Source organism: Falco peregrinus, chromosome 9 (assembly GCF_023634155.1).
Source record: "Falco peregrinus isolate bFalPer1 chromosome 9, bFalPer1.pri, whole genome shotgun sequence".
NCBI lineage: Eukaryota > Metazoa > Chordata > Aves > Falconiformes > Falconidae > Falco > Falco peregrinus.
In genome coordinates, this window is record NC_073729.1 from 24,430,083 (window position 1) to 24,554,706 (window position 124,624).

Here is a 124,624-nt window from a genome sequence, read left to right on the forward strand (position 1 = left end):
AGACCAGCGGCGGGGCCACTGATGAGGCTGGTGTGCGGCACCTTGGCCGCGGTCTGCCTATGCTTCCCAAATGCTGGTGTCCATCATCGGCACCTCTGTCTGCTGAGCTGGCCCATGGCACCAGCCATGTAGGGAGTGCAGCGGCCAGCTCGTCTCCCCTTCCCTCTGGAGTGGTGATGGGGACGCTTTTCTGAGCTATAAATACCCTGTGAGCTCTCTGACCTGCTGGCAGCAGCAGGCAGCCCTGCTGACTCCTGGGCTGCTGGATCAGGCAGGCACAGCCATTTCTAGCCCTTTTCCACACTTTTCCAAGGACACATGCACTGCAGAAACCAGGTGGGGATTGAACAAAGGTTTTAGCAGGCTTTTTAATGCGGTCTTCTGTTTGCAATGGAGATGAAAGGTCATGAGCAGGTCTGTGTCCTCCCCTAGCTCAGCTGGGACAAAGAGATTTGGGTTTACCATAAGGCAGGTCCTTAGAGAGCAGAGACACCATGGGGAGGGAGGAAGGGAGGCAGAAGGGTGGATGTGGAGGAGCAGACAGGTCCAGCCAACCTCTTTTCAAGGTTGTTTCTCTTAACGATTCTTTACCTGACTCCAAAGGTGAGTTTTCCCAAAGTCTTATAATGACACAGGGTATAAAAGGTCCCCTTCATTTAAATAGCCACCCTCATTCTTTGTCACTTTTGGGCCTTGTCCCATGCTGATGGTGTGGCCGTCAAGGATTTGGAGCATCCTGTTGCACACAAGCTGTGATGTGCCCAGTCCTCCATGTAGGGAACTCCACCACTGCTACAAAGGAAGAGCTTTCAGGGTATGTGCGTTGCTCAGGGTCTTCTGATTATGGTGTTACTCATTTTTTACAAAACATCGGGTAGAAAGGACAGACTGGTGGTATTTTTGAAGACCCTAATGTTGATCTTGCTGCTAAAAGCTGGGGGGTTTGAGTCAAGAAGCAAATACCATTTTTGGTGAAAACCACTGAAGATGTTTTGCTTTTGCTGCAGCCAGGCTCTGGCCCAAGAATATGCCAAGCAGGTTACATTTTGCTCTGCTCTGCCCTTGTCTCCACAGGGATTGGCACAGTCCCTGTGGGCCGGGTGGAGACTGGCATCCTGCGACCTGGCATGGTGGTCACCTTTGCACCTGTGAACATCACCACCGAGGTGAAGTCTGTGGAGATGCACCATGAGGCCCTGAGTGAGGCTTTGCCTGGGGACAATGTTGGCTTCAATGTGAAGAACGTCTCTGTCAAGGACATCCGCCGCGGGAATGTCTGCGGGGACAGCAAGTCGGACCCACCGCAGGAGGCAGCACAGTTCACATCTCAGGTCAGCAAGAGCTGGTGGTGCCACCGTGCATGGTTTGCCACTCTCCTCCGGCTCCCAGCCTTGCCCTGACACTGCTCTGTCCCCCAGGTGATCATCCTGAACCACCCTGGCCAGATCAGCGCCGGCTACTCGCCCGTCATCGACTGCCACACCGCACACATCGCCTGCAAGTTTGCTGAGCTGAAGGAGAAGATTGACCGACGCTCTGGCAAGAAGCTGGAGGACAACCCCAAGTCCCTGAAATCGGGGGATGCAGCCATCGTGGAGATGATCCCCGGCAAGCCGATGTGTGTGGAGAGCTTCTCCCAGTACCCACCCCTTGGTAAGGGAATGGCTCTTAGGAGGTCTCCTGCAGAGGAGCACAAAGGCTCTACAGGTGTAGAGCTCACACCAGGCATGCTGAGCCTCTCCCAGTATCTCCCACCAGTTAGACTGGGGAGGGAGCTGGGAAAGTTGTATTGCTCCCCCATGTGCTGGAGGTGCAAAACTGATGCATGAATGTGTTAGGGCTGGTGGGGTGGGGTGGGTTTTCTGCTGAGCTGGGTTTCCAAAGGCAGGGTTTTCTCTCTGGGAGCAACAGGACCTTTCCTTCAAGGTTACTAAACCCCGACAGTTTCTGAATGCAGAAACATTTTTCAGCTTCCCTCTCTCTGCCCTAAAACACAACTGGTCAAGAGAAGAAAGAGGGAAGTTTGCTCAGCAGCAGTCACCTTGTAATGCAGGGAAGTGCCATGCTTTCCGTGGATGATGTGGCACATCTGCAAGCTTAGCAATGCCAGGAGTTTGCAGAAAGCAGATGTGATTTAAAGTCATTTAAACAGAGAGGACCATCAGGGCTAGCTTGGTGGTCAGAGCAAGGCATGGTGGCTCATGGCTTGTTCCTTCAGGAACCTGCTCCCAAGCCAGGGGTGATATATGGTACCACGAGTGGTGGGCGTAGATCCCACCATCACCCACCCAGAAGACCTCAGCCTTAGGGCAGGCAAGGCAGCTGCGTGTCACTCACGTCCCCCTGCTCTCCATCCCGCAGGCCGCTTCGCTGTCCGTGACATGCGGCAGACTGTGGCCGTGGGCGTGATCAAGAACGTGGAGAAGAAGAGTGGTGGGGCTGGTAAAGTCACCAAGTCTGCCCAGAAGGCCCAGAAGGCTGGCAAATGAATTGTGGGCTCCCAGTGCATTGCGCAGAAACCATCCCTGACACCAGGACGCTGCCACCGTCTCCCCCAGGCGCACGTGTGCACATCAGCTTGTAAGAGTTTATATGTCAACGACTGGATGCTCACCATTAAGGTCCAGTGGAAATTCTTTAAAAGGAAAAGCATGTTCCAGCGTTTGTGAGGCTTCATGTTAATTTTACCAATAAAACTGGTACAACATCCACAGTGGAAAAAAAAAAAACCCAAACAAAAAACAAAAAAACAAAACCAACCAACCAACCCAAAAGGTGTGGAGCTCTGTGTGTGCGTCTGTCATTGAGGGGCTGGTGTCGATGGGGTTTCTGTAGTTCCACTTAGAGCAGATGGGGGGGGATGGGTACAGGCAGGGCTGGGTGGAATTTTGAAGGAAGGAGGAGAGTTGGACACCCTGATTCAGGATGCCACCCAGCACCCAGCCTTTCCCCAGCTCTCCCCCCTTGACCGATGCAGGTGTCTGGGCTGATCCCCTCAGCCTGAAGCAGACGCTGTTCTTACAGCAGTTTTGATACTGTTCTTGACCTGCTCAATCCTCTAATATCAATTATTAGGGCTTTTATTATAATTTTTTCTATGCAAAACCACCTTAAGCTAACCTCTTAAAGTTAGGCCATTTAAAAAAAGACAATAGCATACCCCTATCTCCTGGAAGGGTTAGCAGCATCACTTTTGTTCTTTATATTACTGCATCGTTCTGGGAGAAGCAGCCGAGGCTGCCTTCTCTCCACACTTCTTTGCCTCACACATAGCAGACCCCTCAACCCTTTCCAAAGAATACAACAGGAACGTTTCTCCCCAGTTGAAGCCCATGTGCTGGAGCCCAGATGTGACTCGGGGCTCCCAAAAAACCCCAAAATTCCTGGCCTTCACCCAGGATGGTGTCTTGGCTCCCGTTGCAAACTTGCAGCCCGGGGCGAGGTGTGCGCCTCCCCCCCAGTCACCCAGCGGCAGCTGTCCCAGTGCAAAGGGTTGTGGTTGGCGAGTGGTTAGGACTGACCAAAACGCATCATGAGGAGCTTCGAGGGGAAGAAAGGTGGGAGCAATGAGTGCGGGGGAGGAGTGGGAGGTGGGACAGCAAAGCAGGGAGATGGAGGAAGGAGGTGCGAGGGTGCTGCTGCCACCCTGCCACAGTGCTCCAGGGACGTGTCCAAGGGGTGTTTCCTCCCTGAAGGTGGGGGTTAGCAGCGTGCTGGGGCATCCTGAGCTTCTCTAGGCTCATGGCTTGGCTTTTAAGAGAAGCAGGTAGCCCAAGCCCTGTTCTTATAGGTCTGTGGTGGCCAAGGGCCAGGAGCAGATGCCTTGTACAGGCTCTGCGAAGGATGGCACCATGCAAGGTCCTTCCCAGGAGAGCTTGAGGCACAAGTATCATTACTGTTCGTGTTGCAGGAGCTCTTAATGATCCTAATTAACATCTGACACTCTGCAGCACTAAGTGCCCCCAGGCAGAGCCTCCAGGAGCTGACACCAAGCTGAATTACAGACAGCTCTGCATGAAGCCACTGCTGCCTGCTCCCCCAACAGCATCCCCATCCCACATCCCGGTCTGACAGCAGATGGACACATACCTGCTCACTGAGCCATGTTCCCCAAAACCCTGTGCACAGCCTACTGAGGCTTCTCACTCCTCTTAACACCCCCAGCATCTACCAGCTTCATCCATAGAAACTGATTTGATGCCCAAGGTCTTTGCAGTACTTGGGCCCTAAGAAGTGCCATGTCCTTGGCATGCTATAAATTGGAAGGGGACCTGGGGATCCCTTCAGGCACAGCATGACCGTGGGAGAAGTCTGTTTTCCGACTGATAGTTTAATCTCATCTTCCAGCTCCTCCTGCATTTCCCAGCTCCTAAGGCATGTTGTTCTTGAGCCAGCACAGCAGATTTGTGCCCCTCCCTGGGTATTTCCAAGCAGGGCTTGAAAACATCACCATGTGCATGTTTTCCTCCATCCTTAAAAGCAGCAGGTACAGGAACTCCTGTGGGAACCTCCCTCCCATGCTGTCCAGGAACCTCCAGCTCTCTGGTCCCCAGTGGAAGCCAGCCACTGGCACAGCAGGAATGGGGACAACCTTGGGGGCAGGTGAGGGACAGAGAAGAGCAGGGGCAAAGTCTGCACCTGGTCCTCTGTAGCTATTTTAAGAGCAAAAACAAGTTTGACAAAACCATAGCTACGTTTCCATAGAAATATGCCAAGGGAGCTGTGAAAGATGCTCTAGCAGCAATGCCTAAGTGGTGCGGTAATTAACAGTGTGACTGCAGAAAAGGAAAAATAGAAAAACCCAGAGGATTTGACTCAAACTTGTTCACGGCTCATAGCAGGTCCAAATTTTCAGCCTGATTTCAGTGTGGTTAGTACCCTGGGTAATATGCAGGATCAGAAAGAAGAGACAGGGGTTGAGCAGCAGCATCATCTCCCATTTCGGAAGTTTGGGTCAGGCTCTGTAGTCAGAATCAACAAAAATACTATAATAATTTAGACCCACTTCAAAGCATGAGATTCAAAAAAGAAAATTAAATAAGCTGAATTTCCATGGATCTCAAATCAAAATCAAATGAAGCCATGACCTGCCTCCACCCAAACCTTGGGTCTGAAGACTCATTGTGGAGCCAGGTTTGGGGCTGGATCAATGGGACACTGTGTGCAAACCATTGCCTGACCCCCCAGGGCTTGCAGGCACACCATGAGTGATGCTTTCGTCGGTGCAGGTGACCCATCTTGGGGCTCTACCCAAATTATAAGCAACCCAACTTCACCCTGAACTGGGCCACAGATGGCACGTGGCAAACCTTGTGGTGAGCTCAAGTCGACAGCAGAGCCGCCGGTGTGGTGCAAAGGCTGGTGGGCGTCGCATGGCCCATGGCAGGTGCTGGTGAGATGCATTTTAAAACACTGACTTCTCCTCCAGTCCCCCCCTGCCACGGCCAGGTGCGCTGAGACCTCGCAAAAGAGAACTCAGAGGTGGTTTTTTTCTAGCAGCTTTTTAGCTTTCGGAGGCATTTTTCATCACCGTTCTCCCTGCAGGCGTCGCACGGATGCTTCCCCTCCGTAGCAGTCTCGGTGATGCCATCTCGTGGAAACAGGCACAAAGTCCTTCTGGAGCAGGTGCCAAGGAAAGGAAATCCAGCCCCCTGGCCACCTCTGCACAGCCTGGCCCTGGCAGGCAGAGCATCCATAGGGAAGCGAAGGGTACAGCCTCGGGAGCTGCAAAGTGCTTATTGTCATTTCTTTGGGGACCAGAGTGTGCAAATGTGATTGTATTACCTGAAATTTAAAGCTGGTGGGGGAAAAACTACTAGAGGTTGTAGGAAAGTCAAAAAGCATCGAGGCTGGCTCTCCTCTGGTGCTGCAGATCAGCTCTTCAAGAGGTTGTTTGAGAAACCAATGGACCTGGAAGAAGAGGGAAGGAGAGGGAGGTGCAGGGGTGCTGGATGTAGACCAGCATCCAGTTTCCAAAAGGGACATCATCTCCATGATGCAAGCACATGGTATATAGCACTGATGCCTCATTGGGGTTTCCTGATGGAGAAGGGAAGACCCCATGAACAAGATCATCCTCCAAGGTGTGAGCAGAGACCTCTGCCCATCCCCAGCCTGGTGCTGGCCGCCCTGGTGGCACCCACCAGAGAAGGAGGAAGAGGAACTTCTTTCCCACCTCTGCCCCACAGGCCTCACGTCTGGCTGTGTGCTGTTAATAATTTAAAATAAATTTCCTTAATCCACTGGAGTTGATTGGCCAACTCAGCAGGCACTTTGGGCTGCTTTAAAAAATTTATAAGGCTTTTGCAAGACTGCAAGTGGCATCCACGCTGCAGATGCTGAGCTGGGTGAATTTGAGCCGCCTGCTGCCCTTCCGCACTTGGAGGCGAGTTAAAGCATCAGCTGCAACCCCTCGTCTGCCTGGGGATGTCCCTGCAGAAACCCAGCACAGCAGCACGTCACCAGGCAGGCTGCTGGTGCAGAGCGTTGCATAGCAGCTTGGATGCACCAGAAAGTCTTTCCAGTTAAAACAGCTCCTTTCCCATTGCTCCCTTCATCTGTTGCCACCCTCCCAGTATGTGTTGCTGAACCTTAACCCCACATGGGCAGTGAGGTCCTGCCTGGCTCATGTTGACTCTGAAGTCTTGATGCCATCTGGAGCATTTCAATAACATCTGAAAACGCACCCCACTATGAAGGAAGACCAAGCGGAGATCTCCTGATCTTCCATCTCATTCCTGCTACCTTGGAGGCTGATGCCACTGACTGCCAGGGAGGCCAAGGTACACTCCAGCCTCCTGAACACCTGCATCACCAGAGGACATCGCCCAAGTAGGTCCTGCCGTTGTCTGCTGGAGATGGAGATGCTGAATCAGCTATGGTAGAGGTGGGAATGATGCAGATGCAGCACAAAGTCCATGACTATGTGATCTCAGAAAGTGAGTTCATCACTGACCAACATCTTTGCCTGGGGGCTGTGTCCCAACAGCAGCCACTTGCCTTCTCCATGGGCAGTCTCATGGCACATTTCACCTTGCAAAGCTGAGCTGCCAGTGGGTAGCTCTCCACCCAGCATGGACGTAAATCGTGGCTGCTCTGCTCCCCAGCCCATGTTGCTGGACTTGGCCTCTTTCCTGGAGCAGATTTGCATGGTGCTGAGCACTCAGGGTTGGGGGTCCCACACCAGCCTGGGCAGAGCCCAGCCCTGCAGGGCTAAGGAGAGCTGCAGGCAGGAGCTTTGTCCTCCCTGGGCTTTTCTTCCTGGGGACTGGCTTTCTGTACAGCAAGTTGGTAACACAAAACACTTGGAGTAAGCCTCCTCAGGAAACAGATGATGGGCCAGATCAGAAGCGGGGAAAAAAGGCTGATCAGGGCAGAGAAGAACCTCCTGTGCCTGCGTAGATCTCCTCTCTCCATCCTGCTTCCATCATGCCCCCTTCACAAAGTGCATCAGCCACCCTTGGTAGGCAGCCATCCTGCCCCAGATAGGTACAGGTTCAGGGAGAGGGGTAGCAAGCTAGGCCCTCCCCCAGCATTTTGTAACATGTCAAGGACCAAACGTGGGAAGTTTCCTTTAACCGCCTCCCTCTGCATCCCCCCATTTGAGATCCATGTTTTCGGTCTGAGCCTGAGGTGCATTCGCAGCAGCCGGGGGAGCATAAAGCAGCAGCTCTGGGCAGGGCGATGCAGCGTGCCCCTTGCTCCTTTTGGCCTGTCCCTCCATTCCTGTGCAAAGATATTGCTAATCTGAAGCAGAAACCCGAGCTGTAACACAGCCCAGAGCCCAGCTCCTGGCCAGGCACCCAGCCCTGCCCATCTGCCTCCCAGTGCCCGGGTATCATTTAGCCACGGGTCAGACGTTTTACGTAGAGGTACTGCAGCATACTCAAATAATTCAATTCAGCTCTCTTCACAAACACTCCTCTGCTGCCTGCAAATTTAGGATGGCCTGATTTTCCCTAGCCTAAATGATTTCTAATCACCCCTTGTCTGGCACTATTTTCATGCCTTATACCTGCTAAATGCATTTTGCAATCCTGGCCAGCCGCAGCGAGCGCCTGCCCGCTGAGCACTTAGGAGTGATGAGTCTGGAAGCAGCCAGCCTTTGGGATGGGGCTGCAAGAAGGGGAAAAAGGGGAGAGTGATCCCCAAATATTATCTCTGCAGGGAGATGATGGGTGTGACAGCAGTTACTTAGCAAAGGCTGCGGGTTTCCGAGCCTGTGTTTTGGTGTGGAGTGGGAGTACAGGGGGATTGTTGCCTGTGCCAGCCACTGCTCCCACATCAGCGTGATGGGAAGATCCTCTCCCAGGACAGCCAGTTCCAAGGGCACAGCATGGATTTCTCCCCCTGGCACTGACCTGAAGGACCGCGGTGACGAACGAGGGCAGCCGGTGCCAGGTGGGAGGCAGCTGTGATTAACGGAGCTGCACCAGTGCCTTGGATGCTCTGAGCAATTCCCATTAGAGCAATTGCTGGGAGGGAAGTGTGCCGCTGCTGGTCAATATGTTTTGGTGCCTCGGGACATCTCCGGCCACAGATCTCCACGGGGACCATGGGAAATGTGCTGGAGAGGGGGGACAGGGAGGGGTGGCTAAGGCAGACTGCCTTTTCAGGTGGCGGTGAAGTCCCTCCTGCAGGGTGGCCTGGGCAGCTGAGCCGTTGCCAGCTGACAGCTCGCTGTCAGGCCACAACACGGCTCATTTTTAAAACCACCCTCCCCTGCTCTTCCCACTGCCTGCACACACAAGTGAGTACATGGAGATTCTGAATGAGATGTTTTGTGGGCACAGCCAGAGCGTCCGGATGCCCAGAAGACAGGAACATCCTTTGGACGAGTGTGAGCAAGGCAAAGTTGAAAGAACAAAACAGGAGCTGCATGAAAATAAGGCTGGAGATGAGGAAATGTAATCCTGCAGACACAGCAATAGCTTCCCCCCCTCGGGGGGAACCTGCCCCCCAGCTCCGTCCTTCCTGCCTGGTCAAACACCCAGGCACCAGGGTGTTCAGCAGAGGCTCGCTGCTTCTGCGGCACTTCCCGCATGGGATCCAAGAGGAACCCACAAAGAAACAGTTTCATGAGCAGCAGAACCAGGGGGTCCTGTTTCCCATGGATTTGCATTTTGAAAAAGTCACAGGTGGGTTCTCTGATACCCAATACAGTTGTGTGCATACATCACCGTCTCGCTTAAGGGGGAAAAGGGGGAAATTTCAGGGTTTCTGTCCTCCCTCTGATCACCTATTTTCACTTGTAGCAATCTGAAATGTTCCCCACCCCCACCCCCCCCCTTAATGAACTAAGATAAAAATTGCCCTAAGTTCCATAGTTATTAAAGGAGGGAAGAGAGGCAGGTGCACATACACCAGCCTTCCTTAGGACCTCAGGTTAAACATAAATAAATCATAAACCCTTGTCCCTTCATGTTCTCTTGATTTCCCAGGTATCCAAGCTGAAAGACTGAAGCAAGCCTGCAGCAAAAGCTCATGGTGCAGAGGAACTGGGAGTTTGGTTACTTCAGGAGTTTTCCTTTACATATGATGCATTGTGTGCTGTGGCAGAGAGGCAGGAGCACAAAGACATCCAGGTCTGCCTGGCAGATTCCCGATGGAATACTTGCATTTTTTAACATGAAACACGGGTCAAAAGCAACTAAATTAAAAAAAAACCTCTATTCTTCCTTCTGATATTCTTGAAAAGAAAAAAAAAAAAGCAGATGGAAAAAAGGGGAACAGTTTTTTACATTCGCAAGTTTTTAAAAAAACTCTTCCAATAACAAAAAGATAAAATTATTAGCTTTAAAGACTCTCAGTATTTTAGTAATTAGGTTTGGTTGTCTTGCTTACCAAACCTGGAGATTTTGACAAGATTTCAGTGAGAAAAAAACCCAAAACCAGGAAAAAAAAAAGGTTGCAACAAAAAAGGAGGTAAGTTTTTCGTCCATGCAGGTTTAGAGATGTTTCATCTCTAAAGCCACAAGTGCCATTGCTCCCCATGCTGCCCCCCTACTGCTGGCAGGGACCCCCCAGGTGGTGCATTGCACCCCACATCCCTGCTCCTCCCTAAGGCTAACCCACCCCAACGTCCCTGCCACCAGGCAGGACAGACTCAGCTCCTCCAACCCCCCTGTGATCCAGCACTGCTCCCCAAGTGATGTATCACCAACAGAGCAGGAATCCCCCCACTCCTCCTGCAGCAGCAACCCCTGCCCTACCCTCCACACCCCCTTTTATCTCCACAGCAGCCTACCGAAGCAGCACCCAGCTCTGGGAGGTCTCTTCCTCCTAACCCAGGACACCTAGGACCATTTGGAGCCTATTTATTTCAGTTGGTTCCCCGCCCCCTCCCCAGAATAAGGCACAGAGTAGTCCAGTGTGCTCCTGCACTGCTCATCTCTCAGATATAATCTCTCAGATAAGATGTGTCAGAATTATTAGCTATTTTGGTATGGGCTTTTTCTTTTTGATGACAACCTCCAGTCCCTAAATATTCCTGCAGGTTTCAATTCAGCTTTGAAGTTGGTGGGAGGCAGGTGCTTGAATGGGAACAAAGCATATAATGGGCTTTGTGGGACTGGGTCCCAGCCAGGATCCAGTTAAGCTTCTAGGAGGTTCTTTACTGGGAGCAGAGTCAGTCCTCTGCTCTGAGACCTAAAGCTCCTGAGACCTGACCAGGCTGGAAGAGCTCCTGTGTGAAACCAGGTTAGTTTTATTGCTACAAAGCTGTTATGTCTAAAGGGCAAAGCACTGGTTTGGAGGAACTGGAAAGGGGCTGCTGATGGGAAGTCTTCTAAGTCAACTCATACCTCTGAAAGGAGCTTGTGGTGGCCCTAGGGGTGCGGGGGCGGGGGGGGGGGGGGATGTCCTGGAGCATCCTTGTCTTGGGGAAGGAGGTCTAGGAGCACAGAGGTGACAGTAGCTTAAGTCAGGTGGCTTTGGTCCTTGCGGGTACAGGGAGAAGGCAGAAAACCAAGGAGGTTAGGAGGAGGAACACAAGTGCTGGGAGACACGAGGGATGACTAAGAAAGCTAAATTTACAGAGTCTGGGGAAAGGAAGGCTCAGGGGCAGCATGGTCACAGGCTAAAAATACCTTCAAGGTAACAATGTAAATGAAGAAAGGGAATTGCACGTGGTCTCAAAGGAGGCTAGGGCAAGAACCAGAGCTGGAGGTTGATGAAGGAAGCGTGTAGAGATGGGGAAGGGGACCTGGCTGGTGGGGGAATTGCTAAGGGAAGGATCTGTGGGGGGCTGTGGTGGGAAGAAGCAGGGTGGCTGCAAGGTGCCAGGAAAATTGGGTAGGTGCTGGTCCCTATGTGACTGAGGGGCTTATTTTCAGCTTTATGGGTGCCCTGAGTGTAACCCAGTTTAACTTGACAGAATTTGCCCTGACTGGTTCTTTCTCCTTGGCTCTCCTTCCACATGTCCAGTCATGTAGCTGTTCCTTCCTAACAGGTTTTCTCAGCCAGACCGCCACAGTGCACACAAATATTTAGACCTCAGCAATTTTAGTCATTCTTAGAAAGGGGAAACATAAACTTTTAGTGGAGAAGGGAGTGAGTGTGTCTACCTTCCAGTTTAATTCAGTGTTGCTTGGGGAGATTTCTGTTCATGCAGTCAGATGCTTCCAGCTGCAGCTCAAGCTGATCTCATACAGCATGGTTTGTCCTGGATTTTGCTGGAGCAGCCTTCAAAGAGGTAGGTGCTGTCTAAGAACAGGAGAGAAAGGAGGATGGTGGCACAGAAATTTTGCATCCAATAAATATGTAACACAAAATAAGTAGCTCTGTCAGCACCAGGATGAAGGAGGCATGGCTTCTCATCAGTACGTTGTTTTGCAAGTTCTATGAAAGGAAGGCTGGTCCTCTCCTGGGCACCTTCTCTGCCGTCTAATAAAGATGAGATTACACTTCAGGATTCCTTTTGGGAGGGGGAAGGAGGAGTCATTAGGGATCCTCTGTGTCTCTCTAGGCTTCTAGTTTTCATGAAAAATGACACAAACTTAATTAGTTTTGAGGCTGATGACTATCAGATTTGATTGAAACTGGACAATCATCTGGTGCATCTTCATATTAGGCTGGTAAAAAAAAAAAAGTTAAAAAACATCAGCGGTGATACTGTGGTTGAAACTGAGTGCCAAGAAAGGCCTTTGCTCTTTGCCCAGTTTGGAGCCCTCTGGCTCTTGAGGTGGTCCTTAGTCCTTCTGCTCCGGTGTCTTTGTCTCTGGTCTTGGTTGATGAGTGCCCACCAAGTCATAGAGAGCTCCAGGAGGGAGATTTTCAGACTGGTGAGGTAACGCTGCAGCACCTGCTGTTAACCCCATGTCCTTAGCAGCTCCTGATCTATAATGTGAGTTTAGTTTGTTCCTTGATCCTGTAAACGGGGCATGGTTCTTCAACCTAAACTGAGCTTATTCAGCGAATTTGTCTCTTGCCAAAGCCTCATTTTCTTGCAACTCAAACGACAGCAGGCTCCTTTCAGTTTACCATGCACTCATCTAAACAGTTCCTTCTTCACCACCCTACAAGCAAGTTCTCTGCAGCTGTGCCCAAACCTCCCCAATCCCAAAAGATGAAGCCTTTGCTGAGCATTGCTTTATGTTGTAGCCAGTTGTTCTTACATATCCCCTTGTTACGCTCATCTTTCTCCTTTGGAAATCTGCAGGTTTCTCCATTTATGCACAAGAATCTTTCTTACAGAATTTTCCTCTGCAGGCTCAAACCCTAGTGCTGGCAAAGCACCACCTTCCAGGTGGAGTTCCTGGTATGAACCAACGTCTACTGGCTCACGGCTTCTGGTTTCAAAATTAAAAATGGTTTGGTGTGGGTTGGAAAGAGTGCCTGTTAATCCAGCAGACAGGTGTCTGATCAATAAACATGGGTTCCTGGGGACCCTTTGCTGCTCGGAGAAGAAGATGGAGTGGTGAGGGGCAGGTGAAGCAGAGGAGGGAGATGGGTGGACACTGGGTGTAGAAAGCCCAAGCTGTTGACGCCTTTTCTCTGGCAGGTTAGCTTTGCTGGGATGGGGTAGCCTCCTGTACAAGGGGAGATAAATCCATCTGCTTTAGGTTTTGAAAATAGCTCTGGAAGAAAGCTATGACAAAGCCCAGGCTACGGGTAGCACAGTTCATGTAAACCACCAGCTGGATGGGCATGGAGAAAGGGCTCAGGTTCAGTGTTTCAAACAGAAACATATCCCTGGAGTCATTCTACATATTTCACACCAGTCATTTCTTACTACGTTTCAAAAATTTCCAAGGGACAGAGCATGGACTTTCTGTATCTTAACTTAGCTTGATAGCTTAGACCCTGAAGGTAAGATGAAATCTATCTGCCACGGTATTTGTGTTTTAAAGCCATCAGTAGTGTTGAAAGCAAAGACTGACTCAGTAATTCTGTTTGTTTGTGGAGACATAATGTCCTTGGAGCAGATAAAAGCACCTTCCCAGTACTGCTTTTATATACCTCATTAATTTGCACAGTGTTAGTGGCTGCGCCTTTTCTCCCCCCGCGCCTCCCGCCCCAGCAGAAGTAGCAACACAAGCAACTTCACCTTTGAAATTCCCCGCTGCAGGCTCCGTGGCAGGACATGGCAGCTTGGTCAGTGTTTATAGCCCAGTTGTTCCCAGGAGCCAGCTCCTCCTCGCAGGGTTGCAGCTTGCCCGGCACTGTGAGAAGGGGGCTGAGGGAGAGCCCCTAGGGGGCTGGCACGCGGGCGCGGGGGGGGGGGGGGGGGGGGCAGTGGGAAGATGTGCTCAAGGTCTTAGCATGATTTGGTACAGGGACCCCAGCCCCACTCTTCTGCCACCCAAGACAAAGCCCTCTCCAAGCAGCCATGCTGCTGCTGAACACTCAACTGCAGCTTGCAGTGCCAACCCGTGAAATATCATCTGTAAAGAGGGAATTAGAGATGCCCTAAAAAGCCAAGGTGAAGAGGATGAAGACTGGGTCTTCATCCCCAATTTCAGGCCTTTTCTGCCTCCCAAGGGCTGCTCTGTTCATGGAAGGAGCCCATCCTTCGTGCCACTTGCTCACAAGGCCTTGCTTGTCTTTGAGGTTTTACTTCCAAATGAAGCAACAGCTGCTGCATCCATGCCCTGTCTTTCCTCAGGCCACCCACAGCTAAGGGTGGAAGGACCAAATCCCATCCCCTCTCTTGGCTGCTCCTGTTTTTTGATGGTCTCAAAGATACGCAATACCCAAAGCTGTGCTGCTGCAGTGTGACACCGCAGAAGACCAACTAATTAGGCAAAGAGGAGTGCGATGAATTTAGATTCTTCTTTAGGGCTCACAGACTATTAGTAATCTTGAATTTGTTAATTGAAAATTGCTTCCTCTGTTTGTTGTTGGCCTTTTTGTGGAGGGGGATATTTCCTGCTTTTGGACTGCGTAACTGGATCTATAATAATGCACTTTGTACATTAGTGCCAGGCACATTTGTAATTGGCTACCCTATTAAAGAACACTAATGATCTTACAAGTGTTCACAAATAATGAATAGAATGGCCCCTCATTGAATTGAGTAGTTTATTCACTGACATACTTGCAGATCTGTTTTTCCAGTATTTAACCCAGCTTTAGTCTTCTGCCTGCCTTGCAGTGATGATTTCTCTTTTAGCCATGCGTTGGAGAGAATATGGGTCACGGGAAATGTGCTGTTCATAAAAATGTAGGGCTGGTCCATGTTGGCGCTTCTGTTAACGTACATGGTAGGATCTGGGGAGTAAGTGTTTAGTCTCAAAGGCTCCTCTTGTCCATTAGTTGTTGTGATTCTCCTGAGGCAGGAGAGGACCAAAAAGCCAGGAGCTGGCAAATGCACTCTGGAAGGTTATGTTGAGTTTATCATTTAAATATGAATTTTGAGAGAAGCGTGTCAACGCTACAGAGTGGCAGGATTGGTTTTACAACTGCTGCCCCTTGCTAGAGAGGGAACTGGAACCCAGCCCTGGGTGGTTCCTGCAGCCATGAAACTTTGGGCAACCATTTTGGCTGCTTCCCTACAAAGAACACTGCGGCAAGGTACTTTGCCTTGAAAGCACCTGCTCATCTGAGCTTGCAGTTTTATTTACATGCACAAAGCCTTGTCCTAAAGCCTTGTTCACTTTCAAAGGACATACAGAAGCGGGCACTTCACTGATCGTCCATGACTTGTTGGGTTGCATGGGATAGACAGTTTGGTGCAGTAGGGGTTGGTGGTCCTGGGCTTGATTTTTCTGTGGTTGCAGGTCGTCGTCTTGCACTATCTCAGGCTTCTGCAGGGTATATGGGTCTTCTCCTGAGTCTTGTGGAGGTGTCAGAAGGAAACGTTCTTTGGGGCAGAAGCCAGCCGCGGTGTATGGGGGGAAAATGGTAGTGCTGGACCACAACCAGCCAGGTTTGTTGAAGAGCTGATGTAGGTCAGCACATGTGCTGAGAGCTCAGTCACTCTGCAGCTTGGTGACCACATGACGGTGGATTTTTGGTGTGTGAAGTGAGCTGAGTTTGGGCTTCCGAGTCTTAGGAAGGGCAGGTTGGACCTTGGAAGTGTGGACAAAGGGGATGGCTTTGCAAGAGGGGGTTTGCGGTGAGGTTAAGCAGGGCTGGTGGCCGAGCAGGCATGTGGACGTGGGGCACGGGCTCGGGTCCTTCCCGTGGGCAACCTGCGCCCGCTGCCAGTGGGACCTGTGGAAGCCGCGGGGGTGGCAGCCCATGGCGGGCTGTCACCCAGCCCTTCGCAGGGGCCTTTGCAGGAGCCCAGTGGCTGTTGGTTTTGCGGGGGAGGCGGGAGCCCTGTTCTGGGAGGGGACGCTGGACCCCGGGGAAGATGCCAGCCGTTGGTTTTAGAGGGGGATGCCGGAGGCCGCACGGGGGGGAGGATGGATCCTGGATTTCTGAGGGGAAGGGACTGGTGTGTGTTTCCCTTTGGGGGGGGTGTGCGTGGCACCCCCAGGTTTGGCGGAGGGAGGGTGCGGGCCGGCGGGGCGCGCCAAGGGTTAAGGGGGCGGCGCGGGGCGGCGCTGCCGAGCGGCTGCGGCGGCTGCTGCGGCTTCGGCTGCGCCGGGCGCGGAGCAGCGGCGGGGAGCGCGGGCGGAGCCCCCCGCCGCCCCCGGCCCCTTCCCCCCCTCCCCCCCCCTCCCCAGCCCCGACCGCCACCATGGTGCAGAAATCCCGCAACGGAGGCGTCTACCCGGGCCCCGCCGCTGAGAAGAAGCTCAAGGTGGGCTTCGTGGGGCTGGACCCCGGCGCCCCGGACTCCAGCCGGGACGGAGCGCTGCTCATCGCCGGCTCCGAGAGCACCAAGCGGGGCAGCATCCTCAGCAAGCCCCGCTCCGGGGTCTCGGGCAGCGGCAAGCCCCCCAAAAGGAATGCTTTTTACCGCAAGCTGCAGAATTTCCTCTACAATGTGCTGGAGAGACCGAGGGGCTGGGCTTTCATTTACCACGCATACGTGTGAGTAAAAGGGTGGGGGGCGAGCCTGACGGGAGAGACCCCTCACCCTCCTCCACCCCCCACCCCCCCCCAGCCCCCAAAATGCACGCCGAAGAGGAGGGACGCTCCAGCTGCAGAGCGGGTGCGGGGGGTGGGGGGATGCCGGCTGGCTGGGGGGCCCCGGGGGGATGGTGGCGGGTGCCGGAGGCTGAGCCGTGGTCCCTCCCCCCCCGCCGGGAGCAGGCGGGCCAGGCCACCGCGGCATCTCTCGCCCTGGCCCAGGCGGGGCACGATGCCTGGGGACGGGGCGGAGGGCGATGCCAGGCGGTGGGGAAGGCAATCCGAGGGGGGTGGGGGTGGGGGGGAGCGGCTGCCCCTGCAGAGCTGGCAGGTGGCCCCCCCGGAGAGGTGCAATGCACCGGCCCCCCCTGCCCGCTCCTGCTTGCGGGGGAAGGGGCTGCTCATGCGGTCGGTGCAGGGGGCTGAGCAGCAGGAGTGGTGGGTAGGGACTGTTCCTCCGTCTTGCTTGAAATCACCATAGCAATGCTGCGAGCAGCGGAACAAAAAGCCCTGCTCAGGCACTGTGTCTCCTTCCCCCCCCCCCCCCCCCCCCCCCCCGTGCTGCTTCTCCCCCAGCCCCATCTTTAGCTGTCGTGTGGCTGCGGAGGGTTTGAGGGTGGCTTTGTGGCTCTGCCCTGGGTTCTGGAGGGTTTATTTCTTGTCCCCCTGTGGGAAGCTGCTGGCTTGGAGATGTGTCTAGAAAGAAATGCTAATCAGTGTCTGGGGCTTCCTGACCGCACAGCGATGAAGCTGGAGCGGTAAACAAAGGAGCAGTCCCGGGGTGCACGTTGCCCCTCTGCTCCCCCCTTTTTTTAGCCAGAAGTGGGCACCTCTGACCCTCCGTTTGGCAGAAGGATGCTCACAGCCGAAGGCATCGTTGCACAGGGAGAGCAGATGACTTCCCGTTATTCCCAGGGTTGCAAAGGGAGGGTCAGGATAAACTGCTGTGTTACTGCAACTCCCTTCCCTCTGGGACTTCCCACAGTCCCACCAGGCTCTTCTGCAGCCCTGGGCTCAGGCTGGGGTGCTCGTTCCCTTGGTGCTGGCAGTTTTTGTTTGTGTGTTTTTCATCGTGGCTAAGGCTTCTGTCATCTTTGGGGCCTTTTGTGTTTTTTCTGGGGGGACCTTTTCTGTTGTTCCGTGTGCCCACCCCCCATCTTTTTGCTGTTACGCTATTCTCAGATAAGGTGTTGGGATATGCTTTGTGGTCCTCAGCCATTTTGTACATTGAGGCCTTCCAGGGAGGTGTTGGCGAGCCCAGGCGGAGAGGGGAGATGCTGGCTGGGTGGCAGGGGAGCTTCGCTGTGCACTGCAGCGAGTTGGGGTCCTTGCAGGGAGCTCATCCCCCCAGGGAAATAGGAGAGGAGAAGAGGGAGCTCGCCAAGGGGTGCGATGAAGGGTGTGAAGTCCAGTGCTGAGAGTCCTGAGCATCCTCCATGCTCAGGACCATCCTCTGGAACTGGAGGTGGTTTGTGTCGCAAAATCCTCCAGAATCGTGTGGAGGGGCTTAGCGTTCACCTTATGGGCTGGGTGCTTGCCTGTGTGCGTGCCGAGGGCAGGGGGATGTTGTGTGCAATATGCACTGTGTGCTGTTAAATACAGGGGACACCCCAGCCTGCGGACACGGGGGTGGCAATGACAGAGATGGAAGGGGCTGAAAGCCAAATGGCAAGCGGCAGGGGTAGCCCTGACTCTGGGGGCTTCATAAGCATCTTTGACTTCTTCAGCTACTCTGTCTTAACTTCTGACACGTTTGGCTCTTTGCAGTGGCATTTGCTTGGGCAGCTAGTGATGCTCATGGGGCAGGAGCAGAGGCATCCCAAACCAACCCCCTGGCAGGGCTCACTTTCCCAGGAACACCCTGTCCCCGGTGCCAGGCTGGAGTGCTCTTTGGCTCTCACCGTGTAGCTGCATCCCTCCAAGCCCAAGCATCTGCATTTCTCCCGGGCTCGTGACTCCACTTGTACCTGCTGTGACACCATGTGGAGCCATACCCTCTGATGAGAAGCCACTGGCCAGGGGTGTGCTGGGAGCTGGGCGGCCTCCCCAGGTCACCTTGGGGCCGATGCCCCAGTGGCCGGGAGACATAACCACTGCAAAACCATCCTCTGACCTGCACCCTTGCACTTGTCGGGAAATGGAGGCTGAATTCAGGGCTGAGGTGGTAATTGCACCAATGTCTGTGAAGCATCAGTGACAGAATTAATTTTTTACAGTGTGTCGAGAAGTTATATGGGCTCCAGTCTTCTGAACTATACATATAATAGGTTTAGCCTTGGCAGTTTGCTAATATATTATTTAAAGAGCGGAAAGATGTGGTAAAGATATACAAAGTCACCAGGATGAGCCCATGCACCAGTTACCATCCTTTGCTGGCTGGGTGAGCCTGGCATGGCCTGTGCCAGATCTGTATGTGTTTGAATGGGGCAGGGAAGGGCTTTCCCGGGTTTTTCTGTAACTAGAAATCTGTAATCCAGACAGACAGGACAGATAAAAGTCTCAGTAGCTGCTTATTCAAAGATGTGGGAAGAGTAAGAGACTGGCTCAAGGTCATAAAGTTTGCAGGGGAGAGCCGGATGGCTGGTGCAGCGCCCTACCCATGCTATTGTGGTCACGCTGTCTCCTCCTGCCCCAAACCCCATTTTGTGCCAAAGCCTTAAGCACAAAAGCACCTTTAGCCTTCATATTGCAGCAGTGGGAGTCCTGAAGAAGACTGTGGATGGGGGAGCCCTGTCCTGCTGCTGTCCGGGGCTGTGCACCGCTCAGCCCCTCCACCCCAATCCCATCTGCCGGTACCCCTCTCTCTCTGCTCCCGCTGCTCACAGGGACATCCTTGCATGACGATTTAGGACCCATTCCCAGTGCAAATGAGTTTGTGACCCTGCAGTGTTGGGGTTTAGCTTGTAGAGATGCTTGTAGACCAGCTGCATTTCTAGGTGTGGGGCTGCTCTGGGGCTGCTGTGCTGCGCAGGTAAAATCCCTGCACCCAAATGCCAAGACACAAACTACAGAGACTCTTGCAGCATGGAGATGTTTTAATAAATGAGAGGTGCTTCTGTGTAAGTACCTCTGGTAAATGCCTGTCTGCAGAGGCCCATCTCCCAGGCTGGTATTGCACCGGGCGGTTGAGGCGCTGCCTTGTGATGCCTGTGCAAGTTGCATTTATTTCCAGTGCTGCATCCTAGATCCAATCCATCTCATTCCTTTCCCCACCTCTTCCTGTTGTCGCTCATTCCTCTTTGCACCATTTCGTGCATAAGAAACCAGGGAAATTCAGAGCAACTCCCACCCCCCCCAGCCCCAAACTCTTTAACGTGGTCTCATCTCAGATGTTGCCTTTGCAAAAGCACTGTTACCTCTGCGAGGAAAAGCACTCTTTCATATTCATGTGTTGTGATTTGGTTTTATGCTTAATAACTCTTTCTACATTGACACAGCTGGGTGCCCTGTTCATGGGAGCTGTGTTTCTATAAATTGTATATATTTTGTAGAGCCCCATCGGCAGCACTGCCTAGTGGGTCCTGTTTTTGAGCGTGGCTGGAGATGGACTCTGGCTCCCGGAGGTCTGAGCCTCCCCTGTCTCTCATTTTCTCCCAGTATTTCAGCTTCTTTCTCCTCTGTTATTCTCTCCCCTCCCCTTATTTTTTTTTGACAGAGCCATAGCAATGCAGCATGTGTACTCATTCTGTTCAAGTCTGAGCTGAAACTTTAAAAGTTGAGCCATGTCTAAATAACAGGCCAGGGTTCTTGATCAGCACTTAGATCTTGAGTAGTTCTCTGTACAGGGAGGCATTTCACTTCCAAAATTCTTCATTTTATTTCTTTAAATGATTTAATATTTTTTTCTAGTCCTTTTACCAGGGTTAGTGTAACTTGTCCTCAGTGGTGCTGAGTTTAAAGGGCTGTGATTTCTTGAAAGTCATTTTTGTCCATACCTGCCATCTTATTTCAGGAGGGATCTCTGTGTTCTGTGCCAGCCTAAGCAAGGTACTTGCGCTGGGCACCCCTGTAGCCCCTTGTCTCTGGAGACACTTTTGCTGATCCCCTGGGTGAGCTGCTGTTTGGTCCCTGAGCTGAAGAAAGGGGGGTGGGGGGGTGTGCAGGGGCTGGATTTGGAGCAGTAGCAAGAAAACAGCCTGTCTTCAGGCACTTTTAAAGCTGTGTGGTCAGGGCCAACATAATTCCTGTGTTTCCTACTTTGAATTTACAACCTTAATACGTCTTTTCAACTGCGTTAAAAATAGTTTGGGTGCATTTTTTATCTGCATACTGTGCACCATACATTCACTTAATTAAGCAAGTGCATGGACTCAAGTTATAATAAGGAAGAACATTTCCTCTCTGCCTAATTCTATTAAAATTTCCTTGTGCCATCCCTACCCCATTTGTTCTTCCCTTTTAATCCAGCCAGAAACCACTTCTCTCTCCAGAAAGTCTCCTCTCCGCACTGCCCGCATCTTGGCATGGCCGCGGCTGGTGCGGTGGGAGGATGGAGAGTTGATGCAGTTGCTTCCCGGAATGCCCAGGGTTCCTCAGTGCAGAGGTGGCCACCTTTGTGACTCCCTCCGCTCCTCAGGGACTGATGAAAATGGTTATTTCATACAGGTCCGTTCCCTTTTGCATCAGAATGAATGACCCTGGGAAGCCCCAGCCATTTTTATGTTGCCTGGGTTGGGTTTTTACGTAGCTCTTTGTTTTGTTTTCCACTTACCTTTTTTTTTTTTTTTTTTAATATATATTTGTTTTATGGCATTTCCTAGTTAGGGGTAAATTTAGTTTGAAAGTCTCATTTATCCAGCCCCAAGCACTGAGGGGTGGTGGTTCATGGTAAGCCCTTGTCCATGGACAGGGATATTGCTGGCTGGTGCAATGCCAACAAACTCAGCCCATCCACCAGTGATGTGCAGGGACCTCCTGGGTTCTCCTGCCCACCTCCTAGCTGAGTGTGTGGGATGAAGAGGTCAATACGGGTCTCCCAAGTCTGCTGAGTTTAATGGACCTGCTGGGCTTTGACCTCTGGCGCTAATGCTCTCAGCCGCACGGTAGTGCCTGCCCTGGGGACCAGGGAGACCTTCGTGGTGTGATGCTTCACGAGCTCCTCTCCAGCTGCTTAGTCAGAGCTTGGTGGGAACAACCTGATTTCAGTCGCTTTGATATGTCACGTTCCAGTCATCACATTCACCCCACACTGACATTAAGGAAATGAAAAACAAGCTCATTCTCTGGCTGACCTCCTTTTTGTGCTGCAACATACCTTAACCAGATGAGTCTTGCTATGGCTTAATTTATTATAAGAGGGAATAATGCAAAAAGCAAGCCCTATACTGAAGGGAAGATGGGCATTATTTAGGATGTAGTTAGCAAAAATCAGATTTCTTGATTATTTTTTTTTTTAAGTTGCAGTAGAGGGAGGGGATGATAGCAGGGTGAGACACTGATTTCTTTGGCAGGGCAGAGGGTTTGCCTGCCAGTTAGGCATCAGTGGGGTTACCAGGATAAAAAGCATGTAAGTTTGGTATTTGGCTCCTGGGATTTAAGCAGTGTTGCGTTAAAGGTTATAAAATTCGATCTGTAATTCCCCCCTCCAAGCAATTTTACAACAAGCAGCAAACACTTGGCCTTGCATAATCCCTTTTAAGGTAGCCCAAATGCTTAGTTGGTTTCTTTGTTCTTGAGGGATAGATTCCTCTTTAAATTGTGGTGGCAGGGAGATGTGTCAGTCCCTTTTTCTGCTGTGTAATCTCCTGTAGTGTAGATGTAGGAGAGCTGAGAAAGATGGAGAGTGGTTGCTACAAAGGATTAAACTTGTCTAAGGTGTGCTTCTCAGGCAAACATGAGCCTGTCCCCGTTGGTGTGATGTCCCTGATGCCCAATGCATCAAAGAAAGAGGGGATCTCCAGCACTGAGATGCACATTGCTGCAGAGTAATGCAATGATTTTTAGCTCCCAACAGTCAGAAGGGAACCACACTGCAAAACCAGATTATTGTGGTGGTCTAAACTGAGTTTCATGAATGTATTTAGATGGGAGCTGTGATGCAAAGTGATTTGACTGGTGAGCACATGACAGCAAACCCAGGTAGTGCAGAAGGATGCTGGGCACAGTGGTTTGGCTGCTGCAGCTTCACCACCGTATGTTTAAATGGCTCCTAATCAGGTTGCAAGCCAAAAACACCTGGGCTACCCGAAGACTTACCTCTGGCAAAAGGTGGCCCTACCAGGGCTGCAGGAGTAGGTATTTAAATGTGGTCTCTTGGGGGGATGTGTCCATCCACCCAGATGAAAAGAAAAATGTCATTTTTCTCCGGTGAGAACAAGTTGTGTGATACTTGATCATGGTCTCACTGAAGCTGCGGGTGACCTCAGCTCCCACATGGTTCTTCTGGTCTTGTCCTGGGTAAACTGCAAATGCAGCCTCCTATGACATTACATTGAAGGTGTTTTGGGGGTGTTGTGCATTTATTCTAAAGCACTGAATTAATTACAGGTGGTGGTGTTTGATGGGGAATATCTCACACAAGGTACTGGCTGGGATGGTGAGAGCTGTGAGAGCAGCCTCAGGGCTTCTTGACTGTTAACTGCCAATAAATGAGGGAAATTGGAGCGTTCCTCCAGAATGCTCCGTGGTCTCTCTTCAGCATCACTCCAGCCTCTTAACATGCTTTTTAGATGTGTGGAAAGCTTTAGTGTCGGTAAGCATCCATCCAGTGACTTTTTTGGAGTGGATTGGATGTCAAAGGGCAGCCTTTTCCAAGGCATGGGGAGCAGAAGACCTGTGAGATCTTCTCACCTCTTACTCTCGGTGCTGTGGGGAGCTTCATCAGGGTCACTGGGACTCCTGATTGCCTTGGCTTTGCAAGCCCTGCAACTTGAGCAGTCACTTGATTTGTTTCAGGATGTGCAACACCCAGACATTGCAGGTGGCGTGGGCTTTCAGCTCAAATTTGGTGATGCTCAGATACCTGTGGGGTTCCTCGCCGAAATCCCATGGGAGCGTCAGTGAAGGCTTAGGTGGGCAGGTCTGTCTTCTGGAGATGCCCATTTCTCTGTTGATGACAGAGGCAGCCTGAATTCCCCTGCACACCTTAGGTGAAAGCGGGATGAGATGAGTCCAGACAACGAGGAGAGAAAACAGAGCCTGGCACAATTTCAGACTGAAAACTGAAGTGAGCTGAGGTGTCTCCCCCCTCCTGCCACAGCCGGTAGGAACTGGGATGTTTGGAGCCATAACCATACTGTGGACACCCCACCAGGTAAGGGCAAGGTGAGAGTTGGGGCTGACCCACACTGAAATGGGCTGAGCAGGGTCTGAGATCCACATTTACTCACCATGTCTGAGAAGTGGTTTTGGGAAAGGAACCTTTATAGCAAACCCTGATCAACTCTTGTGGACCTGCAACCCAAGACCCAGGGGAAATCAGAAGGTAATCAAGCCTTATTAATGCTAATTATAGTTCCTAAGCAGCTACAGTTGTGTTTAGGCTCTTGGAGGGAAGTACCCAGTGGTCAGTCTTAATTCAGAGATCCTCCTTTTTTAACGCTTTCCCCCAGAGGGTGGGATGGGGCAAAGAAATAAGAGGACAGGCAAGGGCAGAGGGAACAGCTGCCCCTGCCTGGGTCAGGAGGCAACTGGTCTCCTTCTGAGCATCCTGGCAGTCTGCTGCGGCTGGCTTTTGGTCTCTTCAGGACAAGATTGAAAGAGGCAGAAGATTTTGCCTTCCGGAGGGGCTTTCCCAGGGATTCATAAATTCCTCATTTGTAAACAAACCCTGATCTGCCTTGAAGTCCTGCTTTCTCATTTTGAGCTCTGCCAGCCCAGGGAGGTGACAGCGTCGAAGCAAAATACAGCTGGGGTGATAGGTGAGCTGCTGTTGCGCACTGCGATGGATGAGTGCAGCAGGGTGGGCAACCCTGATGCCCCTTCCACAGATACACTGTCACTCTCTATAAAATTATTATGATGCCCAGGAAAAAAAAAAAAAGCTAGGAGAAATCCTGACTCAAAGGTGACTCACATACACCTCTTCTCCATCTCTCGTGTGAATGCTGCAGGTTGCATCTGGGTACCTGCTGTGTGTGGGTTTTGCGACTTTGGTTTGATGTGGTGGGAAAAACTAATACGGGGTACAAAAGAAAAGGAAAAACTTCAACCAAATAGTAGTTAAAATGAATACTGAGGAGAAAACAATATTCTATGAATATTACAGCGGTGTGCAAGCACCCCTAATGGGAGTAGAAGTCTACAAGCTTCTATTCTGTACATCAAGCCAAAAAGAGCCAGTCCCTGCTGGAAGGACGTATTGTATTGAACAGATGAGACAGATGAAAGGCATGAAGTGGTTGTTGGGAAACTGCTGGTTAATGTTATCTTTGCTACACTTTTCTCTTTAACAGCATTTGCCTGCCGCCGTACTTGCTTTTGAATTTTGGGTTGGTTTCTCTTCGTGCTCCATGGGTTTGGAAAAGAAAGCGGGGTTGGCTTTGGCTGGGGCCGACTGCCGGAGGTGGACCGGCCTGAGTGGAAAATCCCATGGTCTGAGAAGCTCAGCAGCGTTAGCGTTGGGCTGGGAGTACGAAGGCATATCTTCCCCGGGACAGGGATCGCCTGTACTGGGGCAGTTTGCTGTGATCTGGCCGCTCGTTAGAAACGCAGCGTGTAGAGGGCTGGGAATTGGTCTTACCGGCTTTCTCGCTGTTTAGTGTGATGTGTGGCAGTGAAATGACAGCAGCAGGAGACTTTTTTTCCTGCATGTTTAGGGGCTTTTGCACAACTCGGAGTCTCAAAGTGGCCATGGATTGAGTTTAAGCTTGCTCAGAGGTTCGTTACCTGATCTGAAGGATGTGGTAAGGGATGTAAGAGCACTCCATCTTTCACTCAAGAGGAGAGCAAAGGAGTTAAATATAAATATCTGTGTATTGTAGCTGAACAAACAGGGAGTGAGGCTGTGTTGTCTCCTGCCACTTCAAGCCATATGGTGGTTGAGCTTGAGTGCTTCCAGGACGGGCAGTTGCTCTTGAAGCAGGTAAAACTGCATGGAGGTCTCAGGCTGGTGGGGCCATTGCTTCAGTGTTGGACACTGGTTGAATTCTGTGGTTATTCATCCTTCCTCTGTGTCTCGCAAGACTGGAAATGCCACGTCTTGTCCAGTTAACCTCTCCCTGGGCCTTCCTCCAAGTTTCCTGGGATTTATTAGCGATGATTCGTGCTTTAAAGACTACTGAGATTCCTGAGTCATCTCCTTAGGCAGGGAGCTATTTATTTCAGTGTGTGAGTTACACTCCCTGGGAGTGGGTGTCTCTCTTCCGCTTTTGGATCCTGCCCTGACTCTATATAAAGACTCCAGGCTTGAATGAGCAGCAAAACCAGCCCTCAAACTGGCTCCATCATTTGGAAGATTCGTGCTGCTGATCCCATCTCTCCTGGCTGAAGGAGCATGGCCGTTTGGAGCATGGGTAGGAGTTTGCATGGGCTGTTTCTCCATCTTGGGGTGGCAGAGCTGCCAGGACAGCTTGTAGGGACACAGCGTGCTGCGTGTCCGTGTCCAGGAGCAGTTCTTGCTCTATGGTGGCTCCTGACCAAGGGGGAAGTGTGATTTGTACCTCCTTTTCTCCCCTGAGGTTGGTTTGCTGATGCTGTTGGGTTTCCAGTCGGTGGGACTTTTCTTATTTAGGAGAGATAAGGTATTTCTGAGTGGCTGTAATTTTCTGTTGGTATCAGAGCGGGGACTGGACGTGCCATGGGCAAATGCAGACGGGCTCCTCTGAAGTGTTACCAGTGCAGGACCTGCCAGGTTTGGAGGAATTTCACTGTGTCATTCCTCCTGAGAAGTCCCTTTTCAGACACATCCCACGCTTGGTCAGTGGCCTTGCAGAAAGCTGCCTCGCTGGTTATGAATTTGGGAGTTTGGGGGTGCAAGGACAGCTCCCCACCTAACAGCTCTCCAGGGAACTGCAAAGAAGCCAGCCTGCTAATGGCAATGTTTGTCTGAAAGCTGACTTCACACCCAGTAAAGCATCACCCTGAGCCAGAGAGACAAGTCCTCATGTCATTATGTCTTGAACTAAATTGCTGGCACTTCATGAGGGCTCTGTCTCCATAGCCTGGGGGACTGATGCATTTAATCTGTATCAGCACTAAAGAAACTTGGTTAATGTGACCTCGTGGTTTGGTCCTTGTGGCGATTGGATGCACATCACTGTGGTTGTCTTTTTCTTAGTTATGGCTTATTCCTGTAAGGAACAAAAAAGACCTAGAGAAAATGAGATTTTTTCCCAAGCTCTTTGTCGTTTGTCAGGCATGACATGCAGTCACAGAATTTTGCACTGAATTTTTCTTCTTTTCCATGTTTTTCCCTTTTATACCTAGATGTTTTTAATGTTATTCTTAATCAGCAGCTTCTCTCTTACCATACCAGCTAATGAGGGGTAAGAAGAATTTCTGCACTGACCTTTTGTTGCTGCTGCTGTTTCTCTTCCACAACAGAAATCAGATAAAATTTGAAGCCTTCTCAGAGCTGCCCCTCCAGGCCCTGAGCTGCACCCCCCTGCTGCATGTTTGTGGGAGGTGGGAGTGTCTCCAGTCGCGCTAAACAGCACAGAGCGAGCTGCTGAGGCTTGGTCTGTGAATCAGTACATCTCCCATCTAAACCTGGGATAAATAACACCATGTAGGTCTGAAATTTGGGTTTAAGTTGGCAACGGATTAACCTACCTTAGTATGGGGGGAATGATTTGAGGTTGTAAGTATAGGGGAAGGTAAAGAAAGAGACTGAATAAGGAGAGTGGATGGGACTCTGGAGGTGTGTCCGTGCCACTGTTTCTACTGGGAGATGGGAATGTAGACATATACAGGTAGGCGAGATGTATCCCACCCCCAGGTCTCCACCCTGTGCTTGGAATGCCAGGTGTGAGGGACCTGTTAGTAGGACAGGGCTTGACATCGTCTGGGTTTGACCCATCCATACGCAAGAACTTGGGCACCTGGGGAGCACCTCCATCAAATTTGCCATTTTTGCCACCCCTCTTTGCAAGTGCTCTGCAGAGCAAATAAGCCTGCCGTGGGTGTGTGCTTGGCACAGGGCACCAGCCCCAGCTCCCTGCAGAGAAATGGGCTGAACCTCCAAAGCCAGTTCCAGTCCTACCTAGCCTTGCTCTTTTGGTCCTTCTCCACATGGGAGCATATGACTATTAAAAAACCCCAGGGAAATTCATTAAGCTAATGGATTGCCAGCTCCCATCTGTGGCTGGGGATGCCCATCTACCCTGCAGCCACATCCCTGTGGGATGCGAGCTGGGAAGAGTGGCTGGAGCCAAGCTCAACCCTGCGACGGCATTCCCTGCCAGCTGCAGCAGGCTGGTGGGGTATGCACCCCGTGTATGAAACACAGGGGCTGGCAGAGCAGCCCCGTGAGGCAGCGTAGACCTGACGGCATGATTTACCTATTTCTCATTTGCTACAAGCGCAGCAGAAATTAAATGAAGATTAATTAAACCTTTTTTGTTTTTTTTTTTTTGTTTCCCCGCCCTCCTGCTTCCTCTTGCTCTTTGCTGTTTGTAGGGAAGACTGAAACGATGTGCTAGGGAGGAAGATGAACTGAGCATCCTCTCATGAATGCAGAATATGGCCCCCATGGGACTGCAGGAAAAGGCCCTGTAATTACGGGGAATGTCCTGCGAGGCTGGGTTACATGGCTGGGATGGAGAGCTGCTCCTGCTTTGGCTTAGCAGCAGGCTGATGACGTTGTAACTCAAAATACTACCTGGCTATTATCCATTCATTACTATTTATCACTGTCGGTGTCCTCGACGCACAGCACAGACCACTCGCGAGGCTCTGAGCCAAGGAGGTAGGAAGGAGCGGGCAGGATCATAAAAGGGCCGTTTGATATTTACTGTGCCTGGTGACATAATTCCCAGACAGCCCGAGCAGATCTCGGAGCTGGCTGACGAGTTGCGAGGGAGAGCTTGCTACAATGCCACCAAGTGAAGGTGACTCCTTCCCAGCTCTGGCAGGAGCAGGATGCCCTGATGGAGAATTCATGCTGCAACGTCTGCTCGCAGGCTCTGCACCGGCTGCTGCCACCTGGGTTAAGAGCCAAGTTAGCGGCTGGGAAAGGGATTTAGGACTGTTGCAACTGCCTGGAGATGTCATATAGGGGAGGTTTAACGCCTTGGCTGCGGTGTTGGGCATGCCCTCATGTGCTGGAGGACGTTGCTTCTGCATGCTCCCGCGTGGCTCTGGGCTGTCATCTAAGATGCTGTTGTTGGCTGTGGTCCATGCAAGCCTTGGTTACTGGTGTGCTTTGCAGCCTTTGTGCCAGGCTTTATTCTACTCTAGAAGGATTTATTGGTTGCTGAAGGCCATGGGCATATCCCGAGCTGTGTGTGGGCTTAACCTCAGCTGTGCCTCGTATGCTAGGGGGAATTATTACCCTGTATTCCAATTTGGGAGCTGAGGTACGGAGGAATTCCGTGACATGGGATGCCTGTAGCATAATCCAGCATCGCTGCTCCCCATGCTGTAACCCTAGCCTCTCCCTCCTCCAGCAGTAATAACCATTTCCCATACAGACAGGGAGACTTCAGCATGTATCCTTGTCCCATCAGGCCTCCCTAGGCTTTGAATTATTAAATATTGTCTCTGTTCTCCATTATAGAGGTTGTTAGAGCACAGCTACTTATCAGAATAGAAAATAATCTGTTTCCATACTTTAACAATTGGTTTCATCTGCTTGTGGGATTTACAATAAATGAGAAGAGTTTAAAAAAAGTGTGGGGGGGAATCATGAGAGGCTTAGGTTGGAAGTAAACACAGAGAAGCAACATCTTTGCAAGGGGATGTTCAGATTTCTGTCCCAGCACCCACATGGCTGCTGGTGTGTATATTCTGGCTAAACTAAACTCACATGCACATTCATTAGCATTAACAGGCTGGAGAGCATTTGGTGCTGTGACTTCCACAATGCCAGATTGCAGGTTGTGCTCTGGGGGTGCCCTGTCCCACCACCCCATCACCTTCTCCATCAGCTGGCAGAGACCCTGGCCAACCAGCCTGGCCGTGTTTCTGAGCAGTGACCCTACACTTGGCTTGGAGGGAGCAACAAGAAGGTGCAGATGCAGAGGAGACCTGGGGCCAGCTGCAGACTCCAGCCAGCTGTTGAGCTCAGTGGTGGGTTTATCATTATTTTGGCAAGCCTGAAGCCCTGGCTGTAGGTTGCCATAACTTCCAAAGTCAGATTTTTCCTGCTACTTGTATGAAATCGAGTGGTACCTGCTGCTTGTCAAGAGGCAGGATTTGCGCAGCAGTAACCCAGGCCGTGGTCCTGCTGTTGGTTATTCCTTTGCTGCAGAAGTGTCTTACCCCACAGCTGAGCACATCTGTGCCTGGCCAGCCACTGTCTGTACCATGCACCTGCAGCATCCCTGAGCGGAGCTGCTTGATGTGACCCAGGCAGATCGATCCCCTATTCTTCCCAGGGAATAAACCACGGAAACTGGTTTGAGAATGAGCTGGAAGCAAGGTCTCACTGCTGTCAGGCTAGGTCTGATTTCCTCTGGACCCCATGGGAGAGGCACCGTCCCCTTCTCCTGCTCCTGAGTTAAGCTGTGACAGCTCTCCCATGCAGCAGCATGCAGCACGATGCCACGGGGCTGGGGTGGCTGCTGGGGACTTGGATCATGCCTGAGAAAAAGGGGTTAAAATCAGGTTTTTGCAAGCCTTTGCCTGCCATTTTAAATGGGAAGGATGTTTCCTTGGCAACGAGATGGATGCTTCCCAGCAGAGCATATGGCTTCCATCGACTTTGATTTACCAGCGTGTTGAAATGGCAGCTAGATAATCTCTCTTCAGCTTTAATGTGTCTATGCCCTGTGTCCCTGTTACTTATGAGCTTTAGAAGACCGTGGGTCCGACCCCTGTGGTGCTAGACTTGCTCCTGTCCCTGGGCTGGAGCTGGTGGCATCCCACATCGGGGCTGGGTCTGGGGACCTTTGCAAAGAGGGACCCACACAGAGGACCTGAGCATCACCCGAAGCAAGGAGCTGCAGGATGGGCAGGAAAACCTTCCTTGCCTCTGCTGCCTTTCACCAGCCGAGCAGCTCCTCCTCCTCCTCAGAGAACATAATCCACAGCCCTCTTTTCCTATTTTTCCTCCCTGCTTTAAATCCTTTTTAGATATTTTCCACCTTTCACCACACAATCATCTGCCTCCTGCAGCTTGCTATTTATTGTTGTGTTTACTGGCGCAGGGAACAAACCTGGCATTTGCTGAGCGGGGGAACTTGGGGGAGCTGGTTTCTGTGAGCCTGTGGCTCTCCCAGGGTCGCTGGCGTGTGCCAACCCCCCGAGCCCACACAGCTGCCTCCTCCGAGGGGCAAAACCAGGGTGCCCTTCTCATAGTCGCCCATCACTGGCTTGCTGTTCTTTGCCAAATTTGATGAAAATTGGCCAAGAGGTTCAAATATTAGGTAGAGACACTGAGGCAACCAGACAGGGTGATTGCATGAGCCTCGTTGCCTTAGGGACCAGGTTAGCTGGAGGGGTTCGTTCCTGCACCCAAGTGGTGCTGGGGCCAGCTCTGGTTCCTGGCTGCCCATGTCTGGCTGGTTCGTAGCTGTGAGCAGCAGTCGGAGCCAGGCACAGGGCTGGGGAACCAGCTGGGTAGGGTGGCCTTAAGTGAAATTAAAGGGCTGCACTGCAGGGGCTGGGAGGTACATGTGTTGTTGCTCCCCTCTTCCACTGATGGAGGTTTTTGGGGAGCTGTGGGTGAGGCAATGCCACCTTCTTTGCAGGTATTTAGGTGAGCCAAGAAGCCCTCACGTGCACGTGCTGGCTCTCGCCCCGCAACCCTGACTGCCGCAAAGCCCTCCAAAGCTACCCAGGCTGAAGGGCTTAAAACGCATCTCCCTTGTAATTGAGTTTTGCCTTTATTTCTTCTGGCAGGATCATGGCTTTTCCATTCTCTCTGGGTTCAGCTTCCCAGGCAGCCTGTCCCTCTGCAAAGGGCTCTTGATGATGGGGGGCTGCCCCCCATACCCCCAGTATTCGGGGCTGAGCTGTGCTCACCTGCTCCCCTGGCCACCCGCTTGCATTCGAGTTATGCCAGAGAAGCAGCAAAGGATAATAGAAGTGATTAATTGCCCATTAGCGCTGGGAATTAATTTACCAGGTACAAGGAGAGGCTGTGCCCTGGCAGACCTGTCCCGCTCCCATTGGGGTCGGTGTCACAAGGTGGCCGTTCTCTGCCGCCAGCAGGTGAGACACCGCCGTGGGTGGTGGCAGGGGGGTCTCCCCATTGCTCCTGGGGAGTGGCGTGGCTGGGGCAAATCTGGCTACAACAGCTCAGGGAGGCTTTACTGCCATAGAGGGGAGCTTGGTGGAAAAGGACTTTGAATTCAGAGTTGCAGCTCCTGGAGGACCCAGAATAGTTATATTAGTGGTGAGGGTAAATGGAGCTTGACTGGCAGCTGTTGTGATGCTCTCTGGTCCCTGTGGCATGACTGGCTGTCTCAGCAAATTTTAGGGCTAAAGAGCACTGCCTTTTCCAGCCTGAGCTCTCTGGAGATCTGGGTTTGTTTTGCATCCCTTCACCCTGAGCAGCTCCTCGGGGCCTGCCTATGCATGGCCAGGGCGCTGCTCCCAGCACAAACGTTCCCATCCCAGCAGGAGCAGCTTCATGGACATGGAAAGCGTCAGGGCTGTGTTCTGCCACCTTTGCCATGGAGGAACGTGCGGTCCCGCTGATGTGGGGAAGGGATGCAGAGCTCCAAAATTCATCACTGTCTTTTAGTTCTTGTTGTTGGACCTAGTCGTGTGTTTTCCTGCATGCCAGGCTTGGTTGTCCCTCTGCTCTTGCAGGGCTCAGACCCAGCTGAGCCGGACCTTGCCCTGTGGCAGTGCAGCCCGTTTGGCTTTTGAGGGGTTATTCCTGATTTGCACCGGTGTGAGTAGGGGAGGGGCGCAGAGAGGGAACATGGTCCTGCAGATTGCAGCACTCCCGTTATTCCTCTGGGTACATTTTTTTACCCAGCTTGGGGGTTGTCATCATCTGGGGACTAAAATCAAAGGGCTGTGAACCAGCTCTCTTGCTGCTTAGCTCTGTGCTTCTTCCTAATCTCTAACTAGGACAAGAGAAGCAAAATTAAACAGATGGTGAAATTACCAACTCTTAAGAAATATTATATGGGCAGTTTGCAAATACTTCTTTCTTTTCCCCAAGACTCAGTTAATTAAACTGATGAGCAAATGAAATTAACCATGCTTTGGTAATGCTTGTGTTTTATGCTTTGGTGTTGTCATTAGCCTGTGGCTTCAAAAAAACATATTCTTGTTTTCTAGTTATCGAGGGGTGAAGCTCTGGGTGGACCCCAGGAAGGGGCTGGGGCATCTGTGTGCCTTTGCGTCGGAGGGAGCCCCAGAGAACAGCTCTGGGGACCTCCCTGTACAGAAACATAAACCGTGGGCTGAAGCGTGGGGAAAGTGTGGTTTTTAAAGTCGACACAAGGATTTTGAGCCATAGAGTTGCCTGCCATGGGTCTGAGGTGGCTCATGCAGCTGCTGAGAGCTGCCGAGCCTCTGTGTCTGCAGCTCCCTGCAGATGCTCTCAGCGAGGATGCTCGTTTTTGGGGTGCTGTAATTCTGGGTGCTGTAAAACTAATGCAGAGTTGGAGAGAGGGGAGCAAAGCTGAAGGAGCTCGGAGAGACAGAGCTTGTCCTTTGTGGGCAGGAAACCTCGGGCTCCAGCTGAATCGCTGCTTCTGGGACAGACCTTTGAAAAACCAGCTACTATTCCTGTCTGCAGCGGGAACTAGCCCTGCACATTTTGAGACAATCTTCCTATCTGCAATTAGACCAGAGCCTATTTTTGTATATCCCATTCCCTCGAGGAATGTTTAGATGAGATGCAGCATTACATTTTACAGGGACATCTTGCTTTTAACCCAGTTTTAGAGCTCACTTAAGTCAGGTCAAGTGACTTGTCCAGACCAGTGAAAGGAGCTTGACCTCAGCAAGAGGATTTTTTTTTATTCCTGCATCCTCCAATGGTGCAGCATAGACCTTGGCTTCTTAAATTTATTTAATTTATTTTTCCCGAGGTGTTGCAGAAAAGCAGGGCTTTGCCCTTAAAGAGAAAAAACTTGGTCTTCATATACAGATAAAAGTCAGATTAGGAAGGCTCATATTCCTGTACTGACTAGTATTGGTTTGTCAGAGGTAGGGAGGAAGCAGAGGCTTTTTTTTGGGAATACCCTGTGGGATGAAACAGAGGCAGCACTCAGATTTCAATCTGAATAATATGGGTATTGCATGAGACAGCAACTTTCCCTCACATTAAAATCAATGAACATGCTCTGAGTAAATGCCTGTGCAGGCATTTTAAGAATTACGTAAATGTCCAATATTTTTCTACTCTTAATTTACCTCCCAATGCACCGTAATTGCACCGTGGTCTTCAGGGTTCTCACGCGTGAACCGTTCCTGCAGCTGTGTGAATATATTTCTCCCCACCAAGTTTTTAAAAGAAAACCTCAGCCCAGCAGCGCTGAGTCGCAGCAGAGACGGGCTCCTCTGGCAGGTGCATGGGCTTGATGAATACTCTGGGTTTTCCTCCAGACATCTGGCTCCTCCGAGGCTGCGTGTGCAGGGTGAGGAGAATACTCAGACAAGCATTTCCCAGTGATTCATGTTAGATGAGGACAAAGAGGAACATTTGAGCTAGAACTTTGTATGCAGTGATTATTATTAATCAGGCTTTTTTTCTGAGTTAAGTTACATTGTTAGAGCCAGTCTGTAAAAAAAAAAAAAGAAAAAAAAAAGCAACCCCCCAAACATCTGATTACTGAAATTTCATTTTTCAGGTCTTGATCTCTATTCCCTGTCATTTTCAGGCAACTTTTGCTCTTTGAGGCTTCAATCCAGAAAAGCTCTTAAGCTCACTCTTGCTTGCAAGTGTGGATACAATCCTTTGCTGGATGAGGGACAAGCTATGTCATGCAAATACCATTTCTGCTCAAATTCCTGCAGTTTGTGGGTTCAGGTCAGGACTGTGGCTCTGGGCACTTGGGGCAGATGATGCCATTTCTGCTCCCTGACTCTGTTAGAAGCAAGAGGGAAAGGCTGGAGGAGCTCTTGGAGTGGGAACTGATTTCAAAAGTGGTGGCTGTTAAGGAGAAAATATATGTGAACCCATATCCTGCTCTTTGGTGGGGTTTTTTGGGGTTTTGTTTTTTTTTTTTTTTTTTTTCCTGAGGAGCGTGCTGCCTACATAGAAAGAAGGTGGGGAAAGAGGTTTTTTTGTGACTTAGTTGTGCCACTTTACCACGCTCATACAGTGAAGCCATGACCAGCTATTCCTTTTTCCTTAGTTTGCTGTTCTGGAATTTGTGAATGCCCCTTATCTGCCCATGAAGCAGAAAAGACCTTCCTCCCATCACCTGATGCGAAGGAGACCTCCCCCCCTGCTGCTTCCCTGGGCTGTAACCCTGCAGGTGTGTGTCACAAGCTGCAAGGGCAGCGCAAGCACAGCAGCAGGACACGGTGCTCTCGGGCTCCCACCCTGGCCACCTGCCTGGGGAAGACCCCAGAACACCCCATCTGCTGGGACACCACCTCCCGTTTTTTGCTGCCTTGCTGTCACCCCAGGAGAGCAGATTTGCACAGGGGCCAGGGGTATGACTTGGGGGCTTGCGGGTGGTGAGGTGATAGGGCTCATGAGGAAAGCAAACCCTCTCATTTTCCTTCCTATCCCACTGCTGCCTCTATAACGTGGTTTGGGATCTCTGAGACGTGCTTCTCTGTAGCCTGATTAACTCCCATCTCCCGGAGCAGCCTTGCTGTCCGCACCACAGCACCTCTGGGACACTGTGCTGGTCCTCTGGGACACTGCGCTGGTCCTCTGGGGATGCGGCACCGCTCCATTTACAGCATTGTCCTTAGCACACATTGTTGCTTCGTACAACCTGGGTGCTGCTTTTCAGAGCTGTTCAGCCATCATCTCAGGGCACTGCGAAGGCACAGGAGCTATTAATGTTGTCCCAGAGAGGCCTTTGCTACAGATTTATTAAAAAGTTTATATACAATGAGAATCCCTGCCTTGGAGCCAGCCTGTGTGTTGCCCATAAACGATGTTTTCTACCCATGTGGGTGCCCAGGAGCCTCCGGGCTCCTCTGTGGAGCCAGATCTTGGATGAGAGGATGGGGCTGGGCATGGCCAAACCTGCAGGTTCAGGACCTGATTTCGGAAAGGAGAGCATTTATTACGGCACAGGGCTGAAAGGCAGTACTCCCCACTTCTATTTTCAGCTCTGCTAGTGACTGAATTCTCCTTGGGAGATGATCTTGGCTGAGACGGAGGGATGTGGAAACCCAGAGTGAAGCATTTAGGCTCATATTTAGCCTTGTAAATGAATAGCCAGGTTGCAAATCGCAGCAGGATTGCTTGCATGAATAAAGATGACGGATGCTCCTGGCTGAGGGCAGGTACAATGCAACCATGTCTTTACCCCTGGAAAAACCATGGCCTTATCAGAGTTTTGCCTCTTGATTCACTGGAGATTTAAATGGAGTGTAAATATTCCCATTCTGATTACGAGGCTCTCTGAGTGTTAAAAGGCATTTGACAATCTCAGGTGTTCCTCAGTGTGGATGTTCTTTCACCTTGGTTTATTATCGCTGCTGCGTTTTCATGACCTTTGATTTACATTGAAGTTTTAGGTACTTGAATGCCAGGATTTCACGGAGACCACAGCAAATGGATCGCTGGGATTACAGATGGATTGCCATAAGCGTTTTGGTTTTTATTTTAGCACAGTTATCAACGCCTTGTTTACATCCCCAAAGTAATTTTTAAGTGTTTTAAATGTTTTAAGTTGCTTGGCATTGTACAGCTCTCAAATGCCTGTAGTAAAAGACTCCTTTTCCAGCTTTGCTCTTCCTAATTAAACAAATCATTAATTCCCTTTCCCAATTCCAGGGAAAGCCGACAAAGCGTGTAACAAGCAGAGTGGCTTGTTATGAGCTTGTGTCATTTCCCTGTTTTACATCCATCTCCACTGCATCCAGGAATGCAGTTGCTAATTATTGATGCTTCATCAGAGGAAGACCAATGTTTTTGCACTTCAGTGAATGTTATTTGAATACAAGTATTTCAGGAACAAATTTAAAGGTCTTTTTAAATTCTTATGTAAATGGCTGTGTAGATTCCTAGGGGTTTTCTTTTGGAAGGCAAATTAGATGATTAACCTGAAAAGCTTTGTGATGATTCTGTCTTATGCTTTTACTGTGGGGAAAAAAAGGACAATCTTTCCTGTTTCAAGTAATTTTAAGTATTTTTTTTTTTGTGAGGGGGAGTTCAGTCTTTTCTATTGCTAACCTGAAGCACAGTGGATATGAAATCTGGATATGCAGGTTTTGTGCCGGGATTTATAAATTGTAATAAGAAGCTTGCCAGGAATGTTTTAAGTCAACATAACCTTTGGATGTAAAGCCTGACTTTGGATTTATTAGCATTAGCAGCAGTCAAGATTTGCACAGCTGGGTCTTGCCTGAGCTTATAGGTCTGAGTAACAGGCACGGGGCAGCAGAAGGTGCTGGATGCCTGCAGGAATGGGTGGTGGGTGAGAAGCTGCAGTGACATGAGGTGCCCTTCTCCAGTGGGTCCAGGAGGCTGGAGCCAGCTTTCTCCATGCCCTCAGTACAGAGGAGACGGTGGTCCGAAGTCACGCGCTGCCCTTCGCATCCTGGCTTGGCTTTGGGAGAAGCTGGTGGTAGCTGCAGCCGTGCATCGTGCAGGACCCAGTTCCAGTCTGCTCTGGAGGAGGATATTGTCTTCTCCAAAGCGCTAAGCAGAATTGGCATCTTTAATGTAAAAGTCATTAGATGGGACATAATTAACGTTTCTTATTGCACATTAACATTACCCAGAGTCAGCCAGCAGACATAATTTGCTTTGATTAGATATGTAGCTTTAAAAATTAGATTCATCCCAACCCCTACACTATTTGTTGGCCTGTTTCCCTTTCTCTAGCTATCCATTATTGTCTGGAGCCCTTTCCTGTGCTGTCTGGGTGGATTAGGTGAAATTAAAGCAGAGTCAGCCTTCCTGTCCCCCACTGCCCTCCCTCGGTGGGAGCTCAGGGGATACACACCATCTCTGGTGGGGACATACCGCTTAGCTTTCTTCTTCCACCCCCCTGTCCAAGGGGGGTCTGCAGATCCTTCAAAGCTTCCCAAGATCCATACAGACCCCAACCCCCAAATTAATTTTCCTTGCAGAAAGGTTTTGTCCCTTAGTCTCCTTTTACAGCCTCCCAGAGGTTTGTGGACCACAGGGTCAAGCAGAGCAGTGGTACATCACTGTGGGGGTATTTTGGGATGCTTGTGCAGCTCATCCCATGATGAGCCAGTGCCTCCATCCCTTGCTGGCAGAACTGTTCCTTGCCGGGTGGCTGAATGTCCCTGTCAGGACTGAGACAGGGAGATTTTGGTCCACATGAGATTTGGCCATGGAACTCCTGCGCTTCATTGAAGAAGACAGTGCCTTCCCTGTTGCCTCCCATGCTCAGCAGTACTGTAATTAATGCTGGCCCTGCAAGTGTGATGTGCATCAGGTCTCCCCAGCACTGAGAGCCCTGGGGAGTGCAGAGCCAAAATTACAGCAGCACCGAGCCGGCCCTGGGGAGAGGAGGGGGATGAGGCTGTAGCAAGTGCTGGGGAAGGAAATGAGCAGCACCCACATGTCCCACTGCCCCAGCAGCACCCGGAGCTGGCTGGCTCTCCTCACATAACCACTGCTTGCACAATCCGCCCTTGGGATGTGAAGTGATAAAGTGATTTCTTTTCTTTTTTCTGCCCCCTTGATATATGCCTAGCAAAAAACTTAACGCACAGGAATCCTCTTTCTTGTGGCATTTGTTGCTGCCAGGACTCACTGTCTGAGCACAGCTTCGTTCTGCATCTGTCCGAGGTGGTCACCTTAGCAGACACCTCGTGCATGCCTGTGTTGGCATTGGCGCTTTGCTTTCAGCCCCTCCTCAGGCATTTTACTGTGATTTTTGGTCACAAGAGTACAACCCACGTTTTACTTCTTTAATCCGAAAATGCAGGATTTTCTTTTCCCCCTGATCCCTTTCTGTGATCATTTTTTTTTTTTTGGTTTTCCTCTTCTATTTTTCCTTTCATTGATTATTCATTTGCTTCTCACTCCAACACAGAAGTTTGCAGCAAAATCTGGGCCGCCGTGGGAGCAGGGCTGCCTGACCCAGTTGCAGCTCCTTTGCTCCAGCGGTGCAGGGCTCTGCTCCCCCCCTTGGGGTGGGCACAGCGGGGTCCCACTCCAGCTCGCAGGGCAGCCCAGGCAGCCTGGGGCATGTGGGGCTGCACGGAATCCGTGGGGCTGCAGGGCAGGATGCGGTCGGCTTGTTTATGGCGAGGGGTTTAAAAGACCAACTTGGGGAGAAAAAACATTTTAAGTGAGACACGGAGGGACACCATAAGTGGGATTGCAGGGGATGTTTTCTTACTTTCTTGAGGTTGCGACAAGTCTCCAGGTACCAGACCTGATATGAGAAAAGTAAATTTGCAGTGAGAAATCAGGCAATTTTCCTCAACTGGTCTACGCTTGAATTCATCTTGTTGCGGACAAAGCTCAGCCTTTGCTGAGATGGCTCAGAAGGTCCCTTCCCTCTGGCAGGCAGGGATGTTTCAGCCTGTGGTTCAACTAAATACTACAGATCCCCCAGTTTTCACTTGTTACTGTGACATTAATGGTCATTGCAAAGCCACAAGCACGACCCGGTGGTGTGAAACTCCTTTTCTTTATACAACAAAAAGGAACAGCACGCACCACCGGAACCGTACCTTATAAATATTCAACATGCAGTTTGTAGGAATGTGAGACAAAGCCAGGCAAATGAATTATTTAATGCTTTTAAAGAATGCAGCTTTTAGTTTCTCCTTGCGCTGGCCTACTTTATTGTATCGGTAAATGGATCTTTAGTAAATTAATTTCCCTCCTTTTGTTTGAGCAAGCAGTGGGCATCGCGGGCTGGTGGAAATAATCTCCATTCGTGAGTAGCTGCCAGGACACCTTCATAGCTGAGAACTCGGGGCATCAAGTGTCAGAGGAGAGTCAAGCTCCTGTCATTCATTCGGTGCCTTTTGATTTGTGTTAGTACCTCCAGCGTTCACAAAAAGCATGGAGCAGGCAGTTTTGATGGGGACAGCCTGTGAATGACAGGGTGGTGTGGCACTTCTGAAGTTGCTTTTGGGACAGCCCATGGGTTTAGACATCAATGAGACCTGGATGGATACTGTAAGGGTTTGGAGAATCTCCCGTATTTCATGGCAAATGAAAGAGGCTGAGAGAGCTGATATCAAAGCTGGGTCCCTCCCAGCTCCTGGCAGGATGGGGCTCCTTTGCGTCTCTGCCAGGCTGCGACAGAGAGGCCAGCCCAGCGCCCTGCCCGGTGGCAGAGTGCCTCTGGATCCATACTAAGGTACTGTCAGCACCAAGGTCACATCCCCTGGACTGGATCAAACCCCTACTGTGTCCTGTGTCTGGCCACAGACAAGCAGAGTAACAACCTTCCACCTCCCAGTGATACTACAACAAACTTAAAAAGTCGCCAGCCTTTGCAGGCGCTCAGGAATTAATCTGGAGTTCCTGCCTAGAAAAGAAACATTACATCCACCCCAAAATGTCCTACCTTGCAAGGATAGGAAGTGCAGTCCCGCTTCTTGTGTAGCTTTTTTTGTGGATGCGAATGCATCAGCAGAGCATCAGTGGAGCTTTCCCTGGGCTTGTGCCCAGCCTGTGCTCCTGCTCGTCAGCCCGCTGGGTCCCCTGTCCCTGCAGTAATACATTTCCCTGCTGGTCTGCATGCTTGTTGAAAGCATGTGGCAGTCGGGGCTGACAGTTCCTTGGGGAAATAATGTCAGAGGGGATCAGGGGAGTTGGATTGGCATCGGCCAAACTGGAAACAGTCTAGTGGGTCCATCAACATGTGACCCTTCCAGTTGGTAAAACCGGGGATTTCCCCTTTTTACCTCGTGGTGTAGCAGCAGCAGCACAGTAAATACTCATAGACAAATATGTCCAAAAATGCTCTCTGGACTAGTTTGATGAAGTGTGAGAAATTCCTGCTCTGAAAATTAACATTCTCTCTCTCTCTCTCTTTTTTTTTTTTTGTTTTTGTTTGGGTTTTTTTTGTTTGTTTTGGTTTGGTTTTGTGCTACGTAGTTTTCTACTAGTTTTCTCCTGTCTGGTGCTGTCTGTCTTTTCGACCATTGATGAGTACCAGAACAGCTCGGAAGGGGCCCTTTACATCCTGGTAAGTGGGGGGGTTGCAAATGAAGCCATCAGTAAGGCATTAAAACAAAGTAAAAAACCGCACAAAAACCTGAGGTTGCAGGTGTTTAACAGAGGCAAGAATTTAAGCTGTTGCTTGTGAGAAGGGGACTGCTGGAACCTGCAGGTAAGAAATAGGAAAATCTGTATCAGAAATAAACTAAAAATATTCTTAAGGATCCTTTAAAACCCTTCTTCCTAAACTCTTCCTTTGTTCTGCATTTATCTTCAATTACAAAACACAGTGGCAAGACTGATCCCAACTGAAAGGCGCTTTGATGTCCAACAGCTCCCAATATCTAAAGCCATGGATGCTCTGAGTAGGGGCCATCCTGTGTAGCTGCCTCCTCTCCCACGCTATAACATCCCTGCAACTATTTGATCCATCCCTGAGCTGCAGAGTTTTGTTCCTTAAGTAGCCAGGTGTCCCTCACAACGACAACGTGGCTTCTGCCATCAAGAGCCAGCAGAGATCCTGCCTGCACTGCCACATCGCAGGGCTGCCGGGTTCACCCCTCTCCTTTCCTTTTGCCTTTCTTCCTCTTCCCCAGTCGCTGCCCTACATTGACATCAAAAGGTACTGCAGACTAATTAGGGATTCGTCAGGTTTGGGACATGATAAAGCTGAGGCAAGCGCTGCTAGTAAAGAAATCAGCGGGAAGGGAGCGTGCGCAGGGTGTTCGGGTGGCGGTGCAAAAAGCTGTGGTGCCCTGCGTCGGTGTGCTGGCTTGGCACAGGGGATGGAGATCTACACCGCCCCTGCACCGGGCAGCACAGTCACAGCGACAACCGGTCCAGTTTTCTAGGGAAAAAAGCTCAAATTCCCTGTGAAGAGTCTTAGGGAGGAGTAGCCAGTGATTCCTGTCTCTGGTCTTCCCTGAGCTGCTCAGCTTTAACCTCGTCAAGTCCTGGAGACGAATGGCAGGGAGAGGAGCGGGTACTCGTCAATCCTCTGATGGGGCACGCAGACATGATAGGAAGGTGCAAACCTCTAGTTCATCACTACAATGTGCAGTACCTCTTGCCACCCCAGGGGAGGAAGGTGCGACAGCACAGAGCTGACAGTCTGTCAAGCCTGGGCTCCCAGTTTAATGGTGCGGACAGCTCTGTGATATATTTTCTGAGGTGCGCAGAGTTTAGTTTGGGGGTTTGTACGTGATTCTGGAGCATGCTTGCCATCACACTTCTATCTCAACTAATAGCGTTGTCTCCCTCGCAGGAAATTGTCACCATCGTGGTGTTTGGGGTGGAATACTTTGTGAGGATCTGGGCGGCTGGCTGCTGCTGCCGATACCGGGGCTGGAGGGGAAGGTTAAAATTCGCCCGGAAACCTTTCTGTGTTATCGGTAAGAGCTGCCTCTCTGCACGGGATTTCCCAAACCAAAAGGGCTATTGCTTGCGCGGTGCTCCTGTTCCTTGCATGCAGTTTGGGGGTTGATCCTCAGTTGCTTCGTGGTCATCTTGAGAAGGGAAAGAGCACAAAGGCACAAGGCCTAACCCACAGACATGTTTTTTGTTATTCTGCGTGAGCCCCCCCGCTGTTTCCCGCAGGCCTGGGAGCGCTCCCGTTGTACCCAGGCATCACTGACAGCTGCCCGCAGCCGCAGAAAGGGAGTTTGGCCAGCAGAGGCTGGGACCCCGCGGTGCTGTGTCCAACCTTGACAGCGACTCACTCACAAGTCATTGAAACTCTCTGTGTCTCGCTTTGCCTTCCCTGATGCTGATGAGCTGCCTCACAAGGGAGTTATGAGACTTAATTAATTCTTGTTTGTAATGTATTTGGCGATCCTCTTGTGAAAGGGGCCATCTGTGCGCAGCGGTTATTTTTAACGGGGTAAGGAGCGAGCAGAGAGGCTGTGCCATTCGCTGTGGAGCCTGCTTTCAAATGTCCGGGAGCTGGCGGTGGTCATGTGCAGGACCTTAGCTTATTCCACAGAAAAGCACTCCTTCAAAATTTGCATAGAAAACTGGGAAGAGGGAGGTTTACAGGATCTTTGAATTTGAGATATATAGAGCCAGGCTTTTTTTCTTGGACTTTTTCTTGGAGGCCTTTGGCTGTGAGCACCCCAGGATCATTATGGTGGGCCTCTAGGTGTTTTCACTCCCAGCTGAGATGGTGGAATTCAAACCCCTAGACAGCTGTGCGTAGCGGGCAGCTGCAGCTGGTTAAAAAGGGCAGGCATTCTGCAGGGCTTTGATCCAGTTTAGCGGGGTTAGCACTGGATCGTATCGGAATTCAGGCTTTGCAATATTTGACACATTTTCTATGGGAATGATGAGCGTGGAGAAGGAAACCAGGATGTTTTCCTAAGGTGTGTAGTGGCTCCATTCATCCTTAAGATGTATGCTGTGTCCTTCCAGCATGAGCTACAACTAATAGGAGATCACTTCCATGCACAGCCGTCCGCTGCCATGGCAGTCGGTGTGCCTTCCGTTCGGAAGCGGTTCAGGGATGTTTCTTCAGCTTTCCATGCCCTCTCTTCATGCAGACATCATGGTGCTGATTGCGTCCATTGCCGTGCTGGCAGCAGGGTCTCAAGGGAATGTCTTTGCCACCTCGGCACTCAGGAGCTTGAGGTTCCTGCAGATCCTGCGCATGATCCGCATGGACCGGCGGGGCGGCACCTGGAAGCTCCTGGGCTCTGTGGTCTACGCACACAGTAAGGTGAGCAAGTCCCAAGCAAGGACACTGAGTCACTCTGCATGTTCTCCCACCAGAGACACTGCTTTGGTTCAGTTCTCCAACCCAAACACCTCCCAGGCCTGGGGGGATTGGCAGGTAACACGGAGAGCAATGCAAAGTCAGAGACACAAGGTCCGATGAGCTCTCCGACCAGTAGAGAAGGGAGAGATGTTTAGATGTTTGCAGGGGATGTCTTGAACATAGCGACTACCTGCACACCGACACGGCTCATTTCAAAGAGCTAGCAATTAGCCAGCAGCCTCATTAAGCACAGGTGTTGCTGTGAGCCCTTTGTCTAGGCTGCACACTGCAGAGCTGATGCGTTTCTGGAAGCGCACCGTGCGAGCAGCAGCTTCCCACAGACACGATGCTTGTGCCATTCCTCTTCCCACCATGAGATCACAGACCAGTCACAGACCTGATCCCTGGTGTAAGGCACCTTGGCCTTTCTTCGGTTTGGGAAGAGATTGTTGACGATTTTTTTGTTTCCTGCTGCCAAATTTAGAAATGTAACGTTTCCTGCACTTTTTCCCCTGAAAAGCTTCACCAGCTTATCCAGAACCATGTAAAAATCATTGGGAATTTGTGGGTCTCTTTTAACCACTCTTGCATTAACTTCATCCAAAAACAATCATTCCTTTGAATTCTGAATTAAAACTTCCCTGAAACTGGGAGATATGGTATCCAGACCCCAGCCTTGTAGCTCCTCCCCTGTTAGTGGAAGGGACCTGCACTAAGCAGAGTCCCCAGGGGTCTGGAGATTCCCATTCCAGTTTTAACCCTACATCCCTGTGTGAACTGAGGAAATAGAATTATTTTTTTTTTTAGTCTTAGTTCTACATCTTGAAATAATGGAGCTCTTAGCAGTCCTTTTCCTTCTCCATTTGCTGTATGTGTTTAGATGGCGGGGTCTTCGGGACGGGGGCTGCCCCATGTGCGTGGCAGGGCCACCACCACTACCTTGGTCCCATCTCAACAAGGGGCACTACTGGTCTTGAACCAAAGCCCCAAAGCCTAAAAGAATTCAGATCCGACCACAAGCAAGCAACTCGGCTTTTGGAGATGCGCATCAGGATTGCAATATTCTCTTCTGTCCCTTAATGATCTTGCAGGAGCTGATTACTGCCTGGTATATTGGCTTCCTGTGCCTCATCCTGGCCTCTTTCCTGGTATACTTGGCCGAGAAAGGAGAAAATGAGCACTTTGATACATATGCAGATGCACTCTGGTGGGGTCTGGTAAGTATTTTTTATAGAACAGCTGCTGGTTATTAAAATAAAATGTCCATTAACCCGCCATCTTGTATCACTTATGTGAGGAATTGACTTACAGCGTGCTTAGTTAACATTTTTATTAAATGGCTTCAGGCTGCTCCGTTTAGGTTGTCTTCTTAAATAAACCTTGGAGAACATGTTAGGGAATCCCATTTCTTGAATTAGCTGGAGCTGCAAGGAAACTGGGAACTCATGTTGCTCTTAGTCGTGGGATTTAGCTCAGCAGAGGCAGGTCAGATAAAGACTCCATGCTCTACGGGGTGCTTTGATCATCATTTTGACAAGTATTGCCGCCCTTTAATTATTTAAAATCATACTTGGGCAATGCTCTGTTGAACACGCTGGAATACATTTTATAAAATTAATAAGGTCTAAGTACCAGAAAGACTCCGGCTCTGAAAGCACTCCCCTTTCACATCTTTGCTGACAAAGGAGGAAAGGGCAATACTTTTAGTTTGCTCTGTGTGTGCGCGTGCATGTGAATTATTGGATTACCCGATTAACAAAGAAAGAATTAATGACGTTCTAATCTTCTTGCATTATTATTCTCCTGCTCCGACACTGTGGCGCTAGTTTGGCCTTGATTACAAAGCATGTAATGAAAATCCCAGATCTGATCAAATCCCAGTAACAGGCTTGGGGAGGAATCGGCTGATCAAGCAGTTCCTGTGTTCCGACAGAGGGAAGGCAGCAGTAAATTGCTTTTCAAGTCCCTTGGTTATGACAGAAAAATAAAAACAAAGCTGAATTTGACAGAACTAGAAAATAAACAATGAGGAAGAAGTCACAGCCCAGATTAGAGCTCAGTCTTGGGAGAACCATGTGCAGATTTATCCCTCTTGCTTCCCAAGCTGTGTGAGCCTTTGGCAGCAGATCACCGCTCCCTGTTTCAGGACATGGAGCTGCACTGGTCTGTTTTGCCCCTGAGAAGCTCAAAGTAAAATCTGAGCTTCATTAAAATAAATAGGTTTTGTCATTGTCCAACTCACGGGTCCAGTACAGACATGTTAAGAGATGAGCAAGAGAAATCAAGTTTCAGGTTCAGAAACTTGTCCTTTGGTGTGATCTTAGTGAATCCAATCCTGGTAGTGGTCTATAGAAATTACAAAAAAATTGTAAACAAACTTTGCAGTGATTATGGAGAAAGCATTGCTTAGACTTTGTGTTTCAGTAAGGAATAGCCACGTAGATGCATTTTCTAACCACTTTGTCAAAATGGCATCTAATTGATAGGGCTTTTAGTGGGTCCAATTAAACAGTGCTTTGGGATTGTACTTCCATTTGTGTAAAAGTGATTTTATTCTAAGTTGAATGCATGAGGTTTCCAAAGCCACAGCAGCATGGTGTCAGCTCCCATCCCTGGGGCCACCTCTGTCCGTGGAGGCTATGGGACAGGGACGGCTTTCCACTTGGCATAGGGACCTTTGAGGTCCACTGGGGAGAAGTCTCAAAGGTGTTCCTAAGCAGACCATCTCTCCCTGCCTTGTGCTGCCAGTCCCAGATTCTCTAAATCCTGTCAGAAGCCTTGGGGGATACCCAACGTTTCCCACTATAGTGATGTCTGTGGACTGAAGGGGGAAAATGCATCTTTCCCTGCAGTTTGAAATTCAGGGTGTTCTTTGTCTCCAACAAATCTCTCAGCTCCATCCTCAAAACACACACAGCAGCTTGCCAGCACTTCCCTGGTGCACTGCAATAATGTTGGGGACGGGAGAAAATGTCCCTAAATGATGTTGCAGGAAGCAGCCAGAATTAATCCTGTTGGCCTAATATGTTGGTTTGAAATGGGAAGGGAGACCAGCTAATAGGCACCGCTGGCAAGATTGGGAATAAACAGCATCAGACCTTTATGTGTGCAAATAGCCCTGCCTGCTCTTGTGAGATGCCAGAGGGAGTCCGGGGGAATGGTGCCGGTTCGCTTCCCTGCCGAAGGCACAACCTCATCTCCCGGGGGAGGCTCAGAGCTGCCGCCAGCCTCTGCACCAGATGGCAGCTCTGTGTGTCAGCTGAAGGCAAGAGAATGCTCCCAACTGGTGTGAAAACCCAGCCTGTCGAGCAGGGAGGGTGGCAGCACAGTCCTGGGCATCGGGGCATCCCAGCTTCCCACGGAGACCTGAAGCAGCTGGGGTCCTCCTGGGCACCCCAGCTACCCCTCGACTCGGTTGGCTGGGGGCACGTGGGACCCTGCTCCCCCGGTCCCGCTGCGGTGCTGCGAGGGTTTGGGCTGTCTGGTTTGGTTTTGGTTCGGTTCTAAGGCTGTCTGACCGAGGGCTGTGCGGTGATGTCCCCGCAGATCACCCTCACCACCATCGGCTACGGGGACAAGTACCCGCAGACCTGGAATGGGCGGCTGCTGGCGGCGACGTTCACGCTCATCGGCGTCTCCTTCTTCGCCCTTCCTGCCGTAAGCGGAGGCGGCCGCGTCTCGCTGGGGGGGCTGATCTCGGCTGCGCTTTGTCCCCGGCCCCCGGTGCTGGGGCAATGCCACAGCTACGTCCAGTGGAGTGATGCACCCAGAGAGCTCCCGACTGCAACTGCTCCCTGGCTTTTGAGTCAAAGTAAAAGAGAGCAGAGGGGAAACCCTCTCCGAATGTCCACAGCTCGGGCGCTATGTAGATGAGCAAATGGCATGGAAACTCTAGATGCGGCTCTGCACAAACATTTGTTGAAACGAAGCCGTTTTTCTCTTGCAAAGGGCTGTTCCTAGGCGGGATTGTGCCTTTTCAGCCAGTTGCCCCCATCTCTTTCAGAGTGCGTTTCAGTGTGGTGCATGGAGCTGATTTGCCCCTACGGGGATAATTTGCTGAATGCCAGCACAGTGTGGTTGTTTTGTATTTTATCAGCTGGCTGGAGGTTATTTTGGGAAAAGCAGCAACTCCAGTGAGCGCCAGTAAAGTCTGCTGCCCCTTCACAGGGAAGGGAGTGTTTCTGCCAGGGCTGCCTCGGCTGGAGGCTGCTCCTTCCTTCCCCTGTGTGTTTGAAACAAAAAACCACCCAGAACAAACCTTTGGAGAGAAAGCTGGCTGCAATTTTTAAGTGGAAGCTTAGCTAAAGCCCCACTAACTGCAGATTTTTGTCCTCTTCCCCAGGGCATCTTGGGTTCAGGGTTTGCTCTGAAGGTCCAAGAGCAGCATCGACAAAAACACTTTGAGAAGAGACGAAACCCAGCAGCGGGCCTGATTCAGGTGAGGATCATGTCCAAGGAGCCTTGGGCTCACGTCGTCCTGATTTTAGGGGGCTTAATAGACTTCTAGAAGTTGGGGAGGAGATGGGCAGGTGAAAACTGGGGCCGTGTGTGTAAGGTGTGAGACAGCAGCTGGTGACTGGTCTTGTCTGGGAATAAATGCCAGGAAATCAGCCTTGGGAAAATAGCGTGTGGTAGGCAATCTAGGGGAGAAAAGGAACGAAATCCAGCCCAGTGCAGCAAGACAAATGCATTAGGACAGTCTGTTTTCACCCAATTTTTTTTTTCCCCCAAAGAGAATATTTATACTGATATAAAGTTACAATTGGGAGCATTTTTTTCACGGTAACAGATGTCTGCGCAGAAGGTTGGCCTTGGTGTGTATCTTGGAGATTTGAAATTAGAGTAATTTTACGTTCCCCTGCTCCTCTCTCTCCAAGTTTTTAAACTCCCTAATGGGCAACAACACCCATTTGATACCTGACCTCAGCCTGACAGTGAGTGCTGGGTACTCACAGCGTTCTTAGCTGGGCTCACATAGGACTGTCATGGTACCACCCCAGATTCGTCACATATCCAGTCAAGGAAGAGCCGAAATGCTGGACCCTTCCCACAGAAAACAGAGGGAGGAGTCGGTGTTGGCTGAGGTTTATAAAACTGAGGGTAGTGCTGGCCATGCCAGGGTCCACAATCCCGCTGTGTCTTCTCCGCAGGCGGCTTGGAGATTCTATGCCACCAACCTGTCCCGGACAGACCTGCACTCCACCTGGCAGTACTACGAACGCACTGTCACCGTCCCCATGTACAGGTACCTCATCCTCTAACTGCCTCTTCCACTGCCTTCCTCGTGATGCCACTGTCTCCATATTTATTTTTGTTATCTGGATGTATAGTTTTGTTTATTTATTTACTTTTTTATGTTACAAAAGTGGATTTCAAGAGCTCTTAAGGGCTGGTATATGCTTTTTCTTTTGGAGTTGGTTTTTTTTTTTGCTTTGGATTTTTTGTGTACTTCTTTTTGACTTGATTTTAATTTCCCTGTTGTTTTGTGTTTTTTTTTTTTTCTTTTTGTGTCTGTGTGTGTACATGCTCTTCTTTTCACCTTTATTTCTCCGAGTCCACTGGTAGTTGCGTTGTGTTGTGACAGTTGCCGCGCCCAGGTGTGAAGACCTCCCTCCCGAGCTGCCCTGGATCGTAGGTAAATGCTGCCCTCACCCTGTGTGCAGCTCCTCGCACCCACTTGAGCTCTCCCTGCCGTTCCAGCTGGTGTCTAATGGTCCTTCTGCCTTTCAGCAAACTTCTGTCCCTCCCTTGACTGGCCCAGCACTCCCCCTAGGTGCATTTGCCCTGGGTCCCCCTTTCCCTTTTTTTCTCTTAAGAGGGGGAAAACCAAATCAGGATCCAGTGAACATTTTCCCATTTCTTGCATTTCATTTATCCATCATGATTTGTTGACGTGAGTAGGGAAGGGCAGCGGAGCCTGGCAGATGATGCTGATAAAGCACCGTTGTGTTTTAGCAGCATCCGTCTGGCTTGCTTTAAGGAGAGGTAACTCGTCATCACACCCAGGCAGCTTTTTTCAGTTGAAACGACACGGGTTAGAGCACTGCTGTGGGAATTCACAGCCTCTTGGGATTTGGAGCTTCATGGAGATGAGAACAGAGTCCCCTGCCATGCCTTGCTGCCCTCCGGGACGTGGGGAAGCGCCGCATCCCCTGTGTCACTCTCGGAGTTGGTGGCATCAAGGAGAGAATTCCCCCGAAGCTGAAATGCAAAACATTGCTGTTCATTTTCCACTCCACACTGCACTGCATCCCAGGCAGGGCTGTGCATCCCTTTATGGCAAGTTTTTAGGGGCTACCCAGATCTTTCTGGGTCTGTAGAAGAGTCAGACATGTTCCTTAGATATTCCCATAGCTTCACAGGGTTTTGTTGGGCGTGATGCTTTCCCTGTGTCCAGTTTCCCTGCTCCCAAACAGGACTGTGGTCCGATGCTGGGTTGTGCCACTGCAGGTGTGAATCCCTTTCTGTTTTCCCATGTTACTGGTGCCTTCTAGCCCTCAGGCAGACAGTCTGGATATATTTCCTAGGGTAAGCATTAGCCTGTATTTGAAACACAGCAGCCAGCCTGTTAATCCATCTTAAAAACCTGTTGGAAATCACGTTGTCCTGGTCAGTAAGTTTTCATTGGATTTTTTCCCAGTGTGTGTCTGATCGGTTGCTTTTTCTCTAGAGATTTATGAATCAGCTTCAAGACTTTTCTTAAAAAACCCTCAAAAGCAACAACCCAACAAAACAGAACAAAACTGTTTTCCAATAGCATTACAGCCACCCATCGAAACTCTCCCTCCCAGGATCTGACCTTCTTGCTGTACATTTGCAGCCCTGCTGAGATCAGCTGCTGGGGAGGATGAGGACCAGAACCTGGTCCAAAGTCCACTGCAAATCACAGAAAGCCAGGGGCTGATTTCGGTGGGCTTTGCCAGGTTTTGCTGCTCTTTAAAAGACTGAACTTGCCACGCAGCCAGGCATGCAGTGACACCCTTTCGCATGAGGGTGCGCTGGGGTCATTACCTGCTGCTTAATCCACTTGTTAAAGCCTGTATTTCCTGTGGATTTAGTATGCAGGAAGAAAACTAAGCTAAAGAGCTCCAGAAGAGGCTAAATAAAAACTTTGGGGAGGAGAAGAAGCAAAAAATATAGTTTGGTGAAGAGCCCAGCTGCTATCTTGAACAAAAAAAACCAGGACAAGGTTGTAGCAGGGTCGTTTGCTGGCTGATGCCATGGGTGCTGCTCCCAACATGGGCCCCAAGCAGCAGTGTCACCCTGGCCTTCCCTGAGCACAGGTTTCTTTTCTCTCCCAGCTTCACCCTTAAATCCCAACCTGTCTGTGCACAAAGTGAACATCACCTGGGAGAGTGAGCCGTTTGTGCACCGATGGAGTCAGCTGTTAGTCAAATTGCATTTTTGACCAAGAAAGCAGCAAACCTCTTTTGAATGTATTTTGGATGCAGTCAGATAATTTAATTGGGGGGTGGGGTGGTGGTGGTGGTGGAAGGGGAGTTACTGTATGTTCTGGCTGCAGCTTCCATCACTCACACTGTCCATCTATCCTTGTCTACCCACTTCACTAAGCCAGCTGGCAGGCGCTGGCCGCTCTGCGCCGGTGCAGCCTCAGCAGCACGTGGAGCCCCGCGCTGCTTTAAGGCGACGGCTGCTAATGCACACGTGGTTAGGAAGTGGGTTGGAGGAGCACAGTACCCCCATCTCCCCGCCGGGTGCCTGGCACCCTTTCTGCTCAACATCGGGCTGCTTATTCCTCATAGCAGGAGCCCTGTGACTTGGGCGTACCTGTCTTCTCAAGGCATCCCCGAAAGACTGGCTGCTTGACAGGAGAAAATTGTTGCACATGCCTTGGAGGAGCTCACGTCTCTCCAGAACATCACTCAGATCACTGCAGTAGCACGAGTCTCACTCATTTGGGGAAAATGTGGTGGCCTCTGAGAGATCTCAGATTTCATCTTTGAATTAAAAATGTGGTAGAACCAAATCTGAAACATGCACGAGGCTCCTGTACATGCAGGTATGGGTTGGGCTTGTGATGCACGTGTAGCGGGGTGCGCCCAGACATCGTAACCTGTTACGCATCAGCCACTGGATTTGCTGAAAAAAAAATCTCTTTATTATCACTCATGGGAACAGGGCCTTGATCTCAACTACGTTCATATATTGGTCTTCACTAAGAAAAACCCACCGGCACAACATTCAGCCCAGCCCAAGGAGACCTTGGCTGATGGGACCAGGGGCTGTGGATGTCTCATGAAAGGTGTCTTGGAGGCCTCCACATTCTCCCTGCCTGTGGTGCCCATTTGCTTTCGGAGCAAGGTGCCAGCTGCCTGTCCCCAAGGGTGACATGGGCATGCAGTGGTTTCTGAGCTGGCTGCAGTGGGAGCGAGCTCAGCCCACGCTCCTGTGCTCACCTGTACGCCTGGTCACAGCGCATCTGCTCCTGGGTATACTTTGTTCATATGCTAATTTTCTTTATTCTGTTTCTTTTCCCCTTTCCTCCACCCCACCTTTCCCCCCTGTTTTTCTTTCTCTTATCCCTTTGGTTTTCTTTGGTGAAAATACTTGAAAAGCACGCAAACACAAACGTATGGTGCCTCCAGGTATGAAGTGCATGTGACTCTGAAACTGTGTGTCATGTCACTCCTTGTTCTTCGTTTGGGACTGTAACATGCAAAGGCTTTAATTAAAAAAAAAAAAAAAGAAAAGAAAAAAAAAAAAGAGAAAAAAACAGAAACCTCTGAAGATCATTTTTTTCAAAGGAATGAGTGAAAGCCCAAACCAGACTCCCCATCCTGCTGCCTACAGACTAACTCCATGCACCTCCATGTACATCTTAGCTATTGGTACACACAAGTGTTGGGGAACTGTCTGCCAAAAATGACAATTTGAGGAAGGAGAGTGGGAGAGAGCTTGATAAGCTTGCTTTCTTAAGGATGATTTCTTGATGGTCTTACCAACCTCCTCCAATTCATACAATGCTTAACAAGAAAACTTCCCTGTTCATACTTCCATTTTCCCTCTGCCGTCACTGCTGCGTGTTCCCCTTTCTCTAGCCCTCTGTTCCCATCCTTCCTTGTATCATTTGCCTCACTTCATGCTGTAGGAGCTGTGCCCACCAGGTAACACTGAATTTGCTGAAATCTGCTGAATTTGCTGGTGTGGTGGCACCATGGGACGCATCAGTGGTAGCACGGAGTAAAACCACAGCAGCGGCCGTGCCTGCTTTTGAGGACGGCATCTGGAGGAGGGGGAGATCTGGAATGCTAAACTGAAATGATCATTCAGTTCTAGTAATCCAGTCTGATTTTTGGGAAAAGGACATCTCATCTCAGCAGGACTTTTCCATTTCAGTTTTTTCTTCCAAGACTGACCTGGAGCCAAGCTCCAGTTATTCAGTCTGGGACTTAATCTTCTGGGATCAATGCAAATGCAAAGACCTGTATATGGCGGTATAAGATTTATGGTAAATAATATTGTCTCAGGTTCTTCAAAAAAGAGTGGATTTTCAAATCTCAAGCATATTTTATATGAGGTGGGTATCTGAAGGTGTAGTCAGGTCAATATTTTAAGATGGGGAATAAATTACTTGCATTTCAAGACTAGGGGCCAAGCTCTGTTCTTAGAGCAGTTTAAATCCTCACTAGATGCATTAATGCTGATGTGATTTAGTGCTTGATCTCCAAACCCGGTTCCAGTTTTCACAGATGCAAGTTTTACAGCCTTAGTAAATCACCCTTACTACTTTGTGTGCTTAATTTACAGCAAATTGCATTGGTGAGTTGCAAGTATAATATTATAAGTGCATTTTTCTCTGAGAGTCTCATGAGAATCAGACATTTTTCTATGCTGAGAGTGAAATAAGAGCATGCCACTTCCACTTCTTATAATAAAATACTTTATAAGTTTCATAAATGTTCCCAATTATGAAATATAGCTTAGGCTGGAGAGGCATAAAGTCAGGGTTGGGGTAAAAATTGGTTCCTCATAGGAACTCCAACACAGCATGGAGACTCATTTAAGTCCCCATCCCATTCCGGCATCCATCTCCTGGTCACCCTCTTCCTAATTGTTCATACTGGGGCTGTTCAAAAAAAATCATCATCGTTTCTATGTGTGTGTGCGTGTTGTGGTGTGCGCTCGTGTTTGTGTATGCTCCCACCCTGTTGTGTGCTGCTGCTCTCCTCGTGTTGTGGGGTTATGATGATGTCCTGGCCGGAGGCATGATATCCCTACTGTCCCCAAATGCTTGAGCATTATCTGTGCTACCAGGAATAGCAAATGTGCCTTCCCTTTGGATGGGGGAGCCGGCACCTTGAGTTAGTGTGGCATTTCTCTGTGCTGTACGGGGAGGGGTGATGGGAAGCAGCTGTAGGTACCACTGGGTCCCCTGCGGAGCTGGCGACTCAGAAGTGTTGCTGTGGTGGGTGGCATGAGCTGTGTGTGTTCCTGTGGTGTGCAGATCTTCTCACCCAGCTCCCCTTTAACTGAAACGTGCTTCCCTTGCTAACAAGTGACACACAGACCAGGAGGAGAGAGAGAAAACGTGAGATGCCCCAGCCGGAGGTCCTTTCTTCACGTCTCTGGAGGACACAGTGGCACCTGCATCACCTGTTCGCTGGGCACGCACCCCAGGGCAGGGTGCCCTCCATCCAGCATTTTGTAGCAAAGCTCGTTTAACGCACTGTGCAGAGCCCTGCCTTTTCTTTGAGGTTGTGGTGAAATAGTGCGATGCAGCAGCTCTTCCCCAAGCGGCTCTCGTAATGACAGCTTAGGCTGAGCGTTCAATTCAGATTAAATTTCAGGTCAAGTACATGGATGAGCTTACACCCATTTGTAATAATTATTGTTTCAGTAAAACATTGCTTTTTTCCACAACGTGTACCAGGACTGTCACCCTACCACAGAAATGGTGAAATTCTGTGTTTGCTTGTGTATCTTTGCCTTTGCATAGAAGCATCTGTGGTGGCCCGAGAGGTTGCCACCTTCAGCACAGTGTAGACCTTGTGTTACGGGCTAATAATGAAAGGAAGGAGCTCCTTTGGGGATCCCGAATCCTTCAATCTAGTGAGCTCTTCAGCTCTGAGGCTTGCATTGTTGGGAGCCCTGGATTTGTGATCCCAGCTGGAGAATGGAGGGCTGTTGTCCCATGTTCTGATGGGTATGGACCTCCCTGGGAAACTAACTCACCAGTTGTGCACCCTTCGTTAACTGCCGAGTACACTTTGTGCTTGATTTGATGGACCTCCTTCTCCTGTCTTGGAACACATCTGCAAACCCTGCGTGGGTTGAAGGGAGGCGACAGCCCAGCACTCATGCACTGCTCTGCTGCACCAAGGTCAACTTCTTCCTGATGTCTTGAGTGAAGAGGATCATTAATTCATCAGATCAGGATGTGCTCTTCTCTGGATGGAAGTGAACAGAGCTGGACTGGGGAGCTGAGCCAAAATTTTCTGGCCTATTTTTATACTTTTCTCCATACTTAGGATTGGAAAAATTTCTGATTGCCTTAATCTTGCAAACACCAAATCTGCTCTGCTGATCAACTGTGTTTTTGAGGATGAGTTCTGTGCATGCAGAGGAGAGGCTTTTCCAGTTGGTTTTTTTCCAGTCAGAGGAAACCTGAAACTATTGGTCTCATAATGGCTGAAAAAATGTGGGTGTGAATACCTCTGCCTTTATTTTACAGTAAGCAACAGCCCCATTTCTTACAGTACCTCAGCTGAGACCAGTTCGAGACCGGTCTGGTCATTTGCAAGCACTTGCACACCTTTCCTTCCAGTCCTAAGTTGCAGTTTTGGGACAGTTTGAATACGTCCTTCTTGCTTTCATTAAAACCTACACGGCTCATCCTACGTGGTTCATTTTCCAGCAAAGGCAGAAATAAACATTGCCTTGGGGTTATGGCTCTTTGGGCTGTGGCCCCAGCCACACAGATGTGGGCAGCTGCAGGCAGCCTGTCCCCAGCCTGCCAGCAGCCCCTTGTCCTCCCCTCCATCCCTGCAAGGATGCATCTTCCCGCTTGCTTGTCACAAGTGCGACCAGAGACGGCTGTGGCACTGACTTTGCACCCTCTGGGCACAGCGATGGCATGTGGCACTTCAACAGTTTGACAAGGGCACGCTGGTGGCCCAGCAAGGATTTTGCAGCAAGCCATGGGATAAGCCCTGTTAGCCTTGGCCCTGAATGCAGAGTCCCCATGGGTGCTCTGAATTAGATGCTGCTCTTCCCAACCGTGTGCAGCGTTCTCCGTCCTGCCCCCAACACCTCCAGCTCGCATCTCTCTTGGTTAAAAACCTGACTGTGAAATGTTAAATATTGATGGAGCAAGCCCCAGTCCCCCAGGGTCTGACGGAAGAAAACAAAAGTGGATGCGGGAGCTGATTCAATGGCTTTTAGTACAAAAGCAGGACAGGCAACAGGGTGTTTGTTCGTTGGCTTTTTTTTTTTAATCATTAACGAGGATTCCCATTGTCAGGTTCTGTTTCATCCTGAGAAAGGAAGGAAACTCATTGTTTACTGAAGGCAATGTTACATGGGTTTGCCTCGTTTTGGGGCAAAACCTGACATGAAGGTAGGGAGCTGGTTAAACTTGACCCTGGAGCGCACTGCTGTTTCTCCTGGGGTGCTCCCAACCTCAGGTCTCTGTTTTCTCTGCCCTATAAGCCACCCTTTCCCATGCCTCCCCACACTCCCAAGAGCAGCAGGGTTGAGTTTTCGCAGTTGCCTCCAAAACCAGAGCTTCCCTCCGCTTCACAGGCGGCCGAAGCGTGGAGCCCCACAGAGAGCAATGGAGCCGTGGGGCTGCGGGTGAAGCAGCCTCCGGCCGAGCCACCGCCATCCTGCTCAGAAACCCTGGCAGCGGCTTGTGTCTTGGGAGATTCAAAACCCGGCGGTGCAGATGAGTTTCTCTCTCTCTCTTGCTGTCACCCTCTGTCTTTCCCGCCCCCGCCCCCCCCCCCCCCCCCCCCGCTCTGCCTTAGGATGCTGTTGGAAGTAGCAGCCAAACCCGTCTCCATCCTTCCTGAGCTGTCCCCCAGTTGCAGTTGGTGGCACGAAGCTGGTTCTGGTTGAAAGAATGGGGCAGCGGGGGAAGGTCCTGAGACAGGAGGCTCTGAAATCAGCTCTGCCTGAATATTAATGGTCTTTATTTTCTCCCTTTAGACTAATCCCTCCGCTGAACCAGCTGGAGCTCCTGAGGAACCTGAAGAGCAAATCGGGACTGACATTCAGGTTAGCAGCAGAGTTAAGAGAGCTTGGAAACACACACTTGGCAACCTTTTTCTTTTCTTTTCTTTTCTTTTTTTTTTTTTTTTTTTTTACTTTTGGGTTTTTTTCTTTTGTTTTTTTTCCTTCCTGCCTTTTGCATATGGACAGCCTTGAAGATGTGAATGGTTTTGGCAGCTGGTCCCCCATGGGTCACTCAGCAACCTCCTCCCCATCCCTCTCCCATGCTGTACATGAATTTCTTCAGCCTGACTTGGCTCTAGAGTGATGCTACAGTGCTTGACTGAAAATGCAAAGTTGTATTTTCAAAGGGTCTGATTGAGGTAGTGTTCCCAGTTTTCCTCTGACCTTTCTGCACTTCACCACCCTCAGAGGAGACTCAGGTCCACGATGTGTTAATTCCTTCTCTATTCCCTCAACCTTCTCTCGCCTCCTCCCAGAGCAAGCAAGTTTGTAGTGGTGAAAATTTTTTGCTGATTTTGCTGTGGCAATGTGTACATCATTGCCCCAGAGGGCCAGGAGTCCTGCACCTTCAGCCTGTGCTCGGGAGGGGTAATCCTTGGGTTTTTTAAGCAGGTGAGGCTGCACCATTTGGTGAGTGGGGAGTGTGCAGACCCTGGGAGGGAGGGAGAGATGCTGGCCACGCCGGTGGGCATTGGGGCCAGGTGGGGAGGCGTGGGATGGGACTGCCCTGGGCTGTGGGTCTCTGCAGAGAGCAGAGATCTGTAGACCCATGGGTCAGACCTCAGACTTTGAAATGTATTTGAGCTAGTGACTGAGGCTGGGATTCCGAGCTTGTCTGAGCAAGGATGGAGGGTAGAGGGGTGTTTTTTTAGTCTCTCCAGGCGGCTGCAATCAGCCTAAGGGAGAGGGGTCAGGGTCTGTGCAGATCTCAGCATCTCAGTGGTCACTGCTGGGTGGAAGCAGGACCAGGGCTGGTACAGCACCACGCTCAGAGGGAACTGAGGTCCTCCTGCCCAGGTGTTCTCGCAGTCCGCTTGGTCCCTTAGACTGTCTGGTGTTAGGGGGGGCAGACCCTTATCTTCTGAGAAACAGAGTCTGCTCCCTCTCTTACGGGGCTGCAGGGGCAAGGCTGCTTCGAGGCCCCAGATTAAATGCAATTCCCCACTGTGAAGAAGCTGTGAATCAGAGTAGTTGAAGGCAGAGCAGTTTTTCCTTGTTGCTGGAGGGACACACCACCAAGATGCCTGGTCAGTGAAGGTGAGATGTTTTTTTCAGTGTGGCCTTAGCCTGGCTTGCAGTGTCATGCCTCCCCTTCTGCAGGTGGTCAGCTCTCTTTGTCCTCAATGTCAGTGATTTTTCAGGCCAATCGAGTGGTTTGGGATCTCAGTAGCAAATGGCATACAGAAGTTGTGATGTCCCACTCCCTCCATGTAGCCTTTGCCAACTACTTATGAAAAGTACCTGCCAAAGGTTTTGGAGGCAGAAACCCCACGTGGGGTGTCAGGATGTCAGGGCAGGGGTCCATCCTCCTTCCCACCAGTGTCCCCCTACCAGCACCACATGTTAGCACTGCAGCATGAAGCTGTGCATCAAGAGATTGACTTTAGCTCTGCCCCAGTGGCCAGGAAGGAAAAGCAAATGCCCCAGGGTCACAGGAGCCATTCAGATCCTTCCCTGTGTGCCGAAACAACGCAGGGCGGTACGTTTGCAAATGAAGGGGGCTGCTCTCTGAGCCCACAGAAGTCCTCCTGTGCTCACACAAATCACACGACCGTCAGGTGTCTCAGTCATGCGTAGGTGCAAGGATGGGTTGGGATAAACTCTTCGACCCTGTGCGTTGTATGTGTCTTCTCTGAGGTTGTGTGAGTCTCCAGTGATCTTCTGTCCAGGCCAGAAACTCCAGGAATTAAGTGCTCCTTTCCCTTTCTTCTGTCCACAACTTCCACTTAGTTGTACTGTTTGGTATTGTCCTTTCGTTATGTTTTAACAGTGAAGCAGCAACATCTTTTGCCACCTGATACCATGCTAATGTACTATTGCTTCTGTTTAAAGGAAAGAGCAGCAGCCCGAACCATCGCCAAGGTCTGTATCACTGCCAACACGCCATTCCCATGCATTACCCGTAGATTTCTATGTACGTGTGTGCGTGTGTGTACCATGTCGTGGCACCATTGAGGGAAGCATTCTAGGTATTACCGTGCTTTTTCTGTGCTGTGGCAGTCCAATGTATCTATGTGTATGCTGGACCTTAAATCATATCTTCCTTCCAGTCTGCCTCCGGCTGTAGCTGCGAGGATAGCGAGGCTGTGGGGGCTAGAGAGAGTGGTGGGCAGCACGGGTAGAGCTGGCAGACACTTATCTGGGGTGACGGCAGGGCTTTGGTTTATGCTGCTTTTTTTTTTTAATTTTTGTTGCTTCAGTTGTAGCTGAAACCAGTATACCGCAGGCTCAATGAATGCTGGTGGGTAGGTGATGCTTTGCCTGTGTCTCCATCACTCAACGCCATGCCAGGCGGAGGTGACATGGGAACACAAAGCCATCACCATGTCACTGAGTTAGCAACTTCTCCTGAGCTCCTCTCGCTGCAGGGCACTGCGCAGGGCTGCGTGGACCTGCTGCTCCGTGGGACACAGGAGGGCTCTCTGACACAGCACGACGTTGCATGGCAGAGACACCTTCTCTCCACCCCATTCCCTTTGGCCTCACCACCTCTGGATGAAGCACAGTCCCTGCTCCGTCTTCCCTCCACGCCTCGAGCCCACCGTGCAGAGCGTGCTCAGCCGGGCGCCTCTGAGACGTGGCGAGCACCTTCCAAGGCCAGCTGTAAACCTCACCTACGGGAGAGCTTTTCTCTATTTACATGTCCCAGGGAAAGCAACAGGGCTGGTATTTGGGATGCTTTTAAGATACTTTTCATCCCCTTAGAAGCATTTAATTCTGGGATTTTTTTGTCCTGTATTTTCCCAGTTCTTTCAAGAGTAATTCTGGGACTGAATCTCTTTTCCTTGGGAGGCGAGACGCGGAACTGATGATCTGTGGAGATCATCTGCTTGGCTTTCAGATATTCCATCTCATATATCAAAACACAGCTTACAGGCTAAATATTGTAAACACTGAATACGTTTTTCAGAAGTATAGTTAGAGCCTGACATTTTGCAGATTTAACTTTCTGCTGTGCCTTTTAGCTTAGAAGAGACCAGAAACTAAATTTTCCCTGGCATAAAACCCAACCAAAGAGGTCTGGGTAGATAAAGGTGCTGACTAAAGGGAGGAAAATTTCATCCTCCATCCCTCCCTCCCTCCCTCCCTCCCTCCCTCCTTCCTTCCTTCCTTCATTCCTTCTTTCCTTCTTTCCTTCCCTCCCCCACCTCTTTTTTCTGTCCTTAATTTAAATTTTGCTTTGCAAGCAGAACCTCTGTAGCATTCCGTCCACTTTCCTGTCAAATTAACCAAATCTCCAAGATCATGTTTCAACTATCCAGATTTTTTTTATTTTTTTCCTCCTTGGGTCTCAGCCTGTGTAGCTAGAGCGAAGGCATCCTCCATCCAGATCTATTAAAGCAGGGAGCGTTACGTGGAAGATGCTCTCTGGTAGCACACCAGGGCTGAGACCTTGGCCACCCACCTGTGGCATCAGGAGGGTAAGCATTTTCACCCCAGGGGCCTGGCTGCTCCGCTGCCCTGTCTCAGCCAGTGACATACTTTGGATGCATTGAAGGGTAAATCCACATTTCTCACAGGCATATAACTGTGCAGTGAGACAAAATCTCTATTCGACCTGGTCAGCTCCAGAAAATCTAAGAACCAACAGTCCCTTGTAGGGTCACACCAGCTGGCATCCCTGCAATCACAGGCACTGGTCTTATTGATGAGGCACTAGTCTTATTTCTTATTTTTAAATCTTAGTCCTGCCTTACAGGGTTCATTTTCACCAGTTAAAACACTAGGTTGGATTCAATACTTCTTTGTAGAGGTTGCAGGTTTTTCCCTTTTCATTTTCTACATTGTTTCCTTGATCTTATGTCACAGAAAGAAGTAAAAACAGACCTTCACTGTCCTTTTTCAGAGTATTTTTTACTCTATATAGCTCCTTCGTCAGGGTCATTTCCAAGTGCTGCTTTCCTGCTCCTGTAGTGTATCTGTCTCTTGTGACACTGATGTGTTTTGTTCTCCTCTGCTGTAAGATGCCATCCCTGAACCCAGGAGTGCTTAAGCTGAGGGTCTGCAGCTGCGTGTATCTGACATTACAGTTCTTTCCATATTGTTCGGTTCAGCGGCCACAGCAGAACCAAAGCTCTTCCCTTCTGTTTTTTGTTAGGGCAGTATCAGTTCTACTTGCTCCTGCTGCTCTTTTCTGTCTGATAAGGTCTCAGACCTCAGGAAGGGATTTTGCACAGTAGTCCCTATATCACCTGTTTTCCCAAATAAAAGTTTCTGGATCTTTTACATTCCTATCCCAAATCTCCCACCCACTTCAATTTCCACCAGCCTCCCAGTGATGCTCAGTGTGTCATCCTGCTCTCAGAAAAGAAAACTCACCCTGTTTCCTGGCCCACCTGACAGTTAATCATCCAGCCGTGGTCTGTTGCTGACGACTGTCTTGCTTAGGAGACACCTTGGGATGAATCGTCTCTCATAGCCCACCCAGCACCACACTTCTGCGGCTTCAGCTGGTAAAGGATTTGCCGCATTCCATTTCCATCGATGTAAGGAAACATATAGTCTCTCTTCCAGAGAGAGATGGAACTTCCTCCCGGTGTAGTTACGTGCAGGACGTGGCTGATTTCCTATATCCCTCTTTCCATAACTGATGCACTACAAAGTCCTTACAGCAAACAGAACAGAAACAGCTTTGTCACTGTTTTGCCTTTTAATATATTTTAAGTTAGAGAAAGGATGCTGGTACGGCTCATGGGAGCGTGCTGCACAAGGCATGTGTTGCCTTGCAAGGTCAGGGAGCATCCCAAGCATCTCGCCAGTGCATGGGGCAGCTGCCAGGGTCTTGCTCGTGCACCAGCAGTGATGCTGCCCTCTGACTCTGGTGCTGCTGTGGCCGTGATGATTTCTGCCCAGGCAGCACACGGAGAGCCCCTGCCTGGGCTGGGAGGGCATGGGGAGGCAACAGGTTAGTGTGGCAGAGGCTTGGGGTCACCTGGAATTACCTGGGTGGCTTTTAATTTGGTCTTGGAGTAAAGTGGGACAGCCGATCTGAGAGACAGGTTACATCCTTTCTCTTACAATTTCTGTTTTGTTTTCCACCGTGAGCTTGTCTGCATCCACCTATGACCGAGTGCCGGGAAAGCTGTGTGCTGACCTGCTCGGGGGGAGAGGAGCTTGCCTCCCCGTGACATGGAGCTCAGGCTGTGTTGAGCAGAAAAGACGCTGGCCTTTTTCTACATGCTACATTCCTCTTCCCCCTTTTTATTTTCCTCCCTTTTTAAAAAACTGCTTCCAGAGCCTCTTCTGTTGCCTGTTGCTTTGGGTGCTGTGTCCACCCCACCATCTGCCTCGGCCGGGAGAAGTCCCTGCTGCCCTCCCCCAGGCTAGCTGCCCCCTTCACGCCTCTGAGACCACGCTGCCCTCAAGCAGGGATAAAATACGTGTCCTCTCTGCCTTGTAGCCCCAGGGAAGGAGGGCTGCTCTGTGGTGGGGCTCTTCTCACCCTGCTGCAGAAAGCCAGCAGATCAGAGTGGTAACGGGGTTTGATTACTCCAATGTTAAGCAGGCTGGAAATTCGCTGTGGCACCTCGTCTCTGTTTATTTTGTCTTCTGATTGTAATGTCAAAAAGACAAACATATGGTTAGCCAGGGCTACGGAGGCTCCTACGTGAAATGTGCGCTTCAGATGCTCTTTAACAGATGGTTTGATAAACATCTGAAGGCATCCATGACCACATTTCTTCCTCTTGTACTTTCCGAAATATGATTGGGTGAAAAGCTAAAACTTCATGAACCATATGATTTTAATACTATATTATGATCAGAGAAAAAGAAACAGAAGGATTCCAGGGGACTGGGAAGCTGAAACTCAGATTACTTTGTCCAGCATGAGTTCAGTCCTGTAGGTGATGAGAGGAACCTCTTTGGAAGGTTGTCCTCAGCCGTGGTTGCCCTTGACCCTAGTGAACTCAGCAAGACCTTGGCCATTCTATTGAGTGAATGCTGGACTGGGCCACCTCGTAATGTGTATGTATATCTGTGCGTATATCTATCTATCTCTCAGTGTATGTATATGTCTGTCTGAGATCCACACAACATTAATATCTCTGTTCAGGGTGTGATTAAGGCTTTTGTATGCACTGGAGGATGCCTTTGGTTGACTCTGTGGGCCCCTGCTCATCCAACCTAGAGTGTCCGAGGCATCAATAACCACTACTGCCCGTGGAAACTGGTGTCAATCACAGGAGCATGATGGGCCATGTTAGCCTGGGTTGGCCTTTGACCTTCTAACCAATTAAACCGATGTCAGAGACTCATGCTGGGACTGACAGTAATCTGGAAATAATCAGTTGCCTTTAGGGGAGCGGATTATTTGCACAGAAGGGACTGCATCTTTCTGTAGGGACTGCAGAGGAGACTAAGAGGAGAGTAACCCACGTGTCTCCCTGAGGCTCTGCATGCTGAATGTCGCACTCCCACGCCGCGACGCTCAGACCCCAGCTCCAGAGCAGCCCCGCTAGCACCACCGGTCCCCAGGGCTACCTGGGGATGCGGGGTCCTATTGCGGGCACCTGAGGAGTCCCCAAGCTGCAGGGAGTGGTGTCGGCTGAGCTTGCATGGGATGCCACGAAGCAAAAGGAATTCCTGCAGATTCCTTCTGTGTGTGCCCGCGAGCTCCTCCGGTCGCCGAGTTCAAGTGTAAAACACGATTGGGATTTTACGCCCTTCAGCCCTTTCAGTCTGGCCATAAACTCAGCAAGCGGTGCCCGCTGGTGGCTAGGTGGGGTGATGGGGGCCACGTCCTTACCCTTCCCCAGGTCGAGGGCTGCTCCATGGCGTGGAGGACCCTGGTGGTGGTGGCGATCTCCTGGCAGGGCAGTGCCTGAGCGGCGATTTGGAGTGGGCTCATGGGAGCTGTGGTGGTGCCTCAGCGAAGCCAGTCACTCCCCAGAAATAATAGGGCCTTTCTCAAAAGCATTACGAAAAACAGATGCGTGAACACAGATGTTCAAATCCCTTCCCATATGGGACTGCACCACACCCCGGTTTTATCTATTTTAATTTTTTTTGAATGCCAGGCTTAATATTTCCTGTATGAGAAGTGCAAACAATTCACAGATAAACTAGCTCTCTTTGTGAGTTTTTGGTTATTTGGTTTTTTTTAAAGAAGAAATTTGAACCTTTTGATGGTGTTGGACAAAAGAAGTTAAAGTTTTGGCTCTCCATGGCTTAGACAATTTAAAAAATTTTCTTTTTTACCTGTTTAGAGGAAGAAGAGAGTACTTTTTGTTTCCAATGCAAATGAAAAAAAATCTTCCTGCAATCAATTGCAGATGAACTGATGCCACCAATTCAATGCTGAATGTGTCATTTCTAATAATGACATTTATTGACCACAGTGAGATTATTTCAGAAACCCTCTTGATTTTTTATTTTTTTTTCACTTAACCCTCAAACAGAAAAATCCTGTCATGAACCCGGCCCTCAAAACACCTGTCTTTTAAACCTAGAGTCAGTAATCAAAAGTTTCCTGTCTGGCATTTGCTTCCAGGTCTAATTTTTACTCTCCCCTCATTTCCAGTAAAAGCAAACCGTGCAGAGAGTCACTATGTGGATGCTGCTCAGGAAACTCTAGGTACCACGGGAAATGCGTCGCACGAAACTAATCAAAAGCTGCACGGCTCATTCTCCCTCTACCCTGCTACCACCCGTTCTGATCACTTCTCTGCTTAATAGAGGTACTAGATGAGTGAAAAAAGGTGAAAGAGCCTCCCCATTGCCTGCACAGAAATTAGAGGCTTCCTTGTCTGCTAATGATGGAGAACATGTGAATCAAAGAGACGAGGATGGGGAATTTGGTCTGGGCTAGCAAACCAGTGTCTGCTCAGCAAGGAAGGAGGGCAGGAACTGAAGTTTAACAAATGATGGGGGAAAAAATAAGTAAATTATAATTTAAAAAAAAAAATGTTAAAGATGACCCCTTCCTGCCTGTTGCTCCATCCTTCCTCAGGGTCCGGGGAATCCTCACAAACTGAGTTGCACTGTTCAGCACTGTCAAGTTAGTAGCATGAGAAATTCCAGCTTCCTGCCTCTGTTCAGTCACCGTTCCTTTGGCTCTCTGGACACTACAAATTGACCTTTCCTAGTCTTGTGGCCTTTGGAAGCCACGGCTTGCCTATCTAGCACCTCTACTACGCAGCTAGAGAAGGACTAATCTCAGCCTGTCCCACCAGACGTAGGGGATACGGGTTCCCCTCAGCGTTGACATTGGCATTGTGAATGGTTCTGTTTCTAGATCCCATGGGGAACAGATAGCTAGAGCTGAGGGTTTCGTACGAGCAGTGTTTTCCTCTTTTTCATCAAGTTGACAGTTGTTAGGCAGCTTCAGAGAATTCCCAGTGAGCATCCCTTAGTACACCCATCTAACGGCCATAAAGGTACACCGATACATACGTTTTATTTTACTTATGTGTAAGTACGTCTACTTCCAGCACCTGCACTGGAGGAGTCTCTTCCCCTGCCCCAGACACTGCTTCTCAGCAGCAAACATGCACCTTCTTGAATTAGCAATGCCCGGAGTTTGCATGCTGTGAATGCTGGCAGGTGAACCCCCCCGCAGCCAGGCAGCTGGAAAGCCCAGTAGTGGCAGGGCACTGAGTGATGCCGCATGTTTGTGAAATTGGATTTTTGCATGCTCTTTTTTGGAGTCCGTTTTAATTCTTAAAATCACCAGTCTCTGTCTCCCTCAGAAAGCCAACAAACTACAGTTTTAACAGTATAAAACTACAGTTTTCAAAGTATATGTATCTCTGATTTTCTCCATTAATTGTTCCAACTTGTATCTTTTCTTTTCTTGCTATTTTTTTCCCTGCTGGCTATTTTTATTACCTGTCAGTCTAGAGGCTAGGGCTCGTGCCTGAGACTTGCATGTACCAGAAGCTCAGCAGCAGTGCGGTAAATCCCATCTCTGAATGGGTAACACAGAGACAGGGGGCATCATCTAGGTTTTGTAATAAGCAGTTCTCCACGGTAGGAAATTCCCTTGTACCTGGATAAATAGCCTGAATCTTTGAGTTTAGCCTCCTGCTATGTTTTGAGGGTGCTGTGGCGTTCCTTGAAGTTTATCCTTGAAAGGTCTGTTTAAATATTGGCTGATGATCAGTTGCATAGACAGCATTGCAGTATGTTTCCAAATGACAAAGATTTGGTCAATAGCTTAGCTGAAAAAATCATCCTGTAGTGTGTCTGCTGTAGTAGTTGACATCCCTAGTGTTTCCATTTGCCAGGTGAGTAGTTTTACCTGTGGAGGTGGAGGCGTAGCACAAGCAGGGACTCCTCGCCAGAGAAGGGCTCCTTTCAGTTGCTTCACATTGAGGTTGATTTTGGCAGAGATTAAAACAAGCAGTGATGTTTGTAACGCTGTCCTCTCACCTGTCCATGTCCAGTTCTGTTTTCTGGAAAATCAGCCACTCTGATCTTAATGTCTTCCTTGCATGTCTTCCTAGGCATGGATTTTTAATTGGTAAAGCCAGTATAAATTTTTCTATTTTCTACTGAATTCCTTCCCACTGTGCTCCGCATTTCATCTTTCCCATCTTGAGTTCTGCAAGGGAAAGGGAGGATGAAACAAATTATTATCTCAAGATCTTCTTAATCCATTGGAAACCCTGAGAAGAAGGATTACAGACTGTGGTTCTTCCAGTCAAAAAGGAGTCTTGAACTTTGGAGCAGCTACAAGGGCATCTTTGTTACCCGCATCCATCCTCAATGTAGCGTTATACATACTGTGCTTTAGTAAAACAATAGGTTAACTATGAAGGGACATAAAAATAATCCAAATGTCTTGTTTCCCTGGAACCTTGGGCTGCCTGCTTACAATCCCCCACTGTACGAACTCCTAGGGGAAGATGCCAGCACTTTGATGCATCTGAGGCTGAGTGCTAAACGCCTTCATCTAGGATGCATATAACGAAATAACACTAAATGATGCGGCAATCATGGAAAACTCAATGTAGGTAAATTAATAGAAAACTCCTTAGAAGCCGTGGTTTCTTAATGTACTAAACCAATACTCTCTAGTCAGTAAATGCAATAATGCATGCATATTTAGACAGGAATGTAACTATTCCAAGCCAGATTATCAGGTGTATCATGTTCTGCTTTATAAGAGACTTGCCTGGCGTCTACTCAGAGCGATGAAGGCATCACAGAGAGCTGGCCGTGGGAGGGAACGGCACACAGAGCAGGGAAGGAAAGGTGTTTGCAGAGCCCTTGCCTGGCCTGTGGGTCTGGCTGTAGTGTGCTGCTGAAGTTTCGGAATAATCAGTCAGCTTGAGGATGCAATCTAGCTGTTTTCCTTTTGTCCTGAAATGCAAAACAGCTGAGCTGGCAAAGAGCAGAAGCTTGCGGGGTGATGCAGGACATGTCTGATGTGGTGTTTGACAACGCTCAACATCAATTTGGGGAAAAAACATCTGTGTGCTAGGAGGAGAGGGGCGATTGCAACAGAATGCTGCAAAATACCAAAGGCCAAGGTTAAAGATGTGTGTCAGGCTCCAGTGTCCCTTCAGCCACCCGAGGCCCCATGCTCAGCCAGGTTTACGTGGTGGCTGTGGGGATGGTGCAGCTCTGGTCTTTCCCGTTAGGATTTCAGTGACTGCCTTCATCCCAAGCCTAACACCGTGGTTGTGGATGAGGAAGAGCAGGAGGATTACTCACCATGACATTGATCAGCTGACCTTTTGTTTTCCTTATGCCCGCATTGCTCTACTTCTAGAAACTCCATTCTGTGGGCTGGATTCACCCTTACAATGGCTTTTCTGAAATCACTGGAGGCAGACCAGGCTTGAGCCTGGTCCTCTCTTGATTTCTGCTCTGGTCATGGCAAGTTTTCCACACAGAGATGTATTTTCCTTTCCTTCATCTCTCCAGTAACTGATTTCTGCCTCTTAATCACACCTGCAAATAGACTGGAGCCCAGCAATAGTTGCAAAGGCTGTCATTCACTCCTGGCACTTCTGCCTGGGTTTAACAAGCTGTTCTCATCTGCCATGAGCTCAGCACAAACTCTGGGTTAAAAAACAGCCTCATTTCCCAACGGCAGATAACCTCTGTCTCCTGGCCATAGGTTCTCAGAAGAATGGGACACTGTTACTGGTTGAACTGGTGTGCAGAGGTGGGTCTGAGTCCATGCTAGCCCAACTCAGTTTGGCTAATGTTTGCTGCCTACAAAATGAAAGGAGAAAATGAAACAGTTGCTGAAGCCTGGTTTAAAATTAATGACAAGACAATACAAGTGATACTTTTTATTGATCCAAAATTACTGCTAATGTAATGAATCCATAATTTTTAAAAGTGCTGATTTAATACTATAGAGGACAGTGGCATGAGCCCCAAACCAGAGAGTTTCAAACAGGAGCTCAAACCCCCAGCATTCTAAAAATGCTGATGGCAGCTCAATTGAAGGTTAAGTCTCATCTGAAGGTTAGCATTTTGCTGCTGAGTGCTGGCATGTTGGGCCTAAATGAACCTAAATGCACAGCCCACTAAAGCAGTGAGCATCTTTCTATCAGCTGTGGGACCACGCATCGGTCCTTACGTGCTCATCCAGCCCAGGCTCTCATTTTTTGACTGGCAGCAGAGAAAAAAAAACCAGTTTCTGTCCTTTGTAAAATTCAAGTCAAAAGCTGAAAGTTTTGTAAATCTTCCCCAAAGTCAGCCTGGGAACATAATTTTTTTGGTATCGAATATGTTGTTAATAGGTGCCAACTGAAAGCAGTTATAAAGACCTAGGGGCTAAAGCACACTCTATAATGTTACAGCCTCCCATAATCTTTGTCTCTGGTTACAAAGCCACGGTTTCCCTTCTCTTGCCCCTGGCATGAGCAGGGTGCCTGCCCCATGCTCGCGCCGCTCGTAGCTGTCACAACTGCAAGCTTCAGTTCATGCTGTCGTGTGTGGCTGGGTTACTGCTTCCCTCATGCTCATGTCACCAACACTCACACTTCTCACCCAACCGAGGCTCATGTACCATCTACTTGAGTGACATCTAAATACCGCTTCTCCGAGACACTGCGTCACTCTGCACAATGTTCTAGTTGAACGAGAACATGATCTTGGATTAGCTGACAACATATATCTCTCTCTCTATGTCTGTATTTCTTTTGGACTCTTTCCTACCAGCTCCTGCAGACCCCAACAGCATTCTCCTCTGCAGGGATTGTACTTGCATGTGATTCCAGGTGTTGTTTCCAATGAGAGAGTTGCATGGCAGAAGGAAAAATTCAATTAATTGTTCATGTTGTCTCATGTTGTCTATGTTAAAACAAAGAAGCGGCATCAGGTGTTAGGTTTTTTTCTGAGTAGTGAGTACTCAGGAACAGAACCCACCCAGATCTTAATTGTTTATCAAATTTCTATGAGATTTTTTCATGTGTAGGTGTTGCAGCTTATGCTATCAGGCTTGAAACTCTTTGCTTGTATTCCTCACTGAATTTAACGCTTTCTTTTTTTTGCCTTTTGTGATTCTTGCAAGCATTTGCAGGGCATTTATTGTGGGAATGGAAAAGGGCCCCAAAGAAAAGGGTCCTCAGGGATAGACAATGGCTTTTATGCTGAGGTAGGTGATGGGAGCAAGTCAGCAGAGGATGAGGCACAAAGAGATTGCTGTGAATTCTGGATGGTGGTGTGTTGCTGATTCATTTTTATAAAACTTGTTTTTAAAAACGGCAGGTAGTTCAAAGTATTAGTACTACTGAAATGCGGTAGATTCCAGGAATATTCTTCTGCAACATTAACTAAAATAAAGAAAAAAAAAATTCCAATTGGCCTATTTAGGATCAAATAACAAATAAAATTCCAATCTGGTTTCTAGTCCAAGAAACAGAATGAGAAATTCTTTTAAACCTTTGGCTCATCACGTACAATGATTTTGGTAGCATTAGTGACTAAGGCTTACACCCAGAAAGGTATTTAGGCACATGCTCGTTCTAGATTCCTGTGTGGATTTGTAGCTCTGCTGAACAAACGTCTGTTGGTGCCATGGCTTGCAGACAGACCCTGCAGGTAGGCAGCACTCTGGAGATGAAATCTCCAGTACTTATCTGAATTGAAAATGCACCATTAATTCAAATAATTCTGATTTTCTAACTTGGTTGTGAACAGATTTTATTCTTCCTCAAATGTATCTTTCAATGTGAAATTGTGGCCCAGCCAGTGGCCAGATAACTCTGCCCTGCAGCCCAGGAGCTACTCTCCCCATTCCCTGGGCGCTGCATCAGGGCAGCGGTGCCTTCCTGGGATCACACCCTGCCACTCTGGAAAATGCTGCCTAAGCACCTTTCTCTCCCTGTAAATGTTCAATGTCTTGCAATGTAAAGTGACTTTGTAAAAATAGCACCTTCTTACTCGACAAATCTGCTTCCTCTGTGTCTTCTGAGTCACGTCTTCTTCCTTTACTGACAAAACCGCATGTCTGTTCCCATCAGCACAGCACAGCTGATATGGCTGGGGAAAAGTGAGCTGCATTTTGCTTTGCTTCACGTATTGGCAGCAAAGTTCTGACTGAAGGACGCTGTGCCAGTTTTGAAGGCAAAGGAGAACTGTTTGGCTCTGAGTTTTAAGGTGGCGTTGCTGAGAGACAGCAAAACCCAGGTCTGTGGTTGGTGACCTGGAAATCTGATGTGGAAATCAAAATTCCTGCAAACTGAGCCAGAGCATTGGCAGCAAAACGACAAGTGGCTACTGCAGCGGTACAGAGTATTGGGAATTCAATCTGTGTTTTTACTCAGTTTTGGTTTACCTACATATAAAATATTGGCTATATGTGCAAGTGCCTTGCACTGGTTGTCTAACCTCTATTAGTGTATTTTCATAATCAACTGCTATTCAGAAAATATCAAATTATCCAAAACTATTTGCAGTTTGATTTCCCCAGTGCTGTCTCTATGAAGTTTGCCTGTTCATAAAGATTCACAAAATCTTTCTGCTTTGCGATTTTCATGTGAAAATTCATCATCTTCATTTAGGTGAAAGTTTTTAATCACCAATTTCAGAATTTGGAAAATAATTAGAGCTGGGTGGTCAGCGGACCATTTCTCAGTGAGATGATCTCTGCTTCTGGAGGGATCTTCTTTTCAAACCATAATTACAAGGTTTTAAAGAAGTTGGATTCTAATAGAAAAAGAGCAATAAAATGCCATATTTGGAAGCTGTAAATTTTTTCTTTGCATGTTTATGACACCCGTAGCAGACCTACAGGTAGATGTTAGCTGGCTTTTAGGTTGAATCTTTATAGGATACAAAGGAGTTGCACATTGAAGTGTTCGTATTTAAGTATTTAAACATCAGACAGGAAAAAGTGGAACTCTTTGGAATATATAAAAGGGGCAGATCATGTTTGAAGAGGGAGGAAATACAGGAGCTGAAGAAAGGGAAAGGGCAGGTCTGAGCACCAGAAGTGAAGTGTTTCAAAGAAAGTTAAAAATCTAAGATAAAGGCGCTTTTTTAAACTGGTATTTTCTTACTAGCTGTAGGGTTTTGGAAGGCAGCTGTGAAAGATAAGCTTCCTCGCTTGTGGTCGGAGCTGATCAGTGATTTAAGGAGTCATAACCTCATCGTTTAACGTCATTCTGTCCCGCCAGCCCTGGCATCCCACAAGGGGCTTCTGTTTAAGTCCTCATTATTTTCTCTTTCTTAATAATCATTCCCATTTCACTCATTATGGCGGAAACTTTTCTACAATGCTTTCTTTAAAAAAAATAAAATTAAAAATTTAATAAATAGTAAAACAAACAAACAAACAAAAAAGCCAACAGCAAAACTACATCTCACTGCTGCTTGGAAGTGCTCTTGGTTTCTAATGGCTGGTGGGGAAGGACTGCGTGGTTTCCAGAATGACTCCTCCTGCTGTCTCCTTTTTGTCTTTGTTTCAACGTGTTTCTCTGAACAGTCAGAAGGTCAGTTTGAAAGATCGTGTCTTCTCCAGTCCCCGCGGTGCTGGCACCAAAGGGAAAGGCTCTCCACAGGCTCAGGGCATCAGGAGGTCCCCCAGTGCTGACCAAAGCATCGAGGACAGCCCGAGCAAAGTGCCCAAGAGCTGGAGTTTTGGAGACCGCAGCCGAGCCCGGCAAGCTTTCCGCATCAAGGGAGCGGCATCACGGCAAAACTCAGAAGGTGAGGGCTTGGGATGCCATGCCGGACCCCAGATCCTCGGCTGGCCCCCACATCCTCTCCCTCTCCACCTAGGAAGGGCATAGCTGCCAGCTGGGGTGCGTACATAGGTCTCCTTCCCCTTCTAGTCCTTTAGCTTGGAGTATAGTAAGAAATAAGAAACCCCCCTACTGACAGTCATGGTCATGCATATATTTATATATGTATAGGGATGGGGAAAGGAGGAAGAGTCAGGCAGCTAGAGATGGATGAGAGCTGCAGTTGGCATTGCTGGATGTCACCTTAACACGTCTTGGGAAATGCTGTCATGTGGATGCTCAGCAGATTCTCTCTGGTGTTTCCCCCGGGGTTGCTGTTTGCAATCTGACTTGTCTTTCCTTGTGCGGCACCAGCACGGGGAATAGTAACGTGTCGTCTTTATTCCTCCCCCTCCCAAACTCAGAAGCAAGCCTCCCCGGAGAAGACATTCCCGATGAGAACAAAAGCTGCAACTGCGAGTTTGTCACAGAAGATTTGACGCCAGGATTGAAAGTCAGCATCAGGGCAGTGTGGTAAGAGAGGGGACGGGGGGAAAGCGGGCCAGAAAAATAACTAACGGGGGGGAAAAATAAATGTAAAGTCCAAGCAGAGGTGGCAAATGCTGAAATGTCTGTGCTGCAGGCTGTTTTTCCCCTGGGTGGCCTGCCCTCCTTTACAGAAAATTCTGCCAGAATTTTTGCTGAGGGAAGGAATAAGTGGAGAAACAGGAAAATCCCTGCAGGGATGCATCCAAATGATCGTTCTCGCCAGCTTTGCGAATTAATGCTGACATCTATAAAAGTGGTGTAGAGAGGACACTCACACAGCTGACAGTCCAGGGGGCACCGAGGACCCCCCCCATCTCAGACAGGGCTTCAGCCCTGAGCCCCCATAAGCCCCTTCCCCTCTCCTAGTGCCGCATCCTCTCCCAGACCCACAGCGCTGGGATTTATTCCATTTTCCTTCCAAAGCAGCTCCCCGTGGTGTTTTTTATCCACCACTAAGCAGGTCAGGCTGCAGTCCAGGGACTATATGTTGCCTTTCCTCTCCGTCTCCTGCAGCATTATGAGGTTTCTCGTCTCCAAGCGCAAGTTTAAGGAGAGCCTTCGGCCCTATGATGTGATGGATGTCATCGAGCAGTATTCAGCCGGCCACCTGGACATGCTCTCCCGGATTAAAAACCTTCAGGCCAGGCAAGAAACCCCTCTCTTTGCTTCATTTTTTCACTGCTTTTTGTTCATTGTGGAGGTGTTGCCAGGAGACACTTTCCTTTGCAGCTACAACTTATTCTTTTTCTTCCTAAGAGAAAAGCCTCAAGGAAAACATCAATGCTTGTGGCTGGAACCCACAGGGATGAGCAGGACAGGGACTGAAAATGGTGGTTATGCCACTAAAATTGCCTCAGTGCCCACCCCAGGACATACACACAAAAATCACGGCTCATCCTCCTACTTTACTTGGGGAGTTCCCGTCATTATAGAATATCCCATGGGAAAGGCAGGTGTGGACCTCTGTGGTCATTCTGGTGGGATAACAAAGGTCTGGTGCCCCAGTTTTAAGGCTGATGTGGCTAATTTGGGAGTGACACAAATTAAAATGTGGTGTGCTGGTTGTGACCCTGCTGCTGTGGGTAGAGGGAGCAGAGAGGAGGCAGCAGCTTCCTCCTGCTGTTGGGATGCTCAGCTGCTTTGGGTGGGATCCTTCCTCGGATGGCACAGCCTGCTGAAAATGTGTGCAGATGGGGATTTCTCTTCCAAGCCCACCACCACAGGCATGGTTGAGCTGAGCTGCGTTTCAGCTTCTGTGCTCAAACTTTAGGAGCAGTTAGTTTCCATAGGGGAAGAAATGTGGAAAAGGGACAAATGGAACCGAGAAAAGCATTTAAAATTTAATTTTCTCCTGAAAAAAAAACAAAAAACAACCAAAACCAGATTTTGTCCCCTGAAGAGAGGATCTGAGCTAAACTTTTTTATTTGACCACTCTTCCCTCAGCCCTGATGTCCCACGATGAAAAGGAGACCCCAGACCCCCAACACCCCCCGGCTGTGTCGGCTCAGCACAAGTAGCCCCAGTTCTGCTGAGCTTGAAGGACACCCAGAATGGAGGCGGGGCTTGGCTGTAGGCTACCTCCAGTCAAAATAATACATTATTTTATTTTACACTGGGAGAACAAAATTATTGCCCTTGATGGCTGTGGCAGCCCAGCTTCCTCTGGAATCCACTGGGGAAGTTTTCCTTTCATTTCAAACTTATCTAGGTCCCTGGCAGAGGCAGCAAATGTGCAAAAAAAAAAGTGTTTGGGTATGCAAACAGCTAATATGAATCCCAGGAATGAAATAGGAGCATTGTCTTAGGAAAAAGAGGAATCGCTTTTCTGCCATTAATCTCTCAGAGACCATTTTAAGTCTGCTATTTTTGATGTTCCAGCAGCAGAGGTAACGCTCTCAGTGTTGCTGCACGCAGTGTGTTTCCCAGAAGGTAAATTCTCCCTTGTGATGGAGACGAAAATATCGCGGAGAATTTCCTCTCTTTGAGCCTCTCACCCCTGTTCAGTATGAATGCAGTGATTATAGATCCAAGACACGTAGCTGAATCTGGAGGGGGGAGAGGAGGAGGAGGAGGGGATTGATATTTCCTAATTTTAATAACCTGAAATGAGCTCCAGGCTGCCTCCGCAGTGGGTGGTGAGCCATTGGGGTTGGCATCACCACTGGCTCCAGGTGGGACACCCAAGTTTCCAGCACCCCAAGCTGGTGTAGCAGATTGCCTCACCATCCACCCAAGTTTCCCATTGCCAGTCCTTCAAGGTGATGTGCTGCAGTGACAGAGTAGTTTGGTTGGATGTTTTGGGTTGGTTTTTTTTTGCCGGGGGGGAGGTACGGAGTTACAGTTTTCAAAGACCAAACTGAATTCTCCTCTTAGTTGTACCTGTGGGACTGCAAGGCTGAGGCTGCTGAGGCTGGATAGGCTAGGGCTGCCATCTACCCCATTGTAGGGAGGCCAGGAGGACCAGGAGCTGTTTCAAAAGTGTGAAGTACCTGGATTTGGTATCTTGGGCTACCAGGCAGCTTCACTGGTTTCACTGTCCCCACCTAGCAGGAGATCAGCGATGGAGCAGAGCCCTGCGGGGCCATCCTTTGAAGCACTCCTCATCATAGCCAGATGGGCACCAGGAGGTCCCATGGCTGATCACCTGCCCAGTACAACTGGAAGGGGCACCCTGTAGATGAGGTGTGTGCCTGGGGTGGCTGTGGCCAATGCTGGGCATGACCAACTGATGCTAGACGCACAGTGCACCCATACGGTGGAGCCCAGGGAGGTTGTCACGGGGCGTGTTGGGGAGCAGATATTTTTATTTCCCTTTCCTTCAGCAATCAAAGCACTGTGTTCTCCCTGCCAGCTCAGCTCGGCAGGGCTGGCTGTGACCTCCCGTAGCCAGGGCTTTGGTGGATTAAAGCTGCATTGAAGCAAATTTCTGGAGTGTTTACATGCACTTTCGTCTTTAATCATTAATGCCTCTGTCACTGTGTCTGTAATGTGCTCTTTTCAGTGTTGTGTTCACACTGTCTCGTGTCTCATCCTGACACCTTGCCAACCATGGATGTCTCCCATTCATTGAGCTATACAGTCCTGCAGCGTATCTCGCCGACTCCCAATGGCTCATGTTTTTCTGAACTAGCAGAGGATGTATTATCTAGCACTGGAACTGGAAGGAGAATGAATCTATGTTGTTTCGTATCTAACTGCCTCAATGGGATATTGCTACACATATGCAAATATATTCCAGAGGGTAAAGCATGTTGCCTATTATATCTGGGGGGGGGGGGGGGGGCCTCCTAATGATGTTTCAGTGGTGCCGAAGTCTCCAAATCTTACTCCGAGGTGGGTAAGGCTCTGGCTTTCACCGACAACCAGGTGGTAGGAGAGAGCTTTCTGTTTCCAGCAGAATATATTTTCAAATTCTCTCTCTCTTTCTTTCTCTGTCGTTCTGTTTTTCAGTTGTTTCTTTCTGCAACTTTTCTGACCAACTTTTCTCTATGTGTTGCTTCATTATGCATTTTGCTGGTGTCTTTTTTCTTATTTACTTTGCCAGGATAGATATGATTGTGGGTCCCCCACCCCCTTCAACTCCCCGGCATAAGAAGTATCCAACCAAAGGACCCATGTATTCTTCCAAAGAATCTCCCCAATACTCGCCTAGGTTAGGATTCACCAAAATGCCGCTTTCTCTGGATTTTTCATTTGCTTAATGTCAAACCCCTTTCATTCCAGTTATATGACGGCATTTATCACCTAGCAGTGCAGCTTGCTAAATCATGACTCAGAAGGGCTTGCTACTCTGGATATGCTCTGATTTACTTTCAGTAATGAGCTTTCACACTAGGCAAGCCAAAGGAAAAAAAAAAAAAGGACATTCATACAGTCATCAGTAACCATCAGTCTCTTCAACTAGTGTATTTTCTATTTTCAATCTTCTTCTAGGTGTTAGAAAGCAAAACTGTATCTTTTTGAATCTATCTATCTAATTGTATCTATGTAAAAGGTGAAATATTTACCCACAAAGCCAATAGAAACTGAACAACCTGCTTTCTGAAAGGTTAAACACTCCACACAGAAGCAAAGGAGCCTCTGCAGCTCTTTGAAAGGAGTTTACTTCAGCGGGCAAAGTAAGAATGAAGTGTTTCACATCCGATGAACACAGTGATCTCTTTGTCTGGCTGATGCAACTGTACTGACCAGGGAGGAAAAAACCTGTGCTAAAATGTTACACCCACGGGACTCATATTAAAAAAAAATAAAACCCTGATTTTGCAAGCGAAAAGAAGAGCAGGCGTCAAACCAGCCCTCAGGCGTGCAGCAAGATTTTTCTGATTGCCCTTACTAAGTTCTTGCCTTAGGTAAAACTGTTCCTGAAGCTGATGCCATGAGAGATATATTCAGAATTTTAGAGCATTCTGAGGTCTGGGCAGCAGGGCCATGAGCTGAGCTGTATTTTCACCTTGTATTGAGACCACTGGAGCCTGAGGCAGGTACAAATATTTGCCAGAACGTCATTTTCTGTGCACAAATAGTAGGTGATTTTTAAATGCAGCAAGCTTAGCCTCAAATATCTTTTTTTCTAAATATACTTGCCCTCCCTAAGAGCTAATACATAACAAATCTCTTGATTTTTATTTAAGCTGCTCTGAGTAATCTTCGCTAGAGGAATGTGAGTAAAAGGAATATTGAAAGCTTACCTTTTCCCACTCAGCTAGCTCATAGATTAAAAAAAAAATTAAAGAATTTTCCAGAAGCCTCAAGCTTTGTGCTTGGAAAAAAAGTTGCTCTCAGAAAAGCATTTCTCTCATTTCTCCTCCCGGCCAAATGATGAGGCCCAAATCTAGTCTTTAAACATGAAATAACTTTCTTATCTGCAGAAACATTTTGATTTTAAAATAAAAATACATATTCAAGTGGTTTTTATTGCATTTAACCTATGTGCAAGAAGCCTTCACTGGAGGCAAGGATTTAATGTAATTCTGGGGGAGGAAGCCTCAAATTAGGACAGACATTGTATTCCATCCGAGTCTATTGCTATATCAGCTTAATGTTAATGACTTCTCTCTCCCCTGTTTTTGCAGTTTCTAATACTGATGGCCAGATTAAAAATCTGTTCGCACATGCCCACTAGACTCCTGGGACATTAAGACTTTTAAAAATAATTGCTCCCTTTTAAAATGAATTTTCTCATTTCTTCTTTATCAAGCTGTGACTGAGAGGCTGCAGAAAGCAGCAAAGTACAGAAGGCTGCTGAAATCTCTGCTCCCACCCATGGGCAGGCTTATGGTGTGCTGAATTTTTGGCAGTTGCATCCTCCCACAGACACCGGTGGGACTTTGGAGGTGCCCGATGGATGGGGACCAGAGCTCTGAGCAGCCCCAAGCCCAAATCCAGAAACTCCATGTCAGGCTGTGCTGCTGCCACGGGTTCCATCATCTCAGCGCCACGTGGGTCCATGCCATGGGGACACGTGCTGTGGGGTCCCCGTGGGCTGCACCAGCCTCTCCTTTTCAGCCTGCACGCCCCTGTTTTAGCCAGAGAAACCACACCAAGTGATGTCCCATGAGCTTTCTCGACCCTGTGGGTTGCCTTGTGGTACGCTAGTGACAAGGGTCAGTTCAGCCAAAAGGTTTCTGCAAGTAGCTCCCAGCAAAGACAGCTGGTTACCACTGGATGTCCACGGCTGTGGTTTGGCTGAAGGTGTTTGCTCCATGCTGTATACACAGACAATTTGGATTAAATTCTCTTGATCAGCTGATTTAACATAAAACCAGGTGCGACCTCAGCTGTAATTTTTAGACAACAGATACTGGTCAAAATATGTCTAGAGCAAACTTTGTTGCCAAATGAGGAGGTAAGTAGCCAGTCCTGTGACATGGATGAAGGGGGTTTGGCTTCAATGCCTGGATTGTGTACACAAAATTATAAGAGATAAAGAAAAAAAAAAAGAAAAGAATCAAATATATATTCCCAAACACTTCATTTTTATCTCATTTGAGCCGTTTGACCTTTTGATGTCTGCTTCTGGCCCGAGGGTGACATATTACACCTCTTTGCATGCACTGTTAGCATGAAGCATAATGAAGCATGAGAAAACCTGCACTGTGGCTGATGCAAGACTACATTTTTTTTGTATCATTAGAAAGAAGGAAAGATATCAAAGTTCACTTTAAAGAGCAACCCCCTTTCTCTCTCCCTCTCAAACTAAGACCCAGCAGAGCCTATCAAGGACAGCAGATGGCACAGTTTGTCACGCATCCTTAGAAATCTCTGAATCCTCTTCTGCCACACAGGGGAAAACACAGGGCTGACTCTTCCAAAGCCTCAGCTGAATTTTTCCCTCTGCACATGTGTATTTGACACAGCCAAAGTAAGTGTCAGGAATACATAAGGCTCCCACGGGGTGTAGTGCAGAAGTGGGGTTTGGCATCTCAGAAGATTCATGGTCCTTTGTCACGCATTAGGAACATAGGCTGTCCCCTTCTGCTTGCAGAAGTGGAACATGTTCTCTGTTCTGTCTTCTTCATCTCTTGAGCTTTGTTGCCCAATCGGAACAAACCCTCAAACTCTTTTATAACGGCTTTGCAGTGCTCAGCCAGGCACAGGTGGGTTGGGAGCTCGTGAGGGAATTCCTCTTCTATCAGATAAGGCACAAATGAAATCTTTGCTGAGGGTAGGAGCATGCTTCTCCCAAGGGAAGAAAAGGGGTGAGAGATCTTGAGCCTGGTTTCTCTCATCAAGAGAGAAGGACTTGGTTCACCACCTTCTCCCCTCTGTGCACTGAAGTCGGTGGCCCACAGCTGCCCACCACACTGTCCTCCGTGCAGACCCTGCCTGCACGGCGAGATCTGCCTCCCTGGCTTCTCAGAGCTGTGGAAGATTACCACCTCAGGAGTCAGGACTATGTTATGGACATGAAGGGAGTGGATCAAGCAGGAATTCTCCTGGGCTCTGGTATCAATGGTACGTGGGCACAGGCTTCTCAATGCTTTATGGGTGAGCTCTGTGGAGGGCCTCAGTCCTGCTTTTAAATCACAGCAGGTCTACAGGCAAGTTGTTTCCAGCCTGAAGATGATGGAAGAAGTCATTTCTCTTCTATGTGATGCTAGTCATCACTCCATCTGTGAAGTGCCAGCTGGCCTTCTGTGCTTCACATGGGTTATGTGAGGTTCACTTACTGGATGGCTCTTCTCTTAAGGACAAGGAAGACAGCAGAAGTCCTCCCTCAACTCCTGCAAGATTAGAAATAGGGTTGCACCAGACTCTCTCTGCTATCACAATACACCATAGCATGGCAACATTCAATTTCCCCCTCTGTGTTACAGTCTGTCCTGCCTCCCTGCTCTACTCAGCAGCTGTTGAAGGACATCTCATTTCTGTTAGTGGGCACATCTCAGTGTTAGTGCTGTGCTAGCTGGGACCTGAGGACAGAGCACCCGGGTTGTTCTTGGCCTTCCACAGTATTCAGTAGCGTTTAGACTTCGGGCCTCTTTAAACGCATGTTCATTGTTTTACTAGTCTACTTGCTTGTGCATACAGGAGAGGAGTTCGTACAGTGGCTGTACTACGCCTTGACTTGTGATTCCAAACCAAGGTAGCCCGAGGTATCCAATTTAATACCTCTTTGCTTACATGGTAATAACAACGTTGTCATAGGATTTCTTGTGCTGTATGTCCTGTCAGTAATTACATCCCTTGTGGGGAGTTCCTGTACATGTCAGTACTTTCCTTCTCCCATTACAAGAGAGAAATAAGGCATGCGTATTCCTCACACTTGTAATTGCAGCACTTGGTGCTCCTTGTACTCCTGCGCTTATATTGCTAAGCAAAGGATCAAACGTGACTTTTTAAACAGAACGGTATTCTGCCACATCCCTGCCCAAATGAAGTATCTTCTGGGATCAAAGATAAACTCTAAAATAATTGCTGGCTTATATTTTGTGTCTTTGGTGTGATGTGCTCATCCACTTCATCTCTTTGAGCCAGATCTTGTGGTGCTGTAAACTGCTGTTGCTCTAATATAAGCTAAGGGAGCCACTGATACCTGTCCCTTAATGTCAACAGCCAACATATGTACTAAGTCCCTGTCAAACGTAAAGAGAACAGATAGCTCTTGTGTTGGAAATAGCCTTCCGTCTCATTCCTTTCCTTGGTTTTTGTTTGTTCATTTTCCCCTGTCTGTCTGTGTTCAGCTCCTTCCATTTCTTCCTCCTGGTGCATGGACCCATGACCCACACAGCAGAACTGCGTAAGAAGCATTTTGAGTTTTCCGCTCAAGATACCTCAACTTGGTTTCAGTCAGATTAATTAACCCTTCTTTTCCCCCGCCACCCTGATGTTTGGTGCATTATGCAAGAGTAAAGTTTGCCTGATGTAGAATGAGGTTATAAACGGGGCTGCCATTAAGAAACTGTTCCAAAACTGAGTTGCTCCCCTGATGTTTGAGGGGTCAAGAAGTTCTGGTGTTTACTCTCTAGCAAATTTATATTTGATGCCTCAAATAAAATTGACTTCCAGCTTCCAGACTGGCTCTGCCCTCCTTCCTAGGCATACAGAGCTATACATCAACCCAGGTATTTCTATACTGGGAACGAGGAGTTGCAAATGTAACGTGTGTAAAGAAGTTAGTAGCAAACAACATGCCCAGTAGCTTTAGCTGCTGATTTGGCAGGAGTGTCCTCTGCTATTATGCGCTTGGGGCCCTGCTAAGAGAAAACATCTAATGACACAGGTGTGAATCGCATTAGCATTTTAATAAAGACAATTTAGTAATGTTTGGTGAGTTATGACCAAATTCAGCCTTGATGTAATTCCACTAAAACAGTTAGTTTATATATGTACACCTGCTTGTCTGGATCTTAGGACAAGTGGCTCATTTTCATGGACCGGAGAATTACACACTTACATTTGCATTGAGGAGAGGAAACTGCTGCAAAGACTGAAAAAAATCCCATTGACATATGCTAGACAGAAAACTTGATCTTCCTGCAAAATAATAATTTCTCAGTACAAATAAGAAGCTAATTGATTTGGAAGAAAGCCAGTTAATGAAATTCTTTGCAGTGGGTAAATTTACTGTGCATAATGTGCCAGGTTTTATCTGTATAAACAGAAACGGATGATTTCAAACTCTGCTAATACTGCTCTGAATTTTGCATCTGAATTAACACTTCAGTGCCACTGCGTGTCTGTGAGTAATTTGGAGTGTTAGTTGGGAAAGAGGCTGTTGCTTTGTCCCACGGAGGCGCGACAAGTGGAGCCCTCCTTGCCTGCTGCCTCCAACTGACTCCAGGTCCTTTTCCTGGGGCGGGGGGATTTTCTGATCCCGGTAGAGTTGACCAGATCGTTGGGAGAGGATCCTCTATGACCGACAAGGATCGGACCAAAGGGCCAGCAGAGGGAGAGCTGCCTGAAGACCCCAGCATGATGGGCAGGCTTGGGAAAGTTGAAAAGCAGGTATGTTGGGTCAGGACGGGGGTTCTTAGCAGAGGGTGTTGCATGAGTTGTGTTGTTTTTTTCTTGCCTTATTTTTCCCCAGTGGGACATTACCATTTAGAAAAAAAAGAAAAAGCTAAGAATATTTTGAAAAATAAACAAGCTGGATGTTATAAAAGGGTGCTAAATGTCTTAGAAACCTAAGTACTACTTTCAAAACAGGCACTTAGGAGCCTGTGACATGTAGTCTTTCAATTTTAGTGAGCTGACCAAAAGTCGATGTTATTTTTGAAAATGGCACATTGGTTTCTTTGCCACCACACTAGGCATGTTTCAAACGAGTCCATGAGCCTGTCTGCTATAGCTGCTGGCCTTGCTGAAGATGAAAATGTTCCTAGAGGATAAGGCTCAGAAATCCCCATGGCCATCTGAGCCCAGGCAAGTGCCAGATGCAGTAAGGAGCTGAAAGGATGCGAGCGTGCTCGGGCTTTCCTGGAATTTGTTGCCTGTTGAAAAGATTATAGGAGCTTAAGGAAAACCCTGTAACAAGGTGGAGAATTAAATGCTTCAGAACAGGACAATTAGATATTTGCTAGAAGTTTCAGTTTGGTGTAGGTCAGTGTAGGCAGAGGTCATCTATGGTGCCCAGCCCCACACGCGTGCCTAGATGGGTTGGAAGTTGCTTGTACTCGGGATGTTAATGTGCATCAACCCACATGTAGCACTGGAACTGTGGTGTTTTGCAGGTTCAGTCGATGGAGAAGAAGCTGGACTTCCTGGTGAACATTTACATGCAGCGGATGGGCATCCCACCGACAGAGACAGAGGCTTATTTTGGGTCCAAAGAACCAGACCCAGCACCTCCCTACCACAGTCCTGAAGACAGCAGGGAGCACATTGACAAGAACGGCTGCATCATCAAGATCATCAGGTCCACCAGCTCCATGGGTCAGAAGAACTTCTCTGCTCCGCCAGCCCCAACCAACACATGCCCGCCCTCAACGTCGTGCCAGCAGCAGGTCTACCAGCGGCAAAGCCATGGCTCCTCGCCCGTTGGAGACCCTGGCTCGCTGGTCCGCATCCCACCTCCGCCCTCCCACGAGCGCTCCTTGTCAGCGTACAGCAGCGGGCACAGGGCGAGCGCAGAGTACCTGAGGAACGAAGACATTACAACCAAACACCACGAGAGTGCCATGAGAGACAGCGACACGTCCATCTCCATCCCCTCGGTAGACCATGAGGAACTGGAGCGCTCTTTCAGTGGCTTTAGCATCTCCCAGTCCAAAGAGAATTTGGACATCCTTAACAACGGTTGCTATGCAGCCGTGGCCAAAATCAGACCCTACATTGCAGAAGGGGAATCAGACACCGATTCTGACCTCTGCACGCCCTGCGGTCCTCCTCCCAGGTCGGCCACGGGCGAGGGACCCTTCAGTGACATGGGCTGGTCAGCCCCCAGGCAGTGATGCCTTCTTGCAGCCACCAAGCCACGTCCGAGCGCTGGCAGCTGCCTGCTCCAGCTGTCCATGCATCGAACTTCTCACGGAGATTGACAGCTAAGGTTTTCCTCCTTCTGGGACATCCTTAGCTGGCAGATACTTTCTTGCCGCTTACTCTGGGGGGTGGGGAACAAGCAGGTCCGAACCTGCATTTGTGGAAGAGGTCACAGTGCTGAGCGAACTGGAGCCATGAAGTCCAGGTTTCTTTCATACTCTCTTTCTAAGATCATTAGGTGAAATTATTTCGTGGTGCAGGGTAGGCAATTTGCATTTCTTGGGAATCTTCAGAAGTGCAAGGTAGGAGTAAATCACCCAGCCAGGGCTCTTGGAGATCACAGTAACTGGTGGCTGACAAGTGTTAAGCAGGATTCGCCACATTCTGGCACTGGTGATTACACCTTTAGGTATTTTGGAGTTGCAGAATGAACACGTGTCTGTCTCTGGCTTAGATTTCAGGTCACGTGTAATTATGGGAGGGAGGCTGTTCCTCATTAACTGTCAGGAAGGTGGCATAATTCCAATATAATACATGGAAACATTGCCTAGGCCCCTGGAGGGAAGGGATGGTGGTTGGAATATTTGCATGAAAAGAAGGCATGGCCTCAGTGTGGGACAGGTTAGGATACTGCTTTGAACCAGAATGGTTTGGAAATCAGCCCATCTTGGGAAACTGGGAAACTCAGAAACAGGAGCTTGAGTGCAAGAAGATAGACAACCCAGAGGGCACATAAATGAGACAGAGAAGGAGGACAAGAGGCTATGGGGCTGGAATTTTATTTTTTAAACCATGTATTATATTTAAGTATCTCTCCTCCCATTGACGATGGACCTGGAGGTGCTTTGGAAGCAAAGGCAAACCAAAGGCAACCCCTCTGGAGGGCTGCCATGGTGTGAAGCCGTTCTTGTGGCCAGCAGTGCTGTTGTGGAGGCACAGCCACCAGGCAAAGGGAGAGGGTGGATATGCAAGATGCTGTGGTCCCTGTGCAGCTGTGAGTTAAGTGCTGAGCTCCATCCTTTTCAAGCTCTGTTGGTCAGAGTGGGCAATTTTCTTACAGTTTGCATTGTGCCTGAACACTTTCGCACACACCATGCCCCGTGAAAAATCTTCCTTTTCTTCTTCTGCCCTGCCAAGAATCTCACACCCATGTTCTCGGGACGTCCTGTGGTTTTGTTTGGATCCCTCAAGCTGAGTTAAGAGGTGCTTCTTCATTTCTTCATGGTCTTTCAGACGCCTCTTAGCTGTGCTTGCCCGCAAGTTGTGCCAATCCCAGTCTGCCCCATTTTGTTGTTGTTAAAGTACTTTCTCTTGGAAAGATCATTGTGTCATTACTGGGAACCGCACAGTGCATTCAGTGGGGGGAAGGCAAGGGGAAAAGACATGCTCAAAGTTTCTTTTGGGACCAAAACAAAGTCACAAAGTGATCCTTGGATAGGTTGGTGGATTTTTTTTGCAAGGGGGTGGACCAGGAAAGGTTGTGTTTGGGATCCATCTCCCGGGCTGGGACACCATGGCCGGCATTGTGCCTCTGAACCCTCCCACCCATCTACAGCCCAAATCCCGTGTGTGTTTTCTGCTGGGGCTGTGCCTGTGATTGTAAACCCCATCTCTCCACATTTTCCCTGTGTCATATCAAGAGCCTGCTAAGGATATTTAGGTGACAACTTCATTTCTGTGTGGCCTTTGAGAGGCTGGACATTGGCTTGCTTGGGGTGAAGGGAGAATCACAGCCTTTTTCTCTCCTCCTGTTTGCCTGACCAGAGGCAGCAAGCAGTGGAGGCCCAGGACTATGTTGGCCTTGGGGAAGATGTGGGTGCAGTCTGACAGCTTGCAGACAGGCAATAAAACCATCCTTTTGCTAGTGCTCAGGACCAACACGCTCATCTTCTCATGGGATTGGGAGTGGAGAAAGGCTCTGCAAATTTTTTCCTGCCATTTTTCACCATTCAGGAAGAGAAAACATTTTTCTTACAGGGAACTTAGGCTTCCAGCCGTGCTAGTTCCTTTCTTTCCCATTTGATCCATTTTTTTGTTACCTCCTGCAATGTTTCCCTCTCTGTTTGTGCTCACAAACGAATGCCTTTTGGCTCCACATTTCTTTGTGCAAAGTGAACCTAGCGATGCCCTTACACCTTGAATGCAAAATGGCTGCAGATTGTGCAATTTTGCCCAGGCGTGCTGCAGAATGAGAAGTTTTCTGGTAGGTTAAGAAATGTCAGCAGCTCCCAGCTCAGGCTTGGTGGCAAGTGTTTTCTCGTGACCACAGGAATGGAAATTACATTGGGTGAGGCAAAAGTCAACATTGTTCCAGACAGCTGCTCATTGCAAGTTTTGTCCAAGTCAGAGATAACAAAGATTTATTACCCTATTTGTTTGCAATTATTTTTCGAGGCCTGCTGGAAATTTGGCACAGAAATAAAGTCAGGAAATCCAGATGAGGATGAGGATGATGTCATGTGGTCCTATTGCAGCACAGGTGCATGACTCATCTTTAAGACAGTAGGCAAAGTCAACAGAACTTCATGGCACAATTTTTGCAGCATGTAATTTCCATAATTTCCTAATTTTGAAACCCTATTGGCTCTATTTTGAACATCCATTTCCTAGTTCTTCATGCAAAATCCCTTTCTCCTGCCCAGCTGATGTTACACCCTTGAAAGGAGATGGTGCCAGTGTGTCCCGAGGTGGTGCAGCTCCACTGTGTCCACTGGGATGTCTGCAGGGGAAAGCTAGTGGTCTTCCACCTCCTTTAGGGCCTACACGAGAAGGATTGTGGTTTCCCTCTTCAAGTTACTGTATCAGCTTGTAAAGCTGACTGGTAGCTTTAAAAGGTTTTGGGCTTGTCCCACAGTCATTGATTACAGAAAACTGGGTTTATGTACATCCAGCACAGATTGTGTCTTGCTGCTGCAAATTTCTCATAGAATTTTCTTGGGAAGGTGTAAGAAATATTCCGCCTTTATCTGTGGCATCATTTGAAAGAAATTCTGACACATGCCTCCATCCACAACCATGCTATAAATCATCACGTCTCATTCATCTATTCAAGAAAACCTGGATTTTGTCGGTAACTTGCACCAGAATTAACTCGGAGTAATGCTTCTTATTTCCATAAAAATGATTTATGCCTGTGTAAATGATAACAGAGCCTTCTTGTTGCTTGTTGACATAAATAATTTCATTCCTGTCCTAAATCATAGTCCGATACTCCCTGCAAGGTCTTCACTTTCAAACACACAGTTCCCCCATGATTTTATCACACACTCCTGGTGGTAATCTCCCACAAGACATCTAAACCACTAGATTAAAAGAAAATAAATTGAGTTTGATTTGCTGATAAGGCAGTCCCAACGATAAAGACCTTTAGAAGGGGGAACAGGCAAACTTTGTCCCTCTGCTGAGCCTCTCTTGGGCTGGTCCTTCCTCCCCTGTTCCTCCCAAGTCTGGTCCTATGTTTTTTGGAGGACAGAAACAAGTTTTAGAAAATGCCAAGTGTGGACAGATGAGACCAAGAAGAGCTGAAGAAGAGGAAAGCCAAATTTCCAGCAGGCCATCCCAAACCGCTCTGGAGATGCCCGTGCCCACGCGTGGTTGTGTGCACAGAGCCTGGTTTCGAGGCACATCTGTGCTGGATGTGAAGCCGTGGCCTTGACCCAGAGCCTGGGATCTGGTCTCCAAGAAACTTTAGGAATTTACCTTTCCCCTCCCCCCCAAGAATCTGGGTCTAGATCAGGAGAGAAATACTGCAAAAGGCCCTACCTGCAGGACAGAGCAGTCCCTGAGGCTGGGACCTGAAGCCACAGTCAGTTTTTGGGTGCTTCATGTTCAAGCATGCCAATTGCCTGTGCAATTGCCTGAGAGGTTCATGTCTCAGAGCAGGAGACATGGCTGGAGGAGGTGTTGCAACCTCTGTGCAGGTGGCCTTTCATAATGTGACCCCAAGACACAGGAACAGAGCACTAGCCATGAGTCGAATTTCCCAATATTTGGGAAGGGACTTTAATGTTACTCAAGTGCAGATTTTGTATGTGAATTTCCTTGTTGACTCATTTTCTTAGTAATAATTTTTAAAACAAAAATGTTAAGAAACTCGCTGAAAACAAACCTGTTGTCCAGCTCAGAAAGCCATTATATTTCTTTAGACAGACTGTGATAGACCAGATTTTCTAAAAATTTATTTTGTTTCAAATGCTGCTTAATAGATCCAAATGAAGTCTGCAGGGTCATTGCTATTTAGAGATAAATAGGTATATTTTTTACATTTTTAATTGATTTTTAAGATTTTAAATTATGTGGATTTTTAGAACAAGTTTGTATAATCTACCTGGGAAGCCAGAGCATCACCTCAGATACAAATGTTCCCCATTCCTAAAAGAAAAGAAAAATACATTCACTCATATTTTTCTCAAGAGGGAGCTACTGCAAACCTCATTTCCCTTCTATCCTCAGACCACCGTGGTCACAGCAACATTATTGCTAAACCCAAAATGTAAGTATTAAAAGAGAAACTGAAATTCGTAAGGAATTTGTCCAGGAGTTGTCCCATATAAAGACCCTTTGCAGTGAGTAATTTATCAGGAATGTTTAAAAGCCCAGGAGCAGGCTAAGGATTTCTGTTTCTCCATCCACGCTCATGTGAGCATCTCCATCCACCTCTGGCTGAGCAAGCCCTGAGCCTCCATCCCTTTCATCTCCGCATGCCTGTGGTCCTCTGACCCATGCCCACATGCCCGCATCCTCTCTCACCCGCTCTCCATCATGGGTCAGCATCTTTTGTTTTCATCAGCTTCCTTTTTGTAAACCAGAAACAAGGAAATCAGATACAAAAGCTCCTTCACCTGCAAGTAACATTGAGACTGTGGTGCGGAGGGCTGTGGCACAGGGGTCAGCAGCCCCCTCCGAGCCCCGCCTGGGTCACTGCTGTTCAGCGGTGTAAAAGCAAACTCTTGCTCTCAGCACACAAACACCCCAACTTTTTCTGCATCACAGAGCAAAATCTGCTTAGAGCATGGGTGTGGGTTCGTTGTTTTTTTAACAATAACAATAGGGTGGGGTTTTTTTTCTAATAATAAGGATAATAATAATGCATAGGAATCTTCTTTAGTATATCTTAGTGTTTGATGCCCCAGTGACACAGTACTGCTTGCCTTATATTAGTGTCTAGAGGGAGAGGGATTACACATGTTTTGATACAGTATTAATCACGCTTATAATTAAGGTAGCAGCAAGGAGCGGCTGCTGCAGGAGGAGCAGCCGGGTCCTTTTTAACTTATGAATGTGCTTTCCAGACTATCTCACTGACTGTACTCTCAATTTTGCCTGCTACTGCATGCAGCCTGAGATGAGTAGACAGCATTATGCTCCAGCTGTATCTGCACTCCCAGATTGCTGTAGTACCTGACGATTTAACATTGCCAAAAGCATCATTCTGGGGAGAGGCTGCCCTCCCAGTGACCCATCACATAGGGTGCTGCGGTGCTTCTGTAGGTAACACTGATATACCAAGTGTCTTTCATGCTGTGACTGATCGTTGCCCATCCCTCGGATACAGCATGCACAAACTCCACTTCTACTGCTTGTAACTAAGGGGTGAAAAAACCACATTTGTACCTGTGGTTTCTTGAAACATATACATGGGGAGGAAAAAAATACGAATTGTGTTGGCTGTGTGTGACAACCTCCTTTCCTTCGAGATGCCTCTGAAGAAGAGCATCCCAGGTACCCCTTTTGGAGGGTTTGGAGGAGCAGGCAGAGCAAGGCAGGCAGTACCAAGGATGGAGGCCTGGTCTTCAGTTAGGAGATGCCATTGGAACCCAGACTTGCCATATGTCTGTTTTAATTCCTGTTGGGTTCTCTCGCCTGCATCCAGTTCTGGTGTGCATGTGCCTTTGTGCCTGCAGCCCAGCTTGAGGGGCAGGGGAGAATGTGACTCACAAACTTTGGAAATCCTTCTTTGGAAACTTCATCCACCCTTGTCTACAGCCCTTGGGAGTCTTGGGGACCCTGCAGCTATGCCGTATCCATTCCTTGTGGAAGCATCTCTTGCTCTCCTTACAGAGAGGCACTGAGCGACCTTCATATCTCCACAAATGATTTGCCACCATTCTCCCCACTGTAACACCAGACTGTCACGAGGCCTTCAGGGTTTGCCCATCTTGCTGGTGTTTGCAGTCTTTTGTATCTCCTCGCACTGCTGCCATAATCTGGTTTGACACTGGTCCCGTACCCTCACCTTCCTCATCCAGACTATATGCAAGTGAAGATGTAATGCCAGAACTCTGCTCTGAGACTTGCTTTTGGCCTGGCATCATTAGCACCAGAGAGCCTTCGTGTTTTGTTAGCATGACAGTTTTGCTTTTTCTTGGCAATTTATTTGCTTCCTCATTGAGCCGCCGTGGCCTCAACACATCCCTGGTTTGTTCTGCTGGAGCCTTTCAGCGCAGGGATGGCGTCTCTTTGCCCCTCTGTACAGCACCCTGTAAGGGTTTGTCCCCTTGGCTTTAGCTGATCGTGGTGAAATCAATGCCTTGAGGGCTCGGTTCAAGTTTTCTTGTCAAGCTGAACAACTTGGAGAAGAACTTACAGACTAACAATGTTGATGCTTTTTCTCCCTGAAGCAAGAGCTGCTTTCAAGACCCCAGTCCTCTTCAGCAGTCCACGCATGTGGCTTTGCATGCCAGGCTCCATCATGGGGAGAAGCAGAAAGCAGCGGGTCCAAGCTGTGCTATTCCCAAAGCTGGCACTGAACCTGGAAGCATCTTGCCCTTTCCTAATTCCTGTAAATATTGCTGCAGATGAATTGTTCAAGCAGCATCTGTTTGCCTAGTTCTGAGAAACTCGAGCTAACGGCAGAGCTTTCCAAAACTCAGTGCCAAGCTCAGGCTAGATTTCACCTGCAGCTACGCCTATAATTTTAGGGCAGGATTAATGGTTTCAGGTAGAAGCCATCCCAAAATCTCCAGTTTGGATGGTTCTGGCCCGAACCCAAGGCTGAATGTCCTGCTGCAAGTGAAGCCTCCCCTGGAATTTCAGCTCCATTTGATACTGATGACTGTGGACCTGGGGAGATGCTCTCTCCTTCCCACTCCACACAAGAGAAGGTCAGCACAAGCCTTCCAAGCCAAGACAAGAAAATGCCTCCTTATTTTAGCATGCCATGGGCACCTCCCATTAAAAGTAGAAGCAGCATTTCACAGTAATCACTAAAACCTGACCAACACAGTGGCCATGACCCAGTGTTTCATGTATGCAGTGATGCTCATGAAAGGGATTTATTGCAGCTTTGGATATAGAGGGCTCAGTCCTTGAGCATCTCTGTAGATACCATGTTCAGCCTTGCTGATGACCAGAGGGGAAGTCATCAAAGCTGGTGCCAGGTATTTTCTGCCCTGCCTGGTTATTCACACTGGTCCACCATCTTCCCTGGAGCTGAAGATATCCCATGCTCCTGCCAGCAGGCAGAATAAGGGCCCTTCTGTGTTGGCTACTATTCCCCACCACCCAAACCCAAACACTGAAATTTAAAGTTTCTTCACTTAATCTCAAAAAATTCACACACAGGGTAGAGAACCTGAGACTTTCAGGAACACTGAGGCAGAACAAAATATAGCTGATAAACAACACAGATCTTGTTATTTTAAATCAAGCCGATTTTAAACATAGTTGCAGTTCCTGCGTGGTATATCAAATGCTTTAGGAGATTCAATAAATTATTCTTATAAATGGTTTATTCTTTTATCAGTAATTCGTATAGGTGGGTGCCACTGTTCTTCTACAGCAATGCTCCACACACTAAACTATATTCCTGTTTCTCCAGTATAGACATTGTATTTATGAAATTTATCTTGCTTAGTGCCACTTTGGCACACTATCCACGTATTCTGCACACAGATTGCACATTACATGCCAAATGCTGATAGGTATCACTCCATGTAATAAGCGTATGTGTGTTGAACAGATACCAAACAAAGCGTTACCTGCCTAGTTTGTGATGTGACTCAACATAACTGGGAAAAGGGAAAAATGAAGATCCTGCTTCGTTAAGAAATATACTGCATTCGAATGCTTCTTTCAACAGATTTGATCAGGAAGCTAAAATAAGTGAGATCGCCTCTGCGATGTTACTTTAAAAATACCTGAACAAAACTATCACACTCAGCCCAAAAATACTTAATAATTACTGTATTTCTATATATTCTTCACTGCTATTCATCTGAACTGTAAATTCTGTACAGGTTGAATGAAGTTCACCATTTATCTTTGTCATAACCTGCAAGATAAAAGGACAACACAACTTTGGCTGCAAAAGTGTGTGCGTGTTGTTTGCATACATGCATATATGTATTGCTGTACGTGCAGGGGTATACAAACACATGCACACACATGCTTTAAAACAGATAAAGCTGCATCTGAGATGCACAGGAGGGAAAAGTTCCTTTTTTTGGAGGTGGGAGAGTGGTCAAAACAAACAAAAAAGGACTACTTCAACAATGTGTTATTTCTATCCAAAAGGCAGATTTGCAGAGGGATCTGGTGTGTAACTGCCATCCCGAGGAGAAATCCCACTTCTGAAGGCAGCACAGCCCATGCAGCAGGGTGATGCAGTTGCTTTAAATGATAATTTTGAAGAAACAAACAAAAGAATATAGCAGCCAGTGCCAATTCCAAGTACAAACCACAAAGCCCATTCCTAGGCTGTGTGGCCACAGAGTTGTCCTCCACCATCGGAGAGCCAAGGGCAAAGGCTTTGCCTGCTGTGCTTGGGGACTCCGACGGCAGCGGCGCTGGCGCTGGGCTCCCCCAAACCCGGCATCGCCCCAGTATAGGCTACTGCCCGGGCAGAGGTTTCTGCTGTCCTGCGGGTCCTGCTCTTGCCTTTGCCTACGTATTTAAAAAAGCCCCAGTTAAGAGACATTTAGTAAAAAGAGTCATCAAAAGCCCATTTTTGATCTTAGAGTTATGAAAGAAAGGACAAAGTTGTAATCAATAAACCTCATTTTATCCAAGCAGGTCAGCCTGTAGACTCCAATTGCCCCTATACAGAGATGTCACCAATGTCATCAAATGAATCATCCTCTAGGATTTAATTTCGCCCATATTTTTACAGCTAGAAGATGTAATATGGGATAGAACTTATCCTTCAGTGTTTAATCTAAATAAACAAAGGCATGAAGAACTAACTTTTCCAGCTAAATACTGCTGGATGCCATTGAAAAAGTAGTAATCAGATTTTTGCATTGGCCCAAAATTCATCTCTAGGTCCAAAGTTATCAGCTGTAAGAGCCACTTCAGTCCCAACTATGTTTCTAAGCAAAAGGTACATCCATTGCTGGAGTATGTTGCCGTTCCCCTGAGATCCCTTGAAGCTATTGCGGTTTATAACAGCATCTGGCTCATTTGGCCTTGACTAGGCTACCAATGGGTCATGCGTTTGTCCTGGCGGTGAGTGAGAGGTGACACTCACACCGGGACAGGCTGTTGGCACTTGGGGCGAGTGTAGGGGCTGCTCGCCCTGGCATCCCGCTCATAAAATCTGGGGCTCAGGTGAGCATGAGGGTTTGGTTGTCCTCTAGAAAGCAAAGGCAGCTGCTGCTTTGCTTCCTTTCATTTGCTCTGTTGCCTTGGCTTTTTTGCACTTTCGTTTCATCTCCAAAGAATCTCTCATAATGCCTTTGGTACTTATGTACAATTTTAAAACATTTTGTATGTATTGAATGGTACACACTTTCTCTTGTAAAATAGCAATTGGAATTTTTTTTTTTATTATTATTATTTGATTTTATTTTTTGGTGAATGTGTAATTTCCTCTATACATTTCAATCATGACTTTGTGCAATGTACATTTGATAGGGACAGATGCCAAGGGAATGACCTGTAGTTTTCGAAGGGAATAGCTAAAAGCCGAATGACACAGTCACACATGGTTTTACATTAGCACTGCAGAAGAGCAACGTAGCCCAGACTTTTACACTGAAGCGTTGAGCGTGATCCAGCGTGTACCTTCACATGAATGACTGTGGCAGCTGCAGATCTGTGTACGTGTGATATTAAAAACAACAGCGACAGTTGCAATCGGAAGGGAAATGGAGGAAAATTAAATAATCACGATCATTAATTTAAGCCTCAAAGCATCAGAATGGAAAATTTGCATTCAGTAAAAATACCGGAGATTTAACCTTCATGAGATGAAATACACATTTATTTTTCTTTGCACTTCTGTTCACTTTGTTTGTTTATTTCTGGTGATTTCTTGGTGCTTTGGGGAGTCATTTAATGGCTGATGGAGAGAAGCGAAATGGTGACTGAGGGCCTGACCCTTCCTGGGATTAAAACTTCACACCTCCTTTTCTTATTTCTAAGATTAGACAACATTTTTCTTTCTGATGTATGAAATCAAGCTCAGAATTCTCAAGTGCCCTCAGTTACAAGGACACTGTCCCTTCAGGGTCCTTGAACAATATTGATTTTCTTAAGGTTAGACATGCAGCCGCATCCTGACAGATTAAGGATGGTTACCGAAACTCCTCACCCCCCATGCCAGCTCCTTATCACCATGCTAAAAATTGAGGCTGGTGTTCATCAAAGTGGGCTCAGAGCCAAGGACTGGCACTGGAAAGGGACCTTTATTGGTCCCACGAGTTATCTTGCTTACCAGGCATCAGTCCTAAATTAAGAAAGCGCATGCTGGATTCTGGAGAGCTCTCTGGGAGTGAAGTGGATGGACTGATGGTATTTTACATCACAAGGTTGGCTGATGAAACAGCAGTTCCTTTTTGTAAGAGAAAAGGAAAAAATCAAATCCCTCCTTGCGCACTGATATTTTTTTCCCAGAAAGATGAAGTACAAGAATCTAGATGAACCAGTGCTTGGATTTTTAAAAGCCTACCAGTCATTTGGACAAGGCAGTGGAAGAGGCTTGGCAGAATAAACAGTTTGCTTCAGGCACAGCAGCCAGCCCACTGGTTGTACCAGATGACTTGGCTTGAAGCCTTCAGCAGCTCCTGCCCTCCCCAAAGCTGTTAGAGAAAGCCAGGTGTGAGCATTTCCCAATGGATACAGCACATTAAAGTGTACTTAAATAACATCGTTATATTTTATCTCATTATGTTTCACACCAGTGAGATAAGCAGATAAGCAGGAAAATTCTCCGCTTGCTAAATCACATCCCACTGTCATCCGAACAGGCTGGTGCGCTGGCGTGAGCTGCATCCAGACGCTGCCCTGCAGCTGCCCCCACCACCCAGGCAGGGATGCTGGTGGAGCCAGACGTGGTACCTGCCGGGCCAGGGCAGAGCCGAGCTGCCCAGCAGCCCTGCAGCCCTGGCTCCCACCCTCACCAAACCCGGGGGGGACACCAGGCGGGAGGAGGCATCGTTTGCCATGGCAGGTGGCCCCCAGTGTCCTGAGGGTCTGGCCCAGAGGACTCACCAGGAGGTGCCTTTTCCCGGCAGCGGTAATTGTGCCTTTTTGTGGAGCAGGAGTAAATGCTGGAGCCTTAGAAGAATTTCACATGAATATAAACCAAATTCCTTAGGATTGCAATTGCCCTGGCTATCGTAGGAACATAGCTACCAGGTCTTCTCACAGCTAAAGCTCCACAAGGGAAAAGGATTTTTATTCAAGTGCTTTGGGCAGGGATATTTTACCCTCGGTGCTTTTTACCACACGGGGTATCAGGATGCCAGCACCGGGTCCTGAGGCGGTGCAGTAACACCACGTCGTGGTAACCCAGGGATGCTTCCGTGCAAGTCTGCCGCCCGCTGACTCTGACTAGACAAAAGCAGCTGATTTAAGAATTTAAGTAAAAGTTGTTTTCCCAAACGAGCACGGTTATCTGGGATTATATGTGCGGTTACAGGCTATGAACTTCTGCAGGATGAACTCGCTGCCAGAAAGTCTGCCAAGTTCTGTTCCTAAGCAGCATCCCAGTCTGGGTATTTCTCTTCGCTAACTAATTAAACCATATACTATCCTTGAAAATTAAAGAAACATTTCTTCCTTATTCACTGGAGGGGTAAGCAGGAGTTGTTACATGAGGAAGACTCAGATTGTAAAATCTCAGTCCTGCTTTTGGACACCTACTCTTTAAGACACCCAGAGCTTCTCAGTCCAAGGTGAAAAAAAGCCACCTCCAGCTTTTGATCCCAATAACACCTGATTCCAGCATTTAGGTTTCCAGCCCTGGGTGGGCAGAAACCTTTTTCCTTTCCAAAACTCAGTGGCAGGACTGTGAATTAAATCTCTCTGATCTGTTTAACGCTACTCCAGCGCTGCTCTGGGGTGTAATTTACCCTTATTACATTCTTGGCAGGTCTCTCCTGTTTTCATCAGTAGTAATCTAATGGTGGGTTTGGACATCAAGCATCTTTCTGGAAAGAGAAACCTTTTTCAGCAAGGTGGTCACTCTCTTTTTATGTAAGGAAGTTAATAATACATAGCTAAACAGAAAGATGTGAAATGAAATGGAAGGAAGAGAAAAAGAGCATGGAACACACTTGAAAAGATTCTGTAATTTAGCATGGATAGGGAAATCGGTGAGTAACGGAACATGAGATTTTTCACACAAAATTCATGAGCAAATTTATTATCTCCTTGCCCTTGAAGGACTATTAACAGGAGGCAAATCAGTGATGGAGAGAGGAGATTTTGGTGTACAACTGAAAAGCCAGCAAGACGCCTCCTTAAACCGTTGAACTTGGTTGCTAAATAAAACAGACGTATGTCCCGAGCTCCTCTTTCCCCCTTGGCCTTCGGAGATTTCTCAGCTCCAGTTGCTCCAGGTGCTCCCCCACAACCGGACCCATCAATTACACATTTCTTGTGGATTCATTGAACAGATGTTTTAAATGCACCGACACAGTTTATCACTCTGACTTCCTAGTACCAAAAATGAGTCAAATCCTTGCTGTGTCTTTTTCTCCCTCTGCCACTGGTCAGCGCTGATGTGAGGGTTTTGTTGATCAGGCATTTCTTTAATTTTTGCAGCTTTCTGCTCAATTCGTGTTTAATCACACAGGCAGTGCGCAGGTTTGGGGCTGGTTCTCTGCACAAGGATACAAGTGTGAACTTGGTGTGTTTTCAGGTCCTGATCTCTTCTTTAGAAGGCAAATGCTAAAATGCAGTTTTCTTCTTTGCTTTCCCCTGACTCAGCTGAAGCTTTTGCTGAAATCAGAGCATGAGGGAGCCAGTGAATATAAATCAATTAAGACAGTTTTAATTAAGTGGTTAAACCGAATGGCAGAACACACTGAGACATGACAGATCAACTGGGAGAGCTGCGCAAACATTCGCTGGAGAAAACTCATAGAGGCATGGTGGAAAACACTTGAAAAAGTAAATAAAAAATTAATCACAGACACAATAGCTCCTGCTCAGTAGTGACATGACTGAAGGAGGTGGTGATACCTCCAGGTCTCCCTTTCCCAGCAATCCAGGCAGTGGCACTGCTTCAACACCACCTGCATTAACTCATCCCCAAGCAGCACGTCGGTGCACATCTGTATTGCATGCATTGCATGAACTCCCTCCAGAGGGGCTCAAAGCTGAAATTGCCTCTCCAGTCCACCCTGCAGAAAAGCCAGAGCCTGCCGCGGAGCCTGGACCCTAGATGGCAGAATGAACACGCTGCCCAGCACCACGCTGCAAACCAGAGCATCAATTAAATGGGAGCAGACTGACTTGCTCCCTTTTCCAGCTAAACTTCTGCATCCCTCTGAGTCTAGAAAGCCACCTACCTGCTTGGTAATTATAGTTAAGCACCAATAGGACAAACACAGTGGAGTTTCTGGGGACTCACAGGGAAGCACCCCCTATGACCAGCTGGTTTTTCTGGGGAGAAGCAGGAGATTGCTCCCAGAACTGAGCACACGTACAGGCTGTACCCACATCCCCAGCAGCGTAAAGCATCTGGGTTTCATTCCTCCTAAAAAAGGGAAGAGCACAGGCAAATTGGGGGTCTTCCCCAGTTTTTGGAGGTCTTCCTTAGGATGTCTCATCCTTGCTGTTTGTAGAGTGGAAACAGCATTGTTGGTGAAAACAAAGGGGAGACAGGGTTCCTAAATGGGGCAAAACACGTGTTCTGGTAAGGAATGGGGTATTCTGTGAAGTGTGCAGAGGGGACAGGTGGGCAACAACCACAGACTCAAGTATTAATGTCCCCCGGCCTCTTGCCCTTCAAGCTGAGGGTGGTAGGAAAAGAAAAACATTTTGATTTTTTTCCATGATTTATTGATAGCATTGACTATATTATTCAAAGCTTCCTTCTCATCTGGGGTCTGCAGGCTTTCTAGTTTGGTGAGGGAGGAAAGGCTGGAGTGTGGGAGATCCTGCCTCATCACCCCAGCTGAGTCCCACACCTGGTTTTGCTGTGGGTGCCTTGATGCCCCTGGCTGTGCTGCGATTCCTGCAGGTCCATGGTGACCTGAGGGTGCACCAGCCCCAGGCAGGGGGACCAGGGCAGGGACTCAGCTCTGGGGTGTGCGACCCTGCAAGGACAGCTCAGCCACAACCCTGCGGGTATTTCCCTGGTAAAACAAGCACTTTTCGATTAATCTCCTACAAAAGGGCGTGCTGGGCCGTGCAGCCGTGACCCTCTCCCCAGCAGAGGGTGCAGGAGTTTTATTTCCAGAGTCAACAGTGCATCGCTTGCTTAATTTGGGATATTTATTAGTGCAGTGGCGGTAGCCTGGTCCTGCCTTCTCTCGCTTGCATTGTGTCTTCCAGATTACAGAGGTCATGTTTGTCTCATCTGTACCCAAAGACTTGGGACACTGTCCTGTGAAAAAGAAATGAAGCTCCCACATAGATTTAGTCGTATTTCAGATGGAGGAAAATGTGTGCTATTGTTCCCCATCTTGCATTATGGCTTGCTTTCCTGTTTTGAGCAGTGCTATTTAGCTAATGGACATACAGCTCTTTGAAGATGTATGGCACTTTGTTAAGTCTTGGTATGATTACTCAGCATTAGTCATAAAAAGCAATGGTGCAATTCATCTTCCACTACTGCGTGCAAGCCTTTGGGTGGAGGGGTGATTTACTTGGTCACTCCCTAATGGAGAGAGGGCTGGGAGGCTGAAGCTGGTCTTTGAAGGAGATGCTATGTGATGGATATCAATAAGGTGTTTGAGATAGAAATGGGATGTGGCTGGGAAAGGAATAAAGGTAGTTTTTTTGCAAATCCAATGTCTGCAGGTTTCTAGAGTACAAAGTGGGCAAGGTGGTTTTATCCAAAATGCAAGAGAAGCTGTTTTAATGGGGAGGAGATTTGCAAAGGTGGGAGTAAATACCACTGGTTCTGCAGAACTATGTGCTCTTCAGCAATCCCATTTCCCCACTGCATCTCAAACTGCCTCCTCCAATGGCAGAGCAACCTGTGTGCTCACACTGGGACACAGGGACACACAGGGACATGGGGAAGGCTCCTGCTGCTACCCAGCAGCTGAGGCTTATCTTGGAGAAGGGAGGGAAAAAACCCAAACACTGGATTGCTAACACAAAGTTCAGTAGCGACTGGGAATTTTATCTGCTGCATTATGTTTTTTCTTAAATAGGTTCTTCACCACATTGGGAATTTTGATCAAACTTGGCTGAATCTCAAAACTGCACCTTAATCATACCAGGTAGTGGGTGTGGGGGAGGGCAAGGAGGAAAAAAAACCCAAGAGCCTTCTTCATTCTTTTCATTTCCAAGATTTCCAGTAGCCAAAAACTGCCTGTTCCATCTGATGGGATGAAAGCTCAGTCTTGTGCTGTGGAAGCAGAAAATTCTTTTGAAATGTAGGGGAATGGATGTGCCAGGAATGCTAGGCTTTATTCGCCACTCACCCTCTTGCTGTACTGGGAAGAAATGAGACACTGAAAGGAAGGAGCCAGCTGAAGAATGAAAGAGAAGCCAGCCTTGGTCTGCAATGATAAATCCTGCTCCTTAATAAAACACTGCTGGGGAGCATTACGTTCTTTCCCTGCTTCCAAGCAGATAAGGTTTGCTTCCCAAAGTCTCTTTGCTCCTTCTGTCTTCACAGATATTGATCTGTATAAAAATGGATTTCAGAAAAAGGAGGGCAGAAAACAGCCCCATGACCTTCACATTTATTTAATGGTTAGAGTAGCTTGGAAAATATCTTGACTGTAGCCTGGCAATTTTCTCCAGCTGCTCCAGAGCAGAAAGGCAGGACAGCCGACGTAGGCAGGAGGGCAGCACAAGCAGCAGAACTTGCCTCTGTAATCTGAAGAAAGACTTAGTCCAGAGGGCATGCAGTGATCTCTTTGTCCCAGTCAGCACTTTGGACAAAGAGTTCATATCACTGATTTTGTCTGCATGTGGTTCTCCGCTGTCTGCTGGCCAATGGATGCACCTCTGTTGGAGCTGCTTACACTTTTAAGAAGGGATGAGGTCCCCCATTACCCTTGCCCAGCTGCATTCCTCTAATCCACATGACATGGGATGCCCAGCATCCTTCTCAGGAGACACACACAGCTGGGCTTTGCCCAGGGACACTGTCTCCAGAGCCATTTGTGGAACAGCAACAGAGATGCTCCCCAGCATCACCCAACATCCCACTAAGTAAACCAGGTACATCCTTTGTAGGTAGCAGTACATGAAGGGCACCACAAAGCACATGCATGGACTGGTGATCTAGGGGCCATGACTGTAGAGAAATGAAGCTGGGTTAATTATCATTGGTAATATACAGCTGTGGGCTGGCTTCAGGGGTGGCGGGTTGGCTGATGTAGATAAGGTGCAGCTGTGGCTGTTCTGTTAAGTGGTTGGGCAGCCAAGGGGGAGAGAGAGGAGGAAGAAGCAGAGAGAGAACACATGCCCTGGATGAGGAGGGACCAGGAGAAGGCAGCAGAGGGACTGGCATGAAGAGTATGTTGGTATGAGGTGGTAAAAGACCTTGTTGCAGCTGGCTAGTTTGGGGAGTGCTGTCATACATGACTGAGCACAGACACCACTGTGGGTTCCTATAGTGAAGGCATCTGATACAGCCAGAGTCTACTGAAGGCGATGCAGGCTTTTGCTCAAGTGGTCTTGGAAAAAGTCTTGACAACTTTCTGGTTATGGAAGTATTAATGTGTAGTCAGAGAAATTTCCAGGCATCTCATAGAAGTGGTGGCTGATGAGATTGGTCCCTGATTTCTGGAAATTCTTGTTCCTGTGAGTCCTTGCACTCTAGTTTTCATGTTTGTGCAAGGCATTATTGGTGCTAAGAAAAAAAAGAAGAAAAAAAAAAAGTGCAGTCTCTACAAAGGAAAAAAAGAGGTTCTTTTCTCTTGTTTTTGGCTAAAGTATCTTTAGTGATGCTGGCAAAATAGAAGAAAAAAGTCCAAGCTTTGTTTTTCATGGACAGGTGGGCAGACAGCCGGAGGGTTTGTGAAGAAAGTGCCAAACTGACCCATGACCTCTCCCTGCTAGGCACAGAGATTTTCCCCTTGGCTGGGATCGTTACAAGAATCTGATTTCTTTGTAAGGGTGTTTAAAAGCATATAATGAGTTCCCTGTTCAGAAATCAGAAGCCAACAGAACAGCATTACAGCCTCATCTTCACCTCTGAAGGATACCATCTCCGGTGTAGCTCCCTGTCTAGAGCAGTAGAGGTGGGCATAGAAAGTAAATAAATATCCTAAACATCTGTTAGCCCCAGTACCCCCAGCCCCAGCTGCACACACAGCGCAGCAGGCATTCCTTGGGGTCTACACGGGGATGACAGCTGAAAGAAATGCTTTGCTGGAGATGCTCTCATTAATTCCCCGTGTAGACAAGACATACAGACATGATGTTTGTGAAAATGTGCTGCTTCAGATGTTGAGAGCTGCTGGGTTTTGCCCTCTGTAGAGCTGCAGATGCAGAGCCCTAGCCCATCTCTGTCATGCTCCTATTTGAATTAGAAGTCTGCGCTTATCATGGACACATAAAACAAGTGTTATCTCTGTAATTAGACTGTTAAACCACAGCACAAGCTACAATTCCTCATGATAATAAAATAGTGCATTAGCATAAGTCCATCAAGAGCAGATTTTTAAAATAATTGGTTTAGATTTTGAGCTAACATCTGCTTTGGTTATTAGCTCTCGGACACTTTGTTTTTAATTGGACAATTTAAAGAAAATGTAATCCAGTGCCTCCGGTCTTTCTTCAATAGAAAATTTCTTTTTAAAGGAGAGTTCTGTGAAAGTTTGCCTTTCTCTAAAGAAATGTGTGTGGGTAATAATGTGTGCAATAACAACAGTTTGAGCTGTTATTAACTGTGACGGTGGCCAAGGTACAAAACTAAAAGAAACAGAAATCAGGCAGCATTTTTCAAAGGTTTAAATCCCATCCTCCAGATCTGAGCACGGTACCTTGGAGGAACTGAGCATCTTGCATCTCATAGTTCCCTCGTGTGCTGGAGATGCTGTTCCACTTGGGGCTGTGTTTTCTAAAGGGGCACCCAGGGACCTCCTGCGGGGTCCCAGCCCACGTGCTCAGTGCAGCCGCTATGCAGCAGCCTACGCCACTGGCCTGTGCTGGCAGAAAACTGATTATCTCTGGCACAGCCAGGAAAAGGAGGGACAGAGCAATCGAGGAAGCTGCTAGAAATGGCCCGTGAAGTTTTCTGTTACAGAAAATGGATCACATGGACAGAACTTCAATTTAGAGAGCTGGAAATACACACCAGATGGAAGGGACCCGTTTGTGCCAGAGCAGAACTTGGCAAGTGATGGCTGAAATTGCTGAGGTAACATCAACTTCTGTTTCATTTGAAAGCTGTGTTTACTTTTTTTTTTTTTTTAACCTGAAATCCTGCTGCAAAAAAATGTGAGAGCAGACAAGATTTGACAGCACATGAGGGAGAAGTATCAGGTCACAAGCTGAGACAAGATCCTTGAATCTTCCTCTTCTGAAGCAAGGTGAATCCTGGCCCATCCCTGGTGCTTGTCCTGTTTTTCAAACCACAGCCTTCCAGCATTGCCAGACATCTCTTCTGCTGCAGCTTTTCAGCAAGTCTGTAGCCAGCTCTCAAATCATCCTCTTACTGTCTCCATAATCTTGGACCATCTTCTGTCCCCTTCTGCTGTTGCAGTCCTTCTCTGTCCCCCCAGTCCTCCCAGGATCCCCACAGAAGTCTCCCGTGGGAGGCCAGCGCTCCCCAGGGCACTGCTCCCACGGAAATGATGACAGACCCTTCCCAGACAACTTTTCCCTTTCCAGCCCAGATTTCTGGAAATAGCAGCCTGCCCACATTTGGACACCTTGCCTGGAACGAGGCAGATGTAGCCTGTAAAACTCTTTCCCTGACATTCAGAGCTGCTAATTTTTAATGCAAACTGTTGCCTTGGTATTTGCATTTGAAATGAGTTTTCATTTCCTTAACTCCCTTGCCACCCCCTCTGCTGCTATATAGACTCTAATTTTACAGGAGCATTCCAGACACCAGGCTGTCCCTGGGAGCTTTACCCGTGTCCCCAAGATGTGCAGTTCTTGAAAAATCTCAGTAAAAGGATGATGCTGCCCTCCTGGGTGCTGCCAAGATTCATCCCAACAAGAAAAGCCCAGTCCTCATAAACCAGTGCCTGGGGAAAAGGACCATTTCTGGCACGCTCCGTATTCCGATATTTTTTTTTCTTCCTGGTTCTGTGGCTTGAGAGCTGTAACCAAAACATCGTGTTTTCTCAAAGGTTTGTGAAAATAACTGGTCATTCAGCATGAATTGGCTTCTACCAAGCATTATAACCTGCAGTAAGAATAAGATATAGTGCAGATGATCAAAAAGACACAGCCTCCTTTGCTTGAAAACAGAACACCATGAGAGTGAAGCAGAAATGAAAGATGATACACTGGGTCTTCTTCATACCAGGGTCTTGCAAGAGTTTCCAAAAAATTGGAATTCTAATCAAATTAATGATGTGTTAGGGAGGGTGGGTGCTACTACCGGCTAATATAAATGTATTTATGCCAACAACTCCGATCAGTTTTGGAAGGTAAAGTTAAATCTAGCCAAAAAAAATAGGGAGTCACACATAGTTCAGTGTGGGAGTATCCTGGAGTGTGAAGTTTTCAAAGGGACAGCATATCTCCAGATTTATATACACCAGCATTAGCTTAAAGCAGAACCCAGTTTATATGTGAAAATAAGGATTTGATTGCACTTATCCTACCATGTTTACTCATACCATGATGACAGATTTGCAAGATGCAAAGTTAAAGGGTATTTCGTCACACTTGTTTGTAAGGGTGTTTACTGCAGTAAGTCATTGTAGCTACCAGGTCCCTCTGTTACTACAAACCTGCACACAAACTCATGACAAAAAAAAAAAAAAAAAAGTTGGAAAAAGCCCCAACTTTTGCATGTGGGTGTTCAGTGCGGATTGAAAGAGAAGTGAGAGGGTTTAGTGCCAAGCCTGAGCACATTTCTTGTGAAAATGAATCAATTCCAATATACTCAGGGTAAGGAAGGAATTTCATGCTTTGTTAACTTTTCCTGGCATTGTAATTTATATGGGTCCTGTCTGGGTAACCACTGAAGTGCTGACATGAGTGTTTTTCCCGAGGAAAATGCCGCTCGTTTTCCCCATGTGACAACACGGAGGGTTGCTGAAGCTGCAGGAAACCTCTGGGTGCCTCCTGCTCCAACATCCCTCCCCGAGCAGGGAGGACTAGGACGTTAGACCCAGCTTTGAAGTCAGACCAGGTTGATCAGGCCCTTTTGCAATCAGTTTTTGAATGTCTCCAGGGGTGGAGACCTCAGAGCCTCCCTGGGCAGCTGGAGGGCTCTGCAGGGGAACCCTGCAGCTGAACAGCAAACACAAAGGTGACTCTGCTGATGATCCATTGGTGGCTGTTCTTATCAAAATGGAGACAGCACTTGGTTGTCTAAACTGCATAGACCCATAGCAAGTGCTATGCTCTTCCTTTTCCATTTTTCTGCCAAATCACTTAAGCATCAAATGAAATCAAGTTATGGCTTGACAAGTTTAAGCTTGCCAGATGAGCAGAGTAGAAAACCTTACATGTGCTTTTATCCCTTTGGATGGTGAAATGTATTTGCTTAAGCTTATCCCATGAAGTCAATATAACGTGATCAAATGAGCCGTCACCCTGGACCAGTCCACGCTGATGTGGAGGCTGGATTATGGAAACAAATCAGGGCTTTTCCCGAGGTCCATTGCTTTTCCTCCCTACACAACGTAGGATAAAGCAAATAATGCAAAAAATGAATGCAGTTTTGTCAGGTGTCAGGTCATGGGAAAAGCCAGTGCTATTCCCTTTGACAGGGTGATAAGCACGGGGTATGGCAGCAGGAGGTTGGCTGTGGAAAGTAAGTGGTGGTTTGGGAACTTTAAATTGGTGCTTTTTGCAACAGCATGGTCTGATCCAGTATGATAGCATCTGGACACAAATAATTCAGCCAGACAGCAAGGGAAGGAGATACTTTACTGTCCTGAGAACCACAATATGGTGTGATTTCAGACTATGATAATGAGCATACAGCTATTTTGTTACACCAAGAGCGATTGTGTTCAAGCCCTTTTGCAGCATCACAACTGACAGATCAGCTCGCAGTGGGAATCCCAAGGAACTGCGTCAAAAGCCAAAATTCATCCCCTGTGGGTAGAAGAGAAAAACTTTTGACAGACAAAAAAAAAATTACCTTGATAGTATCTAGCCCTAAAATATGCCAAAGTCATCAACGCACTGAAATTTCTGTTCTGCGTGTACTGGCTGCTAGGATTGACACAGCATGACGAGGCCGACCAAGAGTCTGAAAAGGTCTCCGGTGTCTTAATTCCTGGTTTCTCAGCCTAAAGTGCCATGTTGTGCCCTTTTCTGTTAACTCAGAATACTAGACTTAATTTTTAAATTTATAGAGGGGGCTGCCACATCTGGCTCCACCTGTGAGTGTGTCCCAGCGAGCTTTCTGGGGCACGCATCCCTTCCTCTGGGCTTCTCAGACAGGTGGCAGGCTGCAGGGTTGCCTTACAACAGATTAAACACCAAGGATTTTTCTTTTAATGCAATTCAGACATGAATCTCAGGAAACATGGCTTTATTCATCTAAATGCTGTTTAAAAACGAGGGAAATTTAGAGTGTGCTAACTTCATTAGTAATCACCAAATTACAGCAGTATTGGCTAGAAAGGGCTTCTGGAAGTCTCTAATCCAATCTCCAGCTTGAAGCAGGACTACGGCCAACACTTGATCAAGCCAGCCATGGCCTGAAATCCCTGCCCTTGTGGATTTTATCCCTGCCCTTCACATTGTCCTGTTTTCCCATATTTTTCCCACTTGGTCAGTGTTTGTACCATTCCACATGCCAGAACCCCTAACTGACATCATGCATCACTGTGCAAAAAGATGCACAGATACATAATAGATGTGATTTGTGTGAAAACTGTCTAAGTAGGCACGAAGCAGCACTATCGTTATTTTGCAGTTGGAGACACATGGAGGTACAGATCCATACATTATGTGCCTTAGGGCAGATGAAGGGCAGAAGGGACACAAGAAGGAAGACTGTGCCAAATGAGGGACTGAGCTTGCGTCTCAGGATACAGACACGGACACACTGGTGGGTGTGATGGATGGGGAGTGCACACAGCAAAGTGTCAAGACCTCGGTATCCTGATGGCTGGAACAAATTGTCTCATCAGAGTTTAGAATGATTGGTGCTGCCCAAGACTCACCTCTTGCTATCTTTTGTCTTCTAGACTCCGACTTTAATTCAAAGCAAGAAAATCCTCCTGGTTTCCTACCCATTTCCCACCAGAAGAACATCCTCAGCAGGGGCAGTTCTTCCTCATCTTCAAACTTCTGTCGTCCTGCAGTGGTTCATGAATTTCTGTAATGATTTACTCACCAAGAACACCTCAGAGACAGTGGTTGCAGGACCTGGCCTTGTAATCTATTCTGGGAAAGGAATCCATCTTCATTAACTCTATAAGCAGCCATGTGCATCCAAAGTCCTATGTTAATAATAACCGGTCCCACACTTGATTAAAATGGAGGCACAAGTCCAACACACATTAAATGCAAGGGCCCAAATCTGTAAATATTCCTGGTGCCTTAATTACTATAGAACAGAGATATTCCTGGTGCCTTAATTACTATAGAACAGAGAGTAGATAGCAGTTAGTTATGTACTCTTTGACAGACAGTTGCTCTGTATTACAGGGGCATAGGGAATACAGACCTTATTTGAATGCATCAAGAAACAGCAGCCCTCAGAAAAGCCTGAAGAAAATGTCTACCATATTTTAATGATTTTTTCCAGCTAATTTTCCACTTAAACAAGGGAGCAGTATCAGTTTACAATCAGCTGAGACTCCGACACAAGCTCCCAGTGGTTCCTTATCACATTTACAATAGTTCTTTCACACTGCTTGGTTGGAATTAGCATTCAGGACCAGCAGCGATGCAGGCTCCCAAGCCAAGCACCTGTATTTGATAGGAAATTAAAATCAGGAGCCAGAACTGAAAGCCACATCTTGCATACAAGCAACCCAAATCTCCAGAGATGTAGTATAGAGTGGAGGATTTCATGCTGCATTGAGCATGAATGAAGCTTGATTTCTAGGTCCAAATCTGTTCTTATTAAAGGCATACAGAGCAAGAATAATCCCACAAGGTAGGATTTGGGTTTGGGGGCTCTGCTTTGCCACAGATCAATCTTGATCTATTGCTTTGCTTCTTTGTCCGTGAGTTCCCTGTAAAATGAAAACGTCGGGTTTTCTCCATCCACCCTTCAGGCTGCGGGATGCTGAGATCTTCTGGGTAGGAGAGGGCAGAGGAAATAGGCAGCAGAGTTGCTTGGATAAGCTGTCCAAATACAAAATGCTTATTTGAGTGGAAAATACAAAAATGCCACCAAAAAAATTGAAAAAAATAAGAAAGTAAAGAAAAAAAGCGCACCGATTCCGTCCTTCACCCATTAAAATGCAAGTTTATGGAAGAGAAAACCTGCCTGCATTAAGAGCTTGGAGAAAGTCACTAGCTGAGATTACTGCTTTCTCTGTTTCTGAATGTGCATTAAGTTACCTGAATACAAAGCCTCTATGCTTATCCTTTAAGCCTCGTCTGGTCACGCAGAGCAATCTCGCAGAACAGTTATCTGTTGCAGGCAGGCAGCTCACAACGGCTCCCAGGTCTTTGTGCCTGTTCCTCCCTTGATATGGAGGAACGACACTGATCTCCCTGATCAAGACTGTGCTCACCGAAGGCTCCCGTCAACAGCAGCCCCCCAAACGGGGCTCCACTGTCACTGAGCTCCAGCTGCAGTTGGTGCCTCTCCATCCCTCCCACCCCCAGTGCCTCACCTCAGACACCTGGCTGCTGCCACCACCTTGTGTGTCTTTCCTTAAGCACATGCTGAAAAAAAACCCCAAAGGCAGATGATTTTAGTTAACAGCCATTTTTACAGTGTCATAGACCATGAAAATGTAAAGATCATCTCCACCTCATAAACAGGTCCAAGGGAAGTGTACCTGCCTTGTTGCACTCTTGTCCTGACCCAGAGCAGTTTTCTCTCCCCTTAGAGGTAGGGACCACCTGGTCCCAGTGTTTCAGCTGGGGACATCCTTCTGGGAGAGGGGGAAGCTGCAGCTTTTCTCCCAAGAGGGCCAGATCACAGAGCTGTGGTTTGCTCTGTGCCCTGAGAGAGGAGATCACAGGACTTTGTACAGACAATGTAGAGGTTTGCTGTGGAATCCCAGGTCCTAGCCAGCAGAGCCTTGTTGAAGAGAGGTTACTTTGTGGATTTGGGCTGTACATCTGAGATGCCTGCTTCCACCACAGTCACTGCAAGTGACAGGGAAGAGGATGAGTTGTGCTTAGTGCATTCAAGTCATGGCACTTGGGTCCTGTCCATTCCTGTTGGCCCTAAGGAAACGTGTGATGAGATGGTGGAGGTCAGACTTTCAGATGCTCACAGGTTACAGTCACTCACTGAGTCAAGAAGTGTGTTGTAGCCCAAAGACCCAAACCCTGTCTTGGAAACCCATCTTAGAGCTGAAAGACAGATGTATTAATCTTCTTCTCACACCTTCCCAAGCAGAGTTGAAATGTTTGCCAATCCTTAGTTTATACGAGGTAGTTAAGAGTCTGGAAAAACAAGATTATGTTCACTGAACACTTCAAAGAGATGTGGCAGCAGTTTCATGCAGCAAAACCAGCTCTGCCTTCCCTGTGTGTGCAGCAGGAGCCCATCAGGAGAGGAAGTGAGATCTGCCTCACCCCAAAGCAGCCAAGGGACTGTCCCTGTCCTTGTCCCCATCCCTACCCCCCGGGACAGCCCGCCTGGCGTCCCTGCCATCGCACACCTAGCCACCTCCACCAGGCACACTGCAACCACGGCAGCAGCTCTCTCCTTCAGAAATACTAAATCCACATTTCATTTCTCCCTAGCATTTTCTTTTCATTCCAGATGGCATGTGATTAGAGTCCTAATCAGCTGTTAGCTTATCAACACCACCCTTAAGTGCTGACCAACCCATAATAAGGCAAAGCGGAAGGGAAGACAAAACCAGCCAGTGGATTGGCTCCTTTGGCTTGTAAAGGTTTGCATGAAACAATTAACTGGGATCCTCTCAACTGGTATTTTGTAGTGAGGGATGCCCCTGTTGAGACCTTGGAGGAGAAAGCATTATGGGAAGGAGAGTTATAATGTGAGGGGAAAAAATGTTGAAAAGAATTTGGGTTCATTCTTTCATCTTAAGCAAAGAAAACAAAGAAAAAAAATAACGTTTATTGGTGCCCAACCACTATTCCCACCTCCACAGGCTCTGAGTCACGCTGACACACACAATCTAAGGTGTATCAAAACCTCACTTGGCTCCAGCAAGATCTTTCAGTCCTATCCACAGGTTGTCAAAAAGCAGCTAAATTTCATTGTTTTCACTGGAACGATGCTGACTTATATCCCTCGGATGATCTGCCCTACCTAGGCCAGGTGTGACACAGAGAGGGGCTGGAGCAGTTGGGATGATCAAAATGGTGCTTCAAAACAATTAGAAGCCAGTTAAGACAGCAAAATACAATGAGAAGCTCATGAGGCATTTAGGGATGTGGAGAGGAGGGAGAGCATCCTATCCCAAAGGGGTGTGACAGAAGGACCTGAATGACACAGGCAGATATAAACCTGGTTTGGATGTGCCTCATTCAGCAAGAGGAAAAATCATCCCATTAAAATAAAATACAGAAACTTGCTCAATGTTTGGAGCAAGGAGAACCGCTGGATGCACAGCATCTGTCGCCATTAGGATAAGCAGGGCTCTTTCCCCCAAATGTTTCATTGAAGTTAAATTCAGGAGTTGTAGTGGAATGAAGCTGGGTTAATTAGCATTGATAATACACAACTGTGGGCTGGCTTCAGGGGCGGTGGGTTGGCTGATGTAGATAAGGTGCAGCTGTGGCTGTTCTGTTTGAGAGCAAATGAAGAGAGAGCAGCCAAGGAAGAAGCAAGAGGAGAGAGAACACATGCCCTGGATGAGGTGAGACAAGGAGAAGGCAGCAGAGGGACTGGTATGAAGAGTGTACGGGTATGAGGTGGTGAAAGACCTTGTTGCAGTTGATAGTTTGGAGAGTGCTATGACAATGAGTGAGCTCTAGAATCCTTCCAGAAATGGGAGCAACCTGCCTTGAGCTATATTTAGGTTGGGAAGTGAAATGAAGAAAGTATTCCTCTTTTTTTCATCATGGGTTTGCATCTTCTCCTCAACCCCACTGTAAAATTGGGTCAGTCTGCGTTTCCCAGATGTGCTGTGGACTTTTCCCAGGCACTGCTGCTCCACTGATGTGCACCAGCACAGCAGTGCTGTGTGTGGGAACACAAGGTTCTCCTTTCTGGAGGCAACTCTGCAAGGATAAACACTTCCCCTCGCCAATTATTTCCTCCTCATTATGATTTAGAATTCTATTTATTGCCAAATTGTCCATCTTCAACCAGGCTATATTTAGAATCACTCATTGCTGCCCTTTTCTAAATATAAAATCACTTCTGCTATAGTCAGAAATATATTTAATTTTCCTGTATTACAGGAAGTAATCTAAAATTCAGTACAATCTGAGGATTCTCCCTATCTCTCCTCTTGTTGGGTCTTGTTAAAATAAAAGAAGAAAGTCAGTCAAATCGCAGGCTACTTTTGAAAGAGCTGATTGATTCATGTATCCTAGGTCCTTTGAAGCACCAGTGGAAGCTCTTTATTATCCAGAGCTGACTGGTTTCTTGGTATGTCAGACAAATCAGATCAAGCTCTACAGGTAGAATGAATGTATTCATGTGATATTTTATTCATACACGGCTGCATGGATGCAGCACTGATAATATGGCATCGCTCAGCAGGCGCTGAAGGAGTGGGAGATGACACCACTCAGTTTAGGTCTCTCTGACAACATCCCAAGGGGGCTCAGACGTTTGCACAGCCCCTTCGGGGCAGGCTCTGCCCTCTGCCCTGACTTGGCAGAGTTCACGTTTTATTTGCTACCAGAAAAGGCCTATGAATAGTACCATCGGCTAATCCTTCAGGTGGTCTCTTTTCCAGCCTCTGTAACAGCCTGAGCATCTCTAGATCAGGAGTCGGTACTCGCCTGCCCCGGAGGATGTGGTTGGGCTGTCTTTGCCAGGATGGAAAACTTAAAAGTTGGAGTTATGAGATCTTGCCCATTTTGGACAGCCTGGGAAACTAGTTTCCTCACTCTAATCTGCTTATTACACGTGATTATATTTATAAGGTTGAATTACTTATAATTAAGAAGGGCAGTGAGATGGCAAAGTGGCTTCCCTGCCCCATTTTCCATGGCCTGTCCAAGGGACAGCCTGACCAGGCTGCAGACCGAGCTTGTTGCCTCTATGGCTAGGCTATGGACCAAAAACCAGCTCTTTGGCATTTGAAGGGAAGAGATGCTCACGTCCTGTGAAAAGGGGGAGTCAGTTGAAGGACTGAGGAAGTTTAGCCAACTGAAAAACTTTTTTCTTTCCTGGAGACAGTGTTAAGACTTTGACACGTGCTTAGAGTCACCCCTGGTCTTTCTCTGTTGAAATCAAGAGGAATTGTTAGCACTGAATGGGAGCGTTTGCTGGGGAGGATCGCCTGCCTTCAAAAAACCCATGCACTTTCTTTTTTTTAAAATTATTATTTTAAATAAAGGTAGTAAGAGATCCCAGTGAGAAGTATCTGGGCTGCTCAACAAGAAGAACAGGACAAAGGAGAGCGTGGTCTGCACATGGGGTGGCTGTTTATTTGTTTTTATTATTAAAACTCAGAGGAAGGTCCATGTTTCATGTTAGCAAAACCTGGATTTTCCATCTTGCAGTAAACGGGTATCTAGTTTTGACTAAGTGGATGAAAACTTCACCCAGCCTCCCCCTTCTCTGACAGTAACTTCATGGTGAAATCCCACACTGAGCCAATTCCCAACTCAGCCTGCGCTTGGTATTTACAATACCCGTTAGCAAAAAAAGGAGGAGGAAAGGAGTAACCTGAACCGAAACACTTTTTATGAGTCTATTAATGTTTGATTTCTGGTGCCCAGAAAGGGGAATGTTAATAATGTATTATTGCTGAAGGCTCTACACAGCCTGGAGAGGAGGACATCAGTATGACAACTACAGCAGTGAGGCACAAGCGTGAGCACTGAAACCAGAGACATATGCCAGTACATTTCCATCCCACTGTTTACTTTTAAAACCAAAACAATGACAGAGACTGTGAGGATATGTAGTATAACTTAACTCAATGTAGATGTGATGACTTCTGTTATGTGCATTTTCTTTACGGAAGGTGATATCTCCAGGGGTATCAAGCAGTGCACTGCAATCCATCATGACTACATTTATGTGTCTAAGGCAAACATCACCTGCCAGAGAAGATGGCAAAAATCCCCACAAACTCTCCGAAAAAACCCTCACAAGCTGGTTGTGTTTGTGATACTTGTTAAACAAATATTAATGAGCAGGATGAGACAACCTAGCTCAGCCCACCTTGTAAATAAATCCACTCAACATGCTGATGTGACACCAGAAGGAAGTTTGGATGTAGTGTCCCTGCTCCTTTTTGAGGATGAAGTGCCTGATGTTTCTTAAAAATATTCAGTGTATTTAAGTGTGTTCAACAACTTGCCTGTGAAACCTAAAGTAAGAGATCACAAATCTTTCTCTTCCACTGCCTAGAAAGCTAACCAAAATATAAGATGAGATGCGTTATAGACTCTTAAATGAGAACCACCCGAGGAAAAGCACATGACCTTAAATTTAAAAGTATGTCTAATCAGTACTAGCTGCTAAGAAGGGCATTATCGCGCTCTGTGAGAAACTGCCAATATTGGTGCATTTTTCTCTTCTCCAGCCAGACTGACAGTGCCTCTGATCAATGCCATTAGGCTAAGGCTCCTGGAAGTCTTTGAAATGTTTTTCTTCCAGAATGAAAAGGAATGAGTCAGATCAAAGTTGAATAATGCAGGCTAAAAAGCCCCTCTTTTCCTCTTCCACTTCCTAATTAAGATTAGTGTGTAATCTCCATGAAGACAGAGGTTCAGCAAGACCAGGAAATGGGAGTGCTGCAAATACAGGGCCAGAACCTTTCTTCACTAATTGAAGCTTTTCATGTAGCCTCCACAAGCCATGAAGAGACAAATTACCCTCCGGGAACGGGTGAGTAGGAAGAGGAGGATTGCTAGAGACAAAAACAGGAGGAGGAGAAAGGGAAAAGAAAGTATTCTGATTCATATTTTTGATGGGATTTCCAATTCCCTTTATCAGCCTGCGCATACTTTCCAGATCTATGTGGCCCAAGCTTGGTGATATTCACCCTAATCATCATCTTGAACACCAAACCCAGCCATTTCCAGCAGCCTTTGAAGGAAATAACACTGACAGTTTGGGACAGTTTAGGGCTTTTGAGTACATCCCTCCAGAACAAACTCAGTGCTGTTAAAATTGAGCAGCTGAAGAAATAGAAGGTGGTGGTAGCTGCTGCTGTTTTTTTGCACATGGAATTTAGGGAGCGGAGGCAATGGTGGGTGCTGTGGACCTGCCTGGATCTGGCCGAAGGGTTTGCCTGCGGGTTTGCTCTCTGCTCGCTCAGCAGAACAACTTGTTGCAGCAAACCAGAGCATCCCAGCGGTGCTCCACGCTGTGCCAGGGTCAGCGTGGCCTCTGCCTGGCCCAGGGCACAGGCAAGCAAGAAAACTGTGTTTCGCAATAGCTCACCTAAGCAGGGATTTAGTCCTTTTGTCCTTCTGTCTCCAACGGTTTCTGCCATGCTATATTGCATCCCTCACACAAAAACTGACCCCGACTCCTCTGCTCCTAGCATCTGGCCGGTATTAAACGGTGGCCTTGTGGAAGAGAGGTGAGCCAAGCGGATAAATAATTCTCCTTTGGTGTAGTGAGATGGGCTGGGGGAAGGGAGGAAGAGATTAAAATAATCTTTTTGGAAAATGGATCAAAAAGCTCTAAGCGGAGATTATCCACAACCCAAGCCAGGCCCAACGCTATACCTTAAATAAATAAAAGAAGACACTACTAAAATGAAAAGTCAGAAGATTGACATAAACCTTGCTGAAAATCGTGGCTAGCTCACTCCCTGGCTGTTTAGACCTAACAGGAGCAGCAGAATGACAACAGGCAGATTAGACTCAGCAGGGTGCCTTTTGAATCTGTTCCACTAATCGCCTCCTCCCACGGGCTTGTTATTATCTTGTGTGGGTAAAATCAGCTTGTTCCCAGTATATCCCCATACAGGGCTACCAAGAAACTCTAATAAGGCTTTTCGCCTTCTCCCACTAGTGACAGATTAGGGTAATTCATCTTTAAAGGATGCCAAGAGCACAGAAGTTGCACAAAAGATAATGAGAATATGGGTTTGTGATTTTTTCAAATTCACGACAACAGGGGGTTCTGCTACTACTTTTAGCATAAAAGAAGAATTCCACGGAGAAAGCGTGTGATTACCTGTCCTCAGAACGGGTGCTGGGGTATGCCAACAAGGCACGTGGGGACTCAGAGGTGGGCAGGGTGGATTTTTGGGGACCGGCAGAAGGTTGGAGGGCTTTCGTGTCACCAGGGGCATCATCAGGGGAGACTCCCAAGCCCTTGTCCCACAAAGAAATCCCAGTACCTGTAAAGTGAGGCTATACCTACCACTGCTGGTCATCAAGCAGCTCTCCCATCCCAATGAGAGTGAAGGGGGCAGTTCAAAGACTTGGGGGTGGAAGAGAGAGGCAAAAATGTTACATTTTGCCCTCAATGTCTAGTTTTAAAAAAAAAAAGGATAAATATTTCATGCCTCCTTTTGCTTAAAATAAAATGCTGTGAGTCAGAGAGAAATTGGCAGCCAGTTCAAGTGGGCCACATTGAAAGATGCAGCTGGTTGTCTTCCAGGTAAAATGCCATGGCATAAAGGGACCGATCAAGGATGCTGGAGTCAAGGTGCCAAGTGACCATTCAAGAACACTTGGCTGAAAGCTCAAAATGCCCCAATTTCTTTTTATAATGGGATTATGCTTCAAGTTACACAAAGGAAATGGGCCAACCCCTAGGAATTTCTTTGCATGGGTTTGGCGGGCAAGAGCAATAGAGGGACTGCTTGTTGTCTGGCCTCTGGTCCATCCAGGCAGAGGGAAACAAAGCTAAAAGTTACTTTTATGTTGTTAGGTCATTTCTGCTCCTTCTCATCTCCCTGCCTTGCTGTTGGTTTTGTTTGCTAGCATCAAATCATCTTCTAGAGACGGAGTCAGTCCAAAGCCTGGGCGGCTCATCTGCATCCCTCTTTCACTTCAGGAGTAAATACAGCAATTCTCCCCGGCAGTGCTGAGTCATTATTTTGGCATAAAGGACAGTCTGTTCTGCAAAAGGAAAACGGGTCTCAGAGGGGCATTTTTCTATGCTTTGTCAGACACAGAATTTGAATAGACATGCGTGTAAACAGAAAGTCAGAGTAGGTCCCAGCAGGGGTGAGGAGGGAGCAGAACAAAAGCTCAGACGTCAGAAAGGATTTAGAGTGATGGGGAAATGAAAGGAAGGACAATTTGAGATGGGGAGAGGGGAGATGGGCGAGGGGGGCAAATGTCGGGAAAGATGGAAAAAAAGAAAGGGAAAGGAGGGGAGGGGGGGGGGCACAGCCAGGAGAAAGAAAATGAGATTGCAAAGTGATTAAGAGCAAACAGGCTAAAGGCTGTGTTGTGGGGGGTGACAGGACGCAGCATTTCAGCAGAGAGCCCAACAAGCACGGCCGGACGGGTCCAACCTGCCTTTGAGGCTCAGCCCAGCCTGGTCTGTAGGTAGGACCACAGTACCAACGTATTTTTAATGATCTGATGTTTCAGGGCCCTGCATTGGGATGCAGAGGCTAGGGTTTAATTCTCACCTTCTTCCAGAGCAGGGGTACAGCAGGGTGCCCCTCCTTCCTGGGGCTCACAGCAGGGCTGGAAGCGAGCCCTTTGGGGCAGCTGAGACCCCTTTGCCCTCACAGCTGACAGGAGGCTTATTTTACACAGAGGACATTTTCCCTACATTGCATTGCCTAGGACAGCAAAGCCCTGTCTTTCAGCTCCCGAGACATAAATAAATGAATAAAGGTGCTTCTCCCTCACCTGCAGGTTCCCAAGTACCCTGCAATCAACTTACCACTTGCCTCGGCCCCTGTTACATTATGCAGTAGCAGAAAACTGTTATTTTGTACTGAATTAAAATGAGGTTCCTGGATTATGTATGAAAAGATACCTTAAAGGTAAGAGCCTGGACGAAGGCTGGGGCAGCAGGGAAGGCTGTGTGCTGCTCACACGGCGAGGTGTTAGACTCAAGGTCAGTAAATCAATCACCGTCCAGGAGACAGGAAAGAAATTGGACAATGCAGAGTCTCTCTGACATGCAGATCCTAAACACAGTCTCTTGGCACAGCTCCAGCGACACAAATAAAGGGTTTCATTCCCTGTGGCACCCTGGATGTTTCTCCTTTCAGCACCTGGGCAATTCTTCTTCCCACAGCCAAGACAGCTTTCATAATCCATCATTACACTTACTTGAACTTCTTGCCCATCCATCACACACGGCAGCACTCGTGGTAACATGGACCTCACACTTCACATCCCTCAGATGTGCCCTTCCCCTCGCAGGGCTTCCTTGCCCTCAGGTTTCTGTCCAAGGCATGTCAGCACCATGCACTTTTATTGCTGAGGAAAAACTGGGGGCTGATGAGATAGCCCAGTAGCTCTCTCTTCCACTCTTTGCCTTCAGCACTGTACAACTCTAACTTTCATCTGACAACTAAAAAAAAAATCATAATCTGCTCCCACCTTTTGTTTTTTGCCAAGACTAGAGTTGAAATATTTGATTGACATGAATTCTGACTAACATGTATTTATTTAAAATCCCAGCCTGCCTGCCCTTTGCTAAGAATAGCTCCCATTGACATCAGCCCCGCTAACTGTGTGTGCAAATGAATCCAAATATCCCCCAAAAATATACAAAAATGAGCAGGTACAGTGTTTTCAGGGATCTGTAGAGCCAGCCAGGTAAAGTACATGGGGAATTTATTGTCCAAATGTATGTTATTACATAAAACTGGTGCAACTCCTTCACATCCCGTGGGAACATGATTCATAAGACCATATCACTGCACCAAGTCTCAAATGTGTCATACAATTAAATGTGATTAACCATCTTCCCCAAAACTGTTCAGTCATTTCAACTCATTTTAGCCATTTTTCAGTGTGGCTGTTGAAAAAAAGTTATTTTAAGGAATGGCTAACCATGGGGGAAGAAGAGGAAACATCTTAATTTGTTGTCAGAACAAATTTGCTGCCCAGTAGATGGCAAAGGCTCAACTGGGCATTGATGCTGTCTGACAGCCACCGTGAGGACACAGCCAACTCTCTGGCTGCTGTGACCAGGTGGATTTTTGCTGGTCACACAGCAGTGTTAGAGAAGGCGATGCTGACCCATGGCTTCAGACAAAGCCAAGGGGATCCTGCTCAGGCTGCTTCAGGGTTTGGTTACGTTTTACCCTCTCCACTTTTCCCGTTATATTGGTTTCTCTCTGTCCAAAAGAAGAGCAAACCTTGTTGTCCTACTGACAAGATGACAAGTGCAAAGCTTGTGCTGGTCCAGATGATATGAAAAGGCTGTCGTTCCAGCAAACCCCATGCTGCTACGCTGCCTCAGGGTGAGAGCCAGAGACTGGACCCCAAAAAAATGAAAACTGAAACTGCATTTCCAGCAAGAACAGCAGCTTGCTCTGCTTCCCTATTTTGCTTGCCCTTGATCAAAGTCAAGCTTTAGTTAAGAAAATATCTTGCCAACTGCTAAGACATGAGTATCTGAGAACTACCACAACCTTCATTTTCCAAGGTGAATAACAATAAGTGATGAATATTTGTCCAGGGGACAACTTACTTCAGAATAGCAATTTTTCTTAAGCTGTTAGTCAAAAAGTATATTTGCAATAGGCTTAACAGTGCCCTTGTCTGCAAATCCAGGAGGGAAACCCTAGACAAATTTTACTGTTAGGTCTAAAAAAATAACACAAGGGTGATATGAAAATAGGGATCCAGAAGCCCTCTGGGTGTGTGAGAAATCATAAGCATTGCTGTGCAGAAAAAGAGCTCTTCCCACTAAGAGGAGCTGCCTGTTCAGTGACATGTTCAGGAACATGAGGGAGATCAGGGACCTGCACATTGTAATGAAGAACAGATCTGGGGTTCCTTCCTCACTCCTCATGCACCTGCTTCACTTCTCCGTGCATCCCCAAGTGAATCCTTAAGACTGCAGTAACTTGCCGCTGCCCAAACACCATTAGAAAGGTGTTTTCTTTAATTTCTTTAAACCCACTGCACTCCCTCCTCCTCTTGTCCACTCCTGCACAACTTGAAAGACAACATGGCATAAATTGGCAGCAAAAGTGGCTTGGAGAGCATGCAAGCCACAGCTAATGACACCACTCAGCCCCTAAATGGCTGTCACTCCTGTTACAGAATTACTCCTGACAAGGAGTCATTCTCCCTGCAGTAAACACACAGGGAGCGTGCAGCAGGCTGTCGAAGCTGAGGGATGCTCCCAACTTTATTCCCTTGATGGTGCTGCTGAAAAGCAGGCTGGTGTTTGCCACCTTGGCGAGATGTAGCAAAAGCGATGGTAATTTTCCATTTGCGTTAGCAACCCCCCAATTCTAACTTCGTGCTGAGCCACAAGCACAGGGGTTCAGTCTGTTCTTTCCCGCTGTAAATTCACCCATTGCTCTGAAGTGTGACCTATCTTTTTTCATGCAGCCCATCCCCAGAAATTTAAGTGCTTTCACCTTGGTGTCTGTCCCTCCTCTGGGGCTTCAGGTGATACTGGCCCCACCAGAAAAGAGGCACCTGCAGCTCTGTGAATCAGCATCCTCCTTGTTTCATTTGTAACAAATAGAAAATATTTGGGAAGATGGGTTTTACGGAGAAAAGCTTGCAGAAAAGAAAAGGCAGAATCCTGCAACTACATACTATCAATGGAGGACTTAGAAGATCCACAGTGTTAGACATCATCTTTTCAGCTTTTTCCTGTCTTTACTTCATGCCCTCAAAGCTGTTGCTCCCCATTAAATTTCCATTCTCAAGTCTTATCCTTTCTCCTTTCTTTTTTTTTCCTTTTTTTTTTTTTAACTGAAAAGTTAATAGAAAGAGAATAGAACTAGGTCTAATAGGAAGCTTGGCTTGATCTTCTGCCTGACTCCTAATATATTGAGTAAAAGAAAATGAATATATGCTAAGAAAAGACATTTTTCAGCCAACATTTGCCCTTGCTTATAAAGACAGCTTCATCCCAACAGCAGCTGTTCCCTTCCACAGTTACCTGGTTTATATTAACTTGTTAGGTGCCTTCCTGGAGGGGCTCAGCACCCAGAGTGCCTCTGCTCTTTTGCATGATGCAGGACAAGTTCACCTGGTCCTGGAGAGGTAACTGTTCTTTCCCTGGCTTTTCCTACTTGGTGAGTGACCAACACTTCAACTGTATTTTTTCTTCCTGATGAATAACAGAAATAATGAAGTAATTGCATTGCTTCTTTGTTCTGTCAGCTATTGAGGAATTAGCAGCCTGGATATTTCATGGATGTTCTCTGAAGCTGTATGGGTGCTGGGGAAACCTCTCGCTGCTGTAGGCGAGGCTTTCTCCTAGCCTGCAGGCTGTGTGTCATTGCAATTTGTCTGCCTCTCCTCTCCCTTTGTGCCCTATGCTCAGCATTGCTGAACGAAGCAGCAGTAAAACCCCACTGCAATGCCCTGGCAGGGCTGGAGGAGCACCCTCAGGATCTCGGCATGGCTACTGCTGACTGCTGTGTCTGTGACTAGATGTACATGTGTATGTACAGAGGGCTTACATCAAGCAAACCAAAATTCTAGTTAAATTTCAAGTGGCCTGCCAAACACACATGAAAAGACCAGTAAAGGCTTCAGTGCTTGCTTAGCATTGCTTTATACTGACGGTCATCCTGCAAGATTTCAGCTGACAGCATAGTCATGTGGATGGTAAGTAGTAGGTGCTGCAGCTGAACAGTCAATTTAAAGAATATATGGTCCACTTCCTGGGGCGATAGTTCCCAGTACTTTCTGGGAGGATGCTTCATCTCACAGCCTGAGCTGAAACTTCTTTTATGTGGTTAGAAGTGAGGCAATCCCTGGAATAAAAATACAGTATTTTGAAGTAGAGGAAAGGGTGGAAGCAACTCATTGCCATGCTCATGTTCCCTGTGAGAGAATGGCTGATGAACTATATAAAATGGCCCATTTCTGCAGGGGAAGGTCACCTCCCTGCTGCTCTGGCCCTCCGGCCTCGGCAAGGTCCTCTGCTGAAGACTGGGCCAAGACACCACTTAACTGGGACATCAGGGAATCCTCTTCCACTCAGCCTGAACAAACAGCTCAACTCTGAGTGTGGTCCTCCCTCTGAAATGCTCCAGGCTTTCCAAACAAATACTCACAATGTACAGAAATCACAGTTCTCTGCTGCAGGATAATCTCAACCAGCCAGGTGCTGGGTTTCATAACCCCGAAAATCTCATTCTCTCCATGCACATCTCTCTATAAGAGTATGAAGCTTTGTTAACCCTATTAACACAGACCTCAGAGTTTGCACAGATTCAATGAATTTGTTCTTGCTAAAGCCTTTCCAGTCTCCTCTTTCTTCTTCGAAGAGGGGGAGAGCTACACTCAAACTCCGCTCTGCAGCAGATCCTGTGCAGAGATGATCCTGTTATAAAGAAGGTCCCACATGTCTCAGGACTTGAAATCCACTTCAGACAAAGTGTGGAGAGGGGTTTGTTCAGGCAGAGGCTCTCAAGTATTTCTGCTCATTATTTTTATTCTTATTTGTTTAAGTGTTACATTTGAAATTTGCATTGCACTGCAAAAGTCGAGTAGGTTGGTCATATGGCTGTCAAGTGAGAAACCACCCCGTGCTGGACTCCATGTGCACATCCCACCGTCCCTGTCCTCTCTGAGTACTTCTAGCTCACAGCATGTTGTATTTAAAAATATCTAGATAAAAGATTTTTCTCTTCTGTATGGAGAGAGCAGATGACCTCAGTTGAAAGCTGAAAAACATTCTTTTTGGAGTCCGTTCTTGGTCACTTGCACTTTTAAATTTCATGAGGAAGGGAGCAGGTGAACCAGCTTCCATCAGTCACCTGCTGAGTTTCATGCTGAGCCTGTGGAATAGATCAACAGTCCACCAGAGCCAGCTGGAATCTTCTGCTGGTAACTGGTTGGAATTTAAGACTTGGGCTCCAACAAAGTGTGGGTTAAACTGTTAGATGTCCTGCAAATACCGTTTGTGCTGGAATGTCAAAGCAGATTAGCCACAAGTGTGGTTAGCCAGGACCTAGTTCTAGCTACTGCTGCCCAAGTCCTCTTGCATATTCGGGCTGAGCTTTGAAGTTTTTTCCTTGCTAAATCACAGCAAACAGATAATGGAAGCATGATTTAAAGCCAAGACTTGAGCAAAAATAAAACCTAATGCTTCCTAGCAGGCATGAGGCTGATGAATGACACCTTGCGCTTCTATCGGTTTGTTCAATAACCTTTCCTAAGTGAGGGCTGTCACGGGTTACCTTATACAACTCTATCTAAAGAAATTGTTGATACTTCTGTTAGGGGAAAAAAAGAACAAAGCAGTGAGCTTATCTCTATTTTGCACCCATGCCAAATAAGCTGGGTGGATAAGCTGGGCTGCCAATGCCAATGCAAAAAGCAACCCTGAGAGGTCTTAGACAGATTTAACAATTTTCAAGAAATTAAGTGCCCTTAAAGCTATCAAAGCATCCCAGGCTTCTGAAAATAACTGAAACATTAACAGAACATGGCATAGGTCACTTTTCCTTGTCTTTCTTCCTCCAAAACTTGTGTTACATTGGGGTGCTTACCAAAGCATGTCTCAATACGGCCAGAAGTCAACCTGGGCTTTTATCATGACTTTGCCCTTTTGGTCTGCACAGTTTTGGGGCAAAGGGATCCGCTGGGGCAGTGGCTCATAGCTGGCTTAATCACCAAGGGGAGTAAGCATTTCTCCACCAAGATGCCATGATTTGCTAGCAAACGTTTATGCTTTTTTGTTGTTGTTGTTGAGTGTTAAGCTTGTATTTTCTCTCTGAGGTTCAATTAGTGTGCAATGATGTGTATTCACCACAGAGAAAGGCTAGGGATGATAGCAGGGGGTGTTCTCTCTTTTCCCTGTGATCAGGCTGAAATGGTGCTGCCTTGTATCTATCTAGTGGGATGTGAGATGGCTGGAAGGGATGGAGGAGCCTCCCCGTGGGGGAGAGGAGGTTGTGAGGACAGACGGAGTGGCTGGGTGGGAAGATGCTCAGGGAGGAGGGGCCTTATGTTGTCTGCATTGGAAAGAAAACATCTGGAAAACACCTGCTGTGTGGGCTGCAGTCCTGGAACAGAGAGAAGGACAGGAACTTCCAGACCCTGGAAGATTGCTTAGTCCACTCACCTGCCTTAAGTCCAGATCAGCTCTGCTGAAACCATCTGCTTATTGTCCTGCTCGTGCAGAGCTGGTAGGAGCCAGAGCTCCAGAGCAGATACATAAAAATACCCCAGTGTCCTGCTGAAAGCTAACTTGCTTCATTTCTCTTTTCATGCAGTAGTGGAGCCTGTGAGGGTCTTTATGGACAGAACCAGAAAAATCCCATATTTTCAGAACAGGCAAAATTAGTAAAATGCCTCTTCAAGCTCCTGGAGAATGGAGCAGAAGGGAAATGGCAAACCCCAACGTTCCCCATGGGATCCAGTAAATAATGCAACAAACTCTGGAAAGGGGAAAGGGGTGAGGTGAGGAGAGCTGGAGTTTGTGCAGCAAGGAGCATCTCCTGCTGGCACAGTTAGAGAGGGAACTTTGTCCGTGATAGTTATGGCTGTGGAAAAGACGGAGCGGCTAGGAGATGAACCAAAGTGGGGTGACAGATGTGATAAGACTCTTCTGATACAACCTGAGGCAGGTAGTAGCAGTAGTTTTGTTAGTTTTATCTGTATAGGACTTCTCACTTTGTAAAACTGAGAGGAGCAGGCTCTGCTCTCAGCTGTACCAGGAGGAATCAGCCAGGGAATCCCTGCCTGGCCAGATGGATGGTGCACAGCTGCAAACAGTGTTTGGTTTGGGAGGCTCCATCTCCGCTGGGTGCGGGCAGGCTGCAAGAAGAGAGAGGTTCTCACTGTGGGAAGAGTCACCAGGTGGTGCCCTCACCTGTGCTCATGGCAGGTCGTTGCCTGCAAATGCTGGGTGCCTAGTTCCAGCCGTCCTTGGAGCAAACTGCTGGGTGCTGCGGAAGACTCATCCCTAAGATGGGCAGACCGTCTGTAAGAAGGCTGCAAAGCAAATGGTGGTGCTGGATTAAAGGGAGAAGCTGTTTTATCTGACCAGATGCATGCTCACAGTCCACAGACAAGCTAATTATATGGAATAACGTATTTCACTGTGGGCTGTAGGCACACATAGCTATTTGCTGGCTTTCATTTGACTGGTGGCTTTTCAAACTGTAACAAACCATCACTTCTAATTGCCTGTTCATGTTTTTTTATCTCCTAAGACAGTCTCTGGACACCAAATGTTCTCTTAGTACTGGCCAGCTCAGCTTCACCATGGCTATTGTAGGAACACATAACCGGCACTAAATAGGACTCATTCATCTAGTGTACAAGAAACAAAGTTTTCACGCCTCTGGAAGAGCTCATGTCATTGACTTCTAACAGAAACCCTGTCTGGGATGGTCCAACTCTGTCCCTGTCAGACTGGGCTTTGCAAGTACTTGCAAAGCTGATTCACACAGAGGAAAGCAGGAGTTGGGTTGTGTCCTTGAGCTCCTGAGAAACCTCTGGAAGAGGTGGGATGGACTTTGGAGCTTGGTTCCCCTTCGTTTGTCCCCTATCCCATTTGGTATCTTTTGAAGTTTCAGCTTGCTGATCCTCATTGCTCAGGCTCTGGTGTCCCTCTCAGTGAGTAACAAAACAAAACAAAAAAATATAAAAGTAGATGTGTGGAGTTTATATATAAAATATATTTTGTGTATATGTATCTATACACACACATACATATATATATGGGGGTGTGTATATATAAAAATATATGAGGTTTTCAAGTGAGGCTTTAAAGAATTTCTATTGCCTGTTAAAAAAAATATTAGGGAAAATGCAAACCTATAATTTCTTATGACAGTAAAGTTATGTTTATTTAACCTCTTTCCTGTGCTGACTTTCAAGTCTTACCTTGGAAAAGATGTTATGCCAATGCATTATCATTTTTTCACAACTTGGACTTTAAAGAAAATGATCATCCATGAGCTATTTTTTTTTCCCAGATCTTCAGAAACTTTAAATAGCATTTTTCAGCCTTCATCACAAAACCAGTTAAGCACTAGCTGACTAAACGCATGAGCAGGAATATCTCATTTTGTTCAAGCTTTTAAACTCTCCTTGTCAACAAATGATTTGAGCATCTTTGCAAAGTGTACTGTCACTTTTCTGCCATCTGTCATATGTCACTCTTTCTCTCCTATTCCCCAAGGAGAAATGTCAATCGCTGATTTATATTTCATGTTTTCCTTAACAGGATTTTCTTTTGTAAGGATACAAATGAATCTTGTGGTTCTTACTCAGTTTCA

At 47.9% G+C, this 124,624-nt stretch overlaps 2 protein-coding genes across 3 annotated transcripts in view; both read left to right on the plus strand.

Annotated features, from left to right (window-relative positions):
* EEF1A2 (eukaryotic translation elongation factor 1 alpha 2) overlaps positions 1 to 2,709 on the plus strand; it is a 14,626-nt gene extending 11,917 nt beyond the window's left edge. Inside the window, exons 6-8 of the mRNA XM_055814591.1 lie at positions 1,075 to 1,331; positions 1,419 to 1,653; positions 2,362 to 2,709. Coding sequence (XP_055670566.1) covers positions 1,075 to 1,331; positions 1,419 to 1,653; positions 2,362 to 2,489 — 620 coding nt within the window. The 3' untranslated portion in view covers positions 2,490 to 2,709. The remainder of the gene's footprint in view (positions 1 to 1,074; positions 1,332 to 1,418; positions 1,654 to 2,361) is intronic.
* Positions 2,710 to 16,120: 13,411 nt separating this feature from the next.
* KCNQ2 (potassium voltage-gated channel subfamily Q member 2) lies at positions 16,121 to 93,738 on the plus strand. Of its 2 annotated transcripts, XM_055814517.1 has the most exons (17): positions 16,121 to 16,422; positions 40,697 to 40,787; positions 42,024 to 42,150; positions 43,294 to 43,469; positions 44,600 to 44,725; positions 47,055 to 47,165; positions 47,851 to 47,946; positions 48,659 to 48,753; positions 52,085 to 52,114; positions 56,676 to 56,744; positions 58,755 to 58,784; positions 71,812 to 72,035; positions 72,475 to 72,583; positions 73,112 to 73,243; positions 76,144 to 76,251; positions 81,923 to 82,046; positions 82,772 to 93,738. In XM_055814517.1, the coding sequence occupies exons 1-17, from the start codon at positions 16,127 to 16,129 to the stop codon at positions 83,489 to 83,491; spliced, it is 2,664 nt and encodes an 887-aa protein (XP_055670492.1). In that variant the 5' UTR covers positions 16,121 to 16,126; the 3' UTR covers positions 83,492 to 93,738. The 2 variants fall into 2 exon arrangements, with proteins under 2 accessions (XP_055670492.1, XP_055670493.1); XM_055814518.1 differs by lacking the exons at positions 52,085 to 52,114; positions 76,144 to 76,251.
* Positions 93,739 to 124,624: the final 30,886 nt, after the last annotated feature.

What these genes read in the sequence shown, in the direction of transcription:
- KCNQ2 (XM_055814517.1), top strand. Translation starts at nt 16,127, where the DNA reads ATGGTGCAGAAATCCCGCAACGGAGGCGTCTACCCGGGCCCCGCCGCT. An exon ending in AAGGGGCCCTTTACATCCTG is followed by an intron (nt 40,788 to 42,023) that starts GTAAGTGGGGGG and finishes TCTCCCTCGCAG; the next exon opens with GAAATTGTCACCATCGTGGT. An exon ending in CAGCCCGAACCATCGCCAAG is followed by an intron (nt 58,785 to 71,811) that starts GTCTGTATCACT and finishes TTCTCTGAACAG; the next exon opens with TCAGAAGGTCAGTTTGAAAG.